At 46.3% G+C, this 143,444-nt stretch overlaps 3 protein-coding genes and 2 long non-coding RNA genes across 7 annotated transcripts; 3 read left to right on the top strand and 2 right to left on the bottom strand.

Annotated features, from left to right (window-relative positions):
• The first annotated feature begins 22,651 nt into the window (after positions 1-22,651).
• LOC119870172 lies at positions 22,652-33,684 on the top strand. Its single transcript, XR_005355382.1, has 3 exons — positions 22,652-22,757; positions 28,712-28,850; positions 33,546-33,684. It is a non-coding gene; the product is annotated as an uncharacterized LOC119870172 (long non-coding RNA).
• A 26,242-nt stretch (positions 33,685-59,926) lies between these two features.
• AKR1C3 (aldo-keto reductase family 1, member C3 (3-alpha hydroxysteroid dehydrogenase, type II)) lies at positions 59,927-84,708 on the top strand. The gene is given in 11 exon segments (NM_001012344.1): positions 59,927-59,973; positions 60,490-60,550; positions 69,227-69,349; positions 71,024-71,191; positions 74,873-74,989; positions 75,685-75,762; positions 77,006-77,128; positions 78,829-78,938; positions 79,854-80,019; positions 80,458-80,540; positions 84,385-84,708. Coding segments are annotated over 9 exon segments (975 nt in total). The 5' UTR covers positions 59,927-59,973; positions 60,490-60,550; positions 69,227-69,262; the 3' UTR covers positions 84,428-84,708.
• Positions 84,709-88,788: 4,080 nt separating this feature from the next.
• AKR1E2 (aldo-keto reductase family 1 member E2) lies at positions 88,789-101,369 on the bottom strand. The gene is made up of 10 exons (XM_038530208.1): positions 101,271-101,369; positions 97,905-98,072; positions 95,903-96,019; positions 95,670-95,747; positions 94,167-94,289; positions 92,722-92,819; positions 90,999-91,071; positions 90,465-90,548; positions 89,424-89,506; positions 88,789-89,166 (listed from the first exon to the last, which is right to left on the bottom strand). Exons 1-10 carry the CDS (start codon positions 101,307-101,309, stop codon positions 89,124-89,126), a joined length of 906 nt encoding a protein of 301 aa, XP_038386136.1. The 5' UTR covers positions 101,310-101,369; the 3' UTR covers positions 88,789-89,123.
• Positions 101,370-104,840: 3,471 nt separating this feature from the next.
• On the bottom strand, positions 104,841-107,677 carry LOC102156268. 3 transcript variants are annotated; one of them, XR_005355384.1, is made up of 5 exons: positions 107,616-107,677; positions 106,624-106,724; positions 106,455-106,540; positions 105,907-106,143; positions 104,841-105,473 (listed from the first exon to the last, which is right to left on the bottom strand). It is a non-coding gene; the product is annotated as an uncharacterized LOC102156268 (long non-coding RNA). The 3 variants fall into 3 exon arrangements; XR_005355385.1 differs by lacking the exon at positions 107,616-107,677 and adding an exon at positions 106,850-107,609; XR_005355383.1 differs by lacking the exon at positions 107,616-107,677 and having other exon boundaries at positions 106,624-107,609.
• A 660-nt stretch (positions 107,678-108,337) lies between these two features.
• LOC487150 (malignant T-cell-amplified sequence 1-like) lies at positions 108,338-111,761 on the top strand. The gene has a single exon (XM_038530209.1). The coding sequence runs from the start codon at positions 108,467-108,469 to the stop codon at positions 109,010-109,012; it is 546 nt and encodes a 181-aa protein (XP_038386137.1). The 5' UTR covers positions 108,338-108,466; the 3' UTR covers positions 109,013-111,761.
• The last annotated feature ends 31,683 nt before the right edge of the window (positions 111,762-143,444 follow it).

Genomic DNA, 143,444 nt, shown 5'->3' on the forward strand with positions numbered 1-143,444 from the left:
GTTTTTGTGCCAGTACCACACTGTCTTGATGACCACAGCTTTGTAGTACAACCTGAAATCTGGCATTGTGATGCCCCCAGATATGGTTTTCTTTTTTAAAATTCCCCTGGCTATTCGGGGTCTTTTCTGATTCCACACAAATCTTAAAATAATTTGTTCTAACTCTCTGAAGAAAGTCCATGGTATTTTGATAGGGATTGCATTAAACGTGTATATTGCCCTGGGTAACATTGACATTTTCACAATATTAATTCTGCCAATCCATGAGCATGGAATATTTTTCCATCTCTTTGTGTCTTCCTCAATTTCTTTCAGAAGTGTTCTATAGTTTTGAGGGTATAGATCCTTTACATCTTTGGTGAGGTTTATTCCTAGGTATCTTATGCTTTTGGGTGCAATTGTAAATGGGATTGACTCCTTAATTTCTCTTTCTTCAGTCTCATTGTTAGTGTATAGAAATGCCACTGACTTCTGGGCATTGATTTTGTATCCTGCCACGCTACCGAATTGCTGTATGAGTTCTAGCAATCTTGGGGTGGAGACTTTTGGGTTTTCTATGTAGAGTATCATGTCATCGGCGAAGAGAGAGAGTTTGACTTCTTCTTTGCCAATTTGAATGCCTTTAATGTCTTTTTGTTGTCTGATTGCTGAGGCTAGGACTTCCAGTACTATGTTGAATAGCAGTGGTGAGAGTGGACATCCCTGTCTTGTTCCTGATCTTAGGGGAAAGGCTCCCAGTGCTTCCCCATTGAGAATGATATTTGCTGTGGGCTTTTCATAGATGGCTTTTAAGATGTCGAGGAATGTTCCCTCTATCCCTACACTCTGAAGAGTTTTAATCAGGAATGGATGCTGTATTTTGTCAAATGCTTTCTCTGCATCCAATGAGAGGATCATATGGTTCTTGGTTTTTCTCTTGCTGATATGATGAATCACATTGATTGTTTTACGGGTGTTGAACCAGCCTTGTGTCCCAGGGATAAATCCTACTTGGTCATGGTGAATAATTTTCTTAATGTACTGTTGGATCCTATTGGCCAGTATCTTGTTGAGAATTTTTGCATCCATGTTCATCAGGGATATTGGTCTGTAATTCTCCTTTTTGGCGGGGTCTTTGTCTGGCTTTGGAATTAAGGTGATGCTGGCTTCATAGAACGAATTTGGAAGTACTCCATCTCTTTCTATCTTTCCAAACAGCTTTAGGAGAATAGGTATGATTTCTTCTTTAAACGTTTGATAAAATTCTCCTGGGAAGCCATCTGGCCCTGGACTCTTGTGTCTTGGGAGGTTTTTGATGACTGCTTCAATTTCCTCCCTGGTTATTGGCCTGTTCAGGTTTTCTATTTCTTCCTGTTCCAGTTTTGGTAGTTTGTGGCTTTCCAGGAATGCGTCCATTTCTTCTAGATTGCCTAATTTATTGGCGTATAGCTGTTCATAATATGTTTTTAAAATCGTTTGTATTTCCTTGGTGTTGGTAGTGATCTCTCCTTTCTCATTCATGATTTTATTAATTTGAGTCTTCTCTCTCTTCTTTTTAATAAGGCTGGCTAATGGTTTATCTATCTTATTAATTCTTTCAAAGAACCAACTCCTGATTCTGTTGATCTGTTCCACAGTTCTTCTGGTCTCGATTTCGTTGAGTTCTGCTCGAATCTTTATTAACTCCCTTCTTCTCTTGGGTGTAGGATCTATTTGCTGTTTTTTCTCTAGCTCCTTTATGTGTAAGGTTAGCTTTTGTATTTGAGTTCTTTCCAGTTTTTGAATGGATGCTTGTATTGCGATGTATTTCCCCCTTAGGACTGCTTTTGCTGCATCCCAAAGATTTTGAACGGTTGTATCTTCATTCTCATTAGTTTCCATGAATCTTTTTAATTCTTCCTTAATTTCCTGGTTGACCCTTTTATCTTTTAGCAGGATGGTCCTTAACCTCCACGTGTTTGAGGTCCTTCCAAACTTCTTGTTGTGATTTAGTTCTAATTTCAAGGCATTATGGTCCGAGAATATGCAGGGGACAATCCCAATCCTTTGGTATCGGTTCAGACCCGATTTGTGACCCAATATGTGGTCTATTCTGGAGAAAGTTCCATGTGCGCTTGAGAAGAATGTGTATTCAGTTGAGTTTGGATGTAAAGTTCTGTAGATATCTGTGAAATCCATCTGGTCCAGTGTATCATTTAAAGCTCTCGTTTCTTTGGAGATGTTTTGCTTAGAAGACCTATCGAGTATAGAAAGAGCTAGATTGAAGTCACCAAGTATAAGTGTATTATTATCTAAGTATTTCTTCACTTTGGTTAATAATTGATTTATATATTTGGCAGCTCCCACATTCGGAGCATATATATTGAGGATTGTTAAGTCCTCTTGTTGAATAGATCCTTTAAGTATGATATAGTGTCCCTCTTCATCTCTCACTACAGTCTTTGGGGTAAATTTTAGTTTATCTGATATAAGGATGGCTACCCCTGCTTTCTTTTGAGGACCATTCGAATGGTAAATGGTTCTCCAACCTTTTATTTTCAGGCTGTAGGTGTCCTTCTGTCTAAAATGAGTCTCTTGTAGACAGCAAATAGATGGGTCCTGCTTTTTTATCCAGTCTGAAACCCTGCGCCTTTTGATGGGGTCATTAAGCCCGTTCACATTCAGAGTTACTATTGAGAGATATGAGTTTAGTGTCATCATGATATCTATTCAGTCTTTGTTTTTGTGGACTGTTCCACTGAACTTCTTCTTAAAGGGGAATTTTAAGAGTCCCCCTTAAAATTTCTTGCAGAGCTGGTTTGGAGGTCACATATTCTTTTAGTTGCTGCCTGTCTTGGAAGCTCTTTATCTCTCCTTCCATTTTGAATGAGAGCCTTGCTGGATAAAGTATTCTTGGTTGCATGTTCTTCTCATTTAGGACCCTGAATATATCCTGCCAGCCCTTTCTGGCCTGCCAGGTCTCTGTGGAGAGGTCTGCTGTTACCCTAATACTCCTCCCCATAAAAGTCAGGGATTTCTTGTCTCTTGCTGCTTTAAGGATCTTCTCCTTATCTTTGGAATTTGCAAGCTTCACAATTAAATGTCGAGGTGTTGAACGGTTTTTATTGATTTTAGGGGGGGATCTCTCTATTTCCTGGATCTGAATGCCTGTTTCCCTTCCCAGATTAGGAAAGTTTTCAGCTAGAATTTGTTCAAATACATATTCTGGCCCTCTGTCCCTTTCGGCGCCCTCGGGAACCCCAATCAAACGTAGGTTTTTCTTCCTCAGGCTGTCGTTTATTTCCCTTAATCTATCTTCATGGTCTTTTAATTGTTTGTCTCTTTTTTCCTCAGTTTCCCTCTTTGCTATCAACTTGTCTTCTAGGTCACTCACTCGTTCTTCCACCTCGTTAACCCTCGTCGTTAGGACTTCTAGTTTGGATTGCATCTCATTCAATTGATTTTTAATTTCTGCCTGATTAGCTCTAAATTCTGCAGTCATGAAGTCTCTTGAGTCCTTTATACTTTTTTCTAGAGCCACCAGTAGCTGTATAATAGTGCTTCTGAATTGGCTTTCTGACATTGAATTGTAATCCAGATTTTGTAACTCTGTGGGAGAGAGGACTGTTTCTGATTCTTTCTTTTGAGGTGAGGTTTTCCTTCTAGTCATTTTGCTCAGTGCAGAGTGGCCAAAAGCAAGTTGTATTGGGAAAAAGAGAAAAAGAGAGGAGAGAAAGAAGGAAAGAAAAGAGAAAGAGAAAAAAAAGGGAAGAAAAAAAAAAAAAAACGAAAAAAAAAAAAAGAAGAAGAAAAAGAAAGAAAAAGAAAGGAGAAAAAAAGGGGGGTGGGGGAAGGAAACAAATCAAAAAGCAAAACAAAATAAAAACAAAAACAAAAACAAAAACAAACAAACAAAAAAAGAACCACCGGGGAGTATCTTCTGATTCTGTGTACTTTAAGTCCCTTGGCTTCTCCTGGAAGTTGTCCGTCTAGCTGGTGTTCTGGGGGAGGGGCCTGTTGTGCTGATTTTCAGGTGTTAGCAGTTGGGGGAGCTGCTGTGCCCCCTCCTGGTGCAGGGCTCAGTGGGGGTTGTTTACCCCGTGAGGCCGCAGGAGGAACAGCCCCAGTGGCGGGGCAGCTCTGGAGCCCTGGATTCAGCCCCCGCAGGAACTCCGTCTGCAGGGCCTGGAGGCTCCGGGGCGGGGCCGCTGATGTGCTCAGCTGGGGCAGGAGCGTCCTTGCGGTCCTGGGCCCTCCCGGCCTCTGCCTGTCCCGGGGGAGGCCGGATCCTGGGCTGTGTCCCGGCGCCCTGTGCTCCGGAGCCTGCGCTGTTGGATTCGCGCTCCCGGGCCGCGCAGCCCCCTCCGCGGAGCCACCGCCCGAGCCCCTCCGAGCTGCTCCTGGAACCGCGCAGCCCCCTCCGCGGAGCCGCCGCCCGAGCCCCTCCGAGCTGCTCCTGGAACCGCGCAGCCCCCTCCGCGGAGCCGCCGCCCGAGCCCCTTCAGCTGCTCCGGGTCCCGCCGGGTCCCCCGTGCGCGCTGCAGCCCTTAGGGAGCTCGGCGCACTCTCCTGGGCGCGCAGTTGCTCTGTTACTGTCCCAGGGAGCCCGAGGACATCGCCGCCCTCCTGGGTCCTGCTCCACCTCCCCGCGAGCCCCTTTCCCCCGGGAAGGTCGGTGCAGCTCCTGCTCCTCCGGGACGGGGCTCTCCTGTCCTGGGGACACTCGCCCCGGCCTCAGCCCGGCTCCTCGCGGGGCCCCTCCCCCTTGGAGGCCTTTGTTTCTTTATTTCTTTTTCCCCGTCTTCCTACCTTGATAGAAGCGCGAACTCTTCTCACTGTAGCATTCCAGCTGGTCTCTCTTTAAATCTCAGGCCGAATTCATAGATTTTCAGGATAATTTGAAGGTTTTCTAGGTAGTTTGGTGGAGACAGGTGATTTGGAGACCCTACTCCTCCGCCATCTTGCTCCTCCCCCCCTTGATATTTTCAGACCACTCCTCTGCAGAACAAAGAAAGGGAGCATTAGGTGGCTGCCACTGAGACGTTGAGCTACTTTAGCAGGTTAATCTTCTGGCGCCACTTTCACGGAGTCCTGCTTGAAGACACAGAGGGCCTGTCCACTGTGCTCCCTGGGTAGGATTAGGGGACCGCCTGCTGCCCATGTGCCTATCACCTGTTGGTAGCGAGGGCTCCATCTTCACCCTTGCAAATGGCTAGAGTGTATTTGCCTTGCCCAGCTGAGTATTTGCTTTTCTAACTGTTAATGGTCAGAGAGTTAATGAGGCAATAGAAGTTCTTCTGGGCAATTACACTCAGATGGAGCATTAGATCAGGTTGTTCTCATCATTAGATCAAACTAGTCCTCATCTGTCTGAGGGATAGGCTACTATGCAACCCTGCTCATTTGAATTTTCTAAGGCTTGGGAGAGCTTTCAAAGCAATGTATACACTTCACCATGTTTAAAGGGGAAGGGTGTGGGGCACCTGGATGGCTCAGTCAGTTAAGCGTCTGCCTTCAGCTTAGGTCATGATCCCAGGGGGCCTGAGATGGAGCTGTGCGTTGGGCTCCCTGCTCATGGGGAGTCTGCTTCTCCCTCTCCTTCTCCCCGCACCTGCTCATGTGCCCTTTCCAAATCTTTTAAAAAAATTCTTTAAAAAGGGGTGGGGGGAAGGGCGTGGACAGTTTAGCTTGATGATTTTGTCTATAGTTCTAGAAACTCTTGGCATGTCAGGATGGTTCACAGCTGTGAGCACACCTTCTTTGACATTGTCTTGGGAAACAAGAAACCTCCTCACCCAAGATTGCAGCCCCTGTGGGGAGTTACTCACAATCAGGGATTGCTGATGCCAGAAGACAAAGTCCCAGCCCCCCTTGCCTCAACGTGGGACAGCTTCCAAAGACCATCCCCAGCCTAGATCTGTCCATGGGGTTAGGCGCAACAGTGATAGCACTCAGCCCGTCTTAAGTGTTAACTTGCCTCAAGGTTAATACACTCCTTGCTTGCTGACCTAAGACCCTTGATCTGTAACAGAACCAATTTACTTTGAGATTTGCCTTTGGAGCACGAAAGATCAGAATTTTCCTAGGCCACAGAGGCCAGCAAGTCTGTTTGAAGCTACCCTGGCTTTCTGATTAGCCCAGCAATTTTTAACAAAATATTCTTTTTTAAGAGAAAGACTTTAATGACCTCCCTTTGCAGATCTGTAGACCTTACCCTCTTCCCCTCCTCCCCTGAAATGAGGGTACTCTTGTACAACCCTCGGGTACCAAGGAATCAGACCTCTTGTACAGATCTCCACATCTCCACCCCCCAGCACCAACCTTCCTGCACAACCTCTGGGCACCGAGATAACTATGGCTGCCATGGAGGCTGCATGTAAGCAAGAAAAGTCACAGACCACTGCATCCCTCAACTGACTAAGCCCCTTTAAAAATCTGACCTAGGGGGCACCTGAGTGACTCAGTTGGTTAAGCATCTGCCTTTGGCTCTGGTCATGATCCTGGGGTCCTGGGGTCGAGTCCTGCATCAGGCTCCCTGCTCAGTGGGGAGTCTGCTTTTCTCTCTCCCTCTGCCCCTCCCCACTACTCAAGCTCTCTCTCTCTCTCTCTCAAATAAATAAATAAATAAAATCTTAAAAAGAAAAAAAGAACCTGAGCCAGGCAGACACCTCGGCCTTTGGACAAGAGCCCGCCTTCTCTGCAGATTGCTGGCCTCCTGAACGAAGCTCGCATTCCTTTCTAATCAAAGCTGGTCTCTTGAGTTTTGGCCTTTTGAGTGACAGGCAGCTGGACTTGGGTTTGCGTGATGCTGCTTTTTGGGTCACCTCAGCCTCAGTCCTGGTCCGGCCTTCCTCGGTCGCTTACAAGTCTGTCTCCCTAGACCTGCGTCAGGGTCATTCGGAACTGTCCCGTATGTCATCCAGGCCCTTCTTGCCAGAGCTCTGCGCCACCCGCCTCAGATTGGAGGAGGGTCTGCTGGCCCCCCGCTCACCTGCTGGTCCCTGGTCATCCACCCATTGGCCCCGGGCTTTGTGCCTGACCTTTCTTCCCTTGACCGTGAAGCCACTGTGATGGCCTCTGTCTGGCAAGTACCCCCACCCCCCCCACCCCCCGCCCCAGAGTGAGCCCACGACGCCCCAGGACAGGGCCTGGGCCTGCCAGTTCTTCTGGAAGAAGACCTGAGGGCTACCAGCGCCCTCCAGTAAGGAATGATCACTACCCGGCTTTTGCACCCTTTGTTGACCCGTCCACAGTCAGGAGCTTTTGATTTTTTCTAAACTTTTAATTTTTCCGTTAGCAATTCCAGGGTCTTGGCAGGTAGACGCATTGGAACCCGGACACTTGAAGGTCTCAGAGAGGCAACGACAGCGAAGTTCACACTTGAGTGTTGCTTATAATTATGACACTTTCGACTTTAAGGAAACCCATAGAATCCTACACCTTGAATTCTTACTGGATTTCTGACTGCCACCTCGTCTCAGGCTTCCATCCCATCCCTGAATTTCATCTACCCTTTGCCTCCTAGAACAAGGAGGAAGCCACAGGCTGTTACCATAGTGAGGTTTTTTTAAGCCAGAAAATTAAGTAAATGCATAGGATTGCAAGCGCAATGATAGCGAAATACAGTGGCACTGGTTCTCACTGTGCTGTAACAAATGACTGCAGACCGAGTGGCTTGAAATAACACGAGGTTGCCCTACAGTTTTGGAGGTCAGAAATCCGAACTGGGCAAACAGGGCTGCATTCCTCTGGAGCTTAGGGGAGAACCTGTTTCCTTGCCTTTCCTCAGCTTCTGGAGGATCCCTGTGTTCTGTGTTCCTTGGCTTGCACCCCTTCCTCCATCTGGAAAGCCAGCAAGTACATCACTCTGGTCATCAAATATCTCTCCTTCTCCCTCTCCACCTCTCTTCTCAGCTCAAGATCCCTAACTTACATCTTAGAGCTTCTTTTTTACTACAGAAGGAATTGTATTCCAAGTTTCTGGAATTAGGATGTGGACACCCTTGGGGGAGCATTATTTTGCCTTCCGCCCAGTTAACAAAACATCCTCACTACCTAATAACACATGAGCCTCCTTACGGTGCATGAAATAGCAAGACCCAGGGGCAGGTTTAGTAGGTACCGTGATCTCAAGGTAGTGTTGAAGGTGGATGACACTGAGGATGTTTGTAACAACTGGGAGAGGGTAGGAAGGTGTTGACTCTGTTCGTGAGCATCGGGCCTGTGAAGATCACCGTGGTGTGTGTTCCACAGTCATAATTGCGAGACAGGTTAGCTGCAGTTAAAGCTTAGGGAACACAAGGATGTGGCTTGTTCCCTTTTAGGTTTAGGGACTCTGTCTGGATGTGGCCCACGGGCCCCAGATGAAGACACGACTCTAGGGTGTGTCCCAGAGATGGAACAGGTGCTGGAGAGGGGAGCGGCAGTGGCAGGCGAGGCTCACCAACACAGAGGGAACAGAGATGTTTGTAGATCGCAAGTGAACTTGGCTGCCTCCGATGGCCCTCGTCAAAATACCCTGTTCCTCCTGGCACATGGCGGGTTTTCAATGAGTTGCACCGGTGGTTATTATCATATTGAGGCGTGAGGTCAGGAGACAGAAGGGAGAGGGAGGATTGGCGAAGAAGGCCATCCCCACAAGTGGTGATAAGCCAGAGCCAGCCCTGCCACGGGCCTCCAGTCCTGGGGAGAAGGCTGCGCTCTCTGCCTAAGTGCCCTGGCTTTGCTGGGCTCCAGAGTCTCCCCCATCCCCGTCCTGTGAGCATCATCCAGAGCCAAAGATCGAGGTTGGGTTTCTGTCGTTGTCACATTGTGGCGGCCATGAGGAAGCCTGATGAGTACACGTTGACGATGTCATCTGAGTGTGCACCATCCTGGGGCACCGGCTCCAACCAGAACATCGACTTGTGTCCGTATTGGGGAAAGTCATGGGGGTGAAAACAAAACGTCCTTCTTGGGGAGAAAGGCACTCCGATGGCCCTGGAGGCTCTCTTCTGCCTTCGGAGGCTGGAGACCTCACTAGATGGTCTCCCACACATTCCTGCTCTCTTCCCCTGTTAACACCCAGAGCCTCCTGGGGCAGGTGTCTCTGTGGGACTTCTCCACGACACGTCCATCCTCCTTACTGTGATTCTCTGTGGGGTGCTGAGGGCTTTCCCACTGGTTTGCTCTTAAGGTTCTCCTCGTGACCTTGCACAGACGTTGCATGTTAATGAGTGTCCTTGCCCGCTCTGCTCCAACTCTTCTGGGCAGAGGAAGAGGAGGAAAAGGAGTAACAAGTGTCGCTGCTCCGTGTAGTGGTATCTACAGTTGGGTGGACTCTCTTGATTGACTGCATCTCAACAGCTTTTTAGAAAAGAAGAGGGAAAGCACACAGCCTTCACTTGTGGAGTGGAGAGAGCCCATGCTTAGGAACGCTCTGACTCTGAATCCCTATACCGACTTTTGTGTGTTCGGGTATTTTTAAATGTTAATGGCCTGTCCCTCATTTTCCCCAGGTGAGTCGTATTTCCCCTGGTTAGTAATAGAGAAATGATTATTTCATTTACTTTATTCCTAGGATCTTTCCAAAGGAGAGTGGGTCTGTTCAGAAATTGATCTGAGGTGGAAATTAGCACAGCTGCGGGGGGGGAGGGGAGCACCTGGGTGGCTCAGGCAGTTAAGCATCTGGGTTCAGCTCAGGTCATGGTCTCAGGGCCCTGGGGTCAAGCCCCGCATCGGGCTTCCTGCTCAGTGGGGAGTCTGCTTGTCCCTCTCCATCTACTGCTCCCCCTGCTTGTGCTCTCTCTCTCTTTCTCTCTCAATCTCAAATAAGTAAATGTATCTTTTAAAAAATTAGCACAGCTGGAAGCTAATGGAGCAATCTCCTCACACAGCCAGCCTGGATAGAAGAAAACAAAGCCATCTTGATGATGCGCATGAAATATTCCCCACCCTGGATTTACTGCCTGGGTTTAAACATTCATCTCACAGATGCTCACCAGGCATTCAGTCATGCCAACCATTGTTTTGAGGGTTTCCTCAGAATTAAAGCGGGAAGAAACACTCAGCCTTTTGTGTGGATTGAATTGTTCTGTAGCCTTTCTCTTCCGTCATCCCATTGGTCTTCACCTGTTCTGTTTCTCCACTCTGAAATTCCAACATTCCCATAAATAAACCCCAATTATCTCTCAGAAAGCCCCTGGCGTGCAGGAATTTGGATTGTTTCTTATTTGAGCTATGTCATAATCTTCTTTTGTGTTTTAGATTGCCCACTTCTGGGGCAAGGACCATGCTTTATGGTTGGTTGGATTTCGAAAGCCTAGCAGGAGACACGCTCCCTAGTCCCTGCCTTTTTTGCATCGTCATCTGCGTTGCCTCTTAACTGGTGGTGGCAAAAGGTGCAAGACTGGGGTCCTGCAGGCTCGTTGCCCCTGCCAACCCCCAGCTGTGTGACCTGGGGCAACATGCATGGCATTTCAGTTTCCTTATGTGTGAAATACGCTAGCTGAAGCGATTTTGGGAAAAGTCTCTAGGTTTCCTCAAACTCTAGGTCTCTAGTCACAACCCTGGGTGAGTGCAACGTGAAAGCCACACACTAGAGGGAAGCATTGGCTAAAATGTGCTGAGAAGCCCTCGAATGCCAGACCTTGTCTTGCAAGTTTAGTTTGCTGAGTTTTAGCAACTATTGATGATGAAGATCATGGTAGAGTGGACGCAGCTTATCAGTTTGGAGCAGTGGGGTTGTTTCGTGTCATCACTAGTCTAGACAACGATGGCTCTCTGGAGATGGGCAGGTGAGTGGCTGGGAGTCCACCGACCCATCAACCCCACCAGGGCGGACACCAAACTTCTCTACTATCATCCTTGGGCCGGGACCACTTCCCTGTATCCAACTGAAATCCTTCTGGCTTAACCTGTCCTGAGTGGGGATGAATAACAGATGAGGAGACTCTGTAAGAAAACCTCAACTATTTCAAATGATTACTTGACGATATTTCATCGTTATTTACTTCAGGCTAAAATATTTCAATTCGCTCAAACTCCTTTTTTTTTTTTTTTTTCTTTTTTTTTTTTTCCCCTCACAGGAATCTCTGTGAATCCTGTCTGGGGCTGGGGAACTAGAACTTGCTAATAGGCAGGGCCTGTTCTGACAATGAATCAAAGATAGGCAAGGCTAAATGAACTTTTACCAAGCTACTCTCAAAGCTGCTCCTATCGGTCAGAGGAACAGTATTTCCACTGTTCGGGAAATACCTCTTTACTTGTGGAATATGAAGGGCAGGTGATAACTAGATGATCCAGCCCACAGTTGTTGAGACCTGCTCTGTGCCAGGCTTTCTGCGAACAGGCTGGGGACACCACCATTGGGAGGATGTAGCACCCGCCCTCCTAGATCTCACTGTCTGTAAATAGGCAATTCTGGGGTCATATGACAAGTCCTAAGGCTGAGGGTGAGCATACATAGCTAAAGGACACAGGAGAGGGGTCTCTACCTAGATGTGGGCTGTCTAGGGGAGCTTCCGGGAGGAGGTAATACTAAAGCACATGGAGAACTATGGAAGGAGCCTCGGTGTCCGTGGACGGATGAATGGATCAAGAAGTTGTGGTCTCTGTATACAATGGAATATTCCTCAGCCATTAGAAACGACAAATACCCACCATTTGCTTCAACGTGGATGGAACTGGAGGGTATTATGCTGAGTGAAGTTAGTCAATCGGAGAAGGACAAACATTATATGGTCTCATTCATTTGGGGAATATAAAAAATAGTGAAAGGGAATAAAGGGGAAAGGAGAAAAAATGAGTGGGAAATATCAGAAAGGGAGACAGAACATGAGAGACTCCTAACTCTGGGAAACAAACTAGGGGTGGTAGAAGGGGAGGAGGGCGGGGTGTGGGGGTGACTGGGTGATGAGCGCTGAGGTGGGCACTTGACGGGATGACTGGGGGTTATTTTATATGTTGGCAAATTGAACACCAATAAAAAATAAATTTATATATATAAAAAAAGCATATGGAGGACAGGTGAAGATTGGCAGGCCAGGCCAGGCCAGGCCAGGCCAAGGGAGCTTTCTAAAGATGAGCTCAGAGTATATATGGAGGACTCTAAGTAGTTCAGTATGGTTAGAGTATAGAGCACCAGGGAAGGAAGGGAAGATATGGGGCTCATGAGGTGCATCATAAAGAGGCTGCTTCCTAAGGAGTAGGTGGTTCCTCTTGAGGGCAGTCTTGAGGGAAGCCATGAGGGGTGAACAGGGGAATGCCTCATTTGAGAAGGACAGCTCAGCTGCTCTGTGGGTTTAAACTGGATGATGGTAAGCACTGGAGCCTGGGACACCAGCTGGAAAGCTTCTGCCCTTGAATGAGAAGGTGTCCACGTGTTTCAGCACCTTTTGTTGAAAAGACTATCCTTCACCTGGAGTTACTTGGGCTCCTTTGTAGAAAACCAATTGACCATACATGTGTCCATCTCTTCCTGGATTCCATTCTGCTCCCTTGGCCTGGATGTCTATCTTTTCAGTACAGCACACTGCTTAACTGCTTAACTGCTTAACTACTGCTTCCCCCCTTTTTAAAGATTTTGTTTATTCATGAGGGACCCACAGAGAGAGGCAGAGAGGCAGAAACACAAGCAGAGGGAGAAGCAGGCTCCCTGCAGGGATCCCGATGTGGGACTCGATCCCAGGACCCCAGGATCATGACCTGAGCCGAAGGCAGATGCTCAACCCCTGAGCCCCTCAGGCATCCCAATCACTGCTCCTTTATAGGAAGTCTTGAAATAAGGTCACTTAAGTCCTCCAAACTGGTTCTTTTTCAAAATTATGTTTGCTATTCTGACTTCTTTATTTGTCCATATAAATTTTAGAATCGGTTTATTGATTTCTAGAAAAAAAAAGTGCTGGTAATATTTAGCAGGATTGCATTGACTCTAGAGAAAACATTTTGGGAATAATTGACATCATAGCAATATTAAATCTTCCAGTCCATGCGCACAGTATTTCTCTTCACTTTTTTAGGTGTTTTTAATTTCTTTTGGCAATATTCTATAACCTTTAGCATCCAAATCTTGCACTTATTTCTAATTTTTTCCCTAAATATCTTGTTTCCTAATACAATAGTAGATGATACCGTTTAAAAATATATCAATTCCTGTTTTACTTCTTAGTATAGAAAAAATCATCACTCTTTTAAATACTGACTTTGTATTCCGTGTCCTTCTAAACTCACAGATTAGTTCTAGTTTACAAATTGTTTTTGGAATATCTAATATTGATAACCATGACATCTGTGCATAGAGACAATGTTATCTGTTTCTTGAAGATAATATATAAAAAGACTTTGTTTTTTTTAATCCAGTCTGAATACCTACACCTTTTAAGTAGAGTGTTTAAACCATGTATATCTAACATAGTGATCAATATGTTTAGACTTTAATCCACCATCTTGCTATTTGTTTTCTAATTGTCTCATCCGTTCTTTGTTCCTTCTTTTGCTTGTTCTGCTTTCTTTAGTATTAACACTTGGTTGGTTGTATTTAACTTCACTATGGTCTAATTAGCTTACATTTTTTAAAACTTTTTTGGTAGTTCCTCTAGAATTTAAAATATTACTCTTCTATGGGTCTGTACTAAATTCCATGGGTGTTCAACAAAGATTCTCTACTCTGCTGGTAGAACTTAAACATGCCCTAGCTCTGTGTCATCTTGGAATTGTTCAACTCATTGCTCCCACCTATATTTGAGTGACTGTGGAGTTTAACATCTCAGTTTTTGGTTATACAGTCAAGGGGACTCCTATATAGACTTTTTTTTTTATTTTAAAGATTTATTTATTTATTTATTTATTTATTCATTCATTCATGAGAGAGAGAGAGAGAGAGAGAGGCAGAGACATAGGCAGAGAGAGAAGCAGGCTCCCTGCAGGGAGTCCAATGTAGGACTAGATCTTAGGACCCTGGGATCACAATCTGAGCCAAAGAAATTCCATTGTCTTATAGTCTCTATGCTTTTATTCCCCCTAAATTATTCCCCCCCACCCCCCACCCCCCCACCGCCTGTCTTTCAAGCTACAGGATTTCCTCAAAGGACTAGTAATCCACCCTATAGGGGTGGAGGCTGGAGCTCTATCCCAGTATAAATTGGGGAACCTCAAGAGTAGTAACAGTGAGACTTTTCTCCCTGCCTGGTCCCTTTCACAGAGAAAAGACCTTTTATCCTCCTGGCTGAGGTCAGTCTTGGATCATTCAACAACGGCAATCCTCCTTAGGGGAGGGATTGCAGGAGAGGGAGGGTGGCAGCCTCTGGGAAGGCATTTGAGATGGTGCATTTTAAGCACTCTGCTCACCATCTGCTTGTTAGTTGACACACAACTCATTTTCTATGTCCTGGGCAGACAGTGGCCAGGAAGACTAACCTGTTGGCATAGAAGTTGACTATTACAGGAGCACTGGTGGCTGAGTGGTTGAGTGTCTGTCTTTGGCCCAGGGCGTGACCCCAGGGTCCTGGGATCGAGTCCCACATCGGGCCCCCCACAGGGAGCCTGCTTCTCCCTCTGCCTGTGTCTCTGCCTCTCTCTGTGTGTCTCAAATAAATAAATAAATAAATACATAAATAAATAAATAAGTAAATAAAATCTTTTAAAAAAGTAGACTCTTACAAATAGGGTTTCCATGTGCTAATGGAGTTCTGCTAATCAGAAGCACTCACGGTGATTTGGAAGGCGGAGGCTCTGGTCCTGTGGCTTCTGGTTGCCTCTGCTAGGAGTTAAAGTAAGAGGGGGCGGGCTGCAGCCTTGGCTTCTGAGGTGACCAGTCATGATACGGAGGCTGCACGTGTGGGACGGCTCTGTGAAGACAGATTCACTGGTGGGTGTGACTGTTTTGGTGTCCAGGGAACTGTGGCCGGTGGCAGTGGTTTCCTGACCCCGGGTTAGCACAGCTTTGGAGGTGTGTCCTTGAATCACAGAGTTGCCAAGGTCGCCTCCTGAAGGCCTGGCTTCTAAGTGGGGTCACCCCTGGGGAGCATCAGTGCCTGGGGCCCGTTCCTGGGGATCATGTTGAGGTCCCACTTTCTGGCCCTGCCGGTGTGTTTCTGAGCACTCCATTCTTTTGGTCATTTCTGCTCAAAATGCATGGAATGGTTTCTTTTCTGGAGTAGAGCTTTGCTATGTGGACTTTGAGCTCATGGGCGAGGCAGGGTTCTGAGGCTGTGGAGACATGGACACACTCGAGTGTGGGTGTGCTGTGGTGTCTGTCCCTGGACTCTCTTGCCTCTGGCCCAGAAAACATTGAGACAAATCAGTTCTCCTTTCCAGGCTTTAAAATGAACAAAAGTAAGACCTAAATATCTAGGGTTAGGAAAGCCTGCCTACTTCATACCAGCTCATACCACTGCTTACTTCCCAGAGTTACCCTCTGGGTGACTTGGAGGGTAGCCTTCGCATCTTCCCCCTGCATCCACATAACACAGAGCACCCTGTGAGCACGTGAATACCCTACACGTACACACAAAGCCCACATGTCGGTACAGAGCGAGGCTGTGTAGACACATTACTCAGAACATGCCCTTCCCACCTTAGCCTACTACGTTCCTTCCATGGCTCCACGGTATGTTGCGAATCATGATTTATTTAAATTGAACTTCATGGATATATTTGTACTCATTTTTTTTGTAACTGTTTTTACAAACAATGCAGTGAAGAATATCTTTGCTTATCTTTGGACACATGTAGATCTTTCTGCCAGATGTGGCTTTTAGAAGTGAGATTGTTCAAAGGAAAGAAGTGTTTTATTTTTTTTATTTTTATTTTTTAAAGATTTTATTTATTTATTCATGAGAAACACAGAGAGGGGAGAGAGAGAGGCAGAGACACAGGTAGAGGGAGAAGCAGGCTCCATGCAGGGAGCCCAATGTGGGACTCGATCCCGGGTCTCCAGGATCACTCCCTGGGCTGAAGGCAGATGCTAAACCACTGAGCCACCCAGGGATCCCAAAAAGAGCATTATAAACTCAAATTGATGTCACATTGCCCTTAAAAGCACTGTGACAACTTAGCCCTTCCCACAAAGGTTGGAGAGATCTTTGTAATGTATTGAGCTTCCACTTTTTATCCTAAATGTCGTTTATGGATATCCTCCTTCCATTATCCTTAGACTTTCTAAGTGGGACGTATCTCACAGGTGTCAGTTTAAGTTACTGGGACAGATCTGCACTCCTTTTTGTTTCTCGTTTCATTGCGGTGCTTTGATCTCTGTTAATACTTTGTTATTTCTTCTCCTGTCTATACGTTTGTTTTTTATGTCTCTCCTTTTGTTATTTTTCTTTTTGTGTTTGCTTGCTAGGAATTTAGCTTCTTTCTTTCTTTCTTTCTTTCTTTCTTTCTTTCTTTCTTTCTTTCTTTCTTTTTCTTTCTTTCCTTTCTTTCTTTTTCTTTTTTTCGCCTGTGATTTTGTTTTGCTAGGGTATTTGGCCTGTATGGGTTCTGTTTTATAAAGTTTCTCTTTTTCCCCTAACACTCAGCTAATCTGATCAGGCGATGCCAGGGCACTCAGCTTCATACATGGAGACGGGCCCTTGACTTACGGGCCCACTCACCCATTTTTGCGATCCCTGGCTATCAAGTGGCAAGAGCCCCAGGGACTCCCCCAAACCTCCTGAGGGAAACCCTGAGTCTGGCCAACAGCTGACTGTCCAAAGCCAGCAGGGCAGGAGCTGGGCATCTCGGGTGAATGGTGTCCTTTGTGCTGTGGGCCTTATGTTCTTCCTTTGGTGCTGGTAGATGCGATTCAGACTGGCCTTTCCCTTCACTGCAATGAGACATCCCCACTTGTATGTGTGCGTGTAAAACAGATAGAAGTTTAAGGCTAGGAGTGAGTGACTCTTCCCACTCCCTCAGGTTCCTGGGAACAAACACCTCAAATGCAGTCTTTTTTTTTTTTTCTTAAGGTTTTGTTTCTTTATTTGAGAGAAAGAGAGAGAGAACAAGCAAGGGGAGCTGCAGGCAGGAGGAGAGGGAGAAGCAGACTCCCCACTGAGCAGGGAACCCCACGTGGGACTCGATCCGAGACTCCAGGATCATGACCTGAGCATGACACTTAACTGACTGAACCACCCAGGTGCCCTCAAAATCAGTCTTTATCAGAACTCTGCTTGGACAGCCAGGGTTTGCCCAGATGGATAGAGTTGTATATAATGGCGAGAGAGAAAAAGGCAAGCTGAGGACAAAACACGAACTGACACCAGCAAACCACCCCCTTGGGGTGGGATATGCATTACATCCTGCAAGCACTCCTGACTGCCTAAGAACAAAGGCCAGGGAAAAACAAATGACCAGCTGATAAAGATCCCAGTTGTATTGGGCTCAAAACTCCACTATAGTTTGTAACTATCTTAATGATTTACAAGAAAAACACAATCTTACTAATAGTCAGACCTCCAGGAACCTATAGACTCAATTTCCTGGAGCCTTAACGTCACCTTCACTTCCAAAGGACAGAAAAGCCTGAACAATCAGTCACCCCACACACCCAGTACAGCTCTTCCTGCCCACGGGTTCTGTCCTGTACTCTAATAAAGGCTCCTTTTTGCACCAAAAACATCTCAAGAATTCTTTCTTGACCACCATGCTCAACGATCCTGCATCTTCCAATATCCTCAATTATACTGTTAAATTACACAATTCCACCCAGTTAATTTTTTAAAAAATTGTATTTATTTCTTCATGAGAGACACAGAGAGAGAGGCAGAGACACAGGCAGAGGGAGAAGCAGGCTCCATGCAGGAAGCCCGATGTGGGGCTCGATCCTAGGGCCCCGGGATCACACCCTGAGCAGAAGGCAGATGCTCAACCCGTGAGCCACCCAGGTGTCCCTCAACCAAATTAGTTTAAACATCTAATTGGCTTTATTACCTGATCCATAAATCCGGCAGCACCCCATCTAGCAAGCAGAGACTGGTTCAGAATGGAAGGTTTTTATAGAAGGAGGGTGGAGGCAAGAGTTACTAGCAAAAGAAAAGGATTAGTTCCAGGTGGGGCCCTTTCTAGGAGAAAAAGCATAGTATCATGCAGATGACTCCTCTTTCTTTGTGGGGTAGAGAGAACCCACAGTGCAGACAGAAAAATCCCTGAGAGACCCCATTCCTGGGGGAGGTGAGTCTGCTAAGAGGTTATGTATTAAGTCCCAATTTGGGAACTCATCTACACGACCCGGTTTTGGACCTGTGGTTTGTGTGTGTGTGTGTGTGTGTGTGTGTGTTTAACAACACGATGCATTTTTTTCATATTTTTTCATTCCCCAACTCTGAGCGAGCCTTAACACTGAGAAAGCCCAGCACCCTGAGGCCGAGGGGGGCTTAAAGTTGTCCTTGAAGCTGGTGTGAGCACGACACGCTTGGGGATGATGGTAATTCTAGCTTCCACTCAATAACGTTGTTGTGGCACATTTTACACGTCTGGCAGGGGGGCTCAGACTACACCACCCCAAAATACACCACTTTGGCATCAGGATTGTCTTGAGCTGCAGACCTGTCTGCCAGCCCCAGCCCCACGAAGAAGGCCAGCAGGCTCTTAATCACCAGGGGATTCACTTCTAGACTCTCATCAGCCCAGGGACCAGGGGAGTCTACACAACAACCCCTCTGACTAGCGTCTACCCCTCAAGATTTCTCTATATTTACCTCCCCACTTTCCTCTGTCTTGTCCCTTCTTTACAAAATCTACTGCTCTTCTGCTAAGATGCTCTACGAGCTAGGGTTCTAACTACCAGTGGGCGAAGGTCAGGAGGCCTGTGACGACAGACTCCACCTGGTTTCCTCCTGTTTACCTGTCTTCTGTTCATCTAATTTGCAGGATCCCAGACAGAGGATTTATGGGAGTAAAGGGAAAATGTTAAAACAATTTTCCTCCCTGACACATTCCGTAAGGAGAGTGTTGTGGACAAGAACATTGCTTTTAAATTCAGATGGTAATACATAGACAGCCTAGATGTTTACTATGTGCTCGAAACTGAGGATCTTACAGGCACTGATGTCGTCCTGGCACATCCCTCCTTTTATGAATCAGGGAGCTGAGACCAGGTCACACAGCTAGGAGGTGATGGATGATGTAGGAAAACACATTAGGATTCGAAGCCAATGGCCAACATAGAATTCTTGAGATGTCTTTGGTGCAAAAAGGTGATTTTATTAAAGCACAGGGACAGGATCTGGTGGCAGAAACAGCTGCCCTGAGTCATGAGGAGGGGCTCCTTATATACTTTCAAGTCTGGAGGGGGACAGGGAGAGTGTAAGTCTCTGAGGAACTTTGGAAGCAAGGCTCCCAGGACCTTGAGGGAGTAGCTGTTGTTGGGACTAGGGTCATTTATCACCGTCTAATAAAACCTGAATCACGAGACCCTTCAGATGTACATCGGTGGGTCATATGCTTGGGGGATGATCCCCAATATGTATCTTGGGGGTCTTAGAGATAAAGGAAATTTCTAAAGGAATTTTTACATGTTAAAGTAGACTCACAGGATCCTGGGTGTCGGGCTAAGATTGCCTTTTGCCCTCAGCCGAGTATTAGCATTGAGGCAACTGAGTCCCTAGGGGAAGGTCACCCTGCCTGTCTCAAGGATGTGTCAGTGGGCTGTAGAGAGTAAGGACTTTAAATAATTTCTGTTCTGTCCTTCTGAACTCAAGGGCAGAATTGGACAGATCTAGGATCCCACCTTCCCACCAGGGAAGGTGCCTGCTGGTCCCTAGTTTCTCACATCCACAGAACCAAGATATGAACCCAGGCAGTGTGACTCCAGAGTGGGTCATGCTCTTCAAGACTACACTAGGGATCCCTGGGTGGCGCAGCGGTTTAGCGCCTGCCTTTGGTCCAGGGCGCGATCCTGGAGACCCGGGATCGAATCCCACGTCAGGCTCCCGGTGCATGGAGCCTGCTTCTCCCTCTGCCTGTGTCTCTGCCTCTCTCTCTCTCTCTCTCTCTCTCTCTCTCTGTGCCTATCATAAATAAATAAAAAAATTAAAAAAAAAATAAATAAGACTACACTAGCCTCTGCTTCCAGGTAAGGTAACGTGTTACACTTTGATATTCCACCCAGCATATGACACCAAAAAGCACTGGAAGACTCTGAACCAGTGAGAGAAAAGGAAGCCGACTGTCTTGGGACCTAGTCCTCAGGAAGCATCCTTGGGCACAGATGAGATAAAGACACAGAGCACAGAAAGAGGTTACTTTCTCTGGCTTGGGGACCAGGAAGGGAAGCACGGTATGTTGCTGGAAAGCAGTTTGACAGTTTGTGGTCTAGTCAAGCATACATGCATTGTCCAGGAATTCCAGCCCTATGTGCTGGAGGCAACTACCCAAGACAAATGAAAATGTACAGGCTTGTCACCCATGTGCATAGCAAAACCATTATTTATAACAGCCCCAAAGTAGAAACTATCGAAACACATTAACGGGTAGACGGAGAGACACAGGGTGGCCCTCATCCCTGTAATGGGACCTTTCTCAACAGTGAAAGGGAACATGCATGACATAGATGAATATCAAAAATATTCTGGCAAGTGAAAGCAGCCTAACACGATAGGCTACGTATTGTATGATCCCATGTATATGAAATCTGTGGGAGAAGCCAACCTCTGTAAGCAGGCAGGAGGTTAGAGGTTGTGTGGGGCTGGGGTATGGGAGAAAGAATTGCCTTCCACCAGGCACAGGGGGACTTTTTGGGGGTGATGGAAAGGTTCAGAAACAGGGTGGTGGTGATGAATGTAAAACTCTATATAGTTACTAAAACTCATTGGAAATGCGTGTAGAATGGATGGATTTCAGGATGCGTAAATTATACTTCAATAAAACTGCTGAAAAATATCAAATATAGCTATCTTTATTATTATTCCTATAGTTCTGGGATCGGTCTAACCTTCCTGTGGCAGGGATACCAGGAATGATGATGGTCCTAGGCACAAGCACCTACCATGTAGACTCTGCTCTTGGTCGGGATAGGCCCTCTTGCATTTGGGGCAAGGGACCTCGAGAGTGTGTCTCTTGATTACTCTTTCTCAGACTCTGGGGGCCTCCTCTCTTTCCACAGCTCATGCATTGTAGCAAGTCCTGGAAGAGAAGAAAACTCAGGCTGCTGAAATTAGCTTGCTCTTTGGTATCAAAAGGGTAGCTCCATCGTCAGAAGTCTGAGCGCCTTCATTTTCTGGCTTATCCTCCACAAACCAGCACCAATGCCATGATATGGATTCTTAGGAAAACTGCACTGAAGAAGGTGGGATCCTTGATCTGTCCAATTCTGCCCTTGAGTTCAGGCAGATATACTCAGTCCGTAGGGCCCTCCAGCCACCTGTGTTATAAGCTACAGATAGCAGAGTCATGCGCACTGCAGCCGTCAATGTTTTTTGGTGGTGTGATTATGGTGCCATCCTTGGGCTCCTAAGCCATGGAGCTTACCCCTTGACTATGGGGCTGTTAGATCCAGCAATAGGGGCACCTGGTGCCTCAGTGGTTGAGCGTCTGCCTTCAGCTCAGGGTGTGAGCCCAGGGTCCTGGGATCAAGTCCCGCATCAGGCTCCCCGCATGGAGCTTCCTTCTCCCCCTGCCTGTGTCTCTGCCTCTCTCTCTTTCATGAATAAATAAATAAAATATTTTTTAAAATTCCAGCAATAGGGGATCCCTGGGTGGCGCAGCGGTTTAGCGCCTGCCTTTGGCCCAGGGCGCGATCCTGGAGACCCAGGATCGAATCCCACATCGGGCTCCCGGTGCATGGAGCCTGCTTCTCCCTCTGCCTGTGTCTCTGCCTCTCTCGCTCTCTCTGTGTGACTATCATAAATAAATAAAAAAAATTAAAAAAAAAATTCCAGCAATAATTACTCCTACACCCATATTTCCAAGAAGGTTGTTGTCATTTTAATGCCAGGGAAAGATTTGAAGATAGAACCCTACAAAAGCAAACTTCAAAACTCTTGAATTGTTCTTATATATATCACTTCAAAAAAAAAAAAAAAAGAGATTAGGGACAGCATCCTGAGAGTGCCCTATAAGACAGATGGTAAATATTTGTTGACCTGAGCCTGGGTAGGACACGTTATGTAGCCCCACCTGTGCTAATCCCAACTTTGGCAAAGGTGAGCTGAATCTTATGGATGCTAAAGAACCTTAGCGTTTCTGCAGGAGCACGTTCTAGCAGGTTCTATTCACCCGACTCCATTCCCTCTCTCCCACCCACGGAGCCCAATGCGCCGGCCCCATCTGCATGCAGTACAGAAGAAGGCTGTATTTTACCAATATCCAGTTTAGGGTGCTCGGCCAGACGCAGCCTGGCTGCCTGAGGGACGTTACCCCGCCAGCCCTGGGACCCCTCACCCTTTCTTTGTGGCCGTGGTAGCCGATGAGGGTTGCCCAGTGTGGCTGGCCCTGACCTTCCTGTCTGCGGGTTTCCAGGTGGGGTGGGTATCGGGAGGCGCTGGGAGAGCCTGGAAGGAGGGGAGGTGTGGGGATGTTCCCTCTCCTTTTCTGGGGGACACAGCCTCAGCTTCCACTTACGGGCCTTTCTAGCTCCCATCCCCTGGACTCACCAGGGGCCCCCAACTCTGTGTTTCATAATTGTGCACCCCTTTATTTTCTTTTCTTTTTATAATAAATTTATTTTTTATTGGTGTTCAATTTGCCAACATACAGAATAACACCCAGTGCTCATCCCCTTTATTTTCTTTACCCAGAGGAGCAGCAAGCTGTGGCTTCCTGGTTTTGCTAATCACTGGGGAGCTCCATTGTCCCCAGACTGGCTTCCAGATGCTCCCACTATTTGAATACCAGCTCCCCGTGTAAGTAACCAGCGTGACCTCTTCCTGGGGGCTGCTTCCTGGCTGGAGCTGCCCTTCAAGATGTCCCCAGCCATCTAGGGAACTCCCTGGACCTGCTGCGCCCGGGGAAAGTGCTCCCGTTCCCTCCCTGTGGCCCCCACACCAGCCTGCCTTCCTGCTGATTTCTCTGCCACTAGGCCATCCCTCAGCCAGGCACAGCTGATCCTGCTGAAAACTGTCACCAGCCTTGAAGGGAGGAAAAAAAAACATGCTTTGCCACTCTGTTCCCCATGTGAGATGGATCCGTCCATTTCCTGGAGCCAAGCAGAGTTTTAAGGAGTTAATGAGGATCTAGACACAGTCTGGGGCTCCCAGAATCTAAGCACGGAACAAAGAATATTTCAACATCTGCTGTCCCCAGACCTCAATTTCATTCACTCTACACAGATTTATTGAGCATCAGCCATGAGCTAGGGAGCCTTTTCTAGGCGCGGGGGTTACAGTGTTGAAAAATTCAACGCATTTGAAGACACACCAGCAAATAAAGAAAGAGATAAGCTCCTTTTGGAGAGTAGCAGTTCTGCAGGACCTGAAGCAGGGTGTGAGATGGGGAGGGGCCGTGGAGAGCGGGAAGCTGCTTGGGCTAGAGTGGCGGAGCAGAGAAGACCCCTCCAAGAGGGTGGCTCTGGAGCGCACCCCCAAGTGGCAAGAAGGGGGCAGGCCCTCGAAGCTCTGGGGGAACTTGGGCCTGGTGACAAGTCTTGGTTCCTTTCAGTTGCTCTTCTAGCTGAGACCTTGGCAAGAGCACAGTCACATGGCTGTAGCACCGGGGCGTATGTCTAAGGAGACCCCCCCTTGGAGCTGGAGCCTGTGCTTGTGAGGCTGACCTAGGAGGGTCCCAGCTGGCATGGGGACTGGCCCAGGAGGCAGGGGCTGCTCCCAGAACATGGGCAGGTTGTTGGGGATGACCCTGCTCACGTGGCCCAGTGAGAAGCAGGCGTGGCTCAGCCAGGTTCTTCAGGGGCCGTGGCAGGAGCCCTCCGAGGCCATCTTTGGTCTGCTCTGCTGTATGGGTGGTGAAGTAGGGGTGCGTCGGGTTGTCCCCACCCAGGAGGCAAGGTTTCCCTCTGTTGCTCCACAGTGGATTCCCACCTATTCGGGGAGGATGATGTATGTGCTCTATTCCCATGCTCAGTGAATGCTTTTCTCATAACCCTTTCCTTCAGGATCTCAGAGACCTAATTGAATTTCACCCTCCCTTTGCTCAAATGTCGCGTATAAATCTCCCCCTCTGCTCAGTTGTGTATAAATAATTAGTGTCCTTCCTTCCAGCAAAGTGTTTTCCAACAAGCCTGTCTTTTCTTAGATGGCTCTTGATACTGTAGACCTTACTTGTTTTTCCTTCGAGGTACCTGACTTTTATGGGAAAGGAGAAATCCTTCATTCCGGCATCCTCTCTGCTGGGCCCTGATAGAGAAAACCCAGAAAACCCACAGGGATCTCCCTCGGTGGAGCCAGAAGGCGATGACAGCTGGGATTTGTTGGGAGAGGAGAACCAGTCTCAGTCTGGGGGGAGCAGGTGCCTGTGGTCAGCGGTAACTGTTCAGTCCTGGCTTCCTTGGGAGCGGGGTGCTGGGGGTAACGTGCACCGACATCCAGGAAAGTAAAATGTGGGCAGGGCAGGTTCTCAGGGGAAGAGGGAGGTGAGGAGGCTGTGATACAAGCACGAAATACCACAATGAACCGTCTTCATACTTAGGGTCTGGATTACTACTCCTGACCTGTGAGATCCCTGTGGAACATCACCTCCCAGCTCCTGTTGCCTAATCTAACTTGTCCTCCAGAAAACAAAGCAAGACAACAAACAAGCCAACCAACCATCCAGACCCCATGAAGTGCTGCCCATTTTCTTTCGGATAGAATGGGATTAGAGGAGACACGGAACACTCGGGGCTTGTACCCCAGGGAGTTCCCATGTGGAAGAGGGAGGGTCCGGATAAGGGCAAACGGAGTCTATGTGGATCACGAGGTGAGATCCGGTCAGAGGGCCTGAGGAGGTAGTAAGCAGATAGGAGCTATAAATAGATTCCAGGTGAGAGGGGCACCTAGGGGGCTCCGTGGGTTAAGCATCTGACTTCAGCTCGATCAGGGTCCTGAGATTGAGCCCCAAGTCAGGCTCTGCACTCTGCAGAGAGTCTGCTTCCCCTTGCCCCTGCCCCGCCCTCTCTCTAAAAGAAATAAAATCTTTTAAAAAATTGATTCCGGGTGAGAAACTGAGGAGACTGGTGGGGATGTTCACTAGGGACAGAGTTGGGCCCCCGCCCCCTACACTGGAAGTTCTAGGTTGAAATCCTAACCCACCATGTGGCTGTATGTGGAGATGGGGCTCCTAGGGAGGAGGTGACTCAGGTCATGAGGGTGGGGCCCTGATCCAAGGAGGCAGGTGTGCTCATGAGGAGAGACACAGAGCTCTCTTTCTTGTGTCACATGAGGATGCCACGTGAGGGCAAATGAGTTATTTTTGTATTTTGGATGGTAATCCTGTATCAAATTCACTGGTGATTTCCTCTACCACGCAGAAGCTTTTTAGTTTAATGTGGTTGCACTCATTTATTTTTTATTTTGTTGCTTGTACTCTGGGTGTCATATCCACAAAGCAACTACCGAGACCAATGTCAAGAAAGCTTTTCCCCTCTGTTTTCTTCTAGGAGTTTTACGGTTGCAAGCTCTACATTTAAGTCTTTAATCCATTTTGAATGAATTCTTGTGAGTGGTGTGAGATAACGGTCCCATTACGTGTTTTTGGCTTGTAATATCCAGTTTTCCCAGCACCATTACTGAAGAGACTATCTTCTCTCCATTGAGAATTCTTGGCTCCCTTGTCGGATATTAGTTGTCTATATATTTGTGGGTTTATTTCTAGGCTCTCGATTCTTTTCTATTGGTCTCTGTGTTTGTTTTTATGCCAGTACTGTGCTGTTTTGATCATTATAACTTTGCAATATAGTTTGAAATCAGGAAGTGCAATGTCTCTAGCTTTGTTCTGTCTCCTGAAGATTGCTCTGGGCTTGTTTGTTTTGCTTTTGTTTTTTGAATCCATCTGAACTTTAGAATTGTTTTTTCTATTTCTGTAAAAAATACCATTGGAATCTTGATAGAGATTGCATAGAATCTATAGATTACTTTGGTGGTATGGACATTTTAACAAAATTAATTCCTCCAAACCATGAACACGGGCTCTGTTCCATTTATTTGTATTTTCTTCATTTTTAAAATTTTAGTTTAAATTTAAAAAATTTAAAAAAATAAATTTTAATTTAAATTCAATTTAGTTGACATATACTGTATTACTAGTTACAGAGATAGAAATCCGTGATTCATCAGTTGCATACAATACCCAGTGCTCATCACATCATGTGCCCGCCTTAATGCGCATCACCCAGTTACTCCATTCCCTACCCCTACCCCTCCAGTGACCCTCAGTTTGTTTCCTACAGTTGAGTCTCTCATGGTTTGTCTCCCTCTCTCTTTTCATCTTATTTTATTTTTCCTTTTGCATTTTTTCCTTTTGCATTTTATTTTCCCTGTGTGCATTTTTTCAGTCAATGTCTTATAGTTTTCAAGATACAGATCTGTCACTTACTTAAGTAAATTTATTCATAAATATTTCATTGTTTTTGATGTTGTAAATGAGATTGCTTTATTTATTTCTTTTTGGATAATTCATTGTTAATGTATAGAAATACTACTGATTTTGCACACTGGTGTTTGTACTGAATTTGTTGATTACTGCTAATAGTTTTTTGAGTCTTTATGATTTTTTGTACATAAGATCATGTCATTGCAAACACAATTTTACTTCTTTTTTTTCTGATTTTGATCCCTTTATTTCTTTTTTCTTGCCTAATAGCTCTGGCTAGGACTTTCGGTACTATATTGAATTGGAGTGGTGAAGGTAGCACTCTTGTCTTCTTCCTGAAATCAGAGGGAAAGCTTTCAACCTCTCCCCATTGATTATCATGTGAGCTGTGGGTTTGTTATATAAAGCCCTATTAGGTTGAAGTATGTTCCCTCTATACTTAATTTGTTGAGAATTTTTGTCATGAGTGGATGCTGAATTTTGACACATGCTTTTTTCTGCATCTATTAAGATGATCATGTGTTTTTATCTTTCATCTACAAACATGGTGTATCACATTTATTAGCTTATGCATATCGAAGATTCTTGCATCCCAGGGATGAATCCCACTTGATCATGGCATATCCCTTTAAGGTGTTGTGAATTTGGTTTGCTAATATTTCCTTGTGAATTTTTTGTGTCAACGTTCATCATTACCTGTAGTTTTCTTTTCCTTTTGTGTCCTTATGTGGCTTTGGTACCAAGGTCATGCTGGCCTTATAAAATGAGTTTGAGAGTATTCTATCCTTTTTAATTTTTGGAAGAGTTTGGGAAGAACTGGTGTTAATTCTTCTTTACATCTTTGATGGAATATGCTCATGAAGTCAACTGTTCTTGAGCTTTTTTGACTACTGATTTGATCTTTGTACTCATTATTTATCTGATCATATTCTGTTTCATTATGATTCAGCCTCTGTAGGTTGTACCTTTCCAGGAATTTACCCATTTCTTCTATGTTGTCCAATGTGTTGATGTAGAGTTGTTTATAGCAATCTCTCTTTCATTTATATTTATGTAGGCTCTCTTTTTTATTGGATTAGTTTTACTTAAAATTTTGTCAATTTTGTTAACATTTTTCTTAAAGGATTGAGACCCCTCTCTTTGAAATGTAAACATCAGAGAAGATGGGTTTCTTTCCCACTGGGCCCCTTGCTCCAGGCTATAATTGCCTGTTGTCATAGAAGTTTTATTTTCCTTCAGAAAAAGTCAATTAACTAGCACAGATAGTTGCCCCAATTGCCACATGAATTTGGAATTGAACTATAAACAATAATGCATTGCCAATGGTGGTGTTAAACCCTCTTACCTAAGGACAAGCTATTGTTCGTCTTGAAGATATATCTCCTTATTCATATAAAGGGATGAAATTTCTTTTTGTCTTTGTAATTTCATTAGCAGATTACCTGTAATGTTCATTGCAATCTGGTTTAATGAACATTCCATAATAAAACCATTTGCTTCCTTTTCTGCATGCATGGAGAGGAGTTTTCTATGTTGGCAGGAGATTTTACTTTTAATTTTTCCCTAAACATGATTGACGAGAAGCTTGACCATCAGTGTCCTAAGAAGATAAAGGAAGATTGCCATTGGGTGTAGCCATGGGCTCATCATTTCTACCTTCAATGGCATAATAAAGGACACAGAGCTAACTTCCCCTTCCAGAGTCTACACTGGGGATGACCCAGTAATGTTCAGTGATCTGAACACGGGGAACCCCTTTTGCTCTTCTTCCTGCCATCATCTAACTGAGTGAGCAATGCCAGCCTTGGCTCCCAGAACCACCTGGAGAGTTGAGAATCCCCTCCCTCCTATAAAAGGCTAAGGGCCATGCATGGTGTATGTGATTAGTACCTGGCATTGCATTCTGTAGGAAAACCAAGAGGAGTGAAACTTTGACCTGCCTGTGTATTTGGTATTGGAAATTCCTGCTTTGCTGTTATTTGAAATACCACCCATCCCCTCTTTAAAAAAATACTGCTGACTCACAGTGACCAGAGGCTTTCGATGGCATGTTAGAACTGCCAAAAACACAAACCTAGCTTGTCTGTGACCACTCTGAGCCACATGGGTTCTCTCTTTTGATACAAGCTAATTGGAAAGAAATGACATTTCTGGCTGCTGTTCCTGTAAGAGATGCCTGCAGAGACCTGAAAGGATGACATGAAAGTCATTGGATTGATTCCAGCTTCATCTGGCAATCGCTGGAATCTGTGAGCCCAGCCTTACCTATCCTTTTGTTGTTGGTAGCAATAAAGAGCATTAACTGGAGCCTTGTCTTCTCTTGGGTCTTTGTCAGGAAAAGGAAGGAAAGATGGAGTCAGATTAGCCGGGACTGTGGATGGTGATGGACCTCAACCGGAGTCGTTCTGTGCAACTGAATGATGGGCACGTCATGCCGATGCTTGGGTTTGGCACTCCTGCTTCTGATGATATAGGTAGAACCCAGGGGACCAGAGGGTTGGCCATGAACAGCCTTGGGTGGGTGGTCAGCAGACATACACCCCTCATGCACCCTGGGACTCATTTGGGCCTTCATTTCATGATCTCTAAGCTTATACTAAGTGGGATAATGAGCTATTGATTCTGGGGTTTCAGAGGTAATAATTTTGAGGGTGGATTATTATTATTATTATTATTATTATTTTGGTTACTGTAATGCATACTGAATGCTTACTGCGTATTTTAAGTGCTTTCCATGCATTATGATTATTATTTTTTTAATTCCTCAACAACTAGCCTGGGTAAGTGCCATTATTCTTCTAATTTCTCGCCTGTTTAAAAATCTGAGCTTGGGCTGCTCCTCCTGCACTCACCCGATCTTGGTCAGAACCATTCTGCTCTTTGTTAGAAACCCCTGATAGCCAGTGGGTGCAGGAGGACAGGATGACAAAATGACTGCTCTGTGGTAAGTTTGTTGGCACAGGAAGGTTGACATGTTCCAGCATCTTGCTCAGGTGACTTCTTTTGTTGAGGCAAACATCTTTTCCAGGAAACATGCAAACTGAGTATCTCAGATTTAGTCACTAAGCCATTCCCCATTTGAAATTTGATGCAGTTATCAGAGATGTTGTGCTGGCTTCCCAGAGCCATTGCCTGTTTGTCGAGGGGAGGACGTTGTCTCAGGTGAAAGCAGCTCCTCAGATGAGCAGTGGGTCAGGTCTCGGGGCTTCTGCTCTGCATTTACCTGCTTTCTGTCATTTTTCCTGGATCTGGCCCTGTGTCCTGTCCTCAGCCCTTTCGTAGAAGTTCTGATGCTGACCAAGGGGCAGCCTCACTTAGCCCACTGTATGTGAAGTCAGTGTGTTGATTTTATCAGATAAATATTAGAATAAATAACCCAGTGTTTGACATGGTGGGAAGAAAGTAATAATAAGCCTTCTGATCTTGTGAGTGAGGCTATCAAGAAAGTACAGATAGAATATGCTGCTATTAATTAATAAATCAATTAGCTAATTCAACAGTCATGATTAAGCTTCTACTTGGTGGTCTATCCTAGTGGTGGTGGGAGTTTGCACAGAAGGTAGTTCCACTTATGTGGGGCTTTCTCTGGCTGAGAAAGACACTTGATGCACAGGCTAACAAGGCTCTACGTTAGATTGCTAAGTGCCAGGAAGAATTGAGAGGTTCCAAAAAGAGGCTGATGTGAGCTGGGACATGCTGGGAGGGCTTCCAGGGGGAGGTGAGCTGAGCTTAAATGAGACTTGAAGTCAGACTCAAGCATTCTAATGGGCAGTGTGATGACTCCATTTGAGTAGAAGACACTTGCTTCTGCCTCATATCCTTTCACGGAAGTCTTTCCCGCTGGCCGAGGGGCAGCCCCATGTCCCCTTGTCTATGACAGTGAGTGTGGACTTCAGGCAGAGGGCTTCTGTTTTCCTGTGGGAAAAGGGGAATTAATTTAAACATTCTTTTTTAAAAATTGGAAAGATATTTCAAAATTATTCATGAATTGTCATTAAAAAAATCTGTCTATATGTCTTTATAGCAGTGACAAAATCAAGCCTTATACCAGGGGACACTCCCCACTGCTCCAGCTGGGTCTGCGGGCCACTGTGTATTCCTTGTCCCTTCTGACAGCCATTCTAGATTTCAGTCGTGCTCACTCATCACTTCCTGCTCTAGGCTGCCTGCCTAACCGGGTAATCACGGGGGAGTCTAAGCATCTGGTTACCATGACCTTGGCCAGTGGTAATTGCTGAAATTGTCCGTTCACAGTCTTTACCAGGCACAGAAGCATCAAGAGCTGCCCTCGCAACTTCTCTGAATTCCAGACATACTCCTCTCTGCCTCCATTGTGGAAATGTGGAAATCCACATATAAGTGACATCATGCAGTATTTGTCTATGGACCACTCTGTCTACTTCTGATAAAACGAGATGGACAAGGTGGCAGCCATGGCATTAGTTAGGTAGAACCCTACCTATGTCACCTGGAAGAGGGTTTCCCTACTCAGAACCAGCATCATGAATCTGGCAGATCCTAAAGCTGAGCAAATGGGCAACATAAATTTCCCAAGTGGGTGACTGGGAGTGGGGATGACAGTGTGTGGCAGGTGCAGTTGGTGTCCCACTCATACGTTCCCTCTGAACACCTGGCACTTAGCCTAGCTCCCAGCTGCCAACATCTGCATCCCCTCACCTGACAGCCGGAGACTTATGCAAAGTGTCCAGAAGCAGCCCACAACAATTCACTGGCTGGAATTATCTATGAATATCCTCAGTCTGTCTCTTCTTGGGAGCCATAGATTTTACGTGAACCTGGGGTTCATAGTGGAAACTGTGATGGAGCAGCATCTACTGGCTCTCTTTCTTCTCCCACTTGCTCACACTGCTCCCAGCACACCCTTTGCCTCTCCAGTAAGTTACTTGGTTTGGGATCCTTGCCTCAGTTTCCCCATTTGGAGGAACTCACACTGATTCAGGGGGACACTTGTATTTCCAGCCCTTGGTTACTGAATCGGGTGTTAGGATTATGGTATCACATAATTGTTACTAGTTCAAAATACCATATCGCTTCTTAAATGGCAGTGTCCTTAACCGACAGTGTCATTCCTCCCAACCTGGCACTTGTAGTTGTACCATCAAGAAGCCGTCCAACGTACTGCCAGTTGCTTCTGGAAGATGCAATATCTTTGGAAAACCAATGGACTCCGTGGTCAGGTGCTGATTGTAGCATATCCTTCACTATAAAGTGGGTCCCTTGGTCAAGGCAGCAGTACACGGGATGCTGTATGGACAAACCAAACTCTCTGAGAGCCCCTGTATAGTAATGCTGGCCAAGGGACTGTGCAAAGGGACATCCATAGAAACTCATCCATAGAATGTTGTAGTCCAGTAAAGATGCATTGCTTGCTTCCCTCCTCACTGTGATGGGGTGTTTAATACAATCCCAGGGCTGGCTTGTCTCCTTGAGGAATGGTACCCTATGAACACTGGCTGTCAGTCTTTGAGGCTGCTGACAGGTCACACATTTATGAACAGCATGATTGTAAAGAGCTCTAGTGAGAAGTAGCCCATGCAGTTAGCCCACATGTAGTCTTAGTCCCTCCCAGCAGGGCTGTTCCATTCATGGGCCCATAGGATGAGGACTATAGAGCCAGGTAGAGAGGCTAAATTGCACCCAGTGGTCAACACATCTTCTCTACCTAATTACTAAGAGCTTCTCCCAAAGACACTGGTGGCCATAGAAATCCCCAGGCAGAGTTATAGGTGCTTCTGGCTAGACGTCTTTGGGTGAGTGTACATGGATATGTTGAGTGCCAAGCAGATAGAGTGACAATTGTGTCACAATAATGGACATCCTGTAGTATATTTCTCCTTTATTTCCCTCTCAATCTCCCTGAAAATGAGCCATTATTTTTCCTTTAAATCCAATTGGTACACTTGATCGGCTTTTTTTAAATCAGCTTTATTGAGATAAAATTCACAAAGTTGTAAGATATTTAAACTGCATGACACGATTATTTGGTATATGTTTACATTATGAGAATATTCACGTCAAATATTTATGCCCTCCCTTTCTTTTCTACATTTATCTTCTATCCTCTTAACAAATTTCAATTATACAGTAGTGTTATCAGGGACAGTTACCATGTTATACATGAGTTCCCCAGACTTTGTCTTATAGTGGAAACTTGGTACTAACATCTCCCCATTTCCCCAGCTCCTAGCCCGTGGCAATCACTTTTCTACTTTCTGTTTCTAGGAAATTTTTTTTTTCAGATCCCACATATAAGTGACATCATGCAGTATTTGTCTTTCTCTGTCTGACTTATCTCACTGAGCATAAATGCCCTCCAGTCTCACCCATGTTGTTGCAAGTGATAGGATTTCTTTCTTCAAAACTGAATAATATTCCATTGTGTGTATGTGTGTGAGTGTGTGTGAGTGTAAAGAAATATATAGGGGCACCTGGGTAGCCCAGTCAGGTAAGCAGCCAGCTCTTGATTTCTGCTCAGGTCATGATCTCCAGGTCCTGAGATCGAGCCCCATGTTGGGTTCCACACTCAGTGGGAAGTCTGCTTGAGATTCTCTGTTCCTCTCCCTCCGCCCCTCCCACTTCCTCTCCCTCTCTCTTTCTGTCTCTTACTTCTCTCTCAAATAAACAAATCTTATAAAAGAGAAATATATATATATATAAAGAAAATGTGAGATACAAATATAAATAAATAAATAAATAAATAAATAAATAAATAAATAAAAACATATATATCTCCATTCTCACATGGAGAATGGCTACAATGGCCTCATTTTCAATTCTGAGCCCAAAATACATGTCACCCCCTTATCCTGTCTCTGTCTTCTATAACTGTAACTATATCTACATACATCTAGTTCCTTAGAAGTTTTTTCTAGTGTCAGAAGCCTTCCTTTTGGTTACTTCCATATGATTAATTCCTTATTGAATGAGACTTGATTTTCCATGTTCCATGGTGAAGCCTGTTTCACTAACTCTTCTGAGATTGGAGGTCCTGTCTGTGCCTCCAGAGTACAGGCTTGTTACCGAGGCTTGCATCACCCACGAGGTAGCAGGATATGTGTAGAAACAGCTGGCCAACATGACATGAAGGAAGTGCATTTCTTCTCTCTGAGTCAGGTGGATTACCAGCACTTCTAATTCATATTTTGTAGGTTCCTAAGAACAAGGCTGGTGAGGCCACCAAAGTGGCTATTGATGTAGGTTTCCTTCTGTTTGATGCCGCATATGTCTATCAAAATGAGGAGGAAGTTGGTAAGGCCATCAGAGAAGATTGCTGATGGGACCGTGACGAGAGAGGACATATTCTATACCATCAAGGTGCTGTGGGTGAGTCATGAGAAGTCACTGCTAGACACGTTATTTTGCAAAAAATAAAAAAGAATGACCTTTGGTCTTGGTTTGAGTAACTTCTGTTCCTTCTCACATTGTAGGGGCCCATGATAGAAAAGTAAAGAACAGAAAAGGCTTGCTTTTGATCGAAGCCTGTGAGAGAGGTAGGAGGGCAACCCCATTCACACATGAAACATTACTAGTGATAAGCATATTTTTTATCTGTTGTACGGATCAGCTGAGTCACTAGACTGGATTCCACTCCTTTTGCTCTTCAGCAGGTTGTCACAGGACATATCCAAGTGTGGTCGACCTAGTACTCCGCAAAGGAAGCTTGACTCAGAAACACATTCTTCAAGTCAGCATTGAACTTACCAAAATTTGTAAAATGTTCTCAGGTGGAAAATGGTGCTTCCAATGTCCAGAGAGTGAGGGTCTCTACAGAATGACCCTATGAGTGTCTCCATCAGGGACATCCTATATCTAGAAAGAGGAAGAACTGTTTCCAGGCAGGATGGCAGATTCCATTCTCCTCGCCTGACACTTCCTGACTCTCCTTTGAGAGATGACTTTTCTGATCCCTGAGATGCTGGGGCTGCTCTCCTTGGTCCACTGATGTCCATTCAGTTTTCCTACCATCACTCAAATATAACTCAGTACCCGTGAAGGACCCTGATCACATCAAGTGATACATTTAGCCCCAGTGTCCCTTATTTTTAGATAACCCCAGTGGCTTGTTACTCACTTCTCAATCTTGTAAAAAAGGTGCTTAATTTTGGTCCCCAAATGTGTGAAATCACTTCTTTTGGTCACTGCAGCTTTGGGCTACTTTCCTTTGACCTGAATTGGTTCGACCAGCCCTGGAAAGATCACTGAAAGCACTTCAGATGAACTATGTGGATCTCTTCATTATCCATTTGCCGATAGCTATGAAGGTCAGCTTCTGCTTTTCTTGTTATGCCTTGTTATGGTCATCACTGCTGCTGCATCATGTTACCTCCTTCCCATTTTCTGGGTTCTGACTGAGAGGCAGGCTTGGGTTTGGCTCCATGACTTATGATTCACCTTGACACTTCTGTCCTTTCACCACTGAGATTTTTTTTTTTTATCCTCATCTCGTAGCCTGTGTAATGACTGAAATTCAATGATCTTTTTTCCTCCACCTCAAAGAGTTGAGGATAGTGCCCTATATGTCTAAATGATGTGTTCCTGTCTGTGGTCCCTTAGCGATCAGTATCCTCAAGAATGTTGAATAATTTTTTAATAGTTATAAAGATCTTTATTTAAATTCAATTAATTAACATATAATTTATTATTAGTTTCAGAGGTAGAGGTCAGTGACTCACCAGTCTTATATAACACCCAGTGTGCATTACATCATTGCCCTCCTTAATGTCCATCACCCAGTTACCCCATTCCCTCCATCTGCCTCCCCTCCAACAACCCTCAGTTTGTTTCCTATGATTAAGGGTCTCTTATGCTTTGCCTCCCTCTCTGATTTTGTCTTGTTTTATATTTTCCTTTCTTCCCCTATGATCTTGTTTTCTTTTTTAAAGTCCACATATGACTGAAATCATATAGCATTTGTCTTTCTCTGATTGAGTTATTTTGCTTTGTATAATACTTTCTAGTTCCATCCACATTGTTGCAAATGGCAAGATTTCATTCTTTTTGATGGCTGAGTAGTATTCCATTATATGTATATACATAAACCACATTTTCTTTATCCATTCATCTGTCAATAGATATACATCAGGGCTCTTTCCATAGTTTGGCTATTGTGGACATTTCCTCTATAAACATTAGGGTGCAGTTGTCCCTCTGGACAACTACATTTGTATCTTTGGGGTAAATCCTTAGTAGTGCAATTGCTGGGTCATAGAGTAGCTCTGTTTTCAACTTTTTGAATTTTAGGATTATTTATTCCAGTTCTGTGAAAAAAGTTACAAGTTTCAGTATTATATGTCAAGATGTTGACCTATTTTTATTGATTTGGGAGGGTGGAGGTTCCCTGTGCCTCCTGGACTTGAATGACTGCTTCTTTCCTCAGATTAGGGATGTTCTCTACTAGAATTTGCTCCAATATACCTTCTGTCCCTCTGTCTCTTTCCTCTTCTTCTGAGATCCCAATTATTCTAATATTGATTCACTTTATAGTATCATTTATCTCTCAGATTCTTCCCTCATGATCCAGTAGTTGTTTATCTCTCTTTTTCTCAGTCTCTTGGTTTTCCACCATTTTGTCTTCTATATCACTAATTCTCTCTTCTGCCTCATTTATCCTAATAGTTAGAGGCTCAATTTTTTTGTTGCATCTGAGAAATAGCCTTTTGGATTTTGACTTGATTAGATTTTAGTCTTTTGTTTCTCCAGAAAGGGATTCTCTAGGGTCTTCTATGCTTTTTTCAAGTCCTGCTGGTATCTTTTTTAAAAAAGATTTTATTTATTTACTTGAAAGATTGAAAGAGAGAGTGAGAGCACAGCAGGGTGAGTGTTAGGCAGAGAGAGAAGGAGAAGCAGGGTCCCCACTGAGCAGAGAGCTGGATGTGGGGCTTGATCCCATGACCCTGGGGTCATGACCTGAACTGAAGGCAGATGCTTAACCAACTGAGCCACCCAGGTGCTCCCCAGATAGTATCTTTATAATTGTTATTCTGAACTCTAGTTCTGACATCTTACTTATATCCATACCAATTAGGTCCCTGGCAATCAGTACTGCCTCTTGTTCTCTTTTTTGAGATACGTTTTTCCATCTTGTCATTCTTGCAGAAAGTGGTTGCTTTTCTATTTGTAGATTCACAGTCTTTCTTTTCTTAGATGTCCAGTTGAGTTCACAGGTGTTCAGAATGATTTGATGGCTATATAGCTGAATTCCTGGGACCAGACGAAACTAAGGTCTCCTACTCCTCTACCGTCTTGGACTATCTAGAATGTTAAGTTATAACTGACTGCAGAGAGGTGGTGGGAAACCCCCATCTTTAGGGGGAAAGTCTCTCCCATTTGCACCTCTCAGCCCAATCATGATGAGGTACCTTGGGATGGTCCATACTGCACCACTGGGCTTCTTTGGGCTTCACTGATCCAACCTCTCATCAGAGTGGGCAGTTACTGACCATGTCTGGTAACCTCACCATCTCTGACTTGGGTTATTGTAAACTGGAGCTGAAACACATTGCCTAATAGTGTAAGGGGTTCCTATCATCCAAACTCTGTGAAATCAATTCTAACAGTAGGAAAGTGGATTCTTAAGAGAGTTCAGGGATGTGTGTGGATAGAAAGGCGGAGAGATTCTTTGCTACAGTCTCTCAGATGACTGTTGTTCTCCTTTTCCTACATTTCTTCTCCACAGCATACACACACACTTGCGTACACACATTCACACACACACTCTGATTAGTAATCACAGCCGCTTAAAGGTCATGTGACCAAGCTCCTTAGGCACCAGAAAGGTCATTCTTTTTTTTTTTTTTTTTTTTTTTTCAGAAAGGTCATTCTTAAAAACGAAGAAACAAACAACTTCTTTTTCCTCCTGTTTTCCCTCTGTATTCCAGCCTGAAGAGGAGATTATGCCCAACAGTGCCAACGGGGAGGTTATTTTAGAGACAGTAGATCTGCATGACACCTGGGCAGGAAGTACGGCTACTGGACCCAAGAGGGGTGCGGGGAGGTAGAAGCCACTGGGTAGGGAGTCAAGAGACACGGGTTCGAATCCTCTAGTTGTCTGCCCTCAAGTCGTTAAACCTTGATATACCTCACTGTTCTCAGTTGTAAAGCAAGGGAGTTGAGCAGGATGGACTCAAGGTCTATTTTTAACCTAACTTCCGTGGTTCTAAGTGGGGGTTTCTTTGCTCCATGGGTCAGGTTAGGCCTGCGAACCTCATAAGGGGGATTGTCAGCAGTAAGTTCAAAAGGGGGTAGAGCTGTATCCCCACAGAGGGAGGGATGGGCAGCTGTCTGACTTAGCAGAAGGGGGGGCGCTGTAGGAGCCAAGCCTGCAATGTGTATCCCATTCCATATGCTTTTTTCAACACTGAAGGAAAGAGGAAGCAGAAAGACCTTTCCTTGGAGGAAAACCTGAGTTTCTCTTTACCTTTGACTCTGACACCATTTGTTAAAGAACAATTACAGGCCTAATAGCAAAAACAGTGCCATGAAAGAGAGTGGGGTGATGAGGGGAAACTTAAAAGCTTTTTAACATCTGTTTGTTGTCCCATTTGTGCATGTAATGGGCTCAACGAAATAAAACATGTGCAGAGCAATAACATATCTTAGGACATAGCATATGTAAGTGATAAAACTAGTTCAGTCAAATCATTATATATATTAGAAGAGATTTCCTGATTTTTTAAGTTCAGTGTCAAATGCAAGGGCCCAAGTACACTAAAAGTTTGCCACATGTTTCCCTCCCCCTCAAGCCCTGGAGAAGTGTAAAGATGCAGGTTTAACCAGGTCCATTGGGGTATCCAATTTCAACCACAAGCAGCTGGAAATGATCATGAAGAAGCCAGGGCTCAAGTCCAAGCCTGTCTGCAACCAGGTGAGCCCACAGCCCACCAGAGACCACCTTGCTTCCTGCCCTTCACACCTTCTTCCTAAATGTGCAGGACCCAAGTTACTGGCTCAAGGCTACTGCATAGGAGATTGTTCCTTTTATGAAAAGAGGAAAAGGCCAAATGAGGAACAAGTTGAGGGGAGTAGGAAGGGTATTATTTCCACTTCTCAGATGCCTGATGTCCCTTCTCAAAGATGTTAAGTGGAAGCTGATGTTGGAAGACAGCAGTGCTGGTCTGGAGCTCGGGAAGCCCGTCAGGGCTGGAGGTGCAGATTTTGGAGTCATTGCTTTATGGGTGGTAATTAAACTCACAGAAATGAGTTAGCATTCCTGAGGTAAATATCCAGTTTATTCTGGAATAGGACAAACAGGAAGAGGGCAAGAAAGTCAACAAACAATTAAGGATCAGGCAAAGAAACACTGGTTAGGAGATTGAATATGAGCTGCAAAATAGGGACAGGGAACATGGTAGAAGCCAAAGAAGAGGGTTGAAAAAGTTTGAGTGGGACATGGGTGTGTGTGTGTGTGTGTGTGTGTGTGTGTGTGTGTCTTGGCGAGGAGCAGCCAGTCCAAATAGAGGTGGAAAAAGCCATTGGACTTCATGATACAGGCTGCATGGGAAAGCCCACAGGAGCAGTGGTGAGGGAGACGCCTGGGAGGATGAGTGGGGTGGAGAGTGAGGAAAGGAATAAGTCATCATTAAATAATTTTTAAAAATAGCATCATATGGTACAAACTTTCAAACATTATGACATTGTGAAGTTGGATTGCCCTTTTGTAAAAGAGCTTGAAAATGAAGCAAGAAACCATTCAAATATTATACTTTTCATCTTAGCTATTTTACTTCTGGGAATCTATTTGCAGAAAATAATTTAAAATGTGTTAAAATATGTCCCTCTGTCCTTCCTTCCTTCCCTTTGTCTTCCTCCTTTTCTCCTTCTATTTGTGAAAGAAACTAAGCCCTTTTTTTTCTTTAAATTTTTCTGCACAGTTGGTTTTACTGACTGATGTGATACAGTTTGATGTGTTATTTGGTCTTTGTGCTTCCTCTAAACTGGAGGTTAGGGATGCCGGGGTGGCTTTGTGCTTCCTCTAAACTGGAGGTTAGGGATGCCGGGGTGGCTCAGGGGTTAAGCGTCTACCTTTGGCTCAGGGTGTGATCCTGGGGTCCTGGGATCAAGTTCTGCACCGGACTCCCCAAGGGAGCCTGCTTATCCTTCTGTGTCTCTGCCTCTCTGTGTCTCTTATGAATGAATAAATAAATAAAATCTTAAAAAAATAAACTGGAGGTTATATCTAAAGAGATGTGATCACATATACAGGTCATTGTGAATTCATGAGTGTGAACAGATAGAATAGGATGCTTTCCCACCCGGTGCAGTTGCTATTCTTATCCATGGTCAAATCGTCACCATTTTGATCAGCAGGAGCCTACTCATGGGAGCCCCTGTTCCTTTGGCCTGCCTCTTTGTCTTCCCCAGTGTCTTTACTCTCAGGACTGTAAGATGTTCTAGGATCAATCTGTAGCTTTTTTGTTCAGACCTAGAGTCAGCCAGCTTTCTAAGGATTCTTGGTTTCTTTTAGTAGGAAATGGCATTTAGAGGCCCCAACTTGAGCATAACAGCCTCTAATCATTTTAAACACTAATAAAAAAATAAGAAGAGAGGTGCCTGGGTGGCTCAGTCACCTAAGCATCCCACTCTTGATCTCAGCTCAGCCTCGATCTCAGGCTCATGATCTCATGAGTTCAAGCCCTGCATTGGGCTCTGTGCTGGGTGTGGACCCTACTAAGAGGAAGAAGAAAAGGAAGAAGGAGAAGGAGAAGAGGAAGGAGAAGGAGAAGGAGAGGAAGAGGAAGAGGAAGAAGAAGAAGAAGAAGAAGAAGAAAGAAGAAGAAGAAGAAGAAGAAGAAGAAGAAGAAGAAGAAGAAGAAGAAGAAGATTGTTTTATCCTTTCTGAAAATTGATAGCATCTGAAGGTATTTCAGAAGGACAGGAAAAATATTACTAATCTGAAAACACAGACTATATGTTCATAGACTATTGGATATCTCTTCAAAGGACTTTCTAAATTTACATGTTATTGGCATATGTATTTTGATCTTGGCAATTTGCATGTGGAGTGTCGCCTTTACCTCAACCAGAGCTAGCTCCTGAAGTTTTCTGCAAGTCCAAGGATACCGTTCTAGTTGCCTACAGCACCCTTGGATCCCAAAAGGGCCCAACCTGGTAATGAGAACGTCAGAGTGAACTTATGCTAGCAACTCTATGATGATGAAACACTTTCATTAACATTTTATTTTATTTTTTTAATTAATTATTTATTTATTTATGATAGTCATACAGAGAGAGAGAGAGAGAGAGGCAGAGACACAGGCAGAGGGAGAAGCAGGCTCCATGCACTGAGAGCCCGACGTGGGATTCGATCCCGGGTCCCCAGGATCGCACCCCGGGCCAAAGGCAGGCGCCAAACCGCTGCGCCACCCAGGGATCCTCATTAACATTTTAATGTGGAAAGATTCAAACATAAGAAAGTAAACACGATCCTGTAGTGAATTCCCATGTACCATCACCAAGCTTCAAAAATCACCCACAATCTTTCAATCTTGTTTCATCCATGCATTCGTCTACTCCCACCTCCACTCCGAATATCATTTATTAAGTGATTTTATGGTAAAATCTGCACAGCTTGTTGTGCATCACTCTTAGCCATATAATTCTGACGTGTGGATGTACAGTATAACCCACACCCATACCATGATACAGAACCTTGCTGTCTCCTAAGAGAGTTCTTTTGTGTTTCTTCCCAATCAATTCTTCCTCACCATCTTTCTTTTATTTTAAAGTTTTTATTTTAATTCCAGTTACTTAACATACAGTGTTACATTAATTTCGAGTGTACAATACAGTGATTCAACAATTCTATACATTACTCCGTGCTCATCACAGCAAGTGCACTCCTTAGTCCCCTTCACCTATTTTCCCCATCCCCCCACCCTCCTCTTCTCTGGTGACCATCAGTATCTTCTCTGTAGTTAAGAGTCTGTTTCTTGATTTCTCTCTCACTCTCTCTCTCTCCCCCTCTTATTTTTTCTCTTTGCTTGTTTTGTTTCTTAAATTCGACATGAATAAAATCATAAGGTATTTGTCTTTCTCTGACTGGTTTATTTCACTTAGCATAATACCTCCAGCTCCATTCATGTCATTGCAAATGGCAAGATTTCATTCTTTTTGATGGGTGAGTAATATTCCACTGTGTATATACACCACATCTTTACCCATTCAGCAGTTGTTGGACACTTGGGCTGCTTCTGCATCTTGGCTGTTGTAGATAATGTTGTTATAAATACAGGGGTGCATGTACCCTTTTGGATAAGTTCTTGTATTCTTTGGGTAAATACCCAGAAGTGTGACTGCTGGACTGTAAGCTAGTTTTATTTTTAACTTTTTGAGGAACCTCCATACTGTTTTCTTCTGTATCATCTTCCTAATTTCCCCCTTTCAACTTTGATTAGTTTGGTATGTTTCAGGACTTCATAAATAAAAGAAGTCATAGAGTACATACCCTTTGGACATAAAAGAAGTCATAGACTACATACTCTTTGGGTCCAGCTTTTTTGGCTTAGCATAGTATCTGTTGAAATGTATCCATGTTGCTTCAAGTGTCTAGCTCATTCCTATTTGCTGCTGTGTAATAGTTCATCGTATGGACACATGTACCACAAGTTGTGTCTCCATTCACCCGTTGATGGAAACATTAATTGTTTCCAGTTTGTTGTAATGATGAATGAATCACTAAGAATATACACAAAACTCTCTTTTAATCATATTGTATTGTACCTACTTCTTTCAGTTGCCTGGGGAATCTGGGGAAAAGTGACAGAACACTCTATATATTCAGTTCTACACCCTTCAGATCTGTGGGTTTTGTTTTTTATTCTTAGGGTGGAAGGGGGTAGCCCGTCTCTCTTGGAGGAACCAATTTTGAATGCCATTGCTAAGAAACACAATAGAAACCCAGGCCAAAAAAAAAAAAAAAAGAAACCCAGGCCAAGTGGCCTTGTGCTTCCAACTGTAGCAAGAGGTGGTGGTCCTGGTCAAGAGCTTCAATGAGAAGAGAATCAAAGAGAACTTTGAGGATAGGCCCAGCAGTATTTTTTCCAAAGTAAGGAATGGGTGCTGTGTTGGGGACTAGCTCTCTTGCTTTTCAGAATGTGCCCATGTTCATTCATTCCTAGGTATCTCTCCCCATGTGCGATGGGACAGCTTGGCAGGTAGGAGAGAGAGCATGACCCAGAGCCCTAGGCTTTATGGTTTCTAGCTCTGGCTTTGCCTCTTCCTAGTTGTGTGATCCTGAATACATTTTATCTCTGTTCTCCTTATAGGAGGCCCTCCATGCAGTAAAGAACTTTTAAAACCCTGGTTCCTCTTTGTTACCTTCTCTATCTGATGAACTCCAATTTGTGTTTCAATATCAAACCCAATAGGAGGAACTGCTCTGTATGACCATCAGCACAGTTTGGCCACCATAGCACTTGGCATGGCTTTGTGGGGTTTTCCTTATTAAACTCAAATTGATGGTTTATATGTCAGTGTGCTCTCCAGACTGTGAGAACCCTAAGTGTAGTGATGCTCTCTGGGTCATCTCGTAACACTTTTTCCCCCAATAGAGCTCCTGGCTCTAGGTAGGAAGCCTGGTATAAGTTTATGGACCAAACAAATTAACTAGTGAATGAGTAGTGTTGCCATACACCCTCTCTCATATATCTTCCTATGCTTTTGATCAGCCTGTTGTCTTTAATTTACTTTATAGTGAATTTCTGAGAATTGTGAAAAACCATGGGATCCCTAGCCTGTGCTAATGACAAGGAAAATTTCGTCATGAGTTCTATATTTGCAAAAGATGATATTGTGGAGCATATTATTTATAAGGTATTTGCTTCAAAACCTTGAAGCCGGGCAGCCCCGGTGGCTCAGCGGTTTAGCACCACCTTCAGCCCAGGGCGATCCTGGAGACCCGGGGTTGAGTCCCACGTCAGGCTCCCTGCATGGAGCCTGCTTCTCCCTCTGCCTGTGTATCTACCTCTTTCTCTCTCTCCTCTCTGTGTATTCTAATGAATAAATAAATAAAATCTTAAAAAAAAAACCTCGAAGCCATAGATTTAGTTCATTCAATTTATGGAAATATCCAATAGGCAAATCTAATCTCATTGTTAAATCAGGAAAAGATCCTGTTTTATTTTTCAGTTCAACTCAATGTATTAATATATATCCCATGACAACATATCACTTCTGCAGTATATTTGTAAGATGATTGATAGATGGATGTCCAGATAATAGATAGGTAGATAGATAGATGCACCAAGTTTTCCAAAAAATTGTCCCCTGGATGAAATAATGACTTCTGCTTTAATATTTCTTACCAAAGATCTGTCTCCTTCGCTCTGAATGCCCTCTCAATTAGGTGTTATATATCTTCAAATAAAAACAAATCTGGACATAAGTAAGAGAGACTGTAGGGAGAACTCTCTGAATGTAAGTGTCTCAGAGATCAATCAGAAAGATTTTTATTTCATAGGGAAGAGTAAACATGACTAGGAAGAGAATGGTACTTGGCGTTGGGATGAGCAGGTGGTGTGACTGAACAGTTGATCAGGAGATGCCTTTTTCTCATCAACAGATTCTTGAAGAGACCTTCACAGGGGAGCTGATCTTCCTTCCAATGCTTGATTAAGCTCAAGGTTGCATCATATTGTAGGGGAAGGAAAAACCTGATTACACTTTGGTTGATTCCACAGATATTTTTGTCCAGCTGTGCCTTTGGTTGGACAAAAATAATTGTTTTCTTTTCTGTTACAAGCAGTTCAATTAAAAAGATTTGAGATTGTGAGTTATAAGCCTTTCTTTTGTGGGAGTGGATCAGAGGAGAGGGGGTGGGGAAGAAGTGTGGGAGGTGAACTCAGGCCCCTTCAGAATGTGCCCCTTCCATCTTCATTCCTGTCCCTTACTCCCACACAGCTGGGAAGAACTCAAGCTCCCAGGTAGAAGCCAGCTATATTGGGGGAGAGTTCAATCTGGTTCTATCCCTCCTTCCAGGTTTTTGACTTTGAATTGACTCCAGAAGACATGAAAGCAATTGAAGGCCTCAACAGAAATTTTCGATATTTCAAACTATTATTGTAAGTGACTTGTACGTTGTGTTTTATGGATTGTTAGTTGTTTTCTGTAGTGTGGAGGTCAGTAGAGGGACTCAGCTGCCCTAAATCAGGACTAAAGGCCTGATTTCTGTGCAGCAGTAAAATGGGAGCTTCCTGTAGACCTCAACCTGGAGGTTGACTCCAGACCTCAGCCTCTGACCCGATGGCAGTGTGAGTGGGGCCCCAGAACAGAACTGCTAACGCCTGCATCATTGGGAATTCGCTATTTTCATGCCCTAGTCCTTGGGCCTGGTGTACTTCCACTCGGGGTTGACTTATCTGTTAGACACAGAGGCACAGCGCCCTCAACGCACTGTACTTTGGGGGGGCCTATCAAAATGCTTCATCTTTAATTCTTTTTAAAATCAGGAGAAAGAATTGGGTGCTTGGTTGTCTCAGTTGGTTAAGTGTCTGTCTTTGGCTCAGGTCATGATCCTAGGATCATGGGACCAAGTCCCTTTTAGGGCTCTCTGCTCAGCATTGAGTCTGTTTCTCTCTCTCCTACCCCTCCTCTCTGCTCACGTTCTCCCTCTCTCTCTCTCTCTCTCTCTCTCAAATAAATAAAATCTTTAATAAAAATCAGGAGAAAAATAATCTCATTAATAATGATTATATAATAATCAGTGCAGCCTGGATTCTATTTATTTTTATCCTAATATAATTGTAAATGTAATGTTAATATTTTTATGGAGGAGCATGACCTAGGAAGGCAAATGTGTTTTTTTCCTTAGTGGGTAATCCTTCCCCTATTTCTTTCAGATCCATTTGTTTCAAATACATCTTTTCATTGACCTTTTCTTAGCTATGTAATGCCACTGAACTGATTATAAATGGGTCATGAAATTAATTGACCTTCAAGTTGGTGACAGATGTGTCCCCAGTCATATACAGATAAGATCCTTTGGATTTCTCCGGTCTCTGAGTCAAGACATACTCTCGGGTGGCCTTTGTCCATCAGGAGGTGTCCCCTGGGGAGCCCCTGCCTCCTTTGACTACGACTTATTCACATTCCAGTTGTTCAATTACTGCAGAAGGGTCTCAGGATCCAGGAGAAGGAAGACTAGTCAAATTGGGAGGGTTCGCAAGGTTAGAGACAAAGGGAATAAGATTTTAGTTATTTTAGTTATAGAATAAGAATTTAGTTTTCAAAGAAAGATCATCAGTAATACTCATTACTGAACAACAAGTATTCTCTTAAATTATAAATTAAGAAGTCTGATCACTTTTTGCAGGTATGGTTATTTAGGGGTGCATCTTACCTCCTCAACAGACTGGCAGTTCCTTAATAGAGGGACCATATGTTGTTGAGGGAGCTCTTTATATATTTGCTGAATGCATGTACGAAAAAAAAAGCAGCAAAATCCTGTGACTGTTCTCACCATATACGGGCCGGTTCCCCCTGGGGATGAAGTGACTACAGTATTAGCGCCCCAGTACTCACCCCCTCTTGTAAACTGCCACCTAGGTCAGGCCCTGTGTCACTCTGGTGTTTGTGTTACACGTGCGTGGGGGTTTGCATGTGGCTTGGGAGCCTCAGTGCTCATGTGCCTGGGGCAGAACCAGGGGGATGTGGCTGTGGATTTGGAGGTGTTAGCCAAGCCTGCCAGCAGCCCCAAAGAAACCTTCTGGGACAGTGGGGGGCAAAAGCGGCAAGCTCATGTCCCTCCTTCTCTTGTAGTGCTGCCGATCATTCTCATTACCCATTTTCTGGAGAATACTGACCCTGAGCTATCACCATTCGCTCTACCAGAGTTTCTCATTTCCAGGGCTCGGAGAGGACTTCTGTGAGTGGTGGAGGGGATTAAAAGCAGTCTGTGAAAAAAGAAAGAAAGAAAGAAAGAAAGAAAGAAAGAAAGAAAGAAAGAAAGAAAGAAAGAAAGAAAGGAAGGAAGGAAGGAAGGAAGGAAGGAAGGAAGAAAGAAAGAAAGAAAGAGAAAGAAAGAAAGAAAGAAAAAAGAAAGAAAGAAAGAAACCTGTGGTTTCAGGCTGCTTTGCCTTTCTTTCTTAAAAAAAAAAAAAGAAAAAAGAAAAAAGAAAGAAATAATAAAGACTTCAAAATAAACATGTTGGTTTTTCCTGATAATCAAAATAATACATAAAAATTACGGAAACATTGGGAAATAAAGACAAAGGATAGAGAACACAGTTAACCCATAATTAGCTCATTTAAAAAAAAAACGTAAAAAAATAAAAATACTTAACTTTTGGTGCGTTTTCCTTCTTGATTTTCCTATACATATGTGTATGTGTTTGTTTACAAAATTGAAATAATCTTCATCATACAGTCTTGTATAAATGTTGTTGGTTAGCCTCAGTCCTTTTGCAAGTCATTAAAATAAGATTAAAAAGTTCTGGTGTTATATTTGGCTTGTGGTAAAGCAATGCATCTCAGGGATTTATTTAGTTTCTCAATCATCTGCGTGTATTTTGGCAGTGTGATTAGTTCTTGTGTATTTTACCATTCATCCATTTATCCATGCAGCACACCTTTATGGACATCCTTTATGTGCCAGACATTGTTTTATCAATAAATAAAACAGATGAGAATGAAATTAAAATGAGAAATGTCTCGAGTTTGTAGTCCAGCAGAAGAAGAATTCCATGAAGGAAATAACGCATATTTAGTTGTTAGAAATGGATAAATGGGGGATAATTCTGCAGTCTTTCACCTCTCTGGACTCCTCAGAAGCAGAGGCAGTGGCGACCCTTCATTCCACACTATTGTTTTTTCAAGAAGTTCATACAGCAAATAGCCTTGGAATATAGATTGTGGCCCCCGCCAGAGACATGGAAGGCTGTTTACTGCTTCATAATACAAAGAAAATATCTCCCTCCAGAGAAAAGGCAGGGGTGCTTACTGCCTACTGATCCGGGTTCCCTAGACTCAAGATTTTTCTCTCCTAGCTCAACCCACTGTGTGTTTAGGTCTCACCTGGTCCCCTTCATTCCACCCGATGGAGATGGGGGTTCAAGGAAACTAGCACAGCAAACCTTATGGTCGTACACTTTTTTTTGCAATATATACATATGTCAAATCATCATATCATAAGCCTCATGCTTACACAATGTTATATGTCAACTTATATATCAACAAAGCTAGAAAAGACGCTGCTACTTTAGCTTTAGCTTTTACTGTGAGTAATAAGCTGTCCTTCTATTGGCATCCATGAAACCAGGACAAGCTAATTTGTTAGCTTGCAAATCCATCCTTGATGATTCTTGATGGTGATTTGAAGAAAACTGAGACAAAGAAGGAGAATTGGTAGTGGTGAAGAGGGGGAGCATTTAGTGCTCTTAAAACATGGTTAGGAAAGATTCCACTGAGAAGGCGACTTTTGAGCAAAAATTAAGGCAAGACAGTGAGCTTGGTGAGTATGTGGGAGAGTATTCCTGGACATGGACCAGAAAAGGCCAAGGGCAAGAAGAAAGAGCGTTCCTACAATATTTAGGCGACAACAAGTGGGCTACTGTGTGTAGTTGGGTGAACAAAGGAGATAGGTGTAGAAGATGAGGTCCGGACAGCCAACAGAGAGTGGGTATGTCATCCAGGCTTTCAAAGGACTTTGGTTCTGAGAGAAATGGAAAAAGATACTGAGTTCTGAGCAGAGAAGCTACTTGGGTGACATGTTTTAACAGGATTACCTGGGTGTTCATGTAGAGGAGGAAGAGGAACCTCTTTCAGGGTTCCATGTAGACATGAAGATAAGAGATAATGTTGGCTTAGACCATAACGTGAGCAGTAAATGTGGTCAGAAATTGTTAGAATATGGATATATTTGATGGGTTGAGTCAACAAGGCTACCTACCATATTGGATGTATGGTGAAGGGAAAGGAAAGAGTCAGAGTTGATTCCAGACATTTTTGGTTTAGGAATTGCGAGGAAGGAGTGGATATCTTCTCAGAGCAAGACAATGTGGGGGGGGGGGGTGGTCAGCAGCTTCCCATTTCCCAGAGCAGTGTCTTTCTGACCTTTGAGTTGCTTCTTCCCACCCATGCCTCTCTGCCAAGTTCAGGGACACAGCTTTTGTTCACCCAGAATGCAACAGCACCCAGTCCCACTTTAGAGAATTCATTAAGGAAAACAGGTCACTTCTTGGGACAAATACTACTGGCAACATGACTTTATTTATTTTTTGAACCATGTCAATATACTCTTTGCTGGGCAAGTATTTGCTGTTCTCTGTACACTGACAATTCTAGGGAGTGAGTGAGGAGAAACCAAAAGCAATTATTTACCTGTGGCACACCTGTGGCACTTGTTTATGACTCCCGGAGGCCCTTGGCATCTCCTTCTTTCATTTCTGTGTTCCCACTTCCTCTCTTCTCCCTTCCTCACGCTTTTCTCTTAGCCCCCTCCTACGGAACGAGGAGAACCTCGAGTCTCTTGACAGTTCTCTCGTTCAGCCTGATTGTATACAACTGGGGAGAGTTGGAATCCCCATGGATTCCTTTAACCCAGGCTGGTCAAACAATCATCCCTATGGACTGGCCAGTTTCTCAGGGAGCCTGGGAGGCTGGAGGGCTCTGGCTGGCAGCCCCTGGACTAACCCGGGAATGTCCAGCCTGGGCCCTCTGTGATACAGCCCCCTCCCAAGTCTCATGTGTTCTCTTTCAGGGCCTTGTAGTCCAGGACACTGAACTTACTTCTTTATCTTCAATAAAGCTGTAACCACAAGTCTTACCTCTCCTATTCTATTAGAAAAAATTCCACCTAATACTATTCCAAGTCTTGCCAGTAGTTCATTGATACTCATTATTTACAAGGCAACCCTAAAATAGCCTCCCATTTAGTGATAAATGTGATAACATCTGGAAAGAAGCTCGCCTAATGGCACATCGTGACACTCAGATGTCTGCAAATACTCTTGATAATATTTTATTAATGTCATAATACTCATGCATATAGACAAAGGTAAGAAAATAATGCAGAGAGAGAGAGAGAGAGAGAGAGGTGATCAGTCAGTAATTCTTACAAAAAAGTAGATATTTCAATAATAATCATTTTTCAATCCCATTTTATTCTGGGTTGCTACTCTGTATAGAGGTCTCCTCACTTTAGAGTAAGCACCTGGGAGATGGGATCTGATTTTTATGCGACATTCTTCCCATCTCTGCTATGTTGCATATGGTGGGCAGTTGGCAAATAATTCATGAATTTTATAAATGGGAAATGAACTTGCTGCTGGGAGCCCGTATCACTCTGAAGTATGTGCTCGTGCTGAGCAGGTGGCTGGAGGTGACCAGTTCAAAACAAGCCAGAATCAGCCGTTTCTTCCACTGAGTATTTGAAATCACCAGGGATGGACTCTGCATTGCTTTCCTGACAGGTGTAGCGAGGGCGAGGAGTGCACTGAAATAGCTGACCCTGCGTGACCTGTGTATTCAGATCTGGGCAGGGAATATGATTGGAAGAGTTCAATTATTATCTTTTAAAAACCACATTTAGGGGCACCTGGGGGTCTCAGTTAGTTAAGCGTCTGCCTCCCGCTCAGACCATGACTCTGGGGTCCTGGGATCGAGCCCCGCATTGGGCTCCCTGCTCGGCAGGGAGTCTGCTTGTCCCTCTCCCCCCTTCCCCTCTGCTCCTTCTCTCTCTCTTCCTCTCTCTTTCACTCTGTCAAGTGAACAAAGAAAATCTTTAAAAATAGATAAAAACCACATTTATTATAAAGTCATGTTTGTGGAAGAAAGAAAGGCAGACTTCACAACCAGCCAGGTGATACAATTTTTAACTTCTTCTTTTCTTGAGATTTTATTTGTTTATTTGAGAGAGAGAAAGAAAGAGTCATTGAACCAATATTACACATCGTCCTTTCCCTTTTAGGTGCTGCTGGCCACCATAACCTCAACAGCTGACGAATATTAACACGGAGGCCTTTGGCTTCTGGAGGGTGGCAAGCAGTGTGGCAACGTCTCAGATGTTGGTGACTAGACACAGCAGCGTGGGGTCAGTCCAGGCTGCGGAGTGCAAGCTCAGTCAGAGCAAAATCCAGAGGTCAGGAGGGGACGGTGCTAAACCTTTGTCGCTTTCAGGAAATATTAAATAATTGTTTTCCCTAAAGCCTCTTACCTCTTCCAACCGCTGTCTTGTGTGTTTGGTTTCCTTCTAACTCAATAGAGCGCCGAACTGGTTTGCCCAGAGTTTGGGTTTGGGGTGGGGAAGAAGGGATAAGATGGCACAGCTTCACTGATAGCCTGGGCATGGGGTGGGTAGTTTTCAGCCTCCAGGAAATAGCAGTTCCCAGGGATTTATCAGTGTCTCTGGGGCCCTTCCAGGAACAGGGAGATGTATGGTGTTCAGTCTGGACAGGGAAGCACTCTGAGAGGATGGCCAGCAGCCCATGGGCTCCTTCCAGCAGTCTGCAGAGCAGAGGGAAGGAGGTACTTACCATGGCCCCAGTGGCCTCGGATGCAGGAGGGGAACCAGCCCCAAAGGATGCTTAGGACTCTGCTGGCTGAGGAGGCAGCGGAGCACACATCTGCTTGGGAAATGGTGGCAAATGCCTCTTTTGATACTTCTGTCCTGCAGGAAAAGGGGAAATTTCCACAGTCTTTTACCAAAGAACCAGAGCTGAGAGTCAGGGATAGACTATTATGTGTGTCCAGGTCATAGCAGGACCTTGCTGGGGGTCGCTGGGCAGCAAGTCAAGAAAACCACTCACCGGCCAAGTTGCCCTTGCGAAGGAGCAAACATTTAACTCAGTGCATTCTAAATATCTAACAGACTTTATTAAACAACTCATGAATCAGGAAGCACCCCATTTAGCAAATAGAAAGGAGCTCCATCCAGCTGCAGGAAAGCAAGAGTTTTTAAATGTAGGGAGGGAGCAGAAAAAAGGAAATTATTAGCAAAGAATCCATTGTTTAAGGCAAGGTCACCCTCCTAAGGGGAATGGAAGGGTCTATCAGTAGGTCTCCTAGTGAGTGACCAGGAAATTCTCGTGCTGACCAGCTAAAGATTACATTCCTGAGAGGTCGAAGCTGCAATTGGGTTAGGTAGTAAGTCTTGGTTTAGTGACTAGGTAATCCCTGTGATGCCCTGTGGTTTTAATACCTCACATTAATTCCACATTTCTCCAATTTTCTTAAGTCCAAAAAATATTAATTTGATATACTTGACCCCTTGAAACACCTCAAACATGAAATAAGGCACACTCACAAATACAAAACACAAACTATTCATGAGCCATTAAATATTTTCTATAAAGCCAACATTAACATGGCTAATCCATTTGTAAACTCCAATTCTCCTGAATTTCAAAACACCATTGGAAAATATATGCACGCAAAAGAGCACACCGCTTACACCTATGTTAACTTCTAGGAACATCTTTTACAAAAAATATACATTTGCTATCTATAAGTTTTAGGAATACCAACTTCATCATGCCATCCGAAGGAACCAGATTTTTTATGGCGGACCACTTTGTTAAAATTTGAGACAGTCAAGGACCTAACAGGGACAATGAAGGAATTTTGAGACTTATAGCTGTTCAGGACCCGGGTGTACTTTTCAATACCGATACCTAACCTGCTGCTTCATCTCATGACCACATTGACCTGTCATAACCGCTGGGTTTTCCAAAGCTGCGTTCTTCACCTGAGACCTAACCAACAAGCTGTTGCAACCCACAGTCTTTCCTAAAATGACTCACCCTTTTAAATTAGAGGAGGCCATATAGGTTCCATATAGGTTCTCAGATGTTGGGCTATGGCATAACCTTATGTTTTTAAGACACCGAACATAAATATTGGGATCGAATTCTCTACGTGGACTGAGATTGTATCTCTCTTTTTTTTTATAATGTCTCATTGGACATTTTTTTTAGTCAGTTTATTGAAATCCATCTTAAAAAGTTGCTCCCTTGGGAAGATCACTGTACATGAAGGCAGCCAGGTGAACTCCCTAGGCCTGCTTCAGGCAGTAAAAAGATAAGGAGAAGACGCAAGGAGTAAAAAAAAAAGTACATTGTCTAACAAGGTCAGAGCTGTCCACAGGGGAGAGCCAAATTTTAAAAAGATAGAAAAACCCGGACTTCTGGTCTCTGGTCTCACAGGTTACAAACTTGCAAGTCATCCCTCCCGTCCTCATAACAAGCAAAAAGATAAACTAAAATTCAATAGCTCTTAGATCTGTCAGAAATTGAAGTTATGGGGCAAATGGAAGACCACAAAACTGGAGAGACAGACAGGTGTAGAGAATCATGACATACCAGAGGCAGGAGAATATGCCAGAGGCATACCACAGTCAGTGGACTGACATTACTGAATGCTGAAGCTTACTAGAAGCAATCAAGACAGTATGGTAGTGGTGAGAGCATGGACAAATCCATCAGTGGGACAGAGCAGACCCACACAAATACAGTCAACTGGTCTTTGACGAAAGAGCAAAAGAGCAAAGACAATCCAATGGAGAAAGAATCATCATCTTTTCAACAAATCCACATGTAAAAGAATGAATCTAGACTCAGACCTTACACGTTTCACAAAATTTAACTCCAGATGGATTGTAGACCTAAACGTAAGAAGTAAAACTATATAACCCTAGAAGATAGGTGAAAATCTAGATGACTGTGGGCACAGCAATCACTTTGTAGACACAATGCCAAGTGCATAATCCATGTAAGAAAAAAAGTTAATGTTAACCTTCATTAAAATAAAATTTTTAAAAAATCTGCTCTGTGAAAGGCATAGTAAGGAGAATGAGATGCCACAGAGAGAGAAAATATTTGCAAAACATATCTAATAAAGGATCAGTACCCAAGTATGCAAAGCACTCTTAAACTCAATTGTAAACAAACAACCCAATTTTAAAATGGGCAAAAGACCTGAACAGACACTTAACAAAAGAAGATATGCAGATAAGTTCATAAAAAATCGCTCAACCGCATTTGTCGTTATAAAATTGCGAATTTTTTTAAAAAACGAGATACCACTACCTGCCTATTAGAATGGCCAAAATCTGGAACACTGACAACAGCAAATGCTGGCGAGGACGTGGAGCGGCAGGAAGGCTCATTCCCTGCTGGTGGGAACGCAGAACGGTGTGGCTGCTTTGGAAGACACTTTGGCAGTTTCTTAGAAAACTAAATATACTCTTAGCATATAATCCAGCAATTTACTCCTCGACATTTACCCAAATAAATTGAAAACTCAGGTCCACACAGAAAACTTCACACGGATATTTGTAGCAGCTTTTCCTAATTGCCAAAATATGTAGGGAGGATCTGGATGCATAATTATATTCATACAGTAGAGTCTTATTCAGCAATAAGAAGAGAGCAAGTATCAGGACATGAAAAGAAGCCTAAATGCATATTCCTAGGCCAAAAAAAAAGCCAGTCTTATAAGGCAACATGCTTTATAATTCTGAGTGTATGACACTCTGGAAAGGATAAAACTATTAAGACAGTAAAAGGACCAATGGTTGCCAGGAATTTGGAGGAAGAGAGAAAGGAGAGGATGATGGGTGGAGCACCGAGAGTTTTCTGGCAGTGAAATTAGTCTGTGTGATGTATGCAGTCATGGTGTAGACATGTCTGTATGCAGTTTTCAATATTCACAGAGCTCCACAACCACAGAGCGAACCCTAACACGAACTTTGGACCTTAGTTACTAATAATATATCAGTATTGGCTCATCAATTGTAACAAATATCCCACAGTAACGCAAGATGCTAATAATAGGGTACACTCGGGGGATGGAGATTGGAACGCTCTGTATTTTATGAGCATTTTTCCTGCAAATCTAAAACTACTCTAAAAAATATTGTCTATTAATCTTTAAAAAATGCGTGGTCCAAATCTTAGTCCTTCCCACAGTTTATGCCCATTAATTAAGACACTTCTTGAGCATTTGAAGATTTTATTTCATTTTATTTTTATTTTACTTTACTTTACTTTTATTTATTTATTTTATATTTTCTTTATCTTAGAAAAGGGGAAAAGCACAAAGAGCACGGAGCCGGGCTCTGCAGGCAGCTGGCAGGGGCCGAGCCACAGGCGCCACCCAGCACCACCCAGCACCACCCCTGGGTGCGTCTGGGAGCTGGGTCCGGCTGGGGCCTCCGCACCTCCCTTAGCAAGCAGTGGCAGGGGTGGCTTTTTGCGTCTGGGATGCTCCCCACTTGTAAAGGTAATTAGCATAAGTTAATGTGAATCGTTCCTTCACTTGGGGCCCTCAGGAAAGGCTTTGGGGGAAGCCTCTGCTTTCCGGAGAGGGAACCCGTATTGGCATTTTTAATTAATTAATTAATTAATTAATTATTTTTTATTGGTGTTCAATTTGCCAACATATAGAATAACACCCAGTGCTCATCCCATCAAGTGCCCCCCTCAGTGCCCGTCGCCCAGTCACCCCCACCCCCCGCCCACCTTCCTTTCCACCACCCCTAGTTCGTTTCCCAGAGTAAGGAGTCTCTTCTCGTGTTCTGTCTCCCACTCATTTTTTCTCCTTTCCCCTTTATTCCCTTTCACTATTTTTTATATTCCCCAAATGAATGAGACCATACAATGTTTGTCCTTCTCCGATTGACTTACTTCACTCAGCATAATCCCCTCCAGTTCCATCCACGTTGAAGCAAATGGTGGGTATTTGTCGTTTCTAATGGCTGAAGAATATTGGCATTTTTAAAGATTTTATTTGTTTGTCAGAGAGAGCGAGAGCAAGAAGGGAGGAGAAGGAGAAGCAGGCTCCCTGCTGAGCAGGGGCCCCGACTTGGGACTTGATCCCAGGACCTGGGACCTTTGCGTTTAATGATTAAGCCACATTGTAAAGCATTGGGCCTCCAAAGCATGGGGCAAGATGGGGGGGCTGCTTCTGCTGAAACCAGGCCAGTTAAAAAAGATTTCTTTTTTTTTAATTTTTATTTTTTTAAAGATTTTATTTACTCATGGGAGACACAGAGAGAGAGGCAGAGACACAGGCAGAGGGAGAAGCAGGCTCCTTGCAGGGAGCCCGACGTGGGACTTGATCCCGGGACCCCAGCATCAGGCCCTGGGCCGAAGGGGGACACTCAACCACTGGGCCACCCGGGCTGCCCAGGCCAGTCCAGATCGTGTCACTGAGGCTTCCTCTGGAGGCTCTCAGTCCCACAGGGAGGAGGGAGCCCCCAGGCTGCTCCTCATGGAGCATCTTGTGTTCCTCCGGGGTCACCTTCATGTTTCCTCAGAACCCATGGAGACATTTACGTCCTCTCCCAAGTTTTTATTTTGAAAGATTTCAAACTCACCAAAAAATTGAAAGCACAGGGGACGCCTGGGTGGCTCAGCGGTTGAACATCTACCTTCTGCCCAGGGTGTGACCCTCAGGGGTCCCAGGTTTGAGTCCCGTATCGGGCTCCCTGCATGGAGCCTGCTTCTCCCTCTGCCTGTGTCTCTGCCTCTCTCTCTCTCTCTCTCTGTGTGTCTCTTATGAATAAATAAATCCAATCTTTAAAAAAAAATTTGAAAGCACAGTATAATGAGCACGCACATGCTCTTCCCCGTGATTCACCTGTTAATATTTTGCTACATTTTCTTTCTCTCTCTATTTTCTCTTCCTGTGAAAACTCATGAAACTAAGTCGGGAGCAGCGCAGTTGAACATGATGTCCCCAGAGCAGGGACATCTCCGTCACCAGGCGGCCAGCCCGCATTCCCACGTCTCCAGCTGCCCCAAAAGTGCCCGCCTCCGTTTGGCTCCCCCCCTCCAACCCCCAAGACTAGGATGAAAGGTGTCAAGCGAAAGTGGTATCTTCCAGAGGTGAGAGGAAAACCCCAGACGAGGGGTGAGGAGGGGAGGGAGGGAGGGGAGGGCCCCCTGAGAATGCGGCCCCACTGGGAGCTCTGGGAATCCTTTAGGGCCTCTAGCCCCCGAGCCCTTGCAGAAGGTGGGCGGCTGGGCCAACGATGCAGCGCCGTCTACCTGCGTTTTGGGGCTGCTCGCAGGCGGCCTTAATGTCCTGGCACCGCCGACCCGTGGCCCCCAGCTGAGGTGCCCGGGGACAGAGAGCCCGGGCAGAGGGACACAGGACCCGCTCCCTGCTGTCCCTGCTCCACAACCTCTGCTGAAGCCCCTCTTGGGAAATAGAAGCCACTTCCCCAGGGCCAACGGCAGACCCGGCGGACCCGGGGCCCACTAAGACAGGGGGTGATCAGCCCTGGAAATGAGCCCCCTGGCCACCCGCAGGCCACCTGGAGGCCCATCCTGCGCACGGCCCACAGGAGCGTGGCGTCAGGTGCACCTGTCAGCGGCGGCTCGAGTCCGGCTGGGGTCTGGGCACCGGCTCACGGCCCCGGGCCCGGGGAGTGGTCGCAGCTCCAGCCTGAAGGCCGCACCAGGACAGGTGGGCGTCCCGAAGCCCGAGATGCCTCGAGGGCCTCCTCAGTTTTTCCAGCCCAGGGTGCAGTGGGGGCCGCAGCCGAGGCTGGATGGGGCCAATCCCCGGGGCCCGGGCGCTCCTACCTGCCTGAGGAACCAGGTGACCCAGGCCCCGGTGCCCTTCCAGGAAGCACCTGCGCAGCCAGACTAGGGCCGGACACCCAGAGGTGTTCCCCGGGGCTCCGAGCCCAGGTCCCGAGCCCAGCTGCCCGACAGGTTTTACCCTTCTGGAGCCCCAGGTGAGGAAGTGCCCTTACCGGGGCGGGTAGCTGCTCGGGAAGGCTGTCCCCGGAGATGCTGTCGCCCAGCCCAGGACTCACCCCCGGGGATACAGCATCTCAGGTCCTTGGACACCCTCCCCTGGGTCTCCTGCGGGGCCACCAGCCTCCCACAGAGCACGGCCCTTGTGGCCTGGACTCCGTTTCTTGGCCCTGGGGGCTGCTTGGTGAGGAGTCCAGGACACCTGCTGGGCTGCGACCCGCCCACACGCAGGTTTACTCTCTTTCAGCTGGAGTCAAGGATTACAAAACGCTCCGGAAACAGAGGAGCCCCCAGCATCCCTGCCCGGCCTCCCTGGCTCCCCAGGGGCCGTGCCCCCCCTCTGCACACTCCGGGAAACTGGGGCACTTCCCTTAGCCCCGAAGCTGAGCAGCACAGGCCGCCCATGAACGCCCGCCCCTCTCGCTGGAGGACAGCTTTCCACCAAGGGGCCCCCCTAATGTCCTCCCTGCCCCTCAACCTCAGGGAGGGCCCCAACCCCTTCCCTCCAGGGCTGCAGGAGGCCTGTCCCATAGGCTCACCGGCCCCCTTAGCACCCCGCGGGGCCTTCCCTAACCCACGCACTCCGGCCTAGGCCTAGAACACTCACCCCAGAGCCAGGCCCCAACACACCCCACTCTCTGTCACCTGCCGGAGCAGAGGACCCAGCACGAGGCCTCCAGGACCACGCAGCGTCCCCGCTGCACCCCAGGTGCATCACAACACTAGGCTCCCCGGCCTCCAGCCTCTCCACTGGGGCTTCCCGTCTCTGCACCTGACTCCCCGCCCCCAGACTTCTGCCCTGACCTCCTCTCTCCCTCACACCAGCATCTGTTCCTGCCAGCGCCACCCTCCACGGACATCCTCGCTGCCACCGCGGATGAGGCTGGTCCCTGCTCTTCCGTGGCTGGGTACTGCTGCCCCCCTCCCCGTGTCCCCATCCCCCGCGCTGTGGCTCTCCCCCCACCATGGCCCTCCCCGCTGCCCCACCAGCAGCACCCACCTACACGCACCTGCTTGCCGCTCAGATCACGGCCACGGCCTCAGACACGTGCAAGCGCTGCACTTACATGGTCACTCTTTTTACCAAACCAGCCCTGCATTCCCTCGCCCCCTCAGCGACATCTAGAACCGGGATGGCACTTACATGAGTATCCACACCCGCCGTCAAGGCCCACCTGCGCTCCCACCCTGCAGTCCTCTCTCCCACCCGGGGTGCCACTAATTGCTCACACCCGTCCTCCCCAAGGGTGCACTGCAGATGCCCCCAGAGGACGACCCCAGTTAGACACGCTCCCCTCCTGTGCTCCCTCCCCGTCTCCTGTCCTCCTCCCTCAGCTCCTGACTATATCCCACCCTTCACCTAATGCCACCCTCTCTTACAAATCACCGCGGGGACCGGCCCATTGGGATGCCCAGCCTTCACCCCTCCATCCCCACCCATGCTGTGACCCCCTCGCTCATGGACCAGCTGTCACTCACTGGCTTCCTCCTCATTACTCTGGGATTCCCTATGCTCAGTATGGACACCGCCACCGTGTCTGCATCCTCTGCCAACACCACTTGCAAGCCTCCCCCAGCCCAGATATGTTCCTCAGGAAGGGACGTCGCCCGTCCCAAAGACGACTGGCATGGCAGGCCAAACTTGCAGAGGCCAAGTGGCAAATGTCTCGGGCTTTCATCTCTCAAATGACATAGACACCACGAGCCATTGGCCTCCTAAGTCAAGGACGGGGCTCACTAGCTAAGATGGTGTCAGGCAACTGTTTCGTGGTTGGCTTCACACCGGCTGACAGCGGAAGTGTTTGCAAAATCCCAAGAACCTTCCATGAGGTGTCCGCGCATGACGTGAGCCAAGCCGCCCCGCAAGTGCCTTGCTATTACTAAAGCAAGTTTCGCATTATTTCCCTTCATGCCACATTACTCCAAGCCCCAAATGCTTCCCAGTGTGTCATGGATTTATGTTCATGCTCACCAAATGGGCCATCTGGCAATGGGCCACCTGGCAATGCGCCGTGCATCAAGGGGTCGTCATGACCAACTGAGGAGTAGACCCATGCTGTGGTTTTCTTAAATGCTATGGATGCATGGGGACCAGGTCTCACCCTATACCTACCAGTGCCTTCCATTACAGAGGTCCCCACTACCCGAATCTCCCCAGTGAACCCCACCCTGAGTGTTAGATAACACTGGTTAGATTTCCCCTGGTCATGGAAAGCGTGATGGGGCCAACTGCATGAAACATACTTTTTTTTTTTAAGATTTTATTTATTCATGAGAGACACACACACACAGAGAGAGAGAGAGAGAGAGAGAGAGGCAGAGACACAGGCAGGGAGAAGCAGGCTCCATGCAGGGAGCCCGACGTGGGACTCGATCCTGGGACTCCAGGATCATGCCCTGGGCCAAAGGCAGGTGCTAAACTGCTGAGCCACCCAGGGATCATACTTTTTTATTTGATGATTATTATTGTAAAGTAATCTCTACACCCAGCGTGGGGCTAGAGCTCATGACCCCAAGATCAAGAGCCACATGCTCCACCAAACAAGCTGGCCAGGCCCCCAAACATAGTTTAAATTTTTGTAAACGGATACTTTAACACCCACAAAAGGGGAACAAGGCTCCTCAGATTACCTTGGCCCATCCAGAAGCATGTTGAAACTTTAATAGCTCCAGGCCACATGCTCTGCTAGTCGCACGTGGGAGCCTGTTGAGCCGAGCCCAGCCAATCCGAAGCCTGCTTGCCCTGCCTGACCCGATGCTTCCCAGATCCCGCATGCTCTGCTCCTCTGGCCCACAGCTCTGCTCTTATTATGGTGTCCTCAGCACCAGCCCCAGTGGCTCTCCGGAGTGACCCGAGGGGCACGTTGCATCCTCGGCAACTGTGAGTACCAAGTGACCTTTAAACCTCCCGGCTCTCTGTCCCCTGACTGCATCTTTGATTTCAGGTTTCGGTCCCTGTGGCCAGGCTGCTTTGCAAATGCAGTTTCCAACACCTGGCCGTGACAGATGAGATCGTCGTCCCCTCCTCGCACCTACCCACGATGGACGGCATGAGGCATTGATTTTCGGCCACTCAGGTGGCTTTAGGCTGACCTCTCTCAGGACTCGGATTAGCTTTGAATGCTAGTGAATCCCAACGTCCTGTATGTGTGGACATTAGGCTTAGTCTTCTGTGCAATGAAGGCCTCCTCCTCTAATACCAATGTTTGGAAACTATTTGTCTTTTTCTGGTCAATATCTCAGAGCTCTCTTAGGTTATAAATACCAGCTCCCTTTCATCTAGTTGATAAATGTCTTCCAGCTTATTCATTTGCTTGTTAATTCTGACAAAAGTGAATTTTGTCATGCCGAGTTTTCCTGTTTGTGTGTTCAAATACGTTTATTCCTTCTTTCATAGCATCTGATTTCCCGGTCTAACAAGATCTTCTCACCCACAAGATTGTGCCTTAGAGTTTCTTGTAAGTATTTTTCTTCTCTCCTTTTATACTTTATCTAGAATTACTTACATATATGGTGAAAGAGGGGAAATCCAACCCTACTGTCTTTGAAGTGGACAGGCATTTATTCTAGTACCATATGTTAAATAATTCATTACTCTTCTCTGGATTTATACCCACCCAGTTAATTCATACCTTAAATTCTCACATAAATAAAAGCTAATTTGGAATTTTCTGTTCTGTTCCATGAGAATTTTGTGTAACTTTATACCAATATGATTTTACTTTATTTTTGCTTATTTAAAATCAATTAATCTATACTGTATTATTAGTTTCAGAGGTGAAATTCAGTGATTCATAGATACATATAACACCTGGTATTCATTCCATCATATGCCCTCCTTCATGCCCATCATCCAGTTACCCCATCTCCCCACCTGCCTCCACTCCAGCGACCCTCAGTTTGTTCCCTATAATTAAGAATCTCTTACGGTTTGTCTCCCTCTCTGATGCCATCTTATTTTATTTTTCTTTCCCTTCCTCTACATTTATCTGTTTTGTTTCTTAAATTCCACATATGAGTGAAATCATATGGTATTTGTCTTTCTCTGGCTTACTTCACTTAGCATTATACCCTCTAGTTCCATCTATGTCATTGCAAATGGCAAGATTTCATCCTTTTTTTTTTGTTTTTTTTCTTTTTTTTTTTTTAAGATTTATTTATTCATTCATTCAGAGAGAGCGAGAGAGAGGCAGAGACACAGGCAGAGGGAGAAGCAGGCCCCATGCAGGAAGCCTGATGTGGGACTTGATCCCAGGTCTCCAGGATCACACCCCAGGCTGCAGGCAGCACCGAACCGCTGTGTCACCGGGGCTGCCCTTCATCCTTTTTTGATGGCTGAGTACCAATACAATTATTTAGATAATCTTGGCTTTGTAATAAGTTCTGAGGTACAGTCAAGAAAGTGTCTGTCACTGATACTTTCCATGAATTTTCTTTCCATGAATTTTCTCTCTGGTATTAATTTTTTTCATATATACCAGAAAAAATTGTATACAATCTTAAAAATTGGACTTTTAGGGGAATTTGAATTAAAATCATGTGGGTATATATATTATTTTATGGGAATTTAAATTTTAATAAACTGTCCAAAATTTTGTACATTTTCACTTGTTCAGATATTATTTATGCCTTCAATGATATTTTATAGTTTTGTTCCCCTGTAGAAGCTCCATCACTCTTGTTAAATTTATTCCTAAATATTTTGAAGTTGTTATGATTGAAATGCAGGGAATACTTTGCTCATTTCCATTTTGTGGTGCTTTGGTGCAAGTTTTGTGTATTTGCCTTGTACCCAATTACAGAAGTCTCTAGAATATTCTAGTATATTCTTTTCTTTTGTATTATATTTGTACCCTGTAACACAATTATACTATGGTTAGTGAATTCTAAAGTATGTCTATTTCCACAGTATAACACCTTTTTTTATTATCAGATTTTAGTTAAATGATTTTAGTATTTTGTAGTCCAGAAAATCGCTGTTGTTTTTGGTAAATTCATACTATTTCTTTTAACATGATTTAATTTGTACAAACATTTCTAGTTTGTTGATATAATTGATATGTGACCTTGTGGAAGTTTAAGGTGGACAATGTGATGATTCAGTACACGTATATGTTGGAAAACGATTGTTACAGTAAAGTTAGTTAATACATCTACTACCTCACACATTTACTTTTGGGGGAGGAGTGGTGAGAGCATTTAAGATTTACTATCTTGGCAATTTTCAGGTGTATACTACAGTGTGATTAGCTTGAGTCACCATGCTGTTTAGATCCCCAGAACTTTTTCATTCTACAAGAGAAACTTTGTACCTTTGACCACCTTTACCCATTCCCCCCTACATAGCCCTGGCCAGGCAACCACCATTCTACTCTCTGTTTCTGTAAGTTCAGCATTTTTATTGTAGATTGTGTAGATTTTTAAGATTCTACACATTCTATTGGAAATGAAACCGAGGACATTTTAAACATTTATGTATCATTAGAAAATAATAATGCCAAAAGTACATTTTATGAAAAGTAAAAATATTTTCCAAAAAAAAAAATCCATTAGGGATAAGAGTGAAATCATTTGGTATTTTTGAAAACAGAATGAGTAGCCTAACAGAAGGCAGCTAGAATATCAAATCTGCTTCTGCGTCCAGTCTGGTACAATACCCCACACCCTACAAACCTCTGGAAAACCTCCACTGCATACATGTGAGATCATGAGGACCAAAAAGGAAAATGGTACCCTGGTATCATGATGATAGTCTTTTTCATATGCCCCAAAAAGGGATTTTAGGGTCCTCCATGGGTCCTGTGACTACACTCTGAGAACTACTGCTTTGAAATTCAGATGAAACCAGCTTCCTATAGTCCTTGGCCACCAGAGCTCTTCAACGTTTGAAATTAGCAGGCATGTTATAGTGAATATAAGTAATAATAAGAAAAAGAAAGAAAAGTGGTGGAAAAAGGCTACACAGTACTTGATATAAATTACCATGAGGATAAAAAAGTTTGTACTAGTGGCACGGGGAAGGATTCATGAGGGAGCCTGGTTCTGACGCTGTAGGTGATTGAGGTTGAACCAACTAACCCTGGTGTGATGTTTTGCCTTAAGAATCTGGGTTAAGAATGTGAGTGTAAGTTAAGATAATTGTAATCTTGGATTTTGCATAGATTATGAAAGGGACCCATTGGGAAAATCCCAATCCTAGTGTTCTTGAAACCCTTAACCTAGAGCCAATTGTTTTAGCCATGGGGAACATATATAATTGGTTTATCTTGAGTTAGTTGCTCAACTCATAACCACTAATTGTGTCTAAAGATGCAGGCTCTGTAAGTTGGTTGGCATAACTGGAGCTCCTATGGCAGGACAGGTCACGTTTCTCTTACAGAATCCATACGTACTAGGAATTATCTTGCTCTCTGAGCACATTTCTTATAGAAAAACTGCAAGATTGGGAGCACCAGTTGCTCAAAGATAGGGAACCAGAATGCATGAAGGAAAGGTACAGTGATATTACAGAAGGTTTTGACAAATGTCACAAAGATGCCAAGTGTTAGGTTAGGTTTTTCCTTGCTGGAGAATCACGTCTGCCAGTTGATTAGAGTAGGTCTAAAGCACCTCTATGACTGGAGGGGAATGGTATCTCCAATTAATTGTCCTTAGTTTCCTGCTAGGTAGATTAAGCTTACTCTATCAATCAAAACATGGAAACCGATTTTTACTGAACAACTAAAAATTGGTTAAATTTTGGAAAAATCATCTCCTAAGCAGTTTTTTCCCCCAAGATTTTATTTATTTATTCATGAGAGACACAGTGAGAGAGGCAGAGACACAGGCAGAGGGAGAAGCAGGTTCCTCGCAGGGAGCCCGATGTGGGGCTCGATCCTGGATTCCAGGATCACAGCCTGAGCTGAAGGCAGATGCTCAACTCCTGAGCCATGCAGGTGTCCCTCCTAAGCAGTTTGTATTGAAATTACAATTTTAACATCACCGATGAAAGAAACTTCAGAAAAACATACAAAAGCAATGATTGTAAAGTATATTACTAGACGAACACTGAAATTTCCTTCGAAAAAGTTTGGAACTCCGGAGTCTATTTGAAAGCTTGCCACATCCAGGGAAAAGCTTGGCTGGTACATTGAGCTAATATTGAATGGTTAGAGCCCTCAGGGCGGTAGTTTCAATGCATCCCCTGCCCTCCACCCCCAGTCTGCAGCAGGCTGCCGTGAGGATAGAAACCAGAGGTTCTGACACAGTTTGCTGGATCCATGGTGGGCAGTAAGGAACCTGTCCTCTGCGTATCAGTGTTCTGTGTTTTGAAGGTGGGTTATTGCTTCTGCTTGCTGCCTGCAAATACAAAGGCTGTTGCCATTGTTTTATGCCCCACAGGCTAAAGCGGATTCCAGCAGATTTAAGGGAGCCATCTCTGCTTTGGGGGGTATTCGAAAACACTGCTGTCTAGGGTCTGAGTTTGTGGGAGGAGCTAGCGTCATTCAGTTCACTGTGCACTTAGCCACACGGAATGGAGGCCGAGGCAATGATATCATGGAGCAGTCCAGCTCAACACCCAGCAAAGCCATACATTGAAAACCCACAGCTGACATCACGCTCGATGCTGGAAGGCTCAACGCATTCCTCCTAAGACCAGGAGCAAGACAGGATGCCTTTTCCCACTACTGCTACTTGACATTTTCTTGGACACTCTACCCAGAGCTGTGAGATAAGCAACAGAGACAAAGGACATCCAGATTGGGAAGGATGAGGTAAAACTATTCTTGATCACAGATGATGTGACCTTACAGTATAGCCAAGCCCCAAGAGTTCATAAGGAAACTCGTAGAGCTGATAAACAAACTCAGCCAAGTCGCAAGTTGCAAGACGAACACACCAAGATTAGTTGTGTTTCTGTACATCGGTAGTGAACTCTCCAAAAGGAAATGTCTTGACAGGTACAGTGTTTTTGTTGGGGACGACAAAAATGTTTTGCCTATAGTTAGTGGTGATGGTTGTACAAGATTGTGAATCTGTTTAATGCCACTGGACTGTGTACTGACACATGGTCCACATGATAAACATCGTTAGGCAGATTTTACCACAGTTAAAACATAATCTATAGAAAGATCATTGCAGATATTATAATAATGTCTAGTAATTATACGGAGCAGAGATCCACAACGTGAAACAGCTCACTGCCTGTTCACGTATGGTCACAAGCTACAAATGGCATAGACAGTTTTTTTAATGGCTGAAAAATCCAAAAAGTGAATAATACTTCAGGACACTTGAAAATTATGTGAATTCCAACTTTCACTATTCAGAAATAAAATATTTTGGAACAAAAGATTTGCCCAAATTGCAGGATTTGGATGATTTATTTATCCTTTGGGGCCCTAGTATAATTGTCTCTCCCCAGGTGGTACAAATCTAAACCACTGATCACCAAAATGACCTCTTTTTTTTATGGTAAAACTTTACTTTCTACACACTTTAAAAAAATGTGCCAGTGGCTTTTGCCTTCTTTATAGGATTCGGTATTTTTGCAATCTGGTATCTCGTGAATTGACATGTCTTCAGAGGCTCCATTCATCAGTGTTATGGGACCCATAGGATTTAATCATCTCTCTTCCGTGCTCTTAAGCACTTCCCATGTTTGAGTAATGAGTGAGCACTGGAGCACTGACCTGTCACTTGTGTGGCCACTGGTGGATTCCCTGTTCCCATCCTTGGCACATTTCCTGCTCATGCACCTGCCACCATCCTTCCCATTCAGCACTCTTTCAAGGCTCCTGGGCTTATATCAATGTCCTGCTTGCCAAAATAGAGAAATGTCAGAGCTCCACTTTATAACCTGCCATTGATATAAAGGAAGAAAAAATAATCATGTACATTCACCTTCCCTCACTTATTAAAATTGGTGACAAATTCAACATGTTTTATTTTTGCTCATCTTGCTTTTGTATTTCAACTGCCCTTTCCTAACCTTTATATTAATTTTTTGCTTTTCACTGTAACTATGAACTCATAATTAATTTTCACAGAATCGACATCTTCCAAATAATGATGTTAACATTATTTTCAAAATGTCACAAGTGGTCTGGTGAGATTCCTTCTGTGGACGCCTTGTTTTATCAGCATTGTTGTTGGCATTGTAAGCTTCGATTTTTGGCAACAACACAGTATTTAACTCTATCCTGAATTTCCCTGATGCACAATACAAATAGCTACTTTCTAAGAAGGTAGATTTCTTTTTGGAGGAAAGGGCTAGAGAGTAAACTCTGGTCAATGGTATCGCATATGAAAATTGGTGGTAGGTGGAGATGCTACTTGAATCCTATTTGCTTCCCTTAGGCAGGACAGAGCTGGAGACAGTATTTTAAGCATGATTTTAGATGTGTGAACTCATACAATTTTTTCCAATTTAATATATCATGTTTCTTACAGTGTGAGGCATTGTCACCCACTCATATCTTCTCCTATATTGTGTTTCTTTATTTAAAAAGTTGATTAAAGGAAATTACAGTAAAATGGAGAAATCAGCAGGCAAATAGAAACAGGTTTAAAGACCGTTGAGAATCAATGCTGGCAATTGCAGATGTTGAATAATGATGGTAGTCTGTATCAAAGTCCAGAAAATACCACCCAGTGTTTCATAATTAAACTATTCATTGGATGACCTATGCAACCAAGGGAAAGGCGCCAGTAGCTGAGCTGGCTTTGTCTTAGAAGAATTTCTAAACTCAGCATGGCAGAGACGGAGAAGTTCTAGATGGTGGGGGCAAGACAAGAAGTCTAAGGGAAACGACAGGAGAGGTCTGAACAGAGGAGGCCGGGGGAGCTGGTTGAGAAGGCATTTTGGGGACTCTAAATTTGTGCAGGCTGAGCACCTGCTGGGCAGTTCATTGTGACCAATTATGCAATAAAAACTACAAACCCAGGGCATTTTAACCTGTTTCTTCAAAAATCATACATTTTCTTTCAGGAATCTTAAAAATTGGCTACTCCAGAACAGAGACCAAAAATTGCAATAAAATAATACATATCACAGTAGTTGTCAACATTCTGGAGTTTCATACCCCATGTAAGGCTTGTAAGATGTAGCGATATCTTACTTTATTCACCATCTTTGTAGTGGATATTTTAATGTAATACAATTTAAACAGACTAAATGAAAATGGCATTTCATTTTAATGCATATTTTCCCCACAGAAGCATAATTTTTATTGAGGTATAATGTATACCGTTACGTGTCATAGATGTGCAGTGTGACATTTTGATGTTTGTATAGATTGTGGAATGATGGCCACGGTACGTCTAGGTAGCGTGTATTTCCTGCACATATCCTATGTGTACGTGAGATGGAATAGACTTACTAGAGGTTTAGTGCCTTTTTGAGAGGAGAGGGAAAGGAGATGTTTCAGTGCATCTGAATTAGGCATGAGAGGAAAGGGAAAGACTCTGTAACAGAGTTGGAATCCAGAAATTAATCTAACAGCTTTAGCTAGCCTCTTTTAATGAGATCTGCTCTAATTATTATAGATAATATATTCTAGAAAAGGAATGTGACAGCCCAATAGTCTGTTTAGAAATTTTTCAATGAGGTATCACAATACCATCACATGGTCAATGAGCTAGAGATTGGCATGCTCTGTTGACCAGAGTGTAAACACTGATGGGGCACAGCCTTTTGAGAAATTGGCTTGGAAAAATCAGATAAGAGCTTCAAAATATATATATTTAGTAATTTTCCATAGCATCATAAAATCGAACAAACATCATTTATAATCTCATTTTTTCAAAACTACTGCTTAGGTGGTCTGTGTACTTTCTATTGCTACCCATCATGAAGCAGATAATGTCTGGATTTCAATTGCTCTTTTATCAATTCAAACTCAGAAATATAAGTAAGCTCAGGGTTAGAGCTTCATTAAATAGTTTAAGAACAAAATTAATCAAAGATTAATCATTCTTAGACTGTGTTAGAATAATACAAATGTATCAGGGTTGTCAAATTTAACTCAAAATGGATTGAAGATTTAAATGTAAGACCTAGAACTTTAAGACACTGGAGGAAAACACAGGAGAAAATCTTAGTGATGTTGATCATGATTTCTTGAATAAGACATCAGAAGTGCAGCAACAAAACAGAAATAAACAAGTGGGACTACATCAAATCAAAAAGCTTGTGTGCAGTAAAGGAAACCGTCAACAGAGAGAAAAGGCATTCTCTGGAATGGGAGAAAACATTTGCAAATCATGTATTTGATAAGAGGTTCATTCCAAAATATGATGAGGAATTCCTACAACTTGTTAATAAAGAAACCAATAACCAAAAGACTTGAGTAGACATGTCTCCTAGGAAGACATACAAATGGCCAAGAGGTACGTGAAACGATGATCAACATCACTCGTCCTCAGGGACATGCAGATCAAATCCACGGTATCACTTCCTACCTATTAGGATGGCTATTTACAAAAGATGATGGGTAACAAGTGTTGGAGAAGAAGTGGAGAAATCGGAATTCTCACGAATTGGAATGTCAATGGTACAACCATTTTGGAAAACCCTTGGCAGTTTCTCAGAACGTTAACCATGGGTTTGGTCTATGACTCAGTAATTCCAGGCTTACGTATAGATCCAAGAGAATTGAAAATGCACGTCCACGCAAAACCACGTGCAGAAGTGTTTACAGAAGCATTGTTCCTTGTAAGCAAAAAGTAGAAAAAGCCAAGTGTTTGTCAACTGACGATTGCATAAACACGTGGTACATCTGTACAGAGGGATGTTAGTTGGCCATAAAAAGGACTGAAGTACTATTACACACTACAATGTGGATTTACCTTGAAAACATGCTAAGGGAAAGGAAGGGGGTCACAAAATGCCACATAGTGTGTGAATGCATTCAAATAAAATTTCCAGAATAGGCAAATCTGTGGAGACAAAAAGTGGTCGCCAGAGGCCGATGGGAGAAAGGAATGGGGAGATGTTTCTATGAGTTTGGGGTATTGGGGAGGGGTAAGAAAGTACTCTAAAATTGTATACTTGTAACAACGCCGTGAATATACTAAAAACTGTTGACTTGGGTAATTTGAAGGGGGTGATTTTATGGCATGTGACTTACTATGCTATTTTCTCCCCTCTGCAGATGTATTATAATTAGAAGCCAGAAGAGTGCAAAGAGATGAATCTAATGAAACTTAGATCTGTAAAGCTGAACGATGGACTCAGCATGCCTCCACTGGGATTTGGCACCTCTGCTCCTAGCAAGGTAGTCATAATGACGCTGGGGATGGAGGGTGGCAGACACAGGTCCTTATAAGAACCAGAGTTAGGCAAATGCAGGTGGGCCTCATTTTCTTCATTTGTAAGCTTCTCTCCAGGTTAGGTTATTTTGTGCAGTTAGTGAGTTGGTGCTCTTCAAATTTTCAGAGGAATAAAAACACCTGTTAAAAGTCCAGATTTGGGGGCTATACCCACAAAGGTTCTCAATGAGTAGATCTGCGATAGAGCTAAAAAAATCTGCATTTCTCATGAGCTGCCCTTGTGACTCTGATGCTGTTTGTCGACGGGTCACCCTCGGAATGGCACTCTTATCAAGGGACATGGACGTGTATCATCTGTCAGCAGTTCTCACCTGCTCTCCAGTTGTAGCCACGCACAGTCCACTAGAATCAATGAAATCCAGGAGTCTTGATTACCACACGACGGAGACTTCGTGGCGAGTTTGCTTGTGATGTCCTTTTCTGTCAGGTCCAGTGTCCAAGAGATCTCTGTCCACCAGTACTCATAGAATATCTAGAGAAATCTTGGCCACTGAAGGGTCTGGAGAGGACAAGATTAATATTAGAGGGAACGTTGGTGGTCTGGAGTGGAAATATCCTCTTAGAAGCCAGGTTGGTAGTACTGTGCCATGGGGAGAGCCAAGTGGCACTTGGAAATTCTCTCTCTGGAACGCTGAACTCCATGCATGTTTCTCGTTTGAACATTGCAAACTACAAGAGCACACCTTCAGTGGTTCTTGGCGGAGGAGCTTATAACTGTTTAAAGAAAGTTGTAGGATTAGTTCCTCAGCACAGGAGCCACATGGGGTATAATGCTGAGGACTGCAGCAAGGATGCTGGTGCAGAGTATGGCTTTCACTTGGACTTGGCTCTTAAATCTGTGGATGATCAGTTAATCTCCTTGGTGCTAGTTAACTCATCAGGAGTTATAAATTTAAAAGTAACCCAGGGGACATTTTAAGTGAGGGAGGGAGAGGTCATGGAGAGGGAAATTCATGGATAATTTTAAAAGTCCAGCCTGGTAGGCCAGCAGAATGGCAGGCAGCTAAGAGAAATAACCAAGTTGTTTATTGCTTATAGCTATTTTTCTGTAAAAGAGGAGTTTATTTTCTTTTTTTGTCTTTGTCCCTCCTCAAATGTTTGAAGTATTTCTCCAAGTTTAGAAAAGTGAATCATTAATTTATTCTGTATAAAGTTACACCATCATTGCACTGAGGTAATTTTGAGCCTTCGGCTTCTGGATTGCAACCAGTTTAATCATCTCTTACAGAGTGAATTCACTTGGGACTGTAAATCAATAGATTGTGTAAATCCACAGATCATGTAAATCCAGAAGCAGAAGGTTAAAGCCAGTGGCCAGGTGGGTCAGCTCATGAGCTCACGAGATCCAATGGTGAGCACCTTTTCATAATATTCCTAGCTCGAAGTTAGCAGGGGTGGGAGTATTTAACCATAGAAACAGGCCAATACCATAAATCAAGGCTTCTTTTCTTCTTCAGAGAGTCGGTTGTCAAACATTTACCACTAAGGTTATGAGTTGACATTTAGCTCTGACATCTCTAGCTCTCAGCCCTTGGGTAAATGAGGTTCTGCTGAATCGCTCTACATGTGGAACTGGCCATTCCTGTCAAGTAGGTCCTTATCTTCTTATGGTCTTCTAGGTTCCTAAGACTGAAGTGGAAGAGGCCGTCAAGAGAGCAATCGATGTAGGCTACCGCCATTTTGACTCAGCCTATATGTATCTCAATGAAGAAGAGATTGGGAGGGCCATCCAGAGGAAGATTGCTGATGGCACTGTGAAGAGAGAGGACATATTCTACACTTCGAAGGTTCTGTGTACAGTCCCCTCTCTACTGTGACTAATTGACATGTTAGGTCTCTTTCCTATGACGTAGGAAAAAAATACCACAGAACTGCTGTGAGGATGAAAGCAATGTTTGTAAAAATACATATATTTTTTTAAATTTTTAAAAAAGATCTTTTAAAGGGTGTGTGTGCGCACTCAGGCGTACGTGCCAGTGGCGGGGGGCAGAGGGAGAGGGCGAATCTCAAGGAGACTCCCCTCTGAACATGGAGGCTACACAAGGCTCTATCTCTGGACCCTGAGTCAAAATCAAGAGTTAGACGCTTAGCCAAGTGAGCCACCCAGGTGCCCCTATATATATATATTTTTTAACTCTTGAGCCATTTTCTCCTACTATTATTCATATCCGTAGATATCATATCTGAAACAAATAAAAGAATGTATGTATTAAAGTCAGACTGGAAAGGGAATCCAAGAGGCATTTTTCCAGTAGTGTGCATTGAGCTAAGTACTGCTAGAACCGGATATTTAAATATGAGGTAAAGTACCCAAGAAGAAACACTTGAAGTCCACTCAAGTGAATCCTAGGCAAGTCTGTGAACAGATATCTCTTCCTTCTCAATCCAGAGGATGAGGCTCTATGACTCTGTTACACACAGTATCATCATCTTATTCTCATCTGTTTATATCCTTTCCAGAGGGTCCTCTGGTTTCCTTATTTTTAGCAATTTTGATTGATTTTCCCTAAATTGTTACTTCCTAAAATAAGCTAAAGTACCCCCCCCCCCTCAAATTCCTATAGGGCCTAATTTTCTTTGGAACCCTGAACCATTTAATACAGTCAAGATGCAATTTCCTGATTCACAACTACTTGAAGTTCTTGCTTAAAATGCAATTTTCTGGTTCAATCTCCAGATACTGTGATTTATTATATTTGAGGTAGAACCCAGGAGTGTGTTCTTTACAGGCAAACCAAATAATTCCTTTACATTCTAACATTTGAAACCCTCCGTGCAAGGCCATACTATTTTTTTTCTTCCTTGTGGTCTTAATTCAGAATGAAACAGAAGCTATGAGGAACACAACTTAGGAGCTTGGCAGAGTGATTTGTCACTTCCCAATGACAGCAAGTGGGTTTGTGGTTTTTATTATTTATTTGCCATTTTATTCATTTCTCCTAAAGATTTTTTTTAAGCTGAATCAGATAGTTTTATTTGGTTCTGCTTAGGCTAGAGCTAGGCAGCAAGTCCCTAAGGACTCAACTAGGCCGTATTAAAATACAGCAATTTTTTAAAAAAATTGAAGAAGAATTAAAAGATAGCACTTCTGTTATGGAATCAGAGTGGACATATAATGTTCTATTAGTTCCAGGTGTACAAGAGAGTGGTTTGACAGGTCTATATATTTCGGAAAGCTCGCCACGATAAGCGTAGCCGCCATCTGTCACCATACAATGTTGTCGCACCACTTTTGACTATATTTATTCTCCTTTCTTCATGACTTACTTACTGTATAATTGGAAGTTCATACTTCTTGAACCCCTACACCTGTTTCACCCATTCCCTCCCTCCCCTCCCTTTTGGCAACTACCAGTTTCTCCTCTGCCTTTATGAGTCTGTTTCTGTTTTCTGTTTGTTTATTCAACCATTTGTTTTGTTTTTCAGATTTCACATATAAGTGAGAGCATATGCCATTTTTCCTTCTCTGTATGAGTTATTTCACTTAACATGATATCCTCTAGGTCCATCTATATTGACACAAATGGCAAGATTTCATTCTTTTTAATGGCTAAGTAATATTCCGTTTTACATATGTATTACATCTTCTTCATCCATTCACTTATCAGTGGACATTTGGATTGCTTCCATATCTTAGTTATTGTAAATAATGCTGCAATAAACATAAGCATGCATGTATCTTTTTAAATTAGTGTTTTCATTTTCTTTTGGTAAATACCCTAAAGTAGAATTATAGTAGTGGATCATATGGTTTTTCTAGTTTTAAATTTTTTGAAGAAGCTCCCTCCATACTCTTCTCCGGAGTGGCTGCACCAGTTTGCATTCCTACTAACAGTGCACAAGGTCCCTCTTTCTCTAAATTCTCACCAACACCTGTTGTTTCTTGTGTTGTTGGTGTTATCCATTCTGACAGGTATGAGGTGGTATCTCATTATGGTTTTTATTTGCATTTCCATGATGAGTGATGATATTTAGCATCTTTTCATGTGTCTGTTGGCCATCTGTATGTGCTCCTTGGAAAAGTGTACATTCAGGTCTTCTCCCAGACCTGATTAGTCTCCTTAGTCAGATTATTTGTTCTTCTGGTGTTGAGTTGTGTAAGTTCCTTATATTTTTTTATATTAACCACTTATCAGATATATCATTTGAAATATTTTCTCCCATTCAGTAGGTTGCTTTTTTGTTTTGTTGATTGTTTCCTTTGCACTACAGAAGCTTTTTAGTTTGGCGTAGTCCCAGTAGTTTATTTTTGCTTTTGTTTCCATTGCCTCAGGAGACATATCCTTAAGTATGTTGCTAAGGCCAACATCCAAGAGATTGCTGCCTGTGTCTTCTTTTAGGATTTTTATTGTTTCCTGTCTCACATTTAGGACTTGAACTGTTTTGAGATTTTTGTGTGTGTATGGTGTAAGAAAGTGGTCCAGTTTCATCCTTCTGAATGTGGCTATATAGTTTTCCCAACATCATTTGTTGAAGACACTATCTTTTTCCCATTGGATATTCTTTCCTGCTTTGTTGAAGATTAATTGACCATATAGCTGTGGGTTCATTTCTGAGCTTTCTATTCTATTCCATTGATCTGTGTCTCCATTTGTGCCAGTACCTTATTGTTTTGATTACAGTAGGTTTATTTTATATCTTGAAGTCTAGGATTATGATAGTTCTGGTTTTGTTTTCCTTTCTCAAGATTCCTTTGCCTGTTCAGGGTCTTTTGTGGTTCCATAGACATTTTAGGATTGTTTGTTTTAGTTCTCTAAAAAATGCTATTGGTATTTTAATAAGGATTGCATTGAATCTGTAGATTGCTTTGGGTAGTATGGACATTTTAACAATATTAATTCTCCCAATCCATTAACATGGTATATCTTTCCCATTGTGTGATTTTTAATTTCTCTCATCAATGTCTTATAATTTTCTGAATCCGGGTCTTTTATCTCCTTGGTTAAATTTATTCCCAGGTGTTTTATTCCTTTTGGTGCAATTTTAAATGGGATTTCTTTCTTTCTTTCTTTCTTTCTTTCTTTCTTTCTTTCTTTCTTTCTTTCTTTCTTTCTTTTTCTTTTTAAAGACTTTATTTATTTGATGCATAGAGAAAGAGAGAGAGAGAAATCACAAGCAGGCAGAGTGGCAGGCAGAGGGAAAGGGAGAAGCAAGCTCCCCGCTGAGCTGGGAGCCTGGCAAGCGGCTCCATTACAGGACTCTGAGATCATAACCTGAGCCAAAGGCAGACGATTAACTGCCTGCACCACCCAGGTGCCCCTGGGATTGGTTTCTTAATTTTTTTCCCTGTTACTTCCTCCTGCCATGTTAGTGAATTCTAAATTTATTAGTTCTAATAGTTTTTTGGTGGAGTCTTTATATAGTACCACATCTGCATTGTGAATAGTGACAGTTTTATACTTTATTAATTTCTCCTAAATATTCTTTAAAAAAATAATCTAATACTACTTCTCTTTCAACCACTGCAGGTGTGGGTAACCTTCCTCCGTCCAGAATTGGTTCAAACCAATCTAGAAATGTCACTGAAGAAGCTTGGGTTTAGCTATGTGGATCTTTATCTCATTCATTTCCCAGTACCTTTGAAGGTTAGCAAAAGTTATTTTACTTTGATGACCAACATACCAATTAGTAGCTGAATACAACAGAGGATATAGTTTATAAAAAATGAGGAGAAACATACATAGTATTTTAAGATTCCCTTTTTTCTGCTGTAATATTCCTTTCTCAGCCCCAGAGTGACAAGAGTTCACTGTCATCCATGTCTTTGATTTTGTGAATACACTGTCTGTATTTTCAAGACCTCTGCTCCTGAATCTCAGCTTTGACCCCTCGTTTTTGGAGAATGTTCTGAGGTAGAGAACAGTTGAGGCACAGGAGATTTAATGAGGATGGAACACAGGCTTTGAGATGCTGACGAGTCATGTTCTTGAATGCCCATCTCTAGGTGGAAGCAGGAATTGAAGCAGCTTATCCCACAAGTATCTGGGGCCAAGGGGCCTATGGAGCCCTGGCACCACCCTAGCCTCTCTCTAGGATGGGTATTGGGTGTTTCAAGCTGCCCTTGACACAAACAATATTTATTGAACCTTTATCAGTTAAAAACATACTTTCTAGGAAATGCATTTCCTCCATGTACTTTCTCTCCCTTTAGCCTAAGGTTTCCATTCCTTTCAAAATGAGAATACATTGTCGCATTAGCCTGAAGGTCTGTAGGCTCTTGATGGCTTGGCTGAGGCCAAACACAACTTTGTACAACCTCTCATTCTTTTCTGTGTCCCAGCCTGGGGAGGAATTGTTCCCAAAGGACAAAGATGGAAAAATCATTTTTGACAGAGTGGATCTCTGTGCCACATGGGAGGTGAGTAGAGCTCCAAAGATGCGATCCATGTCTCTGCATGTTGGGTGAGAGAGGATGGACAAGGAATTCAAGATGTGTGCATCTCGTCCAGTTCTGCTCCCATGTAGACTTGGGCGAGTCCTTCCCTGAGTGTCCTTCTGCCATGGTTTCACACCTCTCCCATTTAATAATTTACCAAGTACTTGTTGAGTGCCTATGATGTATTGAATACTAAGTATTTTTAAGTTCTCAGGCTACGTCAATGAACAAACCAAGGTCTCTGGGCGCATGGAATGGAAGTGCTGTGGCATGGGTTGGGGGTGTGTGGAATGGGAAAGTAAAACTCACCAAGGAAACTGAGAATGCCAGGGTAGGTATGGGATGCAGATGGGCAGGGTAGGCTTTCCTGAGAAGGTAACAAATTGGGCAAATATTTGTAAGTGCGGAACTGAACACGTGGGTATCTAGAAGGAGAGTGATACAGGCATAAAGGAAGCCAAGGCCCAGTTGTTGTTGTTAAGATTTTATTCATTTACTTGAGAAAGACTGAGAGTGGGGAGGAGCAGAGAGGGAGAGGGAGAAGCAGATCCCCCGCTGAGCAGTGAGCCCAACATGGGACTTGATCCCAGGACTCTGGGATCATGCCCTGATCCGAAGGCAGACACTTAACCCACTAAGCCACCCAGATGCCCTCAAGGCCCAGTTCCTAAGGTGGGAGAGAGCCTATTATGTTCAAGAACAACAAGGGTGCGTGTGTGACTGGAATAGTTAATCTGATGACCCTAATAGGACATGAGGTCACAGAGAAAAGAGGGAGCCAGTGGGCTGGGGACCAGAATGGCCTCCTTCTTGGTTCCCAAGCTGCAGACCTCCACTCCTGGTCTCCTGGGGCTTGTTTTGCCATCACTCAAGTTTTTCTAGGTGTGCAGCTAAAAATCGCACTGAGCCCTTTAGCTCTGTTCTAAACCCTGTGCATTCTATCTTCTTACTCATTTTTAAGAATTATTTTATTTTCCATTCTCCTACTTGGTTAATTCCTATCTCCTTTATTGACATGAGTGCCTTTAAAGGCTCTCTCTCTCAAAAAATAAATAAATAAATAAATAAATAAATAAATAAATAAAAATAAAAAAAATAAAGGCTCTCTCTCTCATGCTCTGTCTCATCTTCTCTTCCATCCTCCACCCCTACTCTTAGCACGCTACCATTTATCATGCTTCCCTAGCTGGCTCCACAGATTACTGACCACCCCTTCCCTCCGTAGGCCATGGAGAAGTGTAAAGATTCAGGGCTTGCCAAGTCTATTGGTGTGTCCAACTTTAACCGCAGGCAGCTGGAGAGGATCCTGAGCAAGCCAAGGCTTAAGTACAAGCCTGTCTGCAACCAGGTGAGCCACATCAATCAACCCACCGCACCCCCATCTCCTCTCCCTCCTTGGCTTACTCTTCCCTCATTTCAACTAGGTCACGGGTGGCATCTCCCCATCCTGTAGAGAGCAGAGTGTACTGCAAGTTGTTGAAAACAGTCCCCAAGGCCATGTCACTTTATAACAAAACATCTAAGTGTCAGGTTGGAGTATAATCTACTAGGTGTTATGGTGGTTGGTCTTAGAAATTTAAAGCTAGCTAATTACTGAGCTTTCTCATCTCTGGTCAATAAAGTTGGAACACTTCTATATAAAAGAAAACGGGTAATTCTTTCGAGTTCTGTGTTAGGAGATATCTGCTGAGACTCAATGGTATAAAATCAGCCACCCACAATGTGAGTAGGTTAGTGCCATTGAACTGTATGCTTAGAAATGGCTAAAATGGTAGATCTACTTTTTAAAAAATGGTAAATTAAAAAAAAAATAAAAATAAAAAAATAAAAAATGGTAAATTTATGTTATGTGTATTTTACCACAATAAAAACATTTAAAGGTTAAAAAAAAATCAGAAGTCCACTTGTTATAATAAACCTGCTTTAATGAGCCACACATAAAACTTGCTTATCTTAGAATAATGTAAGAAATCATGAGTACAGAAGTGAGTGGCCACCCTTCTGCACTCCGGAGAGCTCACACTCGCCTTGGGCTTATCTCCTTTAAACTTCGTACCTGCAGGCTTGTTAGAGAGGGATTGGCAATCCGTGTATTAGATATCAGTGAGTCTTATTTTTTTTCTTATTTTTAGATGAAAAGTACAAATAGATGTTCTAAAGGTGGTATTGTGGGTCCCTTGGGAGATTTACCTTCACTTTGAGCATCACCAGTTTATAGAAAATAAAGAAACTGGTTTTGATTGGGGTAGTGATGACGAATTAAGGAAGAAGCTGAACGTGGCCCTGAGCTCTACCGGGCAAATGGAATGCAGCCAAGTTGAGGTCGTTGGTTACTGGCAAGTCTACATGAGCCCAAAGAGCTGGAACAGAGTCTAGTTCGTTGTGACCTGTGAGGTTGAGGTCATTGGTTAATGGGAAGTCTACATGGGCTCAAAGAGCTGGAACAGAGTTCAGTTCGTTGTGATCTGTGAGGCAATCAGGTGATAGCAGACGGTGGTTCAGGTCAGGTGAACCTAGGTCCAGGCTTGGTTTGGGGCCCTGAATACAATACATCCCCCTTCCTCCCTGTCCGTGTCCCTGACGGAGACCGCAAACACACGTGCAGCTGTGACACAGAAAGTCCCTTTGCACCTAATGCCTGAGCCAGCCCCTTTCCTGCAAGCTGTGTTGATGAATACGGTTCACGGGAGGCCCAAGTCAGGCTTCTGGCTTCTCCTCGGATCTGCGCTCATGCTTATCCAACCACCACAGTCAGGGAAAGGCAGTGAAAAAGGGGTGCAGCAGGAGCTCAGCCACACTTTTGGTTTGGGATCTGGCCTTGTCTCTCGTGAGCCCCTTTCTCAGTAGAGCCGTGTCATCTCTGGGCCGTAATGCAGAGGTAAGCCTCTGGCAGGTCCCCTGGCACAGCTGTGGGTGATGATCCTGTGTTGGCTCCTGTGGCTGGGACACCTACATGCGTTTGCTACCGGGCGATACAGCCCTACAGCTTCCCCGTCAGGTTGGTGGCCGTGGTCCTGTGATCCAGCCCTTCTGCTTGGCACTCTGCAGGTGGAGTGTCACCTTTACTTCAACCAGAGCAAACTCCTGGAGTTCTGCAAGTCCAAGGACATCATCCTGACTGCATACGGTGCCTTGGGGTCCGACTTCGGGAAGGAATGGTAATGACCTCTATGCCTGTATCCTAACTGCAGACGCTGTACCTTCTGGAGTCATCACTCAACTGTCGGGGGGGGGGGGCGGGGGGAGGGATGGTAGACAGCAGCCGTGGTCCATCTCCATAGACGCTTAACTCGCCTACATTGTGGGGACTCAAGGACACATTATTAAATAACACAAACCCTGATTAGAATGTTCACACAGTTGAAAAGCTTTGGCTGTAAAGAGTGACAAAGTGAGCCCTCGCCATGATTCTGACACTTGATAGCCGAGTGATAGGAGACAAGTGACAACTTCTGTTAAGTCTTAGTATCTTTATCTCTTGAAGAGGAATATAAAAATGCACCTTTTAGCACTTGACAAAGCAGATCATTAATTGAAAGCATTTTTGAGGGGCACCTGCCCTGTTGGTTGAGCGTCTGCCTTTGGCTCAGATCATGATCTCAGGGTCCTGGGATCGAGCCCCAAGTTGGGCTCCCTCTCCCTCTGCTGCTCCCCCTGTGTGTGCTCTCTCTCTCCCTTTCTCAGTCAAGTAAATAAATAAAACGAAATAAAATAAAATAAAATAAAAGCATTTTTGAAATAGTAGATTCTTATAAAATAATTGGGTTGTTACAATGCAGATTATTGGATCTTAATTTGGACAGTTTCTCTTCTTATCCAGTCTTTTACCACATTTCTCAGAAATGCTTTTTTAAACAAACAAACAAACAAACAAACAAACAAAAACATATGAAATACTCCCTGAGGGTCCTCTTCTGCCTTCCTTTCTCTGGGCCTTCTTTGGATCCACCAAAAGAAGCGAGCCCAGGGACTGTGGCACAGCAGCAGGTTCAGGAGGCAGAGCTTAGAGGGCGAAGGCCCCCGGCGTGAGGGGCTACACGGGCTCCGACACACAGCACCCTGCCTCCCCCCAGGGTGAACCAGGACGCCCCAGTTCTCCTGAAGGACCCAGTTCTCAATGCTGTGGCCGCCAGGCACGGGCGAACTCCGGCCCAGGTGGCCCTGCGCTTCCAGCTGCAGCGGGGGGTGGTGGCCTTGGCCAAGAGCTTCAACGAGAAGAGAATCCGGGAGAACTTCCAGGTGGGGCTGCGGGCCCAGGGCTGGACGGGGCCCCATTTCCCTCTGCACTGGGTCATCCGTGAGGCACCCGCGGGCTGTCCGTCCTCAGTGCCCAGGTAGCTTCTGCGGTGTCGGGAGAGGCCCCGGGAGGGTCAGCTTGGGGTCCCCATGCTGGGTTTCCTTTGAACCCCAAGCTAGGGCCTGATCTGCAGCTGCACAGAGAAGGAGTTAGATGACATGTGATTGGCGCTGGGGCCTGTCGAGGCTTCCTTCGCTGTGGCCACATGCACCTGCCCAGCGCCCCTGGGGGGCCCAACTCCCGCCTGGAGTGAACCCCAGCTTCATGAGTCATCTCTCAAAACCTCCACACCCCTTGCACAAACGTGTGTGGGAGGGGTAGGGGGATGGGGGCAGTCAGTGCCGCGGGGAAACTGAGTCATCACCTCATGTTTCTGGCAGGTGTTTGATTTCCAGTTGACACCAGAGGACATGGAGACTCTGAGCAGCCTCAACAAAAACATTCGCTACTTTTCAGATACTTTGTAAGTAGCTCGTTGCTCCCTTGACATTGGGAAGCTGGACGGTGGTGGGACTGTGTGACCCCAATCCACAGAGGGGTTCCTCTTCTTTTAGGAAAGTGGCTGGGGAACATCTTTCCTTCAAGGACTCTGGAACCTCTTTTCCCTGATGCTCTCCTGTCCTCTGTCCTCACTGCACCTGTGATGGGGGCCAGTGGGTGCTGGAGTCACCCTTCTCTCCGCCTTACTCACTGCCTCCCCGAAACCTGGGGAAATCCCTCTCCACCGCCCCATCAGGCTCTCCCTCCCACCACAGGCACTCAACCGTGCTCCCGTCTTTTTTTTTTTTAATATATATATATTTTTTTCTTTTAAAAAAGTTTTTATTTGAAAGCAAAACAGTACAATCCACAAGTACAAACATGTGAAATCGTTAATAGCACGTGTTTATGTTTTATCATGAATCAGACATGTTTGAACAATTCACAGCTACAGGAAATCTAGAACGAAATCAAATATTTTGTCACATCAGGTTGAAAAGTTGGAGGGGACTTTGTAATATATATATTTTTTATTGGAGTTCGATTTGCCAACACATAGTATAACACCCAGTGCTCATCCCGTCAAGTGCCCCCCTCAGTGCCCGTCACGCAGTCCCCCCGTCCCCCCGCCCACCTCCCCTTCTACCACCCCTAGTTCGTTTCCCAGCGTTAGGAGTCTCTCATGGTCTGTCACCCTCTCTGATATTTCCCGCTCTGTTCCCCTCCTTTCCCCTTTATTCCCTTTCACTACGTCTTATATTCCCTGTATCAGTGAGACCATAGGATGATTGTCCTTCTCTGATTGACTTATGTCACTCAACATCATACCCTCCAGTTCCATCCATGTCGAAGCAAATGGTGGGTATTCATCCTTTCTGATGGCTAAGGAATATTCCATTGTATACATAAACCACATCTTCTTTATCCATTCATCTTTCAATGGACACCGAGGCTCCTTCCACAGTTTGGCTATTGTGGACATTGCTGCTAGAAACATCGGGGTGCAGGTGACCCGGTGTTTCACTGCATCTGTATCTTTGGGGTCAGTCCCCAACAGTGCAATTGCTGGATCGTAGGGCAGATCTATTTTTAACTCTGAGGAACCTCCACACAGTTTTCCCAAGTGGCTGCACCAGTTCACATTCCCAGCAACAGTGCAAGAGTTCCCCTTTCTTTACATCCTCTCCAACATTTGTGGTTTCCTGCCTTGTTAATTGTCCCCATTCTCACTGGTGTGAGGTAGGATCTCATTGTGGTTTTGATTTGTATTTCCCTGACGGCCAGTGATGCGGAGCATTGTCTCATGTGCTTGGTGGTCATGTGTATGTCTTCCTCTGTGAAATGTCTGTTCATGTCTTCTGCCCATTTCATGGTTGGGTTGTTTGTTTCTTTGCTGTTGAGTTTAAGAAGTTCTGTATAGATCTTGGATACTAGCCCTTTATCTGATATGTCATTTGCCAAAATCTTTTCCCATTCTGTCGGTTGTCTTGTAGTTTTGTGGACTGTTTCTTTGGCTGTGCAGAAGTTCTTTATCCTGATGAAGTCCCCATAGTGCTCCCGTCTTTAAAACCAAAACCCAAACCAAAATCTTCTCTTGAGCTGACATCGCTCTGCAGCCACACTGCATTTCTCCTTCCATAGGGAAACTTCTCGAAGGAGCCTATGCTTGCCGCCTCGAGCCTCTCTCTTCCCATCTTCTGAGGCACCTGCTCCCCACTTTGCCAAAACTCTCCTTGTCAAGGTCAGCCATGTCCTCCTTTCCTCATTTGTCTCGTTTTAGCTGGCAGACCTCTCTCTCCTCCTGGAAACGTGTGCGTGGCTTTCCTTCCACGCGGCCCACCCGCTTACCTGCTTCCCCGTTGTTGCCCGAGCCTCCTTCTCCTGTTCTTTGCAAGCCCTCCCCATCCACCTGGCCTCCTAACTTTGGAGCGACTTGGTCCTTGGACCTCTTTTCTTTTCTGTCTGTGCCCACCTCCCGGCTGCTTTCACCCAGTCTCAAGCTTTAAACACCATCTAAATACCCACTCCCCAGGATTCTACCCAGCCCAGACCTCGGCCCTGGACCAAGATTTGTAAGTCCAGTTGCTCAGCTGCACTTGGGTGTGCAATACGCCACCTCAAACCCATCAGGCCTACCACTGACTCACGATGGCATCTGCAGAGGCCCCAGCTCACACCCAAGTCTTCCCCCTTCCACGCCTGGAGGCCAGGGCGACGGGCAGCCCTCTTCCTGACATGGTAGCCTATCTCACTCGGACAGAAGGCCGGCTTCCTTCACACCTGCAGGGGCCGCAGGGCGCTCCCTCCCTCGCTGTCTGCCGCTGTGTCCAATCTCCGCCCGCTGACTCCACTGCGGCCCGTGGCCTCCCCGCTGTTCCTTGCGGCCGCCGGGCCTGTCCCAGGGCCTTTGCACTGATTGTTCTCTCCGCCAGGATGCTCTTCCTCCCGACAGCTGGCTGCGCACCCCTTCACCTCCTTCGTGTCCTCCCTCAGGTCACCTCCGTCATATACCTTCTCTGTCACCTCACCTAAGAATGCAACCCTGCTCAGCAATGCCTTTCTCTCTATTCTACTTTGTTTTCCTTTTAGCGCATATTCCTGATTAGCACACCATACACTTCACGGTTTTATGTTGTTTATTTCCCGTTTGCCTCATTGGAAACGTTAGATTCCTAGGGCAGGATTTTTAAAAATCTACTGTTTCCTTGAGTGATTAATCAGTGCTGGGTCAATGAATAATATGATCAAATGATAAAGAGGGAAAGGAAAAGGAGAGTGGAGAAGCAGGCAGTAATCCTTAGCAATTAGCATCAGTCGTTTTAATCAAGAATTAATTATTTAGTGATTTAGCACTATCTCAAAATTATTACTTTGTGTGTGTGTATATATATATATAGAGAGAGACTAGTATATATACTATTATATATATTATATACTATTATATTATATACTATATACTAATATATTATATACTATATTATATACTATGTAATACTATAATACTATACTATATATAGTATATATACTGTTATATATACCAGTCTCTCTCTCTCTCTATATATATATATATACACACAAAGTATAGAGAGACTAGTATATATAATAGTATATATATATATATATGATATATCTCAATATATATTGTATATATATATTGGATCTCTATATAAATGATATATCTCAATATATATATATCCTATATATATATATAGAGAGAGACAGAGATAGAGACAGAGACAGAGAGAGACAGAGAGAGAGTTAGTTTGCCTCCCTTGCTAAAATGAAACCCCCGATGAAGTGATTTATATCATAATCACTGCATCCATCCCTATATCTAATAATTTCTCACCGAGTAAAGGCATAGATGAATTACTTCTGAGTGCTTGAGAGAAACTGAACAACAGTGACGTTCTTATTGCCCTCCCCATCATCGCCTTGAAGTATTTGTTCCCGTTATGTATGAAACCCTAAGGGCATGGTTTTAAAAGAGGCAGAGTTCATTACTGCCCTCTTGGGAGTTTAAAGTAGCAACTCCAGGACCTTATCTCCTAAGTAGTAGAATAATACAATACCTTCAAAAATGCAACGTATTGTTTTAATTTTGTATATGTGTTCATGAGCACTGTGTACCATTTTTTACAATATGTTCATTATAGTCTCAAGTGGTAGTAGGTAGTAGTACCGGGTTATTGTAAAACTGGATGCTTTTGTCCTTGTCCATAAAAGAAAGTTCCATTAATTTTCATACTTAAGCCAGTTTAAAAGAAACCTCTCTTTACCCAGCCCAGAAACAGTTACTTGACTAAGTCTCTCTCTTCACCTTTTAGATTTGCTAATCATCCGGATTATCCATTTAATGACGAGGATTAACTGATTTCTTTGACTCTGGTTGATGATCAGCGAACAGCTCAAGGATGAGAAAGGATCTGACTTAGCCCATGTTACTTAGCCTGACACGTTGAAATGTAGCCTGAGTCCCCCGAATCTGGAAGTAAATGTCTCTAAACCCAGTCTTTCCCCCTCAAAGTCAATGGCAATACATTTCAAACAACCTAACCTATCAATGCCTTGGCTTTTTAGTCTGTTTTGCTTTTTCCTGTCACTGAGGTTGAAATGCTGTCCCTGTGAAGTGATCACAGGGATATAAATCTCTAAAAACAAACAAACAAACAAACAAACAAACAAACAAACAAACAAGAAGGTAACCATTGAGTATACTTTCAAATTGCCAAAGTCTAGCTTTTTACTTGTCTCCAAGAATTTTTCTCTTTTGTTCTGTGAATTTACCACACTATACAATTTTATCAGGCCTTTAAAAGAGATCTGAAGCTTAATTAAAACTCAATACAAAAAAAAAAGGCCATGTTTCAATTAAAAAGTACTCATAATGCCAAGAACAAGGAGATTATCAAACTGGATGAAAAAGGATGAGCACCAGATGCACTGCACCAAGACGACCAAGATAGGAAAATTATCCGACCAAGGATTTTAAAGCAGTCATGGTGAACATGTTTCAACAAGCAATGACAACACATGTGGAACAAATGGAAAGCCACAGTTTCAGCGAAGAAATAGAAGATATAAAGAATCACAAAATGGAAATGTTAGAACTGGAAAACACAATAATCAAAGTGGCACCTAGGAGGGTAAAACGACATAAATCACCCAATGGGAACAAGAGAGAGAAAATGAGCTGGGGATAAAAAACAGGAACAGAGCCTGTGGACCTTGAACAATAACAAAAGCTCTAACATTCATGTGATCAGAGTAGGGGGGATGCAGAGATGTTGGTCAAAGGCACAACTTCTGTTATAAGTTCTGAGGATGTAATGTTCAGCATGTAATCATAGTTAATAATACCGTGCTGTAACACTGACATGTGCTTAAAGAATTGATCTTACGTGCTCTCACCAAAAAAAAAAAAGGGTGATGGGTGTATTAATTAACCTGATCGTGGGAATCATCTCCTAAAGTGTATGTTTATTAAATCACTAAGCTACTGGAAGTATAAATTTTCAAAAAACTTCACAGATATTGGAGAGTCCAAATTTCAAAAGTGATATAATTAGTAAAAGGGACTGAAAAATGAGTGCCAGGATTTATTAAGAACTTCCAAAGATTTGCTTTCTCCATTTGCATCAATGCATCTCTGTGAGGGATTTTCAGCTGCAGCTGCTTGCGATGAAGACTGTGTTTCAAATCAAACTGAGTTTATGATCAAAATTTCAAATTTCTGTATCACAAAGTATTGAATCAATAGTGACAAAAAATATATATATATATAAATGTAAAGCGTAGTTGAATCATTGCTTTGAAAAGAATGTAACCACAATAAATTAGTGGGAACAAAGAATTTGGACCATGATTAAAGTTCTTATTTTTCCATTTTTTATTTCATCTCTGGCTCAGTGTAAAGTTTTTTTTTCTATTTTTTTGGGGTATTTTATAATGTACACACTGGATTAATAAAGAAGTGTATTCATATAATACATAAATAAATATACATTGTTTGGGTGCAAGTTCAAAAACTGCTAGTAATAGTAGGGGTTCTACCAAAAAAGAGGGAGTCCACTGTTCAGAGGTCACGTTGCCGTGTGTGCACCAGACAAGAAACCAACACCGTCCTTTGTCAGGAAGGCTGCGCAAGCCCGGGGAGGCTGAGCAAACCCCTGTTCCTCTCTCCCTGTGGACCCGGTGGGAGCGTCAGTCCCACCCGACAGGTGCCGCACCCGCAGTGAGCCGGGGCAGGTGTCATACCCTCTGGGGGCTGGGGCAGGTGCCGCGCCCGGGGGAGCAGGCAGAGGTGCCGCCCCGCGGGGAGCCTGGAGAGGTGCTGCACCTGCGGGGAGCATGCAGAGGTGCCGCCCCCGGGGGAGCACGGAGAGGTGCTGCACCTGCGGGGAGCATGGAGAGGTGCTGCACCTGCGGGGGGCACGGAGAGGTGCCGCCCCCGGGGGAGCACGGACAGGTGCTGCACCTGCAGGGAGCATGCAGAGGTGCCGCCCCCGGGGGAGCACGGAGAGGCCACATCCGCGGGGCGCGGCGGCAAGTGTCGCACCCACCGGGCAGGGGCAGGGGCAGGTGCCGCACCCACAGGCAGCCGCGGTCGGGACCAGGTGGTGGGCGGGGCGCACCTGGCGGGCGCCCCTGGGCCGCGGGGAAGGAGGCCCAGTCTCAGAAGCCAGGTAAACAAACAGGGCCCGGCCGCCTGTCCCCGTCTGGCCCCTTTGCTCCCAGCCGCCCCCGTGTGGCCCAGGCTCGGGAACTACCCCTCTCCCCCGGCCCCCCGCCCCCCTGAACCCCCGCCCCCCCGCCCCCCTGCGCCCCACCGCCCCCCGCAGCTGGCCCCTTCGCTCCTGCTCTTGCGGATCCAAGAAGAGCCCCCCCGGGAGCCAAAGATGGACCAGGCCGTCGGCTTCCCCCTGCAGCCCTGCTCGCTCCCGTCCCCCCCACCCTTTACCCACGCGGGAGCCTCCGATCCACGGGCGGGGCAGGGGTGCCCTCTGCCGCCAGAGCCGCGGATGCGCGGGCGCCCGTCGCGGGGCGACCTGGAGAGGCTCCTGGGCTCCTCCAGGGGAGGGGAGGCCCGGGGTCCCTGCAGGGCAGGCCTGGGGCGTTGGCCTAGGCCCTCAGTCCGCGTCGCCCCCGAGCTCCCCGGGGCGCTCCTGGATATGCACAGAGCGAACCCGGGAGCCTCTGGCCCAGCTGCAGAGGCGCAGTGCTCCCCGCGGGCGCGCGTCCTCCCCCGGGCCGCGTGGGGCCCAGTGTTTCTCATCCTCGCTGGTTGCCGTGGTGTTGCTATTCCAAGTGTTTCTAGCAAAAACAACAACAACAACAACAAAAAAAACCAACCACCAATCTGTAATAGTGTTTTCTATAGAATATAAAGTGATGGAGCTTACCTTTTGGTCCCTCCAGGCTCACCTGTGAATGGACATTGGTAAGAGTTGGAGTTTGAGGTGTGGGGATGAGAAGAAAGCCCCCTGCAGCCCGCAGTGCCTTTGCAAGGTCGGAGTCGTGGTGATAAGGATTCAGTGTAACATGTGGAAGTCATTTACATTAGGCCGGAGATCGATGACCGGCTGAAACTGGTCAAAATATTAAGTGAACGGTTGCACCAATGTACATCCGGTATATACGTTCGTGCATGTTTAATTTTTTGAAGATTTTATTTATTTACGGAGAGAGAGCATAAGTGGGGAGGAGGGGGTGGCTCCTCGCTGAGCTGGGAGCCTGATGTGACCCAGGACCTGGGGATCACGACCTGAGCGGAAGGCAGCTGCTTAACCACCTGAGCCCCCCAGGCACCCCTACACTTTTTTAAAAAGCGAGTTACAAATTATGTATGCTATGTGGCAGGTTTTGTGAAGCGTTTATGCCCATTTATTAGATATGTTTTTTAAAGATTGATAGAAAAGTGAGCATGCAGTGGGGAGGGGCAGAGAGAGAGAGAGAGAAGCAGGTTCCTCGCTCACTAGGCGCAGAGCCCCACGACCTCACCACCCTCAGATCATGACCTGAGTCCAAACCAAGAGTCCCACGCTCAACCGACTGAGCCACCCAGGCGCCCCTATCTGCACGTCATAGACGTGGGCAAAGACCACAAGGATCCACTAGAAAGAGGAGTTTTCCTAGATATTGCTCTTTTAGGCCTTTTTTACTTTCTCTAGTTGAGCTTCTCTCAGTTCTTTGCATTGTGAATTTGGTTGAATTACTTTGTAACCCAGGAAAATTCTGTAAATGTTAATAAAAAGTACTATTAGCCAATTGTGTTGAATTTTTCTTACACTTGGAAACAGGGAGACGCCTGCCAATTAACTCATGAAAATGAGCCTTTTAAGTCTCTCATAATTTATAGCAGCTTTAACACGAGTGGCCCCAATAGTACTGAGGTGACCCCTCGTGAGATGAACAACACAACACGTTGCCCTGAACGGGCCTGCGTGGATACGCTCCCTAATGCCCTTCCTTGTGCAGAGTGTGGACGGCCTGGGCACCGAGCGTCCTCTCTGAGCTGGGGTTTCCACATTGTGGAGAAGGAAAAATGCCTCTCTATTGACCTGAGACATCTCCAACTTTCAGCCCCGTGTTCTTTGGATGTGTCAAGGTAAGGATTTTGCTTTAAAATCAATGGGGGGGGGGGGGGGGCTGGCCAGCACAGGGGAGCACAGGGGACGCGAGGCGGGCCCAGGGCTGCAGTGGGGCCGAGTGACAGATACAGAGACTCATCATGCCATGGTCTCAACTCTTGTATTTATCTAAATATTTCCATAATACAATCTTTTTTTTTGAGAGTGTAGGCCACATTGTCTTGTAAAATCCCATCACACTGTGCTCAAAAGACTGAGGGTTCTCTGTGGAGAGGATCACCCTCTCCCTTTCCATCACGGAGACCATCTGAACCGTATGAATTTCTCAGGGAGCTCAGCTGCTGTTCCAGGCGGAAATCCACCGGAATCAAGCCTCGTCCGTCCCCTCCCCTCCCTGGCAGCCCAGGGCAGAGGCTGGTGGTTCGGGCCTCGTGGATCTGTCTGCCCAGGCAGGAGGAGGAAGCAGGAAGCCAGGCTCAGAAGTATATGTTGAAAGGATAGTCCTTGTGGTTTGCAGCTCTGAAAAAAACAGGAAAACAAATAAAAAATTAGAAATGCTTATTCTCATTAAGAGAAACATTCTAAGAGACACAGTTGTGTACTTTCAAGGTCCCCAATGTGCCAAATTAGTCTTTGGATTCGCTCAGGGGCACAGCCTCAAACAGAAAAGACTTAGGAGTTATGAGAAGCCTTAATTAACCTAAAACGTATATAATCAACACCGATTCAGGAACCAATCCCCCTATTTTGAAAGGAAGTAAAGGAGACGTATTTACATGGGTAACGTGCACAGCCGCAAGCTCCTGTTCAGGCCGAGGATGTCATTCATATCCTGTTCTGATAATTTAAAGTCGAACACCTGCAGCCAATACAGACGTTCATGGCAAAGTCAGGTCAGGGAGCACTTCGTGGAGCATGTGCTACCTGCCAAGTGTCGTGCCAGGCCTGTCGGGGACACCAAGCGGAGGGCGAACGGTGCCTGTGGCCCCCGGGTCTTCCCCAGAGCCTTGGCCTTCCCACACGCATGTGGGCCTTGGCCTTGGCCTGCCGCTGGCTGCCTCGGGGCTGGCTGGGAGCCCCTGGAAAGTCGGGGGGGGGTACTGCACTCACCCCCTGGGAGTACGGGACACCCTGGGATAGTGAAGGGGTGCAGCAAAGCTTTCCCACTGCTCAAAAAACAAAAAGAAAAAACAAAAAACCCAAAACCATTTGTGCCTCCCACCCTACCAGCTAGGAGGACGCTCGTCCCCGGGACCAGCCACTCCGACAGTGTTCAGAATGCAGGGTCCTCTTCGCATCTGTTCCCTCTGAAGCAGAGCTCTAAGCTGCACCGTCCCTGCCCCGCCCACCCTTTGGCTCCTAACATACTTGAGCACTATGACCCGCTCCAGAAATAGGAACTTTTCTCCCAGGAGGGCTGACCCTGGTTGCAGCCGAGGGGCTGGGAGAGAAGGTGGAGTGGCCTCGGGCCCAGCCTCTGCCCACAGGAGAGGCCCCACCACAGCCCAGGGGAAGCCAGGGATTCGGAGTCCCCAGCAGCTCTGGCTGGAGGGGGGCGGGGGCCCGGGAGGCGGGGTGGCTGGGCTCAGTTCTGGTGGGGTCGGCGGGCAGGTGCCCGGCTGTTCTCGCCTCCCTGCTCCCTGTCTCAGCTCCCAGGCTGGGCACTGTCACACCCTCGGGTTCCTCGGGCTGTGGCCACAGCTTCACCCTGCGCGCCCGCCACGTCACAGCCAGCAGGGCCCGTGCGTGAGGTGGCCGGACCCCCGCTAGCTGCATGTGTTCCCAAGCCCTCCACCTAAAAGAAGAGAAGCACTTTCCTGGATATTCTCAATAATCCGCTTGGGGGTGACTGATTTGGGAATCACGATCACATTCCTCTGGATCTGAAATCGGAGCAAAATCTGCAGGAATGAAAAAAAAAAGTCTAATATCAGACACAGGGAGGAGATTCCACGGAGTTGGTGGTTTCTCACGCAGTTTACAGCGTATCGTACAGTGAAAAAGTCCAAAAGTCAGGGGCAGCTTTTAATCACAAAGCTTTTCTGTTCCAAAGTCTTTTAGGAACCCACACCAGTATTTTCTGGAAGCTTTTTCCAATGTGTGTGCAATGACCGCCACCGGCCCGCGGAGACTCCTGTGACTTAATGATCCCACGGATGCACCCAACACCTCGACCCTGGACGTCAGAGCAAGGAAGCCGGTGGGAAGGCCTTTCCTGTTCCACTCGCTGGTGCGCGGGGTGGGGCCCAGCACATGCTGGTGAAGCGTGGGGGCCTGGCCAGGGGCTCCTGTCCTCCGTCCTTGCCCGGTCCCGGCCCCCAGAGGAAGCAGGCCCGCCCAGCCCCTCCTACCTGTGCCGGGGACTTGTTGTGCTTCTGCGCCACCCTCTGGATCACAGGGTCATCCAGCAGGTCTACGCCCTCACTAGAGAGAGCAGGGCCAGGCAGGAGGTTAGGTTAGGGGGTTAGCAGGTCCAGCGTGCATGCTCCTGGCTTTGAAAACCCCACTACTTCCTCCAGAGGGCAAAACCTAGATTTATTTTCGTCTGATCGCTACATCTGCTCGCTGCGGGGACGGTAAATGAGACAGAAGCGCTCCCCACCCCGACCCCACCGGCTGACACTTCCCAGGAGACAGCTGGACACGCTGCTGCTCTTGGTGGATACGTGGTGTTTCCTCGAGGACGAGGTGGCACCATCGGAGGGCCCATGGCCTGGTGTGACGTCTACGGGCTGTCTGACCTCGCTCACCATAGGGCCTGGAGCGGCGCCTAAACTGCTGCTGCTGCTGCTGGCAATCTCAGAAAGCTCAACTCGGGTGCCCACACGAGCCTGAGCCCGGGAACACGCGGAAGGTCTAGTGCGGAGACCCTGGGCTACGGCCTGGCGCCACCCCTGGGCCCGCGTCCCGCAGGGAGAGGCCCTAACCACTCCGGAGAGGCGTTTCCTCGGCCAGCACTCCTTAAGTGGCTCTACAGACAGTGCTCAGAGCCTCCTGAAGGAACTGACCAGCTGATCTCACCTGCCGCGGGCCCAGCACTCAGCTGGTTCCCTGCCCTGGGCGGCCCTGGGACCCCACGCTCATCTGCATGACACGACCTGGCCTTCCAGCAACTACCGTGTTCAGACACCTATGCCTACCTCCCACGGCAGACACACACACACACACACACACACACACACACACACACACACACAGGTATTTAGAGTCAAATGCTTCCAGCCCTCCAGGGCCCCTGGTCTGTCCCAGGCACTGAGCCAGGGGTGGAGGAGAGTCACAAATCACACGCTGTCCCTGCACTCGAGCAGCTCTGACAAGTGGGGACAGGAATTAATGACAAGACAGTGAGACGAGGGCTATGGACAAAACCGGGATACAGGGAGTGAGTGTGGGGGGCTTCCTGGAGGAGGTGACACAGAATTAAACCGTGTATCAGAAATCAGAGTTAACCAGATTTAAAAAGAAAAAAAAGGGTCCGAGCAAGATCTCAAGGTAAAGAGAACAGTACGTGAGAGGCACAGAGCCCGGAAAGACGGCGCTCCTTCCCGGGAGCCCCGTGTGGTGTCAAGTGCTGGGCGAGCACGCTTGTTGGGGGAAGAACCGAGGCCAGAAGCACGCAGAGGCCAGACCAGTGGGACTTCGAGGCCAAGCCAAGAACGGAAGGGTTTTCCAGCAGGAAGGTGACCTGATCCTACTGAGCCGCCCCGTCTGGTACCGCGGGGACAGTGGGTGGGAAGCGGGCAAGCCCGGCCCGAGCCAGGAGGCTGCGGGAACTAGCGAGAATTAGCGGGGAGAGCGCCCGCTTAACTACGGCAGGGGTGGCGGGAACACAGATCGAGAGACAGACCCCGGCCCTGCGGCAGAATGGCCTGGAGGACGTTCAGGTGTCTGGTCCGGGTGGTGCGAGCGGCCAAGGGGGCTCGTTAGCTTAGCAGGTGGAGGGAGCACGGCACACGGCTGGGGTTGGGGGGAGGAGGCCGGGCGAGCCTCCCCTTCCTTCAGAGAGCCCCTGCCAACCACCCGAATTCTTCCCTGCTAGAGCCCCATGCGCCACCACCCGTGACGCACCCCTACCTGGAACCGCCGAGGGGCCGGTACGCGGTCACGGACACCTGTCTGGACTGGCAAAACCCGATGAGCTCCTTCTGGGTGAGATACGGGTGGCACTCGATCTACAGAGAGAGTCACAGCTTACCAGGGGGATTGGGACCGACAGGCCACCAGGAAACAGGGCATGCGCTCACGGTCGGCTCTGCCCCCGAGGAGCCGCGGGCCCGTTCCCAGGCGCAGGCCTCCGCTGCCGTGGGGTGACAGGCCCCTGGGAACGGGCAGGAGGGCCCCCACGCTCCCCGGGCGCTCCGACGGCCCCTGCCCGGTGAGGTGCCCCCTCTGGGCCTGTATTTCCGCTCCAGCCCGTGGCGCTCTCCTGCCTCACGTGGGGACAGTGGCTGCTCTGTGGGTGGCAGCCAGGGAGCTTCCAGAAGGCAGAGGCTGTTTTGCTTCCTGCTCTGGGTGCTGACCGCTTGAGCAGGCTCACCTGCGGAGACTCGCCGAGCGATGCCCTTTCCTGTACCCACGTGATAGGAAGGGTATTTTTTTTTTTTAAGATTTTATTTATTTATTCCTGAGAGACATGGAGAGAGAGGCAGAGACCCAAGCAGAGGGAGAAGCAAGCTCCATGCAGGGAGCCTGATGCGGGACTTGATCCCGGGACCCCGGGGTCACGCCCTGAGCAGAAGGCTCAACAGCTGAGCCACCCAGGTGCCCCAGAAATTTGTTGTAAAAAAAGGAACCTGATGCTCTATTCTTAACGTCCCCAAACCAGAAACTACCCAAGGGCCCATCCACGCCAGAATGGGTAACTACCCTGTGCTGTATTTACGTCATGGAATGCCACGCAGAGATCGGAACGGTGGACGACCACACGTGAACGTGGACGCATCTGACAACTATACTGTGGAAAGCCAGACGCAGCAGAGTACGTCACGCGTCACTTCATCGACTACGTTCAAAAGCGGCTGGTGCCGTCAGTAATCGGCACAGCGGCTGCCCTTGGCGGGCGGCGGTCACACTGTTTCTGTGTCTGGATGCCGGGCACGGAGTGCGCCGAGGCTCAGTGGAAGTCATCGAGTCCCAGGGTCATGTGCGCGCTTTGTGGACGTCCGTGACGCTGTGCAACCGTTCAGGTAAAGTGAAGTACTGCAAAAATGCCCTTTGCTCATGAGCCAGCCCGGTGCACGGAAGGCCTGGGCAGCACCGTGGGTGAAGGAGGACGGCTCGCCAGGACCTTCTGCTGCCTCTACACAGAGCAAACCCAGCTCCGCCCGCGCCCTGCCTCCCCAGGGCACCTGCCGTCCCGCAGGCTCTCCTGCCTCGGCGCCCGATCCCGGCTGACCTGCTCCCAACAGCACCGCTCTGCAGCCCCGGGAGGGGAAGGCCCAACTTGCAACCCCCCTCCTCCCGTTCCCAGCTTACTCACGCGGACGGGGCAGCTGCAGAGCCAGCTGTTCAAGCCTCACCTGGTTAGTGATTGGCTTGAATCTCAAGTTGGGTTTGTTCAAAAGTCTGTCGAGCTGCTTGTGGTTGAAGTTTGACACCCCGATGGCTTTCACCAGCCCCATGACCACCAGGTCCTCCATGGCCTAGAGAGAACACAGGGTCCCGCGGATGCTCCACGCCCCGCACGCCTCTACACACTGTGCTGAGCCCACTCCACCCACCCCAGACTTCTGCGGATCCCATCCAACGTCCCACGGGCGTTTCTGCCCCCAGCGCCTACTCCACTTCCACCTCTCCCCGGCTGGGGAGCCTGGGGCACGTGTTTATGACCCACGGAGCCTCAACGTCCCCACCTGCAAAGTGGGGACAAGCCTGTCCTTGCCACAGGATTGTCTTAAGATTCCATCCAACAACACGCACCTAGCATTCAGCTCAGGGCCCAAATCTCCCGAACGCGCGGCACGTTAGGTATTGTTACTCCTCTTACTCTACCTGCTGATGCGGTGTCTGTGAGCACGTGCGATGCTGACCGTTGGCTTGCCTCCCTCTCTACCCAGGTTATGGACCTCCTGAGCACCATGAGGTGCCATCATTGTCCTGCTGGCCCTCTGCTCGAGGCGGAGCATGGCCCGGTGCAGGGGACGGGGGCGGCATAAGTCCCGAGTGGCCACGGGCAGGCGGCCAGTGAGCAGACACCAGCTCCTGCCTGCACGCTGCAGCAGCATCCAGAACCCCACTCGTGCTGCCGAGACCGCCCGGACTCTAACCCACGACTTTCCAGAGAGGCAGTGCCCTGGGACAGAAAGGGCTGGGGACCCCCGGACACTGGCCCTGATAGCCCAGGCCCCGCTGCTAATCCCTTTCGCTGATTCCCGTTTAAAAGAAATGGAGGGAGAGGGTGGCCTGGGGGGTGCGCTTCCCCATCTGTGTGCCCCTCACCCTGCCCGGTCCTCCAAGGCCGGCTCCCACTCCTCTCCCTGAACTCAGTGTGAACTCGCCTGCTTCCCACGCCTCTACCCCACATCAGTGTGCAATATCACACGCGCTGGGTCAGCCGAGGCCGGCGGGGAACCCCCCCCTCCCGCACTCGCTGCTGTACTTGAGGCCTCCTCCCCCCTTTCCGTCCGGGCTCCAGCAGCAGCCTGCAGAGTTGCATCCCATCCCTCCAGCTTCTCTGAGCGGTTACCGATAAGCCGTTGGCAACTACAGAAGAGCCTGATGGGGCCCCACCGGGTAATGGAGAAATGGATTCTTAAGTTTTATTTCTATCCTCTTCTTTGTTTCCGTCATGACCACGCGCTGTTTCCTAATCAAGAAACAAGCGGACACTGAGAGTACCGGAGGCCTGCCCTAGTTGTCGCTCAGATGGATGTGTTGGCGAGAGGAGGCAGCCCGAGCTATGGAAGCAGGCGGCCGCTGAGTCAGGTGTGCACCCCCGTTCATGCTGCACACCCGTGCGTTGGGCACGCAGCCGGCGTACCTGAACCAGCAAGCTCGCGATCCCCCGCCAGCTGAAGGCTCACCTCCCAGGTGTCCAGGAAGTCCGTGTCACTGGCTATGACCATGCCGCTGCGGTCCAGGGGCACATCTTCTTCCCCGGACTGTGAGACAGAGGAGGGAGCCAATGGGGAACTGCGGGCAAGTAAACGTGCGCGTGCGGCCCACACGGCCCGGGGACCCCGGCCCTGCTGCTGGCCCAAGCTCTCTGCGCCACCCGACGGCCGTGAGCAGGAAGCCGGTGCCTCCGGGACGTTACCTTGAAGCCCATGGGCCAGTGCATGAGGTAGAGGTCCAGGTAGTCCAGGTTCAGGGCTGTGAGACTCCTGGTGCATGCCGCCTTCACCAGCGACTTCTTGTGGCTGGTGCACCAGAGCTGCCGGCGGGAGGAAGGACGCCCGTGTTAGCACCACAGCTGCCCCTGCGCCCCACGATTCCAGCAGCGGGAAGGTGGACAACATCCGCGACTAGGCGGCAATCAACACAAGGTGGTGACGTCGGCCTCGGATGCTCCCTTGGGGACGGATCTCCAAAACGGGGCCCCTGCTGCCTGAGTCCCGCTGGAAGGAAGTTGGCAGCACGGGGAACGATTTGTGGGAGGGCCGCCTGCTTACAGGGATCCGCTGGGACCAGATGAAAATCAACCCAAATGCCTGCAAGCAGAAGGGCGGGCGCGAACCGTCCAACTCGCTCACTGGGTCTCCCGTTAAGTTGGCGCCGGCTGGGAAGGCCGCGTGGCCGCGGGTGAGGTGGGGCGGGTGTCCAGCTGCCCTGTCCTGACCTGGATACTTCCAGCCCCGCCCCTGGATCTGCTTCCCGTTACTTCCCGCTCCGTGTCGTAGTGACCGCGACGAGGCCGGTCTGGGGCCTCTGACACAGCAAGAGAAGACAGATAACATGTTCCAGAAAGAAGACTGGAAGATAGGAAGAGAACACTGAAACAACACCCAGAAACACTGGGTATTGACAAAGGCAGGAAAACACAAAAAAGGGAGGAATATACTGTGAATAAATAACGGTGCCCTCTAGACGGTGAGCACACAGAGTGATTTCTGTAAAAAACTTGCATTTCCACCACTTTTCCAAATGTCAAGGGCGAGGAGCACACCTGCCCTGCCGGCTCTGCTGCACCCCGGAGAAACCTGTGCCTGGGTTTGGGGGCTGGCCCGGCAACCCTGCAGCCAGCGCCCTCCTGGACCAGCAGGGGAGCAATTTGAACCCCGCCAGGGACACACTGAGGCCTCTCCAGCTCTCCGGGACCTGATGAGTCGCAGAGTCACGCAGGACAGTGACGCTACTACAGGAGCAGCAGTGCGTCCTGCAGCTATGGACATCGGGCCTGGAAAGTACTCGAGATGACCAGATCCCGAGCCTGGCTTTACACACAAGGACGCCGTGAGCCCGTGCCACCCAGTGACTGCCCAGTGCCTCGGAGCTCGGGGACACCCGGCGTGAGGGCCGGGGCTCTGGCCTCACGGTCCTGACACCCCGCGTCAGAGTCAACAGCTAGGGCGCTCTGGACTGCGCGCTGCCCGCGTCTGCCCCTCGGCGGCCCGCACGGCTGTCCCCTGCGCCTCCCATCTCCCAAGTCCGGGCCTCCCTCCTCTTCTGCCCACACGGTGGCCAGGGTCTCCGGCCTCCTGAACAAATGCACCTGTCTTTCCTTTTTTTTTTAAAAAAAAGATTTTATCCATTTATTCATGAGAGACACAGAGAGAGAGGCGGACACACAGAGGGAGAAGCAGGCTCCACGCAGGGAGCCCGATGTGGGACTCGATCCTGGGACCCTGGGGTCACGTCCTGAGCCAAAGGCAGACTTTCAGTTGCCGAGCCCCCCAGGTGTCCCCGCACCTCTCGGTGGCTGCAATTGCCTGATCCGACACAAGTCTCGCTGCTCCAACATATGAGCTCCCTACTTAAACACCTGCAACGGTGCTCCTCTGTGGGGAACAAGAGCGAGCCCCTGATTCACAGGTAGCTGGGCCCCCGGGATGCAGCCTGTCCCCCGCTGCAGCCTCATTTCCTGGTCCAGGAACGCCAAGCATCTTCCAGGTCCCTGTACCTGTCCCCACCGCGTGCTCTGCCCACGTGTCCCCTCTGCTTGTCACGCAGTCCCGGGCACCTTCCCCTGCACCAGTCCCAGCACATGCGTCCTGCTCAGCTCCCCGAGGCCCAGAAAACCCTCCACACGCTAGGTCGGCTTTCCTGCCCCCCAAGCCCTGCGGGGTCTACACTGGGGTCTACACCCTCCGACGTCCTACCTTACTGACGATAAACAGGTCCTCCCGCCTCACCACGCCCTCCGTGATCTTGCTGTGGATCCCGGCTCCAACCTCGCTCTCATTGTGGTACAAGTAAGCGCAGTCGAAGTGCCGATATCCCGCGTCGATGGCCACTTTCACGGCCTCGGCCACCTCCCCTGGGGCCGCCTGCAAAAGGAGCGTGACAGAAGGAACCCTCGCACTCAGGACACGGCCGCTGCTCCCCCGCACCTGGGTCAGGTCCCCGCACCCGCGCCAGCGTGGGCCGGCCCTGCGATCAGGGCCCGTGGGAGTCAGGGCGGCTCCCAAGCCTCTAAGTTCCAGCTCCTCGGCTTGTTTGGGGAAAACTCTGTAGGTATTTTTGGTGCCTGCAAATCAGGGAGCCACATCCTCTGCTGTGCCTCCTGAACCAGCAGAGGAATAAAGACACGGAGGAGGCATCACAATAGTAAAGGAGACACAAGAAGGTGCAGATTCAGCCTCTACCCGGGAAGACCAGAAGGCCAAGGGGAAAGGCAAACAGGGGTACACTCGCTTGAAGATAGCCCACCCCCCGCGGAGGAGCTCCCCAAACCCACAGGCACAGTAGGGCTTTCATCAGAAAAACGCTCCCTGTGGACGGGGCTGCTCAACAAGCAAAGGGGCTGAAGCAGAGGAAGGAGCCCGGGGAGGGCTCACGACGTCCACCGGGCATCCCCAAGGGCTTCGTGATTCTCAGAGCACCTGCTCGCTTGACCTTCACGGAACCCCCTGCGCCAGGTCTTCACTCACGAGCAGCATTCAGAGGCGCTGAGAGCTAATGAAGCAGCATCCACCCCAAGTCGGGAACGAACCACCAAGAAATGAGAAGGGGAGGGAAAATGTGAGAACAAGAATGAACATCCAATAAAGACACGGAGGAGAAGATCAACAAAGCCAGAGCTAGGTCTCTGAAAAACCTTAGTAAGGTGGACAAACTTCTGATGAGACTGACAGCACCAAATTTTTTTTTTTAATGACCTCAATGAAAAACAGCCATACAGATTAAACTGAGACCCAAAATCGCAGAAAATATTATCGGTCACTACAAACTGACAATTTGCAGAGATGAAAAGACTGGGAGAAATCCCTAGAGAAACTTACTCGAGAAGAAGTAAAAGCCGAATTGTCCTATAATTATCTTTCTTTTTTTAAATGAAGCAATTCGTTGAACACACACAGAGTTCTACGTTTTCAAGGATGAGATCATCCCAAGTTGATACTAAATCTTTCATAGAAAAGGAAAAGAATATTCCCAACTCATTCCACCAGACCAGCATAACCCTGGCATCCAAAGCAGACAAAAATATTAGTAGGACAGTCACCATGGATCTTGCTCATCGATCGTTGCAAAAATCCTAAGTAAAATAACAGCAAAGTGGATGCAACAATATACTACGGAAAAAGAACATACCACAGCCACACTGAGTTTATCTGACATGGCCAAGGACGGCTTGATATCAGAAAATCCATAATAATTTACCACATGAACAGATTAAAAAAATACACGTTGTCAATCAATATTGGATAAGATTCAACATCCATTTCTTTTTTTTTTTTTTTTTCAACATCCATTTCTGATTCCAACTCTCAGTAAACTAAGAAAAAAGAAAACTCTTTAACCTGGTAAAGAATACCCACACTTAAAACAACCACAACAACAGCAAAAAAAAAAAAAAAAAAAAAAAAAAATCAAGAACAAAAACAAACGAAAAACCCTAGGGGCAGACATCATTGTAAACCTGTTAAGTATCAGAAACATTCCCTTTAAAATCCAGAACAAAACAAGAAAGTCCTTGGTAATGGAGGTCCTAGCCATCACAAGCAGCTCAGAAATAGCAATTTGAGACTGGAGGATCAGAAAAAAGGGAATGAAAGTAGTGTTGTTTGCAGACGGGAGGATCATTTATGTAGAAAACCCAAATGAATCTATAGGTGAATTAAGAGAACAACAGGACAATTCAGCAGAGTGGCTGGAAATGTGATGAATATACCAAAGAAGACTGTTCTTTTTTTAAAAAACAACAACAACAACAACAAAAAACTAGGCCCCACACCTAATATGAGGTTCCAACTTCTGACCCTGAGGTCAGAGTCCTATGGTCCATCAACTGAGCCAGACAGACGGCCCCGGGGAAGACTATTTTCCTATGCATCAACAGTGAATGAGCTGAAGACATAATTTCAGAGAAGTTTCATTTCCAATAGTATCACAGAGCGTCCAGTATCCAGGACTAAATCCCCCAAATGAAGGGTCTGCTCTCTCCAGGGAAAGCTGTATGTAGAACCAGACGAAGAGACACTGACAGACACAATCTATCTAGGACAATGTATTAACAGAGAAATAGACTATGCTTGTAGAAGGCCGGGTTTAATACAAAAAAGTCAGTTCTCTCCAGGTTGATCCATGGATTTAATGTGATCCCACAGACTCCGAATGAACTATCTTCCTCCCCCCCGCCCCCAAGGCCATCTTGAACCTGGGGTGTCCTTGTGCTTCACTGGGGTGAACAGAATGCAGCCAGAGAGGTTTCCAGCCTAGGCTTCAGGGCGCCCTGTGCATTTCCCTGGCTCCCTCGGGACCTCAGCCACCATCACCCAGTGGATACCCCAGGATAGCCTGCTTGAGGCTGAGAGTTCGGTGCAGCCACAAGGATTAGCCCCAGGGGGTCCGACCCAGGCACGGGACAGGGCTGCCCAGCTGAGCACCCTGCATGCAGCCGAGCACCCTGCATGCAGCCGTCGGGACCCACATGCTGCCCTAGGCCACTGCGTCTCTGTGATTGTCACTGAGGCCGCTCTTGGGGGCCAGCAGAGAATCCATAGTAGTGCTGTGACCTGACTGCACAAACGCGAGACTCTGCGTGGTGGTCAGGAAGGGGCGAACGGGGCCGACCCAGCTCTGTGCACCTGGGGTCCAGCAACACCAGAGAGGAATGGTTTGGCCCCCGAAGCAGGCTTTTTTTTTTTTTTTTAATTTTGTTGTTGTTGGTTTTTTTTGCAGGTTTCCTAGCGCTGGTTGCTGTGCAGAGGGCGGTGCAGCAAAGGCAGGCGGGGAAGTCGAGGCACGGAGCCCTGCGGAGCGCTGGCTGCGCGCGCGCACACAGCCCGAGGCGGGGCCGCGGAGCCCCAGCAACCGTGCAAGTCGCACCCCAGGTATGCAGGAGCCGGAGAGCACCTCGCAGGATTATACCTGGGTGATGCTAAGCCCTCCGCAGCCGGCCCCTCCCATGATAAAACGCGGGGTCCAACAGGTGCCAGCAGGTGCGCAGGGGCGTGTGATGCGGCGCGGCCCCCACCCCAGGGCGGCGGGTGGCCCCGCGGGCCTCGCAGGGGAGGCCGCCTCACCTTCCAGGTGCCCAGGCCCACGGCCGGGATGCGCTCCATCCTCCCGCCGCCGCCGCCGCGCAACTGCCGGGCTCGCGGCCGCAGCTCCCGAGGGGCGCGGGGGGCGGGGCCGGAGCGGCGGCCCTGATTGGCTGGCGGCCGGGGACACGCCCACCCCCTGGGAGCCCGGGCGGCGATGTGCGCACGCGCCGGCCTGCGCGCTCCTGGAGCCTCGGGGACTGGGAGGGTGGGAGGGAGGGAGGAGCGGGGAGAGGCCCGGCCGCGGGGAGGCGGGCGGGACGAGGGGCTGGTGTTCCCGGTTCCGGGGACCGCAGGGCTGGGCCAGGCCCCGGCTCCCGGCGCTGGAGCCCGGGTAGGGACTCCCTCCAGCAGGGAGAGGGAAGGCCTTGCTCCCCTGCAACCTGACGTGCTTGGGGCGGGCATCCCGAGGCCCCCGGGCTCCTCGAGGTCCGTCGGCCTCGGGGCTCCGTCGGTGACACACCTGGCTGGGTCCAGTAAATGCTTTCTACTCCCTGGGGTCCCGGCAGCAGGACCTGCGGGGTGCAGAATGGGGCACAGCACTGCCTGCTGCACCCCACCCCGCCCCACCCCGCCCCGGGGCCGAGGACCAGCCTCCCGGCTGGCGCCGCAGGTGGAAGGGGGCGGAGTCCCGGGATCGAGTCCCACGTCTGGCTCCCTGCATGGAGCCTGCTTCTCCCTCTGCCTGTGTCTCTGCCTCTCTCTCTCTCTCTCTCTCTCCCCTTCTCTGTGTCTCTCATGAATAAATAAATACAATCTTAAAAAAAAAAAGTTTCCATTTCCCTAACCTCTAATGTGGCTGGTCCTGTTTTCACAACCTTATATCTTATATTTTCTGTGGCAAAATGGGTATTCAAGTCTTTCACTCGTTTTGAGTTGGATTGTTTTGTTGTTGACCTGTAAGAGTTCTTTGTTCTGGACCATGAGCCTTCTATTTGTTTATTTATCATTATTATTATCTGTAAAGAATGTATTTATTTGAGAGTGAGAGAGTGAGAAAGAGACCACAAGCAGGGGGTGAGGGAGAGAGAAGCAGACTCCCCGCTGAGCTCCAACCCAGGACCCTGTGACCGTGCCCCTGATTGACCGTGCAAGGCCAGGTGGGTCTCATGCACCTGCTGCCCGCGGGCACGGACCTCGGCCGCCCCAGGGGTCCGCTCTGGTTTGCAAGTGGGTAGGAGGCCCTGCGCACCCCAGTGGCCCCACCAAACCCACCCAGGAGCTGGGAGCCCAGGTCACATCCACACCGCCGAGGGGGAGGGAGTCACGCAGTTCTGTGGCCAGTCCTCCTGAGACCATTGGAACCTCAGGCTGGGACAGGCGGGGACTGGCCTGGGCACATCCGGTGGTTAGAGTCCATCTACGCAGGAAGGGTTCTGGACACTTGAGCTGAGACTCAAACCTCCTGTGGGCTTTGCTTTGGAAACGAGAGCCCTGAGATTCCGGGGACCCCCCGCCTATGCGCAGCCCCATGTGAGCACCCATCTATCCACCTGCATGCCTGCGGCGGAGAGCACATCTGCTGGAGCCTGTGAGGGACTCGGCAGTGTCGCCTGCGGAATGGAGCAATGAGAGGGAAGATGGAATTAAAAACATTCCAGGGATCCCTGGGGGGCTCAGCGGTTTGGCACCTGCCTTTGGCCCAGGGCGTGATCCTGGAGTCCTGGGATCGAATCCCACTGGGGCTCCCTGCAGGGAGCCTGCTTCCCCCTTTGCCTGTGTCTCTGCCTCTCTCTCTCTCTCTCTGTGTCTCTCATGAATAAATAAAATCTTTTTTAAAAAATGAAAAAAAAAACCCATTCCAGATCTTGTGATTATTTTTACAGTATATTTAACTTTGTTTTCCAGATTTTATTTATTTGTGAGAGATGGTGTGGAGAGAGAGCACGAGCAGGGCGAGGCGCAGAGCAGCAGACCCCCCACCCCCCGTAGCAGGGAGCTCCATCCCAGGACCCCGAGATCATGACCTGAGCTGAAGGCAGACACTTCATCCACTGAGCCATCAAGGCGGCCCTTCCTAACTTTAATTTTTAAAAACAGATAATAAATTGGTGGTGCAGCATGGAGAAAGGTATTTTATAAGTTGAAGTATAATAAGCATAGTGTGACATCAGCTTCAGGTGTACAACACGACTCAATAATTCTGTACAGTCCTCAGTGCTAATGGGAAGAATGGTCCCCACTTGTCACCAAACATTATTACAGTATGATTATGTTCCCTATGCTACTTGCCATCTCTGTGGATTATTTTATAACAAAAAGCTTGTATTTCTTTTTAAGATCTAATTTATTTATTTGAGAAAAAGAGAGAGAGAATATGAGAGAGGGAGAAGCAGACTCCCCACTGAGCAGGGACTCCCCAAGGCAGGGCTGAATCCCAGGACCCTGAGATCATGACCTGAGCCGAAGGCAGACCCTTAACCAACTGAGTCCCCCGCCCCCAGGCGCCCTGAAAGTTTGTATTTCTTTGAAAAGGCCAATAATGTAGGGCTAGCATGTTTTCTTTTTTAACAGACATCATTTTAGAAAGAATTGCTTTATCGTTGATTATTTGTAGATAAATTCACAAATTAGAAATCAAGATGACTGTTCAGAGTGTGCTTCACCTGAACTTGGGAAATGTTTTGGGACTTTGTAGAGATGGTTTTGTTAATTTAGGAAGAATAATTGTGTGGTAAAAGCCAGTTACGGGTTAGTGGAGAACTCTCCTAATGGGCACCAGCCTCCGGCCCAGCTGGCGGACTCAGCTTGGCTCTCCCGCCCTCCGGTGGCCCTTCTGCAAAATGCAGACACAGCTGCAGGCAGGTGAGCGGCTTCCAGCTATCAGGACAACCCAGGTGTGTGAACTGCACTCCCAAGCGTGCAGGTTTGGAGAACTGGAGACATTTTCTCACTCAGGTTCCTCACTTTAATTTTGCCACGTTATCACTGTGTCTCAATCACACACTCCCTTGAGATTCCTGCTACGGAACCGAGCTCTGGCATCTCCTGTTTGACTTAGCAGCTTTATCCAAAGCTACAAATATTTTCTGCATTTTTTTTTTACATATATACCATAATCTTAGGCCTTAGATTACCCTAGGACACAAAGGGTGTTTTGCAAAGAAAGAAACACTTGTAAATGTACTTATTCTTTGTCTATGAGTCCTTTGTATACTGTTTTTTTTTTTTTTTAATTCCTCGGAACTACCTTGTGAGGTGTACGCTGTATTTTTCATATTTCAAGGCAGTAAAGTGGTACCGAGGGAACCTGACGGAAGGAGTGCAGCCTGGGCCTGAAAATCAATCTGGCTTCAGAGTCTGTACCAGAACTTTCCTCCTTCTTTTCAAAATCCATATAGTTGATTAATTTTGAATTGATTGTGAATTATTTAATGAGAATAACTTGGTAATGTGTTTCAATGGTTTAGCATGCTCCTTTGTTCAAAGCAACATGTGAGTATCGTATTTTTTCATTCGCTGGTGTGGGTCACCCTCAAAGACCTAGACTCCTCTATAACATTTAAGAACCAGGTTCCGTGATTTTTACAGAAGGGTAGATTTTACAAAGTCTTAAAATAGAGGTTTTTTTTTTTTAACTTTAACTTCTTTAATTTTTTAGGAATTTAAGGAGGAAACTAGTACTTAGAATCCTTTTAATGGTAGATGCCAAATAGTGGCTAGTTGGCCAAGGTCAAGTGCGTCCCAGGGAAGAGTTAACAGTGTACAGATTGAGTATGATTTCTGATAAAAATGGTTATTAACTTCAAAAAAGTTTTTCATTGCTGTAGGACTTCAGAGTAAGCTTTTCAGAGTTTCCTTCTGTAAAATAACTTCATTTCAAAAAAAAAAAAATCCTTTGGGCATTCCTCTGCTAGACAATTTCAGGTCAAATCAGTTCTGATTAAGTTACTAGTTCTCCAGCAATGACTTTTCCTCCCTGGAATTTCTACATCTGGTTTTTGTTGCTCATATAGCACTGACTTCACAAATAAGAATAACAGGACAAACCATAAGACCCAAAGAAAAATAATTGTCCTATTGGGTTAAGCACACAAACTTATATATAATACACAAGATCAGCTGCTGGTCTATTAACTGGAAATGTGTGACTCTTCATGGGATCAAAGTAGTTGTAGTGAAATCTCAAGGAGGCATAGCAGAGACTCGGCCATAAACAGGAAAGCTCAAGTCTGGCCAGTTGTCCTGTGTGAAGAGAGTATTAAAACAATTGTGTAACTGTTCTTATATTAGTAATTATAGCTATGTCAAATACTTAAAACCCAATTATTGTAAGTTCTAATTCAAGCAATAGCTCACCCCTATCCCCAGGAGATGGGCATTCTTGTCAACCACACTTTTGTAATGGGTACACGGAGACACACACAAGTTCAGTAACTTTCAGTTTTTCACTCTAGGAAATGATGCAGCAGGATTCATCCTGGGTTCTAGGGTCAGGACACATCAATATGCTGCTTTACCACCTCATTTAAGATGGCCTACCCTTGTGACGGTTAATTTTACGTGTCAACCTGACGGGTCTACAGGGGGACCGTGCATTTGGCCAAACGTCGTTCTGAGTGTTTCTGTAAGGGTATTTCTCGGTAAGATTAACATTTTAATTGGTAAAGCAGATTACCTTCCCTAACATGGACAGGCTTCATCCAAGGTCTGGAAGCAACAAAAAGGCGGACTCTTCCCGGAGTAAAAAGGGATTCCTCCTGCCGGATTGCCTCTGAGCTAGGTCCTTGGTCTTCTCCGGCCTGAGACTCAGACTCAGACTGAATTACAGCATTAGCTCTCCTAGATCTCCAGGTTGTTGTTGACTGCTGATGTTGGGACTTCTCAGCCCCCCATAATTGTGAGAGCCAATTCCCTACAATAGATACATATGCTCTGTTTATGTATTATTTATGTATTTTATATATTACTTCCATCTATATGTATAACTTAATTCTACAAGTTTATATATATATATGCAATTTTATAATAGAACATATATATGTATGTGTGTATATATATGTGTGTGTTATATGTTATATTCATATTCTCTGGAGCACCCAGACTGATATAGATTTTTGTTCTGAGAATAGGGATCGATAATACATAAAGACACATCTCTCTCTGTATATATAGGTGTCACCCTGATGTGCTGTAAGCTCCCAAGGATGGGGAAATATATGTCACCTTTTCACTGTATATCCGGCCAGTGTTGCAATTCCTGCCGCAGGGCAGACTTCCCAAATTAGGCAGGTGTTCATTGGAGAGAAGTGCTAGGGGAAGGAACACAGAGGTAAAACACAACTCCCGCCCCCGGGGGCTTCACACTTCTCTGGGGATGACACGTGAAGTCTACCTGGGTCGAATCCAATGAGCTGGGTGACTTCCACACTAATCTTAAGTGGGTGTGCACCTAACGGTCGAGTCGCACGATGTGTGAATCCCAGGTTGACAGAACTGCAAAGGGAAACAGAGCCTCCATCGCAGCTGGAGATTTCAATGTGCCGCTTCGTAGATCAAGCAGCGAGAACAGAACGCCCTTCCGCCGAGCCGAGCTCTGCACCGAGCACAGCTGCACGCACATCCTTCTCAGGAACACTCCGGGTGGTCCTCGGGACAAGCCGCACCCTGGGCCGCACGCTCAGTTGGGATGTCTTGAAGAGGGCAGCAGAGGGTCCCCTGGGTGACACCTGGGGGGCCCAGGGGCTGAGCGTCTGCCTTCACCCTAGGGCGTGACCCCGGGGTCGCGGGATCGAGTCCCGCGTCGGGTTCCCCGCAAGCCTGCCCTTCCAACGTCCTGTTAGCAGAGCCGCTCAGGCCCCTGCCCGCTCACTCCCCTTCTCCCTCACCCCTGCCGCGTGTCTCCCAAATGCACGCTCTGCACTTTGAGATGGGTCTTCCCACGGCAGATACACCACCTGTGTTTGCAGCCACACGCACATCGGCAGAGGAGGCGGCGCCCGTGCAGAGCTCCCCTCCTCCAACACCCGTGCACGGACACCTGTGCACGGCGGGCACCTGGGGGCTCAGCACCTGAGCGTCTGCCTTCAGCCCAGGGAGTGACCCCGGGGTCGCAGGATCGAGTCCCGCGACGGGCTCCCCGCAAGCCTGCCCTTCCAACGTCCTGTTAGCAGAGCCGCTCAGGCCCCTGCCCGCTCACTCCCCTTCTCCCTCACCCCTGCCGCGTGTCTCCCAACTGCACGCTCTGCACTTTGAGATGGGTCTTCCCACGGCAGATACACCACCTGTGTGTGCAGCCACACGCACATCGGCAGAGGAGGCGGCGCCCGTCCACAGAGCTCCCCTCCTCCAACACCCGTGCATGGACACCTGTGCATGGGGGCGCACCTGGGGGCTCAGCAGCTGAGCATCTGCCTTCAGCCCAGGGCGACCCCGGGGTCCTGGGATCGAGTCCCGCGTCGGGCTCCCTGCATGGAGCTGCTTCTCCCTCTGCCTGTGTCTCTGCCTCTCTCTGTGTCTCTAATGAATAAGTTAATACAATCTTAAAAAAAAAAAAAAGAAAAGAAAAGGAGAAGAGGCCAGAATTCGTCCCTACCGCACCTGCTGCTGTGCAGGGAAGCCCCGCCCCCCGCCCCCGCCGCCCCGGGCTCAGGCGGGAAGAGCCCCGCAGGCAGATGTGTGCGGTGACACAGCCCCCGCCCGGGTGCCACGGAGCGCGGGGGGAGACGCAGAGTGTGACGGCGGGCGGCCCCGGGAAACCACCGCGACCGAGCTCCGCGCGGCGCCTGCGCGGCTCCGCAGCCGCACCTGCTCCGGCACCTGCGCCCCGCACCTGCGCCCTGGATCCCGGCGTGCCTATCCGCAGGGACGACGATTCGGCTTGCCGCTAACAAACAGTAAAAATACCAGCCCCCTTCCGCGCCTCTCCTCTCGCCACAGACGCGCTTCCTCCCGCTCCTCTGCCTCCAATCCCGTCCCTTTCACCCGCCCTCCCGGAGCGGGGGTGGCGAGCGACGAATCTGCGGCCGCGAAACCGGCGGCAGCGCCGCGCCGCGCCGCCCCGCGCCGCTCCCCGAGCGGCGGAAGTAGACGTCACGCGGAGCCGTAAAGCGCGCGCTGCCTTCCGGTTAGCGACAGCCGCCGCGACCGTCCCCGCCGGCCGTCCTCCCGGTGAGCGCCTCCCGGTCCTCGCAGCTCGGGCTCTCCGCCGTGGGCGCCCCCCCCGTCCGCCTTGGATCATGTTCAAGAAATTCGACGAGAAGGAAAACGTGTCCAACTGCATCCAGCTGAAGACGTCCGTCATCAAGGGCATTAAGAACCAGCTGATAGAGCAGTTCCCGGGCATCGAGCCGTGGCTCAACCAGATCCTGCCCAAGAAGGACCCGGTGAAGATCGTGCGCTGCCACGAGCACATAGAGATCCTCACGGTGAACGGCGAGCTCCTGTTCTTCAGGCAGAGGGAGGGGCCCTTCTACCCGACGCTGCGGCTGCTGCACAAGTACCCGTTCATCCTGCCGCACCAGCAGGTGGACAAGGGCGCCATCAAGTTCGTGCTCAGCGGGGCCAACATCATGTGCCCCGGCCTGACCTCGCCCGGCGCGCAGCTCTACCCCGCCGCCGTCGACACGGTCGTGGCCATCATGGCGGAGGGCAAGCAGCACGCGCTGTGCGTCGGGGTCATGCGCATGTCGGCGGAGGACATCGAGAAGGTCAACAAGGGCATCGGCATCGAGAACATCCACTACCTCAACGACGGGCTGTGGCACATGAAGACGTACAAGTGAGCGCGGGCAGCGGCGCCCGGGGAGCGCCCGGAGAGCTGGACCCGTGTGTGTGCGCACGTGGGGGTGTGTGTGTGTGTGTGTGTCTCGTGCGACCGCGAGGAGGCCCGCACGCCCCCCGCGCCCCAGGGGGCAGCAGCCCGGCAGATGCTGAACAAAGCAAAACAAAAACAACAACAACAACAACAACAACAACAAAAAACCAACACGAAGTAAAAGATTTGGAAGGAGTGCAGCTGTCTGTATCCGTGTCATTGCACGCGTGTGCGTCAGTGGGTGTCCTTTTTAGTTTTTTCTTTTTTAAAAGATTTTATTTATTTGTTCAATAGAGACACAGAGAGAGAGAGAGAGGCAGAGACACAGGCAGAGGGAGGAGCAGGCTCCCTGCAGGGGGCCCGACGTGGGACTCGATCCCGGGACCCCGGGGTCACGCCCTGGGCTGCAGGTGGTGCTAAACCACTGAGCCCTCAGGTGCCCCCCTCCCGTGCACGGGTGTTGGAGGAGGGGAGCTCTGTGGACGGGCGCCGCCGCCTCTGCCGACGTGCGTGTGGCTGCACACGCAGGTGGTGTATCTGCGGTGGGAAGACCCATGTCAAAGTGCAGAGCATGCAGTTGGGAGACACGCGGCAGGGGTGAGGGAGAAGGGAAGTGAGCGGGCACTAATACCATTATGTTGCTACCAATCCTACTGAGCGGCTCTGCCAACACGGCGTTGGAAGGGCAAGCAGAAAATCTAGTAAAAAGTGTCCCACAGGCACGAGTGATAGTCTGCCCCACAAGCCACATCTCCCCTCTTGCAGGCAGAATTTGGCCCATCCTTGTTCTACATGGTCCCGGAAAATTCTGATGAGGCCAGGCTCACCTTCGTGCTCTGTTTCCCAGTAAGACTTAGGCGTTTATAGGACCTAGAAGGATCCTCCTCTATCAGAATCCCTAGGAAAATGGGGATCTTCCTGCCCATGATTTTGAGTTGTTTATTCAGGTGGCTTTGTGAGCTGTGTTAAGATAGGGCTGCTTGAGGATGTCTGGAAAACATGACTAGGGCCTCAGAGGAAGATGCATGGGGAGAAGCGGTCTCCCTGCGATGGGGGATGTTGGCGTGTGTGGTTTTGTTCTTGCCGCACACATGCACACGTACGCACCCAAGACCTTGCTGGGCATAGAGTCTGAGCATGCTAAAATTGAACATGGAGAGCAACAGTGCCCTTTTTGTATGAGCTGATGGTTAATCGACTGGAGACTCCATATATACCAGGACACTTTATTAAGGAGCATGGCAAATTTATGTGAGCTAGTACATTTTCCTTATAAATGACTTTTTCTGGACTTGCGTTTCCTGAAAATTAAAGCCACAGTTCTCTCAATGTGTAATGGAATGGCATCGTAGACCTACCCAATTGAGAAATTACATAAAAAAGGGTAAAATAGGTGAACCGAAGGCTTGGTGACTTTGCCATGATTCGTTTTGGTGTTACTTATATGAATACAAGATAAATTGCTGTAGATTTAGGGGTGAATGGAAAGTGCAAAAGTAAAATGTGGAAATTTAGATTTCATGTTATTCCTCACACAAGTTTGGTTGTGAATGAAAAGATACTGGGGGCAAGCTAGAGGAAAGTTCTAGTCAAGGTATTTTATTTTGGAGTCTAGATCACTTTGCTGTTATTTTTATTGTTGCAGGTTGTTAGTGGGATATTTAGTATGTCTGCGTGTTGGGAAAGATTCACTAAGCGGGAATGCTTGATGGGGATATAATCAGTGGAATAGAAAAGCAGGAAGGGATACTCTAGAAGGAGAGGTGGAGGGACTGACCTGCCCTCATAAATCTGCACCTTTGGATTCTGTCTCTTTGCCGCAGAGTTGTCATGGAACGACTCAAACTCTCCTCATTAGAACACTATTTTTCCCTCAAAGGGTTAGGGGTTTTGCCCCGTTTAATTGTCTTCTGCAGTCAACACCACTCTGGCCATTGGTGGACACCTGTGGAGGACCGTAAGCATCTCATGACAGTATTCTGGAGCGTCAGTGACTGATGAACACTGATGGAGACACTGAAGGTAAGCCACCCTACAGTTCTTCTCTCACCGTGTCCCCACCAGCTCACTCCACCAAACATTGAAAGAGGACCCTCCGAATCTACATTAAGCCTTCTTTCAGGATTCATTCATGGATTTTCATGCTATCTTCCATTATGGGATACTGACCATTATGTTGATACCAATCCTACTGAACAACTCAAGGTGGAAACTGCATATGCATCAGAAAGGGTGGAGGGCAAGGGTTATGGGAACTTCCTGGAATTTCATAGAAACTTTGGTCTGTGTATTCAGAGATAGATGTCTTTGTTAAAGCATTCTTTACACTCACCACATGTTTAAGGTGATCTGTGAACCAAAAGGTAATTATGAACGATTAAAGTAGAAGAGGATCGTCTCTACTTACTTTTGGCTAAGACCAATGTCTGATTCGATGGTGAGGACACTGTCTGAAGTACGAGTGATAGTCATATCTTACCTCAAGAACCCACTCACTCCTGTGCTGTTTAACCCAGAATAGTTCAAGAAACAGTGTTTCAAACCTACCTTGGGGCTAGGCACTGGGCTGCAAGTAGGGTGCACAAATTTAAAACAGCACCCTGTTTTCCAGGAGCTTAGTCTTATTAGGAAGGCAAACATGTAGACGTATAATTTAATTTCACATGTTTGTGTATGTATATACACCTATATATAGTAAATGTATGAGTTACCTGTTATAATATGGTCTGAGTGAATGATGGAAAGTTGTCTCTGCCTAGAAAATCAAAGAGGATTTCTTAATTAGAGGCTATCTGAGTAGAAATGTTAAAAAAAAAAAAAAAAAAGGATGTTTTCATAATGAAAATAGTCCAAAAAAATCCAGGAAAAGAAAAAGTGTGAGCAATGCAGTAGAGTCACAAAAATAGAAGCAGTTTGGCTTTTTTGTAGGTCATGATTTTCCAGGAAAAGATGAGAAGAGATGAAACTAGAGGCTGATGGTACGGACCCATTTTTAGCGTGCCAAAGGGGTTACATGCTTAGGGCTGGAATGGGCGTCTACAAAAGTGTTGAGAAGGAGTGGAGCATGAACGGTATCACAGATTGGATAGGTGAATGCGAGAATGGATTCGAGGGGCCGGGGCTAGAGGGAATAACTAATAGGCAGCATTGCACATCTTTCAGGCAAGAGAAGATGACACTGATTTGAGGGATTTGAATGATCCTAAACATTTTCGTGAAGGAAAAAAGTCTTCGGACATTTACTGGGAACAGGAAGTCTGCACTTGGTGGGACATGGTTCATAAATGGGACAGGAGCCCGGAGGGGGGATAGTTGGGGGGAGGGTGGCAGGAGAGGGAAGGGACTTCATTCTAGGGACACGCATGAAACATAAACTTCTTACAGGACCCCCAAATGGGACCACCCAGCAGACATGCAGGTAGTGAGTGTGTGAAGACCAGGCAGGACCAGGGCTTTTGTACAGATTCGTGAGCCATTAGTATGTGGGTGGTGGTTCAAATGATGAAACAAGTAAATGCTCGTGAGTTTTAAAATGAGGAGGCTGGAGACGGAGTGGCGGGCGTGTCAACATCCGTGTGTGAGTGGGGGAGTATCTGTCCACTTAGAGAACTAAGAGGATGAGCATCAGTAGGACTGTGAGTCCCCTGACCAACTGTCTAATTCCTGGGAAGAGTAAAGAAGTGTCCCTCAGCTCTAGAGGAATAAGTAAATACCTAGAATTGGCGACTTTGACAGTCTGGAAAATCCTAAGGAATTTTGAGTGGGACTCATCGGACAGGCGGCTCGTCCCTGCCCAAGTGTCGAGCGCCCGCTGGTGGCAGAGAAGGGAGCTGTGCGTTTTCCCAGCAGTCACTCCAGGTCAGTCCCACTTGACTTGGGTTGCTGTTTGGACAGTTAATGCTCCTTTTTTTTTTTAAAGATTTTATTTATTTATTCATACGAGTCTGAGAGAGAGAGAGAGGCAGAGAAACAGGCAGAGGGAGAAGCAGGCTCCATGCAGGGAGCCTGACGTGGGACTCGATCCCGGGACTCCAGGATCATGCCCTGGGCTGAAGGCAGGTGCTAAACCGCTGAGCCACCCAGGCTGCCCAGTTAATGCTCCTAATTCTGGCCAGCCACCCTGAAAATCTGTAACTAAGACTCAGAGAAAGAATTGTGCCGGGCAGGCCATCCACCATGGTGCCGAGGACCTGGCAAGAATGCAAGGCTCTGACCGCTCAGAGCCGCTACGTCGTATTGTCAGGCATTAACCCCGGGGATGAGGTAGCAGCGTCTGCCTCTGGACAAGGAACCGCCCTGCTTCTGCCCTCCATCAGAGCAGCGAGTGCAGCGAGCTCAGGTCCCCTTCCGGCAGCGTGGCTCCCTGTGTTTGCAGTCGTCCCCTGTGGGACCTGAGGGTCATGAGGAGTCAATGCACTTGACCATGAAGCTCTGGCTGCTGCTGTCGTCAGGACACCTGTGTCCTCTGTCTCTGGCTCCGCAGCCTTGTGCCTTCTACCCGCATTCATGAAACAGACCAGCTTGGTGGTTTGCAGGGAGGGGGAAATCGGGGGCCCTGCACAGTTCTTGACAGTTTTGGGGATGAGGATGGGGTGCTAACCGAGATGTGGCTTCTGGAAGAGAGCAAATGAGGACTCTCAGGTCCGCCAGAGGACCTAGAAGACCCCTCAGGGTCCTGTAATGAAGGCCCTTGTCCTGCTGGCAGGTGAGAAGGGGGAGGCACTCTCCTATCTGTTCAGGGAGGTTTAGAGGCTGAGCAGCAGAGAGAGAGGATTGAAACCAGCCTTCCAAATGGTACCTTGGTTGTCACACATTGTTTCCGAATGAAGGAAGTCAGGGATGGTGTCTTTACCAAGGACAGGCCCACGACTCTAACTCCAAGGTGATATGGTTTTGATGGCAGAGTCAAAGGTCTCCAGCGCTGAATTAACTGATGTCCACAAGAGGATGCAAGATTTTGGAAGGAAAAAGTTTGTTAATTGAGCTGAATGGGAAGCGTCTGGAAATAAAGTTAATGCAAAAACCGTCCTTCTTGTTCCTTGCTTCCTACACTCTTCCCTGAGGCCCTCATGCCTCCCTCCCTCTCTCCTGCCTCTGCTGCTTTAGGAACAGAGGTGAATGAATTAGCCCCTGATGCAGGTGTTGAATCCCTGATTTGTGTTAGCATTTTGGGGGCGGTTGTGGGGACGGCATCTGGATTCAACTGATAAGGTCTCAAGATTCACAAAGAAAGAACGGTAATAAACTACCAGCTCACCTAAGAACTAGGTAACTGGGGGCTCCTGGGTGCCTCAGTCCCTTGAGCATCCGACTCTTGATCTCAGCTTGGGTTTCCATCTCGGGGTCATGGGTTGGGGCCCCACACTGGCCTCCGTGCTGGGTGTGGAGCCTACTTAAAAAAACAGTTTGCTAGAAGAGTACTGTTTACAGAAAACAGTTCTACTTCTACCCTCTAGCTTCTGTGGCTGCTCAAACAGTTACAACGACATAGGACAGGTTAACAGGAGAAACCCAAATTTAATAAAGATACGAAGACTCAAAAGGCAGCTGGACAGTTGAAGCTGATACAACATCCTGAGCGATGGACAGGGTGGGGGCCCCCGGGAGGCAGTGGAGAGGAAGGCTGTTCACAAGAAGGCAGAGGAGATGTGAGGACAACAAAGGTTAGCCACGTCAGCGTCTTAGGTAAACCAGTTGTCTCTGGTAATAGCTTCTTCCTGGTGCAAGACCCCTTTCCCTTGTAAATTTAGAGAAATTTGAGAGAAAGGTGAAGAGCTTTTCCTGAATCTGCTGGGTTTTGATCACCTTTAGCTCAAAATAATCCTCATGCCAAGGTGACCTATATTGGGGAAACTCGTTCTGAAACCCTTAGTTCTATACCTATTAAAGTAATTTTGTGGTTAGGGTCCTTCAAACAAAGAAAACTCCAGACCCAGAAAGTCTTTTATATATATATATATATATTTTATTTATTATTCATGAGAGACAGAGAAAGAGAGAGAGAGAGGCAGAGACACAGACAGAGGGAGAAGCAGGCTCCACGCAGGGAGCCTGACACGGGACTCGATCCCGTAGACCCAGAAAGTCTTTCTGGTGAATTCCACTAAACACTCAAGAAATAAAAAAAATTTACAATTTCTTCTTTAATAAAGAAGTTTAGAGGACACTTCCCAATTCACTTCACGAAGCCAGTGTTACTCAAAAATCCAAACCAACGGCATGAGAAGAACATAAAACCGCAGACCAATATCCTTCACGAACATAAGCACAAACATCCCCCAAAATATTAGCAAAGTGAGTCAGAAATATGTAAAAATAGCAAACCACAGCGTTTATCCTGGAAACAGAAGGCTGGTTGTCATGGGTACGCCCGGAAGGTGCACACACGAGTTGCATCTTTCCACAATGTCAGCTTTATTCGATCATAAAGCAAAGTGAAATCCCAACTATAAAGCAGGTTGGGGACCCCAAACTCCATGGCATTTCCCCAGGTGATTAAACTTGGCTTCTCACACAGGACGCACAGCAGGACAGAAGACAAGCCGCACGACAAACCGGGTCACAGAAGTGCAGGAAGTTCAGCGCAGTTGAGAGGAGACCTCGGTCCCATCCGGGTTCACTCTCACACTTACCCCTTATGTTCAAGCGGGGAAGGATCTCGGTTCTGTTCCTAGATCAACTGGGCAGAAACTTGAGCAGCAGCTGCCTGTTTGAAGTGGGCAGACATAGAGAGGTTAGGTCTGAAGGTCTGACAGTTTGCTTTTTAAAGGGATTCAATCAATTTCGGGTCCCTGTGGACATCCTCTGGCTCTGGTGGGTGGTAATTGTGGGGTGGCGGCTGACGCTGGTCCCGGAGAGGTGTCATAGCTGCAGTATCTTTCACTGCTCGGTCATTGTTTGACACGGGCGCCTGCTTGACACGAGTGGCTCCAGTTTGCTCTCTACACTGATTCCGTATTCAGAAATTAATGTGAACCGTAGTAATAGGCTCATTAGGAGAAAGAGCATATGCTTATTTTACTAGATGCAGAATAAAATCTGATATAAATGCATAATCATTCAATTAAAAGAAAATGTCCTCAATCTAGTAAAACAGATCTACAAAACGTCTCCAGCTCACGTTATATTTATTAGTGAAAGACTGAATGCTTTCTTCCTAAAATCCGGAGCAAGACAGAGGTGTTCCCTATTACCACGTGGGAATCAGTCATTCTACATAGCCCAATAAGGGAAGAAAAAGAAATAAAAGACACACAGCTGGCCAATAAAACTGTCTATTCACAGACAGCATGACTGTCTAAGTAGAAAAACCAAAAGAATCGCTAAAAAGTTTTCTTCGACAGGTATGTGAGATCAGCAAACCAATTTAAAAATCAATTGCATCTCAATAGGCTAGCAACGAAGACTGGAAATTGAAATTTAAAAATAGATTATTTTCAGTGGCATGGAAAACTTGAAATAATTCTTTATCAATAGAATAGGGTGCGGGCATGACCCACACAAAACCACACAAAACACTTAGGAAAGGAGCCCGTGTTAAAAAGACTGTAGCGAGCGTGGAGGTACACTCTGCTCGCAAACTACGAAACTCAGGAAGGTGGTAAATGATGTAAGAAATAGAGGCGGGGGGTGGGGGAGAATGGGTGACGGGCACTGAGGGGGGCACTTGACGGGATGAGCACTGGGTGTTATTCTGTATGTTGGCAAATTGAACACCAATAAAAAATAAATTTATTATTTAAAAAAAAAGAAATAAAGGCAAAGGCAGAAAAGTAAGAAAACTTCTTACTGCCTACGGCCCAGTGACACGTCCTTGCGACTGGCAGGTGACTTTCCTCTAGGGACTCAGCTGCTTCCGTGTTAGTACTCTGCTCAGGGCACAAGGCAATCTTAGCCCAACCCCCGGGTTCTTGGGAGTCTACTTTAACATGTAAAAATTCCTTTGGAAGCTTCCTTTATCTCTACCCCCCAATACATATATTGGCAGTCACCCCCCAAGCATATGGCCCACCGATGTATCATCGGCAGAGTCTCACGACTCAGATTTTAATAGACGGTAATAAATGTCTAGTAAACATTTTCCTAATAGCAGCTACCCCCTCAAGGTCCTGGAAACCTCGCTTCCAAATTCCTTAGAGACTTATGTTCTCCCTGTCCCCCTCCCAGCTTGACAATGTATCAACAGTCACCTGTCCTGACCCCAGCGCAGCTCTCTCTGCCCGCGGGTCCTGGCCCCATCCTTTAGTAACACCCCTTTTGTGCACCGAAGGCGTCTTAAGAATTCTTTCTGGGCCATTCATTCTGAACCCCAACATTTCCACATCAGTGATGTCAATTCTCCCCAAATAAATGTATGCACTTGATATAATTGGGGTCAAAACCACACAAGATTTTTCGTAAGAATTGACCAACTATTTCTAAAATTTCAGCCGCAATTGGGTCACGGAATAGCCAAAACCGTTTTGAAGAGGACAAAGTGAGGGCTCACGCCACCTGCCTCCCGGGCTTCCTATAAAGTGATGGTAGACACGTCAGTAGGGTATTAGCCAAAGGATAGATGTGTGAACTAACGGAACTGAGCAGAGTCCAGAAACGGACGCGCTGAACATCGCCAAATGGTTTTTTACAAAGTTGCAAGGATAATCCAGCTGGGGAAAAACAGTCTTTGCCCCAAATGGTGCCCAGACACCCCCATGCTGAGATACTGGACCTCACACCATCCCTTGCAATGTAAACTGGGGTTAGCTCAAAATGGATGGTTGGCCCTACCTGTTAAAATGTATTATATTTCTAGAAGTCAACATGGGAGAAAGCCTTTTTGATCTTAAGTTCAGCAAAGATTTCGCAGACATAACACCGAAAGTGTGACAAAGTAGACCCAACTGAAATGAAGAATTTCTGAGTTTTGAAAGACAGGAAAAGGAAAAGACAAGCGGTATGCTAAAAGAAAATATTAGGAGAACGTATGCTTAACAAATAATTAGGATTCAGAATACAGCGAACTCGGTGAAAAAGCGAAGGGTTAAAAAAATGGACAAAAAGTTTGAACAGATGCTTCTAACTAAATAGGCTAGAGACACATGAAAGGATGCTCAGCACCTTTAACCCCGAGAGACGTTGAATTAAGCCGTAGTGAGTCACCACCACGTACGTGTTCGCACAAACAGCAACGACAAAACCTGTCCACGGAGGTGTTGGCACAAATGCAGAGCCGAAAGAATTCACCCGCCGCTGGTAGGAATGCAAATGGCATAGTCACTTTGGAAAGGAAATGCGTAAGTGGGTTTATTTGTGACCTTCCCGAGCCAGAAACACAGAAAAGAACATTCCTCCCACTGTCACACGTTTACCTGCTCTCAGTCTGCATTTTACTAGGAACCTTGTGGTAAACATGACAAATAATGGCCAATAAGGATTTTGAATATTACAAGTCGAGGTTTTCAGATTCTGAGGATTAATGATAATGTACACGTTGGCACATTTTCCCCCTTTCACCTCTGCAGTTTCTCATTTAAAAAAAAAAATCAAAGTCTACATTTATGGTGGGGCCCTTGTCCCTTCATTTCATCCTCACGTGCTTAAACTCCAGGCAAACTTTAAAACATTTACAAAGAGTGTGATTGCAATTCTTGCATGCTCTTTCAGCAGAGCTAAAATCAGGATATAATTATTTTCTTTAAAAATTCAGTTGGCTCAACATATTTTCAAAAGAGGAAATTCCAAGGCTTTGAAAAGCACATCTGTGTTACAGAGAAAACATTTTTCTAAGCAGGCAAAGTCTTTCTGACTATGCAAAATATCAAATTTTCTATCACATGTTTTGGGGTTATTTCTATCCAAAGACTTTTTCCTTTTAGTTGGAGTGATTCAGAAATGTGGGCAAGCAAGTCACGGTAATGTCAGCAGCTTAGCCACACAACCGTGGTGAATGCTCTATTAAGTGATTTTCTTAGGGCGAAATAGAGGCTTTTGAAAGCAAGCTGTGTGCTTCCCGTGTGTCGTGGAGTGTGTGCCGGATGGGGACTGTGTCTTTCAAAAGGTTGAAATGTGCGGCTCCTCCCGGGCTCCTCGCGGCCCCACCAGCCATCAGTAATGATGTCTCTATTTCTTGGAGGTCAAATGTCAACTGATTCTCTTAAGTCTGTATTTACCTCTGTGTCTCCTTAAAAATCTACAAGAATGTGAAGTAGAATAAAAAAAGTTACATGGAGATTGTCCGTTTTGCGGCAACATGCCGTGTGGGGTCAGAGAAAGGCAAACACTCTGGGGCATCGCCTACCTGTGGAACCTAAAATAGGCAAACTCCTTGAAACAGAAGGAACGGAGATTGGTGATTGCCAGGGGCTGGGAGGTGGAGGGAATGGGAAGTTGTGGGTCCAAGGGAAGGATTGCTTCTGGTTATAAGATGAGGAAATTCTAGGGATCTCATGTCCAGCACGGTGGCTCTAATTAGTAAGACAGTACCACGTGCTTGAAATTTGCTGCAAGAGCAGCTTTTAAGCAGTTGCACAAAAAAAAAAAAAAAAAAAAAAAAAGTCATCATGTGGGGCGATGGGTGTGTTGGCTTGATTGTGGTGATGGTTTTGAATCCTATCAAATCATCACGGTGTGCACCTTTGATACACTATAAATTGATGTGTCAGTTGTACCTCCGTAGAGCTGGACAAAAGGAATAGTGAGATGAAAAATGGACGTGGCCAATGGATCCTATCAATGAACTCTGGAGCGAGCTTCCTCCTCCTGCTGGTCGCCGGGCTTCATTGTGTTTCTCCTGCCCCTCATGGAAGGAGGTGAGGCCCACGCGCCAAGCCCACTGGAGGCGCATGTGTCTTCTGATGCGTGCACGTGTGTGCATGAATCCCTGAGGTCTCTCCCGTCCTCTAGTCTGTGTGTCCTGATGCTCCTTGTCCGCTCCTCAAAGGAGCCAGAACCCGGAGCTGCGGTATCACAGCCGGGCCGAAGCAGCACGACTCTACGACTGTCCAGGGGATGCTGTTGGAAAGGCGCTAACGCCTTTGTAAGCTTTGTAAGCTTTGTAAAGAGAACATGTGTCTACAACTTGTTCAAGTTGCAGGATGTTGGAGATAATTTCCCTTCGTGAAGAGAAAGAGACTACTGAATCGTGGGAGGATGAACAAAGTTGGCCCCGGGCTTGAACACCCTCAGCCGTGGCTCCTTCTGGAACCATCGGATTAGGTGGTGATGGGGTCTCCAGAGATGCTACCCCCAGTCCTCTGGCCTTCCTTCCCGGGCGCCGCTTCTCCAAACCCCACACCTTCTTCCCTCTGCAGCTTCCCTCTCTCCCCATTCACCCTTAAAAAAACATCCAGAACTTATGAGAAAACCCCTCTGGGGTCGGGTCATCACCTTTTTGGAGACGACAAATTTGAGGCACAGAGAGGCCACAGTAATCAGCCAAGGGCACAGAACCTGAGGGCGGTGGGGAAGGGTCGTCTCTAGAATCGAGGAGCTAGTCCAGGGAGGGCACCCCAGGATGGCCCTTACTGATTCGTGCTGTCCTCTTGCTTGTTAACCCACCCCACAGGCATGCGAGCACTTCCAGTAGTTTCTTATTGCTTACTGACAAAAAAGTCCTAGAGATTTTTAGTTCTGAATGTGCTCACCTGGAAAAGCTCCAGCACGCCAGCCCGGCCAGCTCTTCTCCGCTCTCTCAGACTTCGTGTGGGAATTTGGAGTCAGTTTGATGCAGGTTCTTCTCTTATCCTGAGTCGGCTATTCCCTCCTGGCCTAATTACAGTGTTACTTTTCTTCAAAACTTTATATATATATATATATATATATATATATATATATATATATATATTATTTATTTATTTTAAGATTTTATTTATTTATTCATGAGAGACACAGAGAGAGAGAGAGAGGGACAGAGACACAGGCAGAGGGAGAAGTAGGCTCCATGCAGGGAGCCCGACGTGGGACTCAATCCAGGGTCTTCAGGATCACACCCTGGGCTGCAGGCGGCACTAAACTGCTGTGCCACCAAGGCTGCCCTTCTTCAAAACTTAATGAAAGTTCTACATTTCCTCTATTAGGTTCCCTTTTATTATCTCGCTCACCAAAAATCAAATCTCCTGAAAGCGTAACAGAACTTAATGTGTGTATACCTCATTTTATCAGCTTGGCCTCAAGGAATCAAATAAAGGCCGCTTTGATTGTCATCTAGATGTGACGCCACAGTGCTGGTTACTGTCAGGACCGCAGAGTCGCAGGAACAAACTCTTGCACTCCCTAAAGATGATGATGATGATGAGGATGATGATGATGGTGATGATGATGATGGTGATGATGATGGTGATGATGGTTTTTACAAAACCAAAGGGTATGAATGATAAGACAAGATGACTCCAGAGGAGCTGATGCTGTGCAGAAGGTGCATGAGGGAAAAACCACTTTATGCGTGAAGAGGAGGAAGAGGTAACTGGTCTCTGACCAGTTGAGCAGGATTTATGGGGGAGACCCACAAAGCCCGGGTGCCATAAAAATGGGACCAGAAGTGGAATGTCAGAATGGAAAAGGTGGATTAAAACCACACGGGAGAGGACTTTGAGGTCTCAATCCCTGAGTTCACTGAAGGCAGAGATCACCCCGTCTTCTGATCCTACCAATGCAGTGTTTACCTTGAGAGCGCCCAGCAGGGAGAGCAAGCTCCCAGTGCTCCAAGGAGAGAGCGGAGGGAGGGAGTGACGGAGGGCTGGGGCCCTGGCCTTGGAGGGAGAGGGAAGGGGCTGACCAAGTCATACCTAGGAGTTATCCACACATGGCCGTGCATGTGCACGTGTGTGTGCATGTGAGTGCGTGCATGAGTGCAAGCACATGTGTGTGTGCATACGTGTGTGCGTGGGTATATGCACACAAGCTCATGTCTGAGTGTGTGCATGCACGAGTGTGTATGTGTTTGCATGTGACTGCATGCATGTGTGCATGAGTGCATGTATGTGTGTGAGTGTGTGCACATCTGGGTGTGCACACGTGCATGTGTGAGCGTGTGCACTCGTGAGTGCATGTATGTGTGTGTGTGTGCACGTGTGCGCGAGGGTGCCCGGGGCTGCACACACTTCAGCGGCAAATATCAGAATGGCGCAGGATGGCTCTACATGGACTTCCTCCTATGGAATCTCCAAATAATGACGGATTCGGGGACAGCGGTAGGCTGTTATCTGACGTCGCCTCGCCCAGCGAGAACCACCGTGTGGAGGCCCTTCTTCCTCCCCTCCCTGACCGGAGGCCTTGTTTGGTGTTGCCTTCCTATCTGAGCTGTGTCTTTTTTTTTTTTTTTTAAGATTTTATTTATTTATTCATGAGAGACACACAGAGAGAGGCAGAGACACAGACAGAGGGAGAAGCAGGCTCCCTGCAGGGAGCCTGACATGGGACTCGATCCCGGATCTCCAGGATTACGCCCTGGGCCGAAGGCAGGTGCTCAACCACTGAGCCACCCAGGCTGCCCTGAGCTGTGCCTTTTTAACAACACTCCACTCTAAACACTGGAAAGAACACCGTCCATATATCTGGGGACCAATTTGCTGGCTTGTTTTTTTTTTTTTTTTTTTTTAATGGTGATGTGAACTACAGAAGCCAGATTCTCTTAGCACTTAGGAACATGAGTGATTTAAAACATGCAGTTGAGCACTAGGAACATGAATGATTTAAAACATGCACTCGTGCATGCACACACTAGTTCAGGTAAAATAAACGTGGTGCAGAAATCTGGCCAGGAAAAGCAACATGAGAGAGGAATACAGCATGATGTGCAGGGGTTTCCCCCATAAAAGTCTAGCTCAGCGACAATTGTACCTATGTTCATATGTTTAAATACCTAAAAATGAAGAAATATGTGACATAAAATGTGCACAGAAGCTAAAACATGAAATGATGGTAGAACGGGTATGTAGTATAATCTATTCCCTTAGAATATTTCAAGACTTGAATTTAATAATGCATTAAATAATTCAGAATAAAATACTTCTATAAGGTACGTTTCTCAATTTTAATACACGAGGCAACACTCCAATAATGGGGAAGCCCTCAGCCCTTCTTATAGCTTTTAAAACCTGTAATCTTTCATTTTACACCTACAGGCAGATGTTTAAATAAGAATTAGTTACTTTAAACATTAGAAAATAAAAGTTTTATTAAGTACTGCATGTCAGATACTTCCGGCCTAGAGAGTTGGGCAGGAAAGGACCCCTCCCCACGACACAACACACCACACAGATCGAGACTTTCCATTTATTTGTTTTGAAGATTATATTCATTTATTCCAGAGAGAGAGTGAGAGAGAATCACTAGTGGGGGGAGGAACAGAGGGAGAGGGAGAAGCAGCCTCCCCCCTGGGCAGGGAGCCCAACTCAGGGCTCTATCCCAGGACCCTGAAATCATGACCTGAGCCGGAGGCAGACGCTTCACCGACTGAGCCACCAGGCGCCCCTGTTTGGGCTCTTTCAAGAAATATATTTGTAAGCCCTAAAATGGGAGCTGTAGCCTGGAATTCATGGAGAAGTTTCGGATTGTCACAGTGATCATGGTGTCACTGTCGTTTAGTAGACTATGCCAGAAGACCTGGGTACCCTGCAGCACACAGAGAGTCTCTGACCTCACCTGGAACCAGCTACATCCTACAGACCCAGATTTCTGGTGTGCTACTGGACGCTCATAAAAGTGAAAAATCTGTTTGAGCCAATCCAAGTTTAAATAAATCCCATACCCATTTTCATATGGTCTTAATACACACTAAATTTCATAGACATTCAATTACTGCGCAGATCAAGAGGGGATTGTCGTTTGCTTGAGAAATGTACCCCAAACTGCACATTTCAGAAAAAAAAAACACATCACAGGGAATGTTGCTCCTTGTGGGCATTGAAGTGGAGGATTCGAGGTAACTCACCTGCGTTGAATTCTATCTGTAACTACCACGCTCACAGTGATTTCATGCATACTGTGTAAGCCGCTGAGTACCTACTTGTGTTTTCAGTAAAGTTATGCAAGATATTTAAAGATTCATATCATTTTACCCTAAATTGCCTTCTATTTTCTTCTACTTTATAATGTAGGGCAGTCTACTAACTTTTAAAAGTCATCTTTTGAGCTATGTAACATTAACTGTGGGTTTTGTTTATTTTTATTTTTTTTAAGATTTTATTTACTTATTCTTTTTTTTTTTTGCCTTTTCAATTATTTACTTATTCTTGAGAGAGAGAGAGAGAGAGAGGCAGAGACCCAGGCAGAGGGAGAAGCAGGCCCCATGCATGGAGCCCGAAGTGGGACTCGATCCTGGGTCTCCAGGATTACGCCCTGGGCTGAAGGCGGCACCAAACTGCTGAGCCACTCGGGCTGCCCAACTGTGATTTTATGTCAAGCTCATAAAGGACGGTGCTGTTGATGGTGATGGAGACTAAAGGGTTCTAAGCCCCACTCCCCACCTTCCTCATGCACACCAAAATCAGAGCAAGTTGGTTTACTAGGAGGGAACACAATGAAGCAGAGAAGAGACGGAGAAAATCTTGTCACCTTGGGTCAGGACAGGTGTGCAGGCTCAGCCCCTTGTGAGAACCAGCCCCCCATCCCAGCCTCTGCCTTCCTTTAGATCCTCAAACCTTTAAAATCACCCCAGAATTTTTTGCTTCTACTAGAACAATGGGGTTTTGTTCGTTGCAACCAAAAAAGACTTGCCTACATGTTTTAATTTCCATTTCATAATAGGGATTAACTAATAGTTATTAGATGAATTAATGTAAGAATAAATGAATGCATCAATTAAGCCAATGACTTCAGATGAATTTTGAAAATGAACAAAATAAGGCTTTCTGTTATTTCTTCCAACTAATCATCTAAATCTGTTTATTACATTTCCTTTCCTAATTTCATCCTCCTCCCCCCTCAAAAGAAGCAATCTGTCTTTCATGCACTGTTGTGATCGGCTTGTTCAAAATACTTGTTTTAAATGGAAAGACTAAGGGGCACCTGGGTGGCTCAGTTGGTTTAAACATCTGCCTTCAGCTAAAGTCATGATCTCAGGGTCCTGGGGTGGTCCTTGGGCTCCCTGCTCAGCGGAGAGTCTGCTTCTCCCTCTGCTTCTGCCCCTCCCCCGACCCTGCTCGTGCTCTCTCTTTCTCTCTCAAATAAATATATAAAATTAAAAAAATAGAAAGCCCAAACATAAAATTCCATCTCTCACCTCCCTTTCAGTTCTCAAAACAATGACCTCCTTAGATACACTGGCAATGTTCAGCCCTTATTGTGTTTGACCTACTATTTCTCTGCCCAAATCTGAGCAAGTTCTCCCCAGATTCCCTCTTTTTAGTGTTGATGCTCCTCAGAGCTAGTCCTAACATTTGTTCCCTTCTCATTCCGTACACTCCTTGGAAAGCCTGTCCTCTCCCAGACCTTCTGGGACGAACTCCAGGATGATAGTTCTAGTATTTGTCCCTTTGGCCCAGATCTCTCTTTAATAAATTCACAGTATGTCCTACTGCCAGCTGGAGTGGCCCTCGGATAGTCCCACCAGGGACATTAGGTGCAACATGTACAAAACCGACCTTTCATGTCCCCACTGCCCTGCCCCTCCCCGCCCAGCGCTCTTACTGTGGTTTCATGGAGCAGTAATGTAGTGAGAAGATTCAGATGCTACCTGCCGTCTTTCTGTGTGGGGGAGATAGATAGATAGATGATTGATAGATAGATAGATAGATAGATAGATAGATAGATAGATAGATAGATATAGGTAGATAGGTATAGACAGGTAGATAGAGATAGGTAGAGATAGATAGATGATAGATAGATGATTGATAGATAGGTAGATAAGTATAGACAGAGATAGGTAGATAGAGATAGAGACAGGTAGATTGGTATAGACAGAGATAGGTAGACCAGAGATAGAGATAGGTAGAGATTGATAGATGATAGATAAGGTGGATGGATGGATAGATGGTCACATTACAGCACAATTATCTTTAATCCTTTAATTCATTTCAATGATTCTCTGGGTTATTTGAACATTAAGACTAGTAGAGACCCAGGCTCTGTGTGTAGACAATACTGGGGTCTTCTGGTTACACATCATCTTAGGAAAAGCTGAATTTCCCTGTGGTATGCGGAGCCCGTGGGGAGGGCAGGCAGTGTGGGTAAGAAGCAAGGAGAACCTGCAAGAAAAGCTTCAAGACTCCCATCCCTCCTCCCCGTGATGGATGAAGGGGTGCCCCGAGAGTTCATGTCGGGTTGGCCATGCTCCACTGGCAGGTAAGCTTTACTGGGCACGTACGTGGCTCCTCAGGCACAGACCACGTTCCCCAGGGTCCTTTCATCCCCGTCCTGTGTGCAGGCTGCCAGGATGGGGCAGGAATGACTAACATCACAGCTCACTGCTCTGGGCTTTCTTGTCCCTCCCAACGTGGGACGTGGACATGGCTGTGACCTGGCCTCCAAACTGCCAAGTAGGACAGGTCTCCAGGCACAGGTGCTTACCCTAGATTTCCATGAACCAGTTGTGGAAAAACGGTTATAATTTTATTTTCACAAACTTCCCAGACACTTAACCACTTCCTGTGTGTAGGATTTAGAAAAAGCCTACAATGGCATCAACGACACCTCTGTCCCAGTCACCAATGGTGACCGTGGATGGCTTCGTGCTTTACCATGGTAAGCAGTGACATCTGAGAACGAGCACCTTGTCCATGCTCATCGCCACTGCAGGTGATGGTGCTAGTGGGTCCTTTCCTGGACTGTGTCATTGGCTATCTTCTAGGGACACATAGACACTACTGCGTGGATACTGTGCTCCAGCGACCATAACAAAATAGCACAGACTTGAGGGCTCTTCCCCAGCTCGGGAGGCTGGAGGTCCCAGAACAGGGTGTAGCTCATGTGGCTTTTGGTGACGCCTCTCTTCCTGGCTCACAGATGGTTGCTTTCTTGCTTCTGTGCTCGAGGGGACTTTCCTTGGTAAGTACATGCAGAGAGAGAGAGAGAGAGAGAGAGAGAGAGCAGGAGAAAATGAGCCAGCGCTCTGATGTGTCTCCCTGTAAGGACACTAATCCTATGGAATCAGGGCTCCACCGTCCACCCTATGACCTCATTTAACCTTAGTTACTTCTATACCCCAAATATAGACAGACTGGGGGTTAAAGCTTCAATGGATGAATTTTGTTGGTGGGGGCAGGGGGGCAGAGTGGGCGTGAACACTGACATCCAGCCCATAACACTACTACAATTTCACAAAACGCCTTGTTTTTGTAGTTCATAATTCGGTAACTCTATTCATACATTGTGTCCCTTGTAGTCTTCTATATTTTATGATTTGCACTTAAAATAATTTTTTGAGGAATCTAATAGGCCTTGTCACGCTGTCACAGAGAAGATTATATAACACAAAGTAAGAACCCTTGCCCTGAACACTATTTTAATAATATCGCCGGGAGGACCTGAGTGTGTAAGTGACTCCACGGAGCTCCATGACGTCCCTGCCTTTGGGTTTAATTTCTGTTTTCTCGGCGTGGAACAGACTCCCTGACTCTGCATGGAGAACTCATAGTCCTCCTTCTGCATTAACTGCATATTGGATCCTGCAGACTTTCCTATTTTGTGTCTGAGCTGACGCCCTCTGTGCACTCCTCTCGTCCCAGGTACCACTGCTCTGCAGCTCCATTTACACAGAGGCTGTCTGTGCATATGTTTGTATAATCCATGAAAACTTGTTTTCACCTATAACATACTGGGTTCTCAATTAATATTGATTAAATGGGTAAATACTCAAACAAATGGATTCCATAGTAGGGTAAGGAGATTCCCAGAAGGGAAGCAGACCTTAGTATTGACTGCCCCTCCCTGCATGGTAGGCAAACTGTAGAGGAACTCTGTTGTTTAAGGGAAATAAACTGATGATTTTAACTCAGAAGAAAACAGGGTGGGTGATAGAGAACAGAGGGTTAGCTGTAATGTGGTGGATGTTTGAAAAATACAGTATCTCAGCCTGGTTCTTCATTAACTCATTGTGCAAAATTGGTCAAATCACCTATGTTAGAGTCCACGAACTTGAGGATAAAATAGAGCAGCGTTGCCAACCTCAACAAATTTTATTTGTTATAAAAGTCAAATAAAATGATCCAAGTACTTAGAGGCTGTAAAGAGATCTCCCAAAATAGTATAAAGTCTAGCACGCAATTGTTTTTTTAAAAATCTGTATCAATCAATAATATAACAAGTCCAGAGGGCATCTGAGTAACTTGGAGATCGACATTCATGTAATACCTGAGTATTAGCTCATTTCTTGGAGTTCCTATGTTGAGATGCCCAACCTCACACTTGTTCTGTGTGGTGACACTCAACATTTTCTCATTCTTACTCTGCACTGGGAATCAATTGAGAGACAGACAAACAAGTTGGACAAATGGGGATTCAAATATTTCCTACGACACAGGCTGCCAGAAAATGTGGTTTAGTTGGGTGGCAACAGCATTCTTACTGGTACTATGACAAACCCACAAAATTTACTGTCAACTGTTGGAACTGAGGCTTTGACACTTCTTAGCTCAAGTCATATGCTCTCATGTGAACTTTGATTTCATTACCGGTAAATAGAAGTAAATGTAATCCCAAGCTACATACAGTCTTGTAGCTTTGTGTGTGTGTGTGTGTGTGTGTGTGTGTGTGTGTGTGTGAACCACATCGATTACATGTAAATATATTCCATGTATTTTTTTTGTAGTCAGTGTTTCCTTTTTTAATTTAAATTAAATTAGCCAAATATAGTACATCATTAGTTTCAGAGGTACAGTTCAGCAATTCGTCCGTTGCATGTAACACCCAGTGCTCATCTCATCACGTGCCCTCCTTAATGTTCATCATCCACTTACCCCACTCCCCACTCTCTCCCTTCCAGCAAACTTCAGTTGGCTTCCTGGAGTTAAGAGTCTTATATTCCATGTATTTTTAAATGGTGCAAACATTTTATTAATTGGCCATTAAAACAGAAATAATACTGGTAATATCCCTGAGATGGTAGATGTAGTAACTCAAGACACTGAAAGGTACTGGTTTATGGAGCATTTCATGCACCAGGCTGTCTCTCGGTGTATACTTCTGGTGACAAACTTGTAGTTTCAGAATTTGAAACTAATATTTTTATGTGTATTTGCTCATTTTTCTTCAGTGTTCTAGTCAACCATATATTTGAGTATCTTTTTTTCCTAGTTTTATCATTTTATCCTATAGTATAAAGATAATGCTTTTGGGTTGACTTTAGTTTTTTGTTTTTTTTTTTTTGTTTTTTTTTGTTTTCAAAATACGTTCTTAATGCATTTGTTGAGCTAGAAAATCTTTTATTGTTCTGGTAAGTACTCTTTCTGCCTATGTCACTTATTTAGTCTTCTTTCTTTCTTATTCTGAGCTTCAGGTTACTGACTAGTTAGGTAAGATCTGACTTCAGAACCCCTCGTCCTCCCCCCTGGTACAAATACTAAAAGGTTCTGACCTGTCTGTCATCAGTGGGTGTAGGAAGAGGAAAATTGAGAAAGCACATGAGTGAGTGAGAAGTCCAACATCTCTCTGGTACCTGGTATATTCTAGAGGATCGTGAGTGTAAAAGGTGCTTTACCTTCTTATCCACCTCAACCCTTTCAGCTCTTGAATGGGAAAAGGTGAGTGAGTAACTTTAAACCCTGATTCTTAACCACCAAATAAACCAAACTCCAGCAGTAGCTTTCGTGAGCATACAGTATTCACAATTAAATGACAAAGAGATTATGGTATTTACCACAATTCACTACTCAGTGAGTTTCCAAACCCACCAAAAGGACAAGCAGCCATGTACTTTTTATGGAGAAAGTACATTGCTTATAAACATTAGACATCTACAGAAACTCGCAGCTTCTATAAATAAACTGTTGCTTGAGTAATAGAATGATCTCGTGAAGGTGGTGTGCCTCAATCGTCCGGTAAACCAGGTGCTCCTCAGCATGAGCTTCCACAGTGAGGTATCTGCTGAAATCCAGCCTAGGAGAGTAGAATGACACATCCTTCCTGATGGATCTGGGAGGCCTCAAATCCAGTACGAAATCCAACACAGAACATCACTAACTGAGCTAGTTCTCAACACAAATCTATAGGGTTATGAAGTCACTTCAGTTATCAACGCTAGAGAGGGTCTTCTTTCTAGATTCAGTGTTGCCATCCCAGGTGGGGATTACTTTTAAACCCCAAACTTAGATTCTTGTGGCTAACTGGCATTTTTTATTTATACATGCATGTGTTTGCATGTATATAGCTACAGAAGTAAGAAAGTCTACTAGTCTTGAGAATTTTATTCAGGCTATTTCCTCCTAGGTAGAATTTCATCATGTACAGTAGGGTAAGTAAAAAAAAATTAAGTTAAAGAGCAGTTATTATATATATATTATATTATTATATATATTATAATATATATGCAAAACATTAAACAGAATTTATCACAATTAGATATTTTTATTTCTCCTCTCTTTTCATTCTGATTATATAAGTACAATCTATTTGTGATTTTCCCTGAAGTTACTTTTTCTCTCTTTATGAAAACCAAGGCTATTTTACTTAGAAAAATCTGTTTACGATTTTCTAGGATGGTGGCCCCTACAAGGTAAGTCCACAGGGAACCTCAGAATGTGAACTTGCAATACGGTCTTTGCAGATGTGATTATGGGAAGGATCTGAAGGTGAAATCACCATGTATTAGAAAGGTTCCTAAATCCAATGACGTGTGTCTTGTAGGAGGAAGAGGAAACACACAGACAGAGGGTAAGTCCATAAGCACAGATTGGAGTGTTGCAGCCACAAGCCAAGGAAAGCCATGCTTTGTTGAGTCACTGGAAACTAGGGGACACGCATGGACCAGACCTTCCCTCAGAGCGTCCAGAAGGACCCCATCCTTCTGACACCTTGATTTTGGACTTCTGGGATCCCCCAAATTGTTAGAGAATATGTTTTTGTCATTGTGAGCTATGTTTGTGGTAATTTGTCACTGCAGCCTTAGGAAGCTAATAGAGTAGCTAATCATAATGTTCAAAACACAATTTTATTCAGGCTATTTCCTCTTGACTTTCATTCAGATAGCTGGAGAAGAAATTGTTGTTTAAAAAAGATCTGATTTCCTGTCCTCAGATCTTGTTTTTGCATTTTTGAAACTTGTGTTTGGAAAATTTTGAATTTTTGTTTTGGTTACTTACAGTTTAGAGCTTAGCTTACTATCATAGACATTATGAGCTGGAAAAAGAAACTAATAAAAGATCCTTGAACAGTGAAGAATGGCCACTTGAACTTGGCCTTCTTAGTTCTCATGGGCCATAAAGTGTAAAGTTACTACATTCCTCTGGAGAACTTGGGATGTAATTGAGATGATCTCAATGTGTAGCCAGCCATCTGGGGAGAAGAACTCTGGGGATGTAGGATGGAAAAAAGCTAGCAGAAATGGAGGAGTTTGCTTTCATGACCAACATCATCATCATTGAAACTGTATTATCAAAAAAAAAAAAAGAAAATAAACTGTATTATCACTGAAGGTCATATCACTGGAGTAGGTTCTAGAGAACCTACTAGAGTAGGTTCTAGAGTAGGTTCTAGAGGACGTCATATCACTGGAGTAGGTTCTAAGATTCCACCCTCATGATGGATGTTTCCTAGAGAAAGACAGATGAAGACATTTGACTTGTCTGAACCTTGCCTGAGACTTGTTTGCGGGTTTCCAGGCGGAAGGCAGAACCATAGAACTTGGTCCTCGCGAGAGTGTGGACTGAGCACAAACAGGGAAATCCAAGTTGATCTCAGGGTTCTAAATCCCAGCCATGGTGAATAATTTTCTTCATGTACTGTTGGATCCTATTGGCTAGTATCTTGTTGAGAATTTTTGCATCCATGTTCATCAGGAATATTGGTCTGTAATTCTCCTTTTTGCTGGGGTCTTTGTCTGGTTTTGGAATTAAGGTGACGCTGGCCTCATAGAACGAATTTGGAAGTACTCCATCTCTTTCTATCTTTCCAAAAAGCTTTAGTAGAATAGGTATGGTTTCTTCTTTAAACGTTTGATAGAATTCCCCTGGGAAGCCATCTGGCCCTGGACTTTTGTGTCTTGGGAGGTTTTTGATGACTGCTTCAATTTCCTCCCTGGTTATTGGTCTGTTCAGGTTTTCTATTTCTTCCTGTTCCAGTTTTGGTAGTTTGTGGCTTTCCAGGAATGTGTCCATTTCTTCTAGATTGCCTGATTTATTGGCGTATAGCTGTTCATAATATGTTTTTAAAATCGTTTGTATTTCCTTGGTGTTGGTAGTGATCTCTCCTTTCTCATTCATGATTTTATTAATTTGAGTCTTCTCTCTCTTCTTTTTAATAAGGCTGGCTAATGGTTTATGTATCTTATTAATTCTTTCAAAGAACCAACTCCTGGTTTTGTTGATCTGTTCCACAGTTCTACATGACCAAGTAGGATTTATCCCCGGGACACAAGGCTGGTTCAACACTCATAAAACAATCAATGTGATTCATCATATCAGCAAGAGAAAAACCAAGAACCATATGATCCTCTCATTAGATGCAGAGAAAGCATTTGACAAAATACAGCATCCATTCCTGATCAAAACTCTTCAGAGTGTAGGGATAGAGGGAACATTCCTCGACATCTTAAAAGCCATCTACGAAAAGCCCACAGCAAATATCATTCTCAATGGGGAAGCACTGGGAGCCTTTCCCCTAAGATCAGGAACAAGACAGGGATGTCCACTCTCACCACTGCTATTCAACATAGTACTGGAAGTCCTAGCCTCAGCAATCAGACAACAAAAAGAAATGAAAGACATTCAAATTGGCAAAGAAGAAGTCAAACTCTCCCTCTTCGCCGATGACATGATACTCTACATAGAAAACCCAAAAGCCTCCACCCCAAGATTGCTAGAACTCATACAGCAATTCGGTAGCATGGCAGGATACAAAATCAATGCTCAGAAATCAATGGCATTTCTATACACTAACAATGAGACTGAAGAAAGAGAAATTAAGGAGTCAATCCCATTTACAATTGCACCCCAAAGCATAAGATGCCTAGGAATAAACCTCACCAAAGATGTAAAGGATCTATACCCTAAAAACTATAGAACACTTCTGAAAGAAATTGAGGAAGACACAAAGAGATGGAAAAATATTCCATGCTCATGGATTGGCAGAATTAATATTGTGAAAATGTCAATGTTACCCAGGGCAATTTACACGTTTAATGCAATCCCTATCAAAATACCATGGACTTTCTTCAGAGAGTTAGAACAAATTATTTTAAGATTTGTGTGGAATCAGAAAAGACCCCGAATAGCCAGGGGAATTTTAAAAAAGAAAACCATATCTGGGGACATCACAATGCCAGATTTCAGGTTGTACTACAAAGCTGTGGTCATCAAGACAGTGTGGTCCTGGCACAAAAACAGACACATAGATCAGTGGAACAGAATAGAGAACCCAGAAGTGGACCCTGAACTTTATGGTCAACTAATATTCGATAAAGGAGGAAAGACTATCCATTGGAAGAAAGACAGTCTCTTCAATAAATGATGCTGGGAAAATTGGACATCCACATGCAGAAGAATGAAACTAGACCACTCTCTTTCACCATACAGAAAGATAAACTCAAAATGGATGAAAGATCTAAATGTGAGACAAGAGTCCATCAAAATCCTAGAGGAGAACACAGGCAACACCCTTTTTGAACTCAGCCACGGTAACTTCTTGCAAGATACATCTACGAAGGCAAAAGAAACAAGAGCAAAAATGAACTATTGGGACTTCATCAAGATAAGAAGCTTTTGCACAGCAAAGGATACAGTCAACAAAACTAAAAGACAACCTACAGAATGGGAGAAGATATTTGCAAATGACGTATCAGATAAAGGGCTAGTTTCCAAGATCTATAAAGAACTTATTAAACTCAATACCAAAGAAACAAACAACCCAATCATGAAATGGGCAAAAGACATGAAGAGAAATCTCACAGAGGAAGACATAGACATGGCCAACATGCACATGAGAAAATGCTCTGCATCACTTGCCATCAGGGAAATACAAATCAAAACCACAATGAGATACCACCTCACACCAGTGAGAATGGGGACAATTAACAAGGCAGGAAACCACAAATGTTGGAGAGGATGCGGAGAAAAGGGAACCCTCTTACACTGTTGGTGGGAATGTGAACTGGTGCAGCCACTCTGGAAAACTGTGTGGAGGTTCCTCAAAGAGTTAAAAATAGACCTGCCCTACGACCCAGCAATTGCACTGCTGGGGATTTACTCCAAAGATGCAGATGCAATGAAACGCCGGGACACCTGCACCCCGATGTTTCTAGCAGCAATGTCCACAATAGCCAAACTGTGGAAGGAGCCTCGGTGTCCATCAAAAGATGAATGGATAAAGAAGCTGTAGTCCATGTATACAATAGAATATTCCTCAGCCATTAGAAATGACAAATACCCACCATTTGCTTCAACGTGGATGGAACTGGAGGGTATTATGCTGAGTGATATAAGTCAATTGGAGAAGGACAGACATTATATAGTCTCATTCATTTGGGGAATATAAATAATAGTGAAAGGGAATAGAAGGGAAGGGAGAAGAAATGTGTGGGAAATGTCAGAAAGGGAGACAGAACATAAAGACTCCTAACTCTGGGAAACAAACTAGGGGTGGTGGAAGGGGAGGAGGGCGGGGGGTGGGGGTGAATGGGTGTTGGGCACTGAGGGGGGCACTTGACGGGATGAGCACTGGGTGTTATTCTGTATGTTGGCAAATTGAACACCAATAAAAAATAAATTTATTAAAAAAAAAAATCCCAGCCACCGAGAGAAGGACCTGCCACAGGGACCGAGCCTTCTGCCCCAGTGCCTACAGGCCACAGGGCGCGCTCTTTCGTGGACCCGCTGAGTTGAAGGAATAGTGGGGCAGCGACGTGGGAAATCCGCCTTCAGCCGTAGGTGGGCCTGTGACTCTGAAGACAGGCGTCAGGAATTGAGGCGCAGCTCTGTGGGCCGTCATTGCACACCTGCTAGCCCTCCACTTTGAAAGAAATAGCTCTCCAGGGCTTACCTGGAGTGACACTCTCTTTGGGGCCTTCTTACGCTCTAATTCTCTCTTTTTCATAAAAGCACCCAGATTTCTGTTCGAGGATTTCCACAACCCTCGAATTCAGTGTGTCCCAGGAGCAGCTAGGCATCCCAGCCTCCTGCCTCCAGCCTTGGGGCGGGGGTGGCGGGGGGCAAATGGATTGTTTTTAGGGATCTGAGCAATCAGTCCCATTAAGTCCCCATCAGAATGATGCTTAGGACTTTATCTGATGATTGGGCCTGCAGGCTTGGAGGGGGGCCGCAGATCCTGCTACTGAGGAGAAGTCAGACTGGGCATGGGGAGTGGGGGGCGAGCACCGGCCGGCCCCAGCGAGGCTGCCCTGAACCTTGGAATTCCTCTCACCTTTTAGTTGTGTGGGTCAATAACTTTCCCTTTTAGCGTTAGCCAATTCAATTTGCGACCTGCAGGCTTTATGTCTTCTTATGTTGTCACATTTGCTAATATAATTGATTCATGAGATTGAATTTCTGGATGGCACAAGACATTCAAACCCTGCGTTGCATCATGTATTTCCCAACTATAGGCTAGGGCAGCCTTGGCTGTCTTATCTGCGAACGCACACTCCTAGGGACCCCTGCGGTCGTGGTGTTCAGTCCCTCATTTTACAAACGGGGGACTGAGGCCATGAGGCTTAATTGGAATTGTCTAAGGGAACAGAGGCGCGTGACAGCACGGTTACAGTTGAAAATCCCTTCTCTTTGGCACCGAAGGCACTTCACCCAGGATGGAGCAATGTTTTCATTAGGTTTTGCATGAACTGTGGCATCCCCCGTGCATGGAGCCCTGCGGAGCCAGCCGAGCGCGCTGCACAAAGGGGAGCACCTGGGGGACAGGGAGCCCCGACGGGAGGAGGACAAACCCTGGGCCCCAGAAAGGCTTCTATCACCTTCCAGAACAAGTGGAGGTGCAGAATGAACACCAATGAGCTGCCCTACCACCTTCACTGGTTGGCTGATGTGACAAGACTGTGTGTTTGCTTTGTCCCTGTCCCTGCGAGGGCCCGGGGGTCATGCATCCGCACGGCTCAGAAGGGGGGTCTAGGAAAGAGACCCTCAGAACCTGGCCTGGGGGAGTTAAACAGGGGACTTGGGGTCAGGAGCCCACCACTCCTGGGACTGCAGGGCAGGAGGAAGCAGGAGAGGAGCTGGGGGGCGGGGGTGGAGAGCAGAAGGGACATTCAGGTGGCTCACGTGGCTGGGGCACCAGAGTGGCCGAGGGACACTGGAGAGGAGCCAAGTGCCCAGCAGAGATGGAAGCACAGAGGAGGCCAGGCCCTGGAGAGCCCAGTGCGCCCGGCCCCCTGACCCGTGGGAGCCCTCTCTTGCAGGGAAAGGCTGACCCCCAGGCCTAACCTGGAGAGCCGGCTTGGCAACGTAGGAGAATCCTTTCAAGGCCACCGCCTTTTAAAAACCTTACAGCCCATATGCTGAGCAGCATTCGAAGTAATAGGCTCTTGGTGTTTGCTTGTGGCAGCACCATGACAGGCGGCTTCTCTTTCGCTTCGCCCAAGGCATTTTTAGGTTTAGAAAACTGGAGTGCGTAAGTGAACAAAATCCCTGCGAACCATCATTTATTCATCCGTGTCTCTGCGGAAACAAAAGATTATCCTTGTTAGACTCCTAACTCTGGGAAACGAACAAGGGCTGTGGAAGGGGAGGTGGGCGGGGGCACAGGGTGACTGGATGACGGGCACTGAGGGAGGCACTTGACGGGATGAGCACTGGGGGGTTATGGTATATGTTGTCAAATCAAACTCCAATTAAAAAAAAACATGAAAAATAAAAATAAATAATCTGTTGAAAGCTAAAAAAATAGATTGCCGTCTATAGACAGTTTTATTCACTTGAGTATTTGAACATTCCATGAACATTCCTGATATAACCAAGTCTCATTTACTCCAATAGCAGCATTTTTTTTCTTACCGCACACATACATTTGCCAAGTTACGTCACGGATTCTCTAGGTGAGCATGGAGGAAAACTAGCAGGTATCTCTAGCGTCTAGTTTTCTGTGGGTCCTTAAAACACATGCAATCCCAGGCTCCACTGTGATCCTCTTTGTAATTAAAAGTACTTGTTGGATACACGTTTTCATAGAAAGCTCTGTGTGCCTTACGTAGAGGTTCTTCGGCTTCCTTACAATAATATGCGGTTAATCGACCACTTGGCAAACGTTAGACATACGAGCAAATGGTCAGTCTACTCTGAAGCTACCATGTTCTCAAAGTTTTAGCGGCGTCTGGACAGGACATTTTATTTCCTGTGGCCTTTTCAAGAGTTGCTGCCTTGTCAATAGGAGCCCCAAGGCAGGAAAGCTTGAGTTTCAGTGCATTTATGAATTCCGTTCCATCATAGATGGGCGCACACCCGGGGACGGGTTCTGCAAATACCTTTGATCATCCCTCACGGCCACATGTCTGAAGCTCAGCATGTAGGGCAGGGTGGGCTCATTGTTCAGAAAATGTCTCAGAAAAATTGAGCAAGGGACGCCTTGGGGGGGGGGCGGGGCTCAGTGGTTGAGTGTCTCCCTTTTGCCCAGGGCGTGATCCTGGGGTCCCGGGATCAAGTCCCACATCGGGTTCCCCTGCATGGAGCCTGCTTCTCCCTCTGCCTGTGTCTCTGCCTCTCTCTGTGTGTCTCTCGTGAATAAATAAATGAAATCTTAAAAAAAAAAAAAGAAAAATTGAGCAAGCTTGACGTTTTCCCTTGGAGCGGAATAGAACACAACGTGGTATTTTATTCCATGTTTGCCAACATTACGAGGTCTCCTACGTACACACAATATATGGAAACAGACATGTTGTGGGTGCACAGCTCCCTGAGCATTATCCCCACTTTACCAGAGCTTTCTCTATCTCCACTTGGGGTAGCCACTCTCCTCTCTCTGTCCCCACAGCTCAGGTCAGGGGAGCCGTGGAGGCAGAACAGAGCAGCTCACACAGTGCCCCCCCTTACATTTCTCCGCATGTGTTTGTCGTTGATCCATGTTGGTGTGAGTTTGTGTCACCTGCTCCTTCTTTGCTCACTAGCGCTCGATGGCACGAGTACGCTGCCATCTCTTCATCCATTTGCCAATAGATAGATCACTGGGCTGTTTTCAGGTTGGGGTTATTCCAAGTCTTGCCATATACAAGTTTTTTCCCCAGAAGTACATTTTATTTCTTTTGGGTTTAGACACCTATGTGTGGAATTGCTGGGCCATAATTTTAAATTCCCAGCAGCACTGTACGAGCTACCCAGTAGCGTTACGTCCTCAGCAACACGGGATAGTGTTTGACTTTTTTTATTTCAGACATTATATTGGCTACAAAATGATATCTAATTATGATTTTAACTTGCACGTTTCTGGTTACGAAGGGCCCTGAGCATCTTTTTCATGTACTTATTGGCCATTCACTACTCAAGCCCTTCGCCCATGTCTTAGTGGCTTGCTTGTCTTTGTTTCATCGAGTTGTAAGAATTATTTGTATATTCTAGATAAGTAATCACAGGTATATCACTGTTCTGACTCTGAGCTGAGGTTGGTGGCTGTTATGCTCGCTGCACTAGTTTCCAGGACACCAGAGTCTCTAGCCCTGTGAATAAGATCCCAAGATGGGCTCACCCTGCCTGCCACCAGGCTTCGCTGCTCCTGTAAAGTCCACCCATTCACTCCTGTGAGCAACCGTATCACCCAGTCACTGCAGGAAATGCAGCATTTACTACGTATTGTCCTGTGGGTCTTCTCAGTTGTCCTCTTCTGGATTATCGTAGAGGCTCAAAAATACGTATTGTATTTGTTCTGGGCCTATTATATACAGTAAGTCACAATTGCTACCTTTCAGAGGCCTGCATCTGAGAGGAGTCAGGATGTATGTCCATATAATGGTGATGCTGAAATGTAATCTAAATGTAAATAACCCGAGCGCAGCAGGAGCTGTCTAGGGTAAAGCGTTCATGGACTGTCTGGCAAGTGAGAGACTGTCAGTAATAATAATTATAGTTATTGGTGAACAGCTGTGTGTGCGCATGCATGTGCACAGTCTGACTCCGCAGACTCGGTGTGGGGGCAGGGGAAGGGGGCGGGTGGGGAGATGAGGGCGGAGACTTTCTGGAGCCATTGGTGTAGTGGTTAAGGTGAGAGGTGCTGTGGAACTTACCATCACTGGAGTGGAGGAGAGGGTGAGGCTGAGGCCTGTGGTTTGCCCTGGTGGCAGGTGATGTGCCAGTGGGGACAGGAGAAGGAGAAGGCAGCGAGTGCAGTGGGTGGGAAGAGCTGGGCAGTGCGTGGTGGCCGCTGTCTCTTGAGCTGTGCCCTCAGCAGCAGCGGTGCACGGCAGTGAGACAGTGCACTCAGGGGTCAGAGGTCAGGGCCCTCAGCAGCAGCAGTGAGCTGGTGCATGGCAGTGGGGCAGCGTGCTCAGGGGTCAGAGATCAGGGCCCTCGGCAGCAGCAGTGGCCTGGTGCACGGCAGTGAGGCAGTGCACTCATGGGTCAGAGGTCAGTGTTGATGCTGGAGACTCTGGATGGTGCCTGGTCCAGAGAGCTCGTGGTTTCAGTGGGATGGCTTGGAACTCACTCAGTGACTGCAGAACCAAGGGGCCCGTCCACACCGCAGCCCTTCCCTGCTCCTACAGTCCCCGTGGCTCCCTGCAGCTCTGAGCACACCTGGCTCCTTACGAATGTGGGGATGGTGTTTACCACCACGAGGAGGAGTTTCTGGGACGTGAAGGTAAGCCACCAACCAGGGTTTACCCATCTGATGTTGGCCTGGGGCCCTAGGCCCACGAAGCGGGCTGGGGTGGAAAAGTTGTTTGAAATGGTGCTTGACATTCATGCAAGAAGCTAGAAATGTCAATTGCTGCTTGAGGTAAACATTTCTTTTCCGGGGTAAATGGTCCGGCCTCCCCCTTTCGAGACCGGGTGTCGTTCGAGCAAACACCTGCGGGACAACATACATCTTGGCAATGGCTTTCACTCCTAATCCATATTTGTGTTTAACTACAAAACCATTTAATCCACCAGCCATTGTAATCACCAACACAGAGCGCAGAAAAAACATTTCCTTCCTTATGAAAGTAAAACAAAACCAAGTACTTTCCTCTGCTTCAGATTCCTTTAGAATACCAATGCACGAAGGCTCAGATTAAATTAATCTCAGCTGTACAGTCACACTTGGCAAATGAATCATAAAATAGTTTCCTCTTCATATGACAAGTTGCCCTTGACAGCAAATTAAAATCTTAATAAGGGTTTCTAAAATACACACGCATATTTACATGCATAAGCTCCCTTACTGGAGCTCAATGTCAAAATACAAATTATTTTGCCTTGTATTTCAGAAACGGTGAACTTTGAAGACCATCTTTCATGCCTTTTTATCTGCTGGCTTCAAATCCTCTCTACACCTGAGTTCCATTCATTTACCTTCAAAATAATTGTTTTGGAAATCTCGTTAGGGTCATTGGATAGTTTTGTTTTTTAGAATTATATAAAAATCATTTGTTAACTCTTTACTGAAATCAGACATGGATTAATGGGGTAATTCTCTACCTCCCACCTATCCTCAATAACAGTGGCTTCTCGGGGCTCTGACCTAATGGAGAGGCCAGTACCGTAAGGTCGCAGCCCAGGGACACAGGCTCACAGAGACAGTGTGACTTCATCACGTGGTACTAGAGTACCTCTTGTCTCCTGAGTCCCACCACCACGTGTAATGACAGTAGCTTATATTGGGGAGAGCTGTGGGACTCAGGCTCTAAGGAAGAACTCTTAGAGAAGCCCCAGCGATGTCACGGGAGATGGTACTGGAAAGTTTTGAAGCCTCTGGCATGTTCAGCTGCAATAAATGTCAAACACAGCCTGGATGTCACATGAAGGGTCTCTACCTCTGGTTCTTATCATGCAGTAGGTCATGTCTGGCTTTCAATGAAAAAAAAAAAAACAAAAACAAAAAAACAAAATCAAAAGGCACAATAAAAGGTGAGAAAATGTGCAATCTGGAAAGATAACAGAAGTATCTGATGATGTCATCACTTCAATTTGACACAGATTTTGGAATTATTTAAAGGAATTGTGATTAATGCATTGGGAAAAAGTGGCAACATGCAAGTGGAGATGGATGAGGCAAGCTGGGAGGGGAAACCATTTGATGGGTTCCTTAGCAGAGTAGATGTGGTTGGAGAGAGACTCACTCAACTTGAAGATATATGAGTGAAACTCCCCAAACTAAAATGCAGAGGAAATAAAGGGGGAGAAAACATTTATGGAAGGAAGGAGGGAAGGAGGGACAGAGGAGGGAAGTGAGAGGAAAAGATGATTGGTGTCTGAACTTTATAATGTTTGTGGTAATTTGGGGATTGGGTGAGAAATACAGGACAAAGGCCGAGTCGAGATCACACAATCTTGGAATATGTCACAGATGTAAAATGCTGGAGGGACCACGCATGTAGCATATGCCCAGCTCAGAGAGGCGCATTTTGACCGAAGTTTGCATAAGACACTTTTGCTCCCACTGTAACATCTCCCATTCCTTCCGCATCTCGATCCTGTCCTTTCTGGATCTGGGAGGGGACATTCAGTGCTAGCAATCATTCCGTGCTCTACGGGCCAGGCTCCTCTGCTCCCTGGCCCCTGTGTCCAGACTGTGAGTCCACATGAGTAAGATGGCCTGGCATGTTCTGGTAATTGTAATAGTCTCTGATACCGTCTGCGTATCTAGGACAAGTAAGAGCGGACTGCAAACTGTTCTCGGGCCAGTTGTTCTCCATTTCAGTATTTCAGTATTTTTATAGATTTTTAAAATAAAAGCTCATGTGGCTACGTATGAGAAATGTAGAATAATTTCATATGAGAAATGTAGAATAATTTCAAAATTGCTGTGTTTTTAAGAACCGATACTGGATAATTTGCAAGCTCATGTTTGGTTTGCATAAGCTTAATGCCTGGTATTTCTGTAATACCTCCCTACCTCCCTAAGTATCAAATCATGTTTGATACTTGATGATTTGGCTTTAATTGGAGGTCTCCCAGTTTGGCCTTAGGATGATGGAATTTTTAAAAGGAATGTTTGGCGGCCTCTTTCTTTCTTTCTTTCTTTCTTTCTTTCTTTCTTTCTTTCTTTCTTTCTTTTCTTTTTTCCTTCTTTTTTTATTTTTTTATTTTTTTACTTTTTAAAATTTTTTTTAAATTTTTATTTATTTATGATAGTCACACAGAGAGAGAGAGAGGCAGAGGCACAGGCAGAGGGAGAAGCAGGCTGCATGCACCGGGAGCCCGACATGGGATTCGATCCTGGGTCTCCAGGATCGCGCCCTGGGCCAAAGGCAGGCGCTAAACCGCTGCGCCACCCAGGGTTCCCCCTTCTTTTTTTTTTTTTTTTTTTTTAAGATTTTATTTATTTGAGACAGAGAGAGAGACAGTGAATGAGAAGAAGAGGAAGAGAGAATCTAGAGCCGACTCTGCACTGAGCACAGAGCCCAATGTGGGGGTCGATTCCACAATCATGAGATCATGACCTGAGCCAAAAACCAAGAGCCTGACGCTTAACAGACTGAGCCACTCAGGAGCCCCTGGCAGCCATTTCTTGATGTTCTATTGTCTTCACTCTGTGTCTTCCTAAATCAATAGACTGGTAAGTAAAGTTTTAGATAGAAGTCTGGTTTAGTTTGAAACTCTGAAACCTTACATGGCCTTTGCTCAGAGGCTGTATATACATGAGCAGGCTTCTGGTCCTGGGCTCTGGAATACATTTCCTGGGGTGGAATCTTGTCTGTATGCCTTAGAGGATGTGTGACTTTGAGAAAGAGTGTAGTCTCTACATCCCTATGTTTTTTCATACGTACAATGGGGATAGTACCAGTGTTCATCTCACTTTGTTCTTAGGAGACCAGGGGTGCTAATGCTCATACCTCATTTGAAGATGGGCTCACATCACGTAAGAGCTCAATGAGTAGTCAGCTTTACCTTAAAACTGCCTTTGGTTGTGAAAATTGTCCTGCCCTGGGACCACACATACCTGTTGTTAAAGCCAGTTGTTCTATCACGTGAGAGGCAAGTATTTGCAGTCCTGACAAACACACCAGTGTCTGACTAACCAGTGTTTTGGCTGCCACCCATCATGCAGAATCGGATCTGCAGGTGCAAGGCTTCCTTCCCTAATTGTCAGAAATTTATTTTGAAAAGCTTCCATGTCTTTCACAGAGTCCTCTGTTCTCTCCAGTTGACTCATAAACATGGTGTTTGTTTGTGAAATGGTGATTCCTACATCTCTCGCCC

Source organism: Canis lupus, chromosome 2 (assembly GCF_011100685.1).
Source record: "Canis lupus familiaris isolate Mischka breed German Shepherd chromosome 2, alternate assembly UU_Cfam_GSD_1.0, whole genome shotgun sequence".
Lineage (NCBI taxonomy): Eukaryota > Metazoa > Chordata > Mammalia > Carnivora > Canidae > Canis > Canis lupus.

Excerpts from the sequence above, each read along its gene's own strand:
- AKR1E2 (XM_038530208.1), bottom strand. The coding sequence starts at position 101,309 with ATGGAGCGCATCCCGGCCGTGGGCCTGGGCACCTGGAAG. Across the intron at positions 94,290-95,669 it reads ACTTCCTGGACACCTGGGAG|GCCATGGAGGACCTGGTGGT; the intron begins GTGAGCCTTCAG and ends TGTTCTCTCTAG. Across the intron at positions 89,507-90,464 it reads GGATTATTGAGAATATCCAG|GTGTTCGACTTTAAATTATC; the intron begins GAAAGTGCTTCT and ends TATTGGCTGCAG.
- LOC487150 (XM_038530209.1), top strand. The coding sequence starts at position 108,467 with ATGTTCAAGAAATTCGACGAGAAGGAAAACGTGTCCAACTGCATCCAG.